We start from the raw sequence: 144,179 nt of genomic DNA on the forward strand, positions 1-144,179 counted from the left end.
AGATAAACTCCCTGGTTAGGATAAAACATTTAAATATGTTTATTAACTCCAGAAAGATAGATTTTAGGTGATTTTAAGTCAGTGACAGTTACCTTAAGAAAATAAAAACAGAACCAGGCATTCTAAATCCTAAATGTTTAGTCTAAGCAAGAGTTGAATCCAACAGCTTTTCTCACCCTGACAGATGTTACAAGCATGTAACAGTTCCTCAATTCCCCAGCTGGGACTACCTTCCAAACTGTGACCAAACTTCCCCAGTTCAAAGTATTTGTCCTCCAGATATTCTTCCAGGTATTGAGTTGGTTTGGGGGGCGGAGTGGTTTAGAGAGTCCAAGTGATGATGTCACTGTGTCTCTCTTTATACTTTCTTCCAGCTTGCTAGAAAGATCCTTGCTGTGACATGGGACTTAGGCAACACCCATTGGTCAGGCCGTCTCCATTGCTAAGTACTCTCTCTGAGAAGTCTCTGAGATGGCCATTGGACGAGTGGATTCCCTTTAATGGACCATCAGCACATGTCTGGCTGGCACTTTGTTGTAACTGAAAGGTTGGTTGTGGGCATCTCCCAACCTCACAATATATTTCAGTAACACACATAGCAAAACTTCTTAACTTCACATACAATCCAACAGGATATTAATGTTCAATGGATCAAGACTTTAAAATTATACCTTACAAGGTACAAAACATATCATAGTTATAAGACAGAGGTGAATATGTGAGTTCCAGGGTGCTACTTTGAAGTACAGTGTGTCACAATGTGCCTTATAGCTGTCAGTTTGTTTTTACTCAGAAGTACAGTGGAGATAGATTAAAAACTTCACTTTCTCTGCCAGGGTCTACACTGTGTCTCTGCAATAGCCTGCAGGAAATGAAGGAAATCTACATTACACTCCAATGTACAGCCTATGGCCGCAGCTCATTCCCTATAAGCTGTATACACTGTATAATGAATAATTGAGGGGAGGGAGAAGAATGTTATCGGGAAGATCATGGACTTACCTGGTGGAGGAAAAATAGGGGACAGTTAAAAGATAAAGGTCCAGGTCCATGAGAACAGGCAATGAAATTGAAGATGATGCCAATGCAATTACTTTTTTAAAAATTAGCTTTTGGCGGGGGAGGGACTGAGGAAGTTGTAAATGAAAATATAACTCTAATAGGTGAATTTTAGGGTGCAGATGAGGAACCAGAGAAAGCAGATGCCCTTCATGGTATCTTCAGGCATATCACAAATGCAGCTCTATAAGATTAAACCTATTTTTTTTTAATTCCCCTGCCCTCATTTTACAAAGGAGTTGATATATGAAGCTATGTCATTGCAAGAAAGATGACATTCTCCTTTGTGAGTTCTGCATGTTTAAAATGTAGAAGAGTCTCCCTTCTGAATGGACAGTTATGAGGCAGCTGCCCTTCTGTGTTTCAGTTCAGCAGAGTATCTCTTCCTATCTGCCTGGTAACAGAGCCCCAAAATCAGTAGCGCTGGCTGCTTCTGGATCTTTGGGAGTGACAATGAGCAGATATTTAGATAATCCTCAAAAGTTAGAGTTCTTATTCAAAAGGCCCTTAAAATTTCTTTCCCATTCCGTTGTTCATACCAAGATGCATCCATGTCTTGATCTTACAATTGTATTATTTGTCTTGAGGTAGTGTCTAATCAGAGACCAGTACCCTATTGAGCTAAACCCTATATAAATACACAACAAAAGCTAGCCCTTGCCCCAGAGACTACAATCTATGTATAAGACCAGAAACAACCGGTAGATACAAGATCAGATGGGGGAAGCCCCAGGTAACAATGAGACAGATGCAGTTAGGGTGGCAAATAACAGTTACAACATGCCAGCCACCTAACTATTGAGATGTTTTTGTAGGAGGCATGGCAGAAGAACGTTAGAAGGAGGGCAATTAGGCTGATTTGTTGATGTTTTTTGGGAATCATCTTCAATGCATAAGGGCAGCAAGGGAGAAGGCTTGTGGGCAAATTTCCACAAATGTGTAATCAAGATTTGCAGAGTGGAGATGGGAACTGACATCTCAATAACATGTAAAAGATAAGAAGAAGAGTAAGGGTAGGTCATGAAGGGTCTTAAAGTGAAGAGAAGTAATTCTATAAAATGACACTTAGAACACTAACACCCCCTTCTACATCTAAATCCTACCAACCAACCAATAAATAAATCATCAATAACAAAAATCCTGCTTCAAGCACAGTCTTAACCCTGAAAAGGGAGAATTGCCAACGTCTCCATTAAGTCCATGAGGGACTTTGATTTTACTATGGTTTTAGGTGGAGGTTGCTCAGATATTGTGGTGATGGGTGGCAGTATGAAATCTTAAGAGAGATAGCTGAGGTTTCTATGGTAGAGAGGTCTTCAACATAGTCTGTCTGCTAAATAAATTATGCAGAAGTAATGCAAACCAGGAGGCCTTGTCCTCCTGTGTTGGCTCCTTGTCTCAGCTCCTGAAGGCACCACAAGCCTCTTTTCTAAATCAGCATTCTGATATGGAAGGCAAATATGCCCTCTCTGTGTACTGGCCTATTCCAGCTTTATGATGAAGTAACTTATTGTTCTGATCCATATAGCTCCTACGCAGGTAAGGATGTCAGCAGCTGAGGAAGCTAGCTTTGGGAATGACACATATACTTTTACTGAGGTGACTTTTTTTCTTTTTTTTTTTTTTGACACCTGACTATCCCATTGTGATGTTTTCTGCTGTCAGATCACAGCTCCCTGAGTGCTGACTGACAAAACACAAGAAATAGTATGATTTTCCTCCTCCGCCCCCTCCCCCCTCCACCCCGGTATGGATGTAACTTTGTGGTTGAGTCACTGGACTGAAACTCAAAAGCTCAGGGTTCAGTTCCTGGCTTAACCACAGACTTCCTATGGGACCTTAGGTGCATCACTGAATTTCTCTAAGTCTCAGTTTTTCATCTGCAAAATGGTGATAGTACTATTTCTCCCATCCTCTGTCTGTCTTATCTGTTTAGATTATTAACTCTTGAGGCAGGGACTGTCTCATACTAATTATTTGTAGATTGCCTAGCACAATAAGGTCCCAATCTAGATAAGAGCCTGAAGGCATTGTTAAAACAGTATTTGACAATAGTCGTAAATCAAATTTAGTCCAAGTGTGCAGTTTCATCCAGGTATCTTAATAAGATTTTTCATTCTAATTTTAAATTTCTTGTATAGTCTAACTCTTCTATATCTCTTTCAATGTCTTACACCAGGTTCTCACCAATGTGTCCTTTCGGAGAGAAAACATATGGCATTATACTGTTCTTCTCCTGTTCTTTTGAAACTTTCAATTTTCTAGCTACAAATTGACTTTCATTGTCAAATTTCTAATCACATTAAAGAATTACATTTGAGTTAAAGACCTGAGTGAAAAGGTATCTTACCATAATTTTATTCTGATTCCTCACATTATCTTTCTTAATCTGAACATTTAAAAGCCAGAAACACAGTGGTGATAAATCCTCCTACAATTTTATTTTTGTTTTCATTAATCAAATTAAAATGGTGTCCTTGGAGGTGCAATAAAAAAAATAACTTTTGGAAAATATGAACTACAATATTGAATACACATATATATAAACTGGCCTCTTGTTGTAATGTGCAAACATGGTTCTTTGACATTTAAATTTAATGCAAATCTTTTGTTGCTCTCTCCAGTGTGTGAAGAGCAGGTGTTTTATGCTGAGAAATATTCCAGTTATGACCTTATGTCCCATAAGTATATTACTGTAGAAAGCATTCCTGCACAGTTGCTCTAATATTTAAATATTCTGTCAAGTTTTTGTTCCAGAAACAGCTTTGATGTTACTGTTTTTACAAGCAAACCTACCAGCTGGAACAATTGGCATCAATTGATACTGTCTGAGAAGATTATTGGACCCCATTCCACCCTTCACTGTATGAACTGCCAGGGAGCAAATTGTGGCTGAAACAAGGGGAAATTGTTGAGAAACACTTCCATTGCTTGCTTCTCCTGCCTCTGAGACAGAAGAGGGCTTGTCATATATCTGTGCTTTTGTTAGGGGGCATTAGAACTGGCATTGGGAAGAGGAAGTCCCATGGATTATCCTTCTCCACATCAGGATATTGAAGCTCATGGATTTCCTGATTTTTCTTAAATTGTAAGTTGTTCTAAGCAGGGCCCATGTCTCCCTCTGTGTTTGCACAGTGCCTCGAGCAATGGAGCCAGGCTTCTGATGGGGTCTTTAGCTGCTGAGGGCTAGGGCCCAGATTTTAAAAGGTATTTAGACATTGTAGGGCTCAGCATTGCAATGCCTAATTGATTTAGGTGTCTAAATCTCATATTCAGAAGGGATTTAGACACCTGACTTCCCCTTTAGATGCCGAAGTCCAAAATTTAGATCATCAGAACCCCTGCTAAACTACCACTTAACTACGTAGGTGCCTGAATTCCCAAGACACCGAAAGTCCCCTGGTGCCTAGTTTTCTGCTGGTGGGCATGTGTACAGCCACCTAAATTCTGAGGCCTAGATTGTACCTAAGGTCTGGTACAATTCACAAACTAGTAGGCATTCCCACATAACTTGCCTGTGGAGTTCAATCCTGAAGCCACTTGGAGTATGCCTACCAGATTTCTCCACTACCACCACAAAATATAACAGGATATCCCATATCTCCTGTTGAAGCTGTTCCACTTTGTATAAAATATAGAGCTGCCAGGTGATTAAAAAAAATTAATCCTGACTAATCATGTTGTTAAACAGTAATAGAATACCATTTATTTAAATATTTTTTGATGTTTTCCACATTTTCAATTATATTGATTTAAATTTCAACACAGAATACAAAGTGTACAGTGCTCACTGTATGTTTATTTTTATTACAAATATTTGCAATGTAAAAATAAAAGAAATAGTATTTTTCAATTCACTTAATACAAGTGTTGTAGTGCAATTTCTTTATCATGAAAGTTGAACTTACAAATGTACAATTATGCAAAAAAAAGAAAAAGAAAAAGAAAAAAAATCCCTGCATTGAAAAGTAAAACAAAGTCAAACTTTAGAGCCTACAAGTCCACTCAATCCTACTTCTTGTTCAGCCAATCGCTCAGACAAACAAGTTTGTTTACATGTGCAGGAGACAATGTTGCCCACTTCTTGTTTACAATGTCACTTGAAAGTGAGAACAGGCGTTCACATGGCATTGTTGTAGCTGGCATTGCAAGATATTTAGGTGCCAGATGTGCTAAAGTTTCATATGTCCCTTCATGCTTCAACCACCATTCCAGAGGACACATGTCCATGCTGAAGATGGGTTCTGCTCAATAACAATCCAAAGCAGTGCAGACTGACGCATGTTCATTTTCATCATCTGAGTAAGATTCCACCAGGTTGATTTTCTTTTTTGGTAGTTCGGGTTCTGTAGTTTCTGCATTGCAGTGTTGCTCTTTTAAGACTTCTGAAAGCATGCTCCAGACCTCGTAACTCTCAGATTTTGGAAGGCACTTCAGATTCTTAAACCTTGGGTTGAGTGCTGTAGCTATCTTTAGAAATCTTACATTAGTACCTTTTTTGCATTTTGTCAAATCTGCAGTGGATGTGTTCTTAAAACGAACAACATGCTGGGTCATCATCCAAAACTGATATAACATGAAATTTATGGCAGAATGCTGGTAAAACACAGAGAAGGAGACATACAATTCTCCCCTAAGGAGTTCAATCACAAATTTAATTAATGAATTTTTTTTAACAAGCATCATCAGCATGGAAGCATGTCTTCCGGAATGGTGGCCAAAGCATGAAAGGGCATACAAATGTTTAGCATATCTGGCATGTAAATATCTTGCAATGTCAGCTACAAAAATGCCATGCGAATGTTTGTTCTTATTTATGTCACCTGAAAGTGAGAAGTGGGCAGCATTATGTCCCATAAGTATAAACAAACTGATTGTCTTAGCAATTGGCTTAACAAGAAGTAGGACTGAGTGGACTTGTAGGCTCTAAAATTTACATTGTTTTGTTTCTGAGTGCAGTTATGTAGCAAAAAAAAATCTACATTTGTAAGATGAACTTTCACGATAAAGAGATCGCACTACAGTACTTGTATGAAGTGAATTTAAAAATACTATTTCCTTTGTTGATCATTTTTACAGTGCAAACATTTGTAATAAAATAATATAAAGTGAGCACTGTTTATTTTGTATTCTCTGTTGTAATTGAAATTAATATATTTTAAAATGTAGAAAAACATCTAAAATATTTAATATATTTCAATTGGTATTCTTTTATTTAACAGTTCAATTAAAACTGTGATTAATCATGATTAATTTATTTAATTGCAATTAATTTTTCTGAGTTAATTTCATGAGTTAACCATGATTAATTGACAGCCCTAATAAAATACTAAAATATTCTTTGGAGCAGAGACTAGAACTTGACTCTCGCACATCCCTCTAAGCCCTAAGCTGTGGAGTCATTCTGCCTCTCTCTGCCCAAAATAATAAATAAATATTCAATCACCTAATTCTTTCCATGCATTGTGTAGGGAGCCCAGGTGCCTAACTAAGGGTTGTGGATTCCACTGGCACCAGGGTGCCTAAAGTGAGGCATTGCTATATTCAGTCTATGTATTTAACATTAATAGTTAATGCTGCTTGGACTAGCAGTTATTCTTCCTCCAATTTCTAGCGTCCTCTGTGGCAGGAAATAGGGTCAGGGGGTTAGCTAATAAGAGTCTGATTGTCACTGCTACTTGGTGTGGTCTTTCTAGAGGTCTCATCTTCTCTTAACTGATCTTCCTTGCTTTGTTCTCATTCAGACAAGTTCCTAGACCCTCATCTCCAATTGATCTCCAGCCCTTCAATTTTGGGTCTTGCAGTTTTCTGGGTTGTTTTCTTGGAAGCAGCCTGGTGTGATGCTCTCACCCCTTTGCTATCTCAGGCATTTCTGCTTCCTCCTCCATGTCTGTGCTCTCACCTTTATAGCAGGTCTTGATTTCTCTGTTGGTTGCAACTGTGGGTTCCTGTCTCCTTGATTGCGAGAGCTGGTATCTACATGGGGTGTGATCAAGCTGCTTGCTAATAAACAGGAAATACTGTCCCCTCCCCTCTGCCTATGCTCAGTGTGAGGTTTGTAAACTCTATTACCATGACTCTTAAAGAAGCTATGCTAAGGGGGTGGCCAAGAAGCAGCCTAAAGGTACTAGCCCCTTCATTTGGCTGTCCAGGGATCTCTGGGGCTATGTTTTACTTTCTTTGCAGTTCTCATATTCCCCTACAGATTTCTGTGCAATAATTATCCATCATGTAAATTTGAGTGGGAGAGAACAATGGGCTTTGTGGCTATTGTTTCTGAACATATATGCTGGAAGAATCTTAGAATCCACTACAGGGGGAAAGGGAGTGAGATGATGCCCTTTGCTAAGAAAAAGAGGGTGTTTTTTACTTAATTAGAGGAAAGCTTACAGTTATTTGTTTTAATTTTCAGACCAAATAAATACACAGTAAATACACAGCTTATACATTTAGTTTATGTTTCTGCTAGTCTTTTTTCGAACCATTGAAGAACTAATGGGAAAAAATTGCTTGAACCCTGGAAGGAACAGCAGAAGGGACAAAGCAGAATGCACAGAAGCTAAATCCAGAATGCCTGGTCTACAATTTACATGTGGGCAGTCTCAAAACTAAGTCAAAGACTGAATCAAAAGGAGACTGAATCTTACATCTCACCTGCAAAGGTAATGAGTAAACTTCTGAAAGAATCAAAGTGATAGGGCAATGTTGGGGAACATGTGTAGTAACTGCCCATGCTATGTTTTCTCCCTGACTAGAAAACTTCAGACTCTAGTACAGTGAATAGGACCTTTCTCTAGCACTACATTCAAAACAGCTTGTAGTGGGAGTAGGAAATATTTCAGTATGTTAGTATTTTTATAATGATACTGATTAGTTTTAGTAGTCTTGATACAGAAGAAAACTAAATCACTTGGTCTGACACATTAAATATTAAAATTTAGAGTTACGGATATAATTAAATATGGACCATTTCACTAAAAGAATCCCACAAAATAAATTGAATGAGGCATCATATGTCCTTAAAAAATGTGCATAGAGTTTTTCTGTGTTTACATTTCATATATATATTCACTTCAAACTAAATAATTTCTCTTATTATTTGTATTATCTGGAGGTTTTTGATTCAAAGATAGCATATTTGTCACTTCTTAAAAACTGATTTTGCAGAAATGTGCAAAATGTTTAGAAGGAACTTTGCCAACTGGAATTAATTTACTTGTTTGCCATCCAATAATTTGTCCTATTAATGTTAGCATCTGATCAAGAATGAACTCAAACCAAAATGTATCATATTGAGGCCATAAAATAGTGATGTGATATAACAACACAACCTTCTAAGTAGTTGGTAGGTTAATGATAAAATCACAGTCTTTTGTCTATAGAAGATACATTAAGCACACGGAGAGGCCATGAAAAAGTAAGTGTGTGTGTGTGATAGGCACTGTGTACTGAATGAGGCAGGGGTCCTTTAAAAACAAAGTATGAGATCATGTACTTAACTCATGTTATAATGCACAATACATAGTGCTTTGAGAATGAAGCAGGTGTAGAATATTTCTCTTTATCATCCTCATTCAATGTTTGCCCCCAGTCTTATATGGTACCTTCCTTGCAGACCCTCCACTGAATATGAAATTATTCATTTTTTCCATATGATTTTTCTTCATCCCTATAGCATCTGAATGCTTCACAAACATTCATTTATCATTAGAACTCTCCTGCATGATAGAGTATTACAGCTGTGAAAAGTGATTTTGCTGAGGGCTGGATTAGAATTTGTTTCTGTTTGTTCACCAGGCCTCTGCTAATTTTCCATAATAGTCTGCCTGATCCACTGGGCAGCTACAATGCCCATTAACTTTGTTTGAATCTAAGAGTGCTGTGCATACATGAAACTCAAGCTTCAGCTGCGTCAATTTGGTCATCCAGAAAATGAACACACACCTAGTGTCCACTTGCCATAATTTTGGTTTAGGTGACTTGTACTGACATATACAGTATATCTATCATCAAGCGAGGTACAGAGCCAGGTTTTGCTGAGTGATATTTAACTGCCTTAACCACAAGACCATGTTGTTGTTTTTGTCTTTCTACATTTACCTGTGACATTTGCTACACGTACTCCAACTTCTAGAGCAAATGAGGTAGGGGTCCTACAGACGATAGTCTCACACTATAAAAGCTTGATTCATTCCCTGAGTACTGACTATCTTGTGTACTAACGTCTCATTTACATTTGTGTCCAGCATTTACTCAGCGTATTATCCTAAAACTATTCTAGGCAATAAACCCTTTGATGGAATAATGATATGCCCCATCTTCGTTTCAGGAGTGGTAAGATATGTGATTAAATATACAGTCAGGCTGCCTACTCAAAAATAATCTCCACTGGTATTAAATGCACCTGGAAATAACTCCTGAGCTACAGGAAGCATCATTTAAATGGTGAGAATAATCAATGAGTCAGGAAAGCTGGTCAAAATATTTACATTTAGAACAGTGAAATCAGCTGCTGTGGACTATTTAGAAGAATGTCAGGAGAAGACAAGAATATTCTGCCTGCCATAGTTCAGTATAATAAGATGAAAGACACATTTAATTCCTTAATTTGATGGCCATAGAGAAATTAAAGAACAAGGTTTTCAATGAAATAGTGATCATTTTACAGTGACAGCCGAGTATGATAAGATTTCATAAGCACTGCTTGCATGTAGATAAACGTGTTAGTGCTTATGTGACAAAACTGATAAAGTCATCAAAGCATTGTAATGTTGGGGAAAATTTAATGATTCCCAGTCATTCCCTCTGAATTGGATTACTCTGTGGACTTCGTAACATATTCCAGACATCTTATTTTTAGATGAAGACTTTATATGCTGTAAGCCAAGACAATAGAGATTGCAATGACAAAGGTGATGGCAGCAAGGGATACCACAGAACTGCAAAGCAGAAGAAGCTGAAGCAGACATGTATAGGTTCAATAAAAAACAGGCCCCTTTATTTTACTATAAAATGCTTGAAATATAGCAGAAAGTGAAAGAAACCTGGAATGCACTGATCTGAAGTGAATATTTGTCAAGAATGCATAAAAAGGAAATACATATTTAGAAAGTCTGATAGTTTAAATATAGAACTATGGCAAAGAAGAAAAATGGAGAAGGGAAAATAATATGTTAATGTGAAAGAGTGACAGAGTGAGGAAGATGAAGATGGTGACAGTGACACAAGAAATAACGTAACAGCAAGCTTGGAGATAAATAACATCTGTAAGCCTATTTCAAGGGTGATATGATTTATGGTGATGACTGAAAGGAAGCTGTTAAAAATAGAACTTGTGAGTAGCCTGACTCTGTATTTTTCCAGCCTGGGACTTTGAATGTTTAAACATTTAATGCTGCACTCTAATAAAGTTATACCTCTGGGGCAAAATTAATTGAAAATATGTTTGTATTACAAACAAATTAGTCCCCCCTCAAAATAAAAGAAAAAAATGTCCTCAGACCCACAATTAAGGCCACTTTCCTATTTATACACCTAAAGGAGGTAATCAGAGTTTGAAAAGTGCTCAGCACCCAACAGCTCACAGAGAAAACAGGTTTTGTTTTATACTGTGAGGTCTAAAATTGTGACTAGTGTAGAATTTATTTATTTATTTATTTATTTGGCAAAGTTGAAATTTTCCTGTGAAAAATTTTGATTTTGCAGAAACTGCTTTTTCCATCAGAAAACCATTCAGATTTAAAATTCCTGACCAGCTCTAATCAAAAAGTTAGTTTTGCCTTTGTATAAAATTAACACATCTCTCTCACAAGAGAGAGAGAACTGATTTTTCCCCTCCCTCTACTTGGTATGAAAACAGATGGGAATATTTCACTCAATTTTCTCTTAATGTAGATATGAGACAGTACACATTGGTAGTAGTTGTATGAGTCATAGCCTGAACAAAAAAATTAATACAATGTAGTTTCCCCCACCCCAATCCATAGTCTAGACCTAACTTATTAAGTTTACTCTTCTGTACAAAGATGGTTACCATAGTAAAATCATTACAGTTGCTCGGTTTGCAGCTTGGTCAATGTTGTGCCTTTGTGTTTTGTATTTATAAGCTATTGGAAACTGCAACATTCCCTCTCTGTATTCTGGGTGAAATCTTGGCTCCATTGAAGTCAATGGAAAAAACAAACAAACCTCTCATTGACTTTAATGGAACCAGGATTTCACCCTATCAGTTCACCAAACATTTTTCCAGTGATATTTCAGTTAATATTAGTTTTATGAATGCCTCTCTTTTCATAGTAACAGCTGAGATTATTTAGAGACACTGATTTACTGTACTGCTTCTCAAATAATTTGGTAGTAAAAACAGGGTAACTGCTGGTAAATATTTGGTAACCTGTGCTCTCTTTCAACCCATGTTAATAGTCTATATATGTTTACTGAGTCTTTCATTATCAAATTAGCGCATTTAACAGGTCTGATTTTTTTTTACTGAGGTTGAGTAGCACTTACTTTCATGTGTAATCCCATTAAAACATTTCAGAAGCTAGCCCATAAATTCTGGTAACTTGATGTTGTGCATACACTGAAAATCACTAAACTTTAAATTAGAAAACTAACATTATTTTCTGGGTATCTCAAATAATAGTATTTAAATATTTCTAGCATTCAGGGGTATTTGAAGAGGTAGTTGACCTTCACAGTAACAAGAGCATTCAGATTACTTTGTTTAATTACAAATTCTTCAGACTCTAGTCATGCAAAATAACTAGTGCAGTTTACTTGGAATTAAAGGTATATTATCAGATAGCTCAATTTTAAAATGTATGTTTTCTTTAAAAGAAGGTTTTCAAGGTGACTATATCCTGGAATGCAGTGACACTAAGGAGGACTAAGGGGTCATGAAAGATAAACATTTTAACAAGAACTACTAGTGTAATGCTGTAGTAAAGAGGGCTAACACAATCACTGGACGTATAAGCAAGAGAATATAAATTAGGAATAAGGAAGTGGTATTGCCTCTGCATTTGGCATTAGTGAGACTATTATTGGAATACTGTGTCCAGTTCTGTTGTCCACACTTCAGAAAGGATGCTGAAAATTTTGAAAGAGCTACAAGAATTATTGAAGGTCAGGAAAAAAAAAAGTCCTCTAATGAAAAACCCAAAAAGCTCAGTTTGTTTAGAGGTGACTTGATCAGAGTCTACAAGCACCTACAAAGGGAATAGATTTCTGATAGCAGATAGCTTTTTATCTCCAGAAAAAGACATCACAATCCAACTGCTGGAAGTTTAAACTAGACAAATTCATACTAGAAATAAGGTGTAAATCTCTAACAGTGCAAATCATTAACCAGTGGAACAAGTTACTCGGGGCTGTGGTGCAGTTTCCATCACTTGAACTCCTTAATTCAAGACAGAATAACTTTCTAAAAGAGATGCTTTTGCTCAAACAAAGTTATGGGTTTGAAGCAGAAATTACCTGGTGATGGTCTATGAGTCTGTGTTATTCAGGAGTTCAGATTTTTGGCTTTAAAATTCTATGGAATGTTGAATAGTAAACCTTTTTGTTAACCTTCATTCAGAAGGGACTTGATTTTTCGCATCCGCCTTCAGGTTCTGCAAGTCAAACAGTGAAGTACTGTGCTAGTACATTAAAACAAAAAGTGAAATTTACTAAAAGAAGATAAGTCAAGGTGGCAATTGTTTCTTTAGATCTCTTTCAATTTCTGCCATAAGTTTAGGTGGGGGGCACGGGGGAGAAAGATACAGTTGGCTTTTTAAAAAAGAAAAATGAAGAAAGATCCAAGTGCTCGAGGAAATTTTCCCTAAAAGAAATGTGGGACAAAATATTGGATATTGATACTAAAGTTCTGTGCAAATATATTTATCGTGGGGGGGGGAGGAACAGTATGAGAAGTGATGCAGGTGGCAGAAGATGTGGAAGCTTAAGATGGCGAGCATAACTATTGGAATAACAAAGAAAATTATGAATAAAATATCTATAAACATTCCCACAATTATGGATGTGAATTTTGAAAAACAAACTGCCTACCGTGACTGAAATGGTGCATAATACTGAGAGAAGAGATTCAGAAATAGCAGATGATCAAGTAGCGAGTGCAGCCAAGGGAAGTCAATTTGAAAAACTGAGAGAAGAGAGAATGTGTTTGTTACCAATTTACCACAGAGTCAAGAGGGGTGAAATCCTGTTGAATGCTCTGACCGAAAGAGACACTTAAATTAGAGACACCAGTTCTGTTTGAGAGAGGACACCATGGCAGGAGCCACAATAAAAACAGGCCCAGAGTAATCAATATTAATCAAAATGCAAGGAGCAAGAGTGAGTCATACTAGCCTCTAAGCCACAGGAGAAAACAAGTGTGTAAACTATAAGGACTAAACTGCTCAGAGAAATGTAGATAGAACCATATTCCTTCAGAATATGTGGTTCCATTGAAATTGAAACACTGCATAAAATCAGGATGATTTTGCCAGAATTTCATTTCAGAAGAAAACCAGAAAAAGTTCCAATATTGTCAAAACAACCTGTTTTGACATTTTTTGGAATTAAATCTTTTGATTTTTTTTTGTTCTGAAACAATTTTTCATATTGTCATAATTCTATTGTATTTTATTACACTATTAAGCATGCTTCTGTTAGAGCTGGTTGGAATTTTTTTGAAGGAATGCTTTCTTCAATCTGAAACTGCTGGTTCATTGAAATAAAAGAATACCACGAGAAATTGTTTCATCTTCTTCGGTTACCTGGTTTACCAGGAAGTTGGGCAATCTGGGGAATAAGCAAAATAATTCCAAATTGGTTCTCCCAAAACACATTATTTTAGTCTTTTCCTCCCATGAACAATATTGAATTTTTGACTCAGATTGAAAGGGTTATTTCCTCAGAATTTTTTTTTTTTTTTTTTGTGGAGGAGAGACAGACTGTTTTCTGGCCAGCTATAATTTCTATTGTGCATTAGTCAGTAATTCAGAAGCATATATCACTGGATGATCATCTTGCATAAATAGCAATTCCGTGTTGATGGAAAAATCAGAGATATCTTGGAAATAATACTCCAAACATCTGTGTAGCCCTTGTAGCTACAGAGGATTGGGTAACCATATACAAAGGTCTGTAATACTTCAGGATGTCACCTTAGGATTTTTCACCATATCTATTGCCGGTGTCAACTTCAGTGTGCTAATGGCTGCTTCTCTCCTGGTTCCATTCACCCCTTATTCTACTACTGTGGTCAACTGGTGTCACGACTGAAATATGGGCTGAGCTCATCCTTGATTTACACGGTCTCCATCAAATAACCTTCACTTGTATTGTCTCCTGAGTCCTTTTCAGTCATGGATCCAAATAGTGTGTTTTTGCCATATTTCAGTGATGAACAGGGGATACTGCAGAATAGATTTAATTCTGATTACCTAGGATAGTGGGATCTCATCTGCCTAATCATAATCATAAATCAAGAAGATGTGTATATGTATAATCAGCATGTGAATGGAATACTTTGCCTGATACTTTTATCCCATCTTGGTTGTGTCTCTTACAGCTGTGAGGACATGCATTATTTAGTGCATATGAGCCTCAGTAACAGACCAGGACCTCCATTTTGCTGGGCACCATATGAACACAGATGGTCCCTCCCCAATTACCAAGTTAAATGTTACTTCATGTTCACCTCCTGCTTGAGATGAGAATTGGCCCTTACTCAGAGGAAGCAGGAACCCCTGTAAAGATGTAAAGGGGGTCCTGTTGGTGGTAATGGGTTAAGGTCCTTTCTTACCTCATCACTGAGGTCTACCTCCTGTTGTAGAGCTGCTTAGGGACCAACCCTGAACCTGGAGCAACTCCAATATCTTCTTTCCTATCAAAGAACTGAGCTTGTTAGGTAATGTGATTCATGTCTTACTCAGTGGCAAACTGAATAGGAATTGCCCAGCAGGCTGATATTCATATCTGGAGTTTTGTCCACTACCCAAATATTAGGACTCTCAAATTTACTTAACAATAATATCTGTTTGTCCATACATAGAAAATATCTGTTCCCAGGCAGGCCACGAGGTAACTTGTGTAACAATACTTACCTAATGCACAAGAGTGCTGAAGCCTAATTCAGTCATGAGACAAATCCTTCTCTCCTCACAAAGTCTGAAGCTAAGCAGGACTTTTGAATGGATTTGCACTTTCAAACCCTGTTTCTGTCCATTTCTCCCTCCCCCAGAAAAAAAAACCCACAACTCATTGCAAGCCTGCAGAGTTTTCTATCTCCCACATAAAAGCCTCTGCACTGCCTGCCTTAGTAATCCAACTAATGTTAATGTGCAAAAGAATTTGGGAGGGCACAATGGACCGATCACTTTGAAATCCACAAATGGAAAGTGCTATACAAATGTGAAGTATTATTATTTATTGTGTAAAATGAAATGCTAAGACTGTATTCATGAATAACAATACTTAATTCATTAAATGTTTTAAATGTCTATTGTGGTTAAAGAAAACTATTGACATTGCAAAACCATATTTATAACTATATATCTCCTGAGAGATATTGACCTAAAGGAGTGAACTGCTAGTGCTAGTGGAATTAATTAGAAAACAAATATGAGAAAAGTGTTCAGCTTTTCAACATAACAAATATGATGTGGACAACTTTCACGGTTTATTCCTCATTTTCAGAACACACCATGCTTACTTTTATTCTGAATATATCATACAATGGCAGGGTTGGAAGGGACCTCAGGAGATCATTTAGTCCAACCCCCTGTTCAAAGCAGGACCCATCCCCAGACAGATGTTTGCCCCAGATCCCTAAATAGCCCCCTCAAGGACTGAACTCACAACCCTGGGTTTAGCAGGCCAATGCTCAAACCACTGGAGAACAAAAAGATCTCTAACCATACTCAGGCTTGTTGTCTATATTCAGAAAACTTTGTTTCTTGTTTGCGTCTTTAACCCTTCTTCATACAATGCAATATTTTGACTGCAGTTTTTCCACCTGAGAATCAACCAAAAAACAAAAAGACAAATTAATATTGCTCTGCCTATCAGGCTCTGGTCTGAGGAATCATAGCTATTCTTGTTAGTAGTATCACTTAATTTTATTTATATTGCTCTTATCTGATGTCGTGTTTGCTGTGAATCATAGTATAGTTACAAATTTAATTAAAGTTCTCTCAAAACATAACAGATCAAGCAGGCATAAAATCATATAATAGTATCATGCAAAATCTTTAACAAATATAGAATTCTTTATGCCTTGTTATACTGTGTATAAACCCCATACTTGTAGACAGAGGGTTAATGGGAACCTGAGGGCTCAGCTCATTTAGTTACACTTGTACATCTGTCAGCTCAATTTGTTATCAGATCCAGCTGGGAGGGGCTAGGTTTTTTTGGGGGGAGGGATAGCTCGGTGGTTTGAGCATTGGCCCACCAGACCCAAGGTTGTAAATTCAATCCTTGAGGGGGGGCCATTTAGGGAACTGGGGTAAAAATCTGTCTGGTCCTGCTTTGAGCAGGGGGTTGGACTAGATGACCTCCTGAGGTCCCTTCTGATCCTATGATAAAGGAGATCAGAAGTCATAAAGGCAGTCAGAGCACTGAGGTAGGAGATCCATAAAGGGATAGGTTGAGTCTGGTCTGTTCCTTGGGAAAGGAGCTACTAGGAAGTTACAGAAGTGGAAGTAGCACTGTGGTACACCCTGAACCAGGGACAAGACTCCAGGCCTTATGGGTCACCTCTTGAAAAGAGGAACAGCTCAAGTCTGGGGCAAACAATAGTGTCTTAAATGATGTTTGGTGGTGTATGGGATATTTTAGCTCTGTTGGGGGTAGCAGGGAATAAGCCCTAGAACACACTACTCTGAAAGAAGATTGGAACTGAAGAGGAGCCCAGGAGGGGAGGGAGACACTGTATGGAATGACTGGTATTGTGGTAGATGCTGTTTATTTGGGACATTGATTTCCCAGATGGGATAAGCTTGTACATGAACTGTCTGCAGGGCCAAGTCAGTAGAAGATTTAACCCACCACAGAGCCTGAATGATCAACAGAAAGGAGTGACTGAGGGGCGGGTCCTGCTGTGCCTAGTTACAAGGGAAACATTAGCTGGGAGAGTCAGTCCTCTATAGCTCCTTTTTTGGCTCTTCTAAACTCAAGAGGTATAAAAAAAGTGCTGTGTTGAGTGCAGAGCTAATAAGCACCAGTGACTTACATCAACGGTTCTTTAAAAAAAGAAAAGAAAAGTATAACATTTGAGGCTCCTGTAGACCTGGTTCTCAAACTTCATGGCACCATAACCCCTTTTTCACAACAAAAATTACTACATGATGCCAAGGTGCAGAACTGAAGCCTGAGCCTGCCAGAGCCCCACATGGAGGGCCAAAGCAGAAGCTGAAAGAATTCAGTTCCAGGGAACGGGGCCTGAAATCTGAGTTCCACTGCCCGGGGCTGAAGCCCTTGGCAGTGGGTTTCGGGCTTTGGCCCTGAGCCCCAGCAAGTCTAGTGGCAGCCCTGGTGACCCCATTAAAATAGAGTCGTGACCCACTTTGGGGTCTCAACCCACAATTTGAGAACTGCTGCTGTAGACTATGGCTTGGTACAATCTAGGAGTGCGGAAACAAGGATGTAGGCAGTGCATGTTTTATCCTAGATGTAGAATCCAGCTTGCAGAGGTTTTTGTTTGTTTGTCTGTACAATGTGATATTTTAGCTAAAAGATTGACTGTGAGCACATTTGAATATCTTTCAATCTTATGTTAACTGTTCATTTCCATAATTTTAAATTCCTAAGTTTTCTCTAAAGAGTAATATTCCTTGGTAAACATACACTGCCATTTTAATGTTAACTAGCAAACATAAGTTAAAAGTAATTGTTTTGGTATTTTAACCTTTATTTTACATCTTGAAAAATGAAGCTAAGTTATCCCAGCTTTTCTTGCTCTGGTGAACTTATTTAAGATTAAGAGCTCAGATATACTGTGTTCTTATTGACTCATGGAGCTTTGGATTCCTGCAGCATAATTGGCTCTTATATGTCACATGGCTTCATCCATAACCTACATATACTTGTGTAGGGAGATGATGTCAGATGATAGAATGGTTTTTGGTCTACACTTAAAATTTGTATCAACATAGCTATATAAGTCAGGGGTATGAAAGAAACAGACCCCCTTCTCCCTCCCCAGTGACGTAGCTTTCCCAATAAAGCCCCTAGTGCAGAGGCAGCTATGCTGACAAAAGAGGGTTTCTGTCATCATACCTAACGTTGCCCCTCATTTGGCATGTGCTGTTTCTACACAGGGGGGCTCTAGTGGCATGGCTAGCAGACATAACTATACATGCATAAACTATGTTGTGTAGACATGGTTGGAAACTAAAATCTGAAAAATTCAAAAAGGAAATAAGATGCAAATTTTAACAGGGTGACTAACCATTGGAACGGATTTACTGAGGGACTATGGTAAAAGCTCCATCACTATGAGTAATCATATAAAGATCAGATGTCTTTCTAAAAGATGAGCTCTAGCTCAACCCTACAAGTGCTCAAGCTGAATTCAGAAAACAATGAGTGAAGTGCTATATTTTGCAAGAGGTCACACTACATGATCATAATGGCCCAAGCCTTAACATCTAGGAATCTGTCTTCTGAATTGCTTGAGATCTGCAGGGATAAGTGATACATCTGCACAGCTGGGACTGGAACCCTTGTCTTATATTTCTATAGCATTTAGGAATTGGGTAATATCCCTTTAAGTAGTTTGGAGTCTTTTAGCCTTTCTCTTTCTATTTAAGAAGCCTTAAGAACACTGCCAGAGCAGCAGTGTCCATAAGTCATTAGTCCTTGTATATTTATAAATAGTTAATATAAATGGTTATCTGGAATCCAACTGTGACACTCCGGTTTTCCCATATTCTCAATGTTGTATCTTTGTTCTCTGCAGAGCAATTTCCAAAAATAAAGATTTCTACCACTTGAGTTAAAGGAAGCTGTTTGTGAGCTGTCAGCTGTAGAACACTTATGTTCTCTCTAAGGGCTTGAGTACATGGGGACATCCAGGAAAACTAATCCAAATTAACCAAAGCTATGAACTTGAAGTGGATTGGTTTATTTTAATTTTCTTCCAAAGTGACTCAGAGTAAACAAAATTAAGGCCACATTAATTCTAAATAACAGTGTCCACGTGGGGATTTAATGAAGTTTAACTAATCTACTTCAAATTCACAACAGCTTTAATTTAAATATGGATTAGTTTTCCTGAAGTGGCTTAGTTAAACTGCATTAAATCCCTGTGTGGATCCTGTTGTTCAGTATTTAAGTGGCCTTAATTTTGCTTACCTTAATTCTTTCAAAGTGAATTAAGATAAACCAATCCATTTCAAGTTCATAGCTTTGGTTAATTGAGACACATTTTCAGGATGTCCTCATGTAGACAAGCCCAAAGTTGCATTCAGCAGTGTGACAGTCTCACTGTTAATAGGCGGTGTCTTAAGTCCTGACTCTATTGAGTTAAATGACACCACTGTGAACTTGACAATTAGATAACCAAATTTCTTCAAATATCACATGCAAACTAGCTTTTAAGGAGTTGTAACATTATGTAAAGTGTTACGAGATATTAACATGTGACTTCTGATTCAGAAGGACCCAAACAAATATTAGACACTATTCAAGGGTAACTTTTTAAAATTTAATTTACAGGTTACTAAAAGTTTGCACCAACATTCCTAAAGCTGTTCAGAAAATTTCCTTTTGCCTTTGGAGAAAATGACAATTTTCAACTAAGCCAGTTATTTTATTTAGTTATAAAAGTGCTGAGATATGACTTACACTGGAACTAGGTTGCAACCTTAACTATGGAACCCTGAACATGTCTCTCAGAACAACTGCCTGCCTGTGCCGTTGATTAATGTTACCTCCTATATGTGCATCTCACAATTGCTCAAGGAACATCAACTCAGCCATGACCACTTTTCTTTTCTTGTCCACTCCAATATATAGAGCGTAGTTCTGTGTTCTTAAACTTCATTTCTCTAGTAGTGCTTCATCAAGGAAGATGAAATCTTCAGAAGTGCACAAAGGTGTTTCTGGTGTAAGTCAATTCAGTGAGTGCAGTGTAACTAGCTGTATACAGATATTGTTCCGTGTACTAAAAGAGGCTTCGAGCAAGCCTCTAATTTCCACAACTTTGTTCTCATAATCAATTGAAGGCTAAAACTGCTGACAAACTTAACTGTCAAATCACATTAATATTGAATTACTGCACTTGACACAAAGCCCAGTTCAATAGACATGTAAATTCTATTATTTGTGTCACTCTTTACTGAACCCAAAATTGTGGGTGCAAAACAGGTTATTTTAATAAAAAGTCCATTGATACCATACTCTGGCACAACCCTCTGCCATTTTGTTTTTCTAGCTGCTAATCTAACGTCTACTTCCTTATATCTTCCTTAATTATGTTTCACACCTGGCTAGATATAGTCCTAACAAGGGACAAAAGGGCAATAAGAAGAGGTTCTTTAAATATATTAGGAGTAAGAGAAAGATGAAGGAAAGTGTAGGTCCTCTATTTAGTGGAGAAGAGCAGCTAGTAACTGATGACCACAACAAAGCTAATGTGTTAAATGCCTATTTTTCTCAGTCTTCAGTAAAAGGGTTAATGGTAACAGATATACAACACAATTAATATTAACAAAAAGAGGAAAGGAATCCAAGCCAAAATAGGGAAAGAACAGGTTAAAGAATATTTAGATAAGTTAGATATATTCAAGTCAGCAGGGCCTGATATAATTTAATCCTAGGGTACTTAAGGAGCTACCTGAAGTAATTTTGGAACTGTTGACAATTATCTTTGAGAACTCCTGGAGAATGGGTGAGGTTCCAGAAGCCTGAAGAAGGGCAAACATAGTACTATTTTTATAAAGGGGAACAAAGGGACTTATGGACCAGTCACCCTAACTTTCATAACTGGAAAGATACTTGAACAAATTATTAAGCAATTAGTTTGTAAGCCTTGCCTTTTGTAACTGTAAGCCAAGCCTGGGGAGGCCAATGGGCATATGTCCTAACCCTAGCCCGGAGAGACCTATACTTATTAATTCTACTCCATGTAGCCCTATGGGTGGCTCAAGGTGATATGCTGTGGCCCTTGAACCTGACCGATGACTATTCACTGAGAGTCCTATCCTTGGTCACTTTCAGAGAATGTCTTACATGAGCTTTAGCAGTTTTTGGCTTCATTTTGGAGGGTTTCTTTTGAAAGCTCTGCTCTGGTTTGAGTGCCTATAAAACTGCTTTAATATCCAGAGGCAGATAGATTTTACTTTAGAAGTAGTGTCAAATTAGCACTAATGAATCAGAGCAAAGATAACTAACTGCAGTAAGCAGTTTGGATAATGTAATTGTGCTTCTTCACCGTGTTCTGAACAATGTGGCTGAGTGTGATCAAAGAAGAGCAAGGCAATGGCTCATTTGGTAAAGGAGTTTCTGATATACAGCCTTCCCCCCCATGCCCCCAACAAGAGCTACTCATAACATTTTCAGATTTTTATAATTTGACCGGGGCTGGCAGGACAAAGCTAAGGAAAGTGTATCAGAGCAGTGAGGGAGGATGTATGCAGGTGTTAGGAGCATGTTGGGAAGTAGAGACCCTTTGCCCTTCTGGAGGTGTGCGCTGGTGGAACTACTGAGGGGTCAGCACACCCCTAGATGAACATTGTTATTAGTGTAAGGGATCCTTCAAATTCTTTTTTGAGAAAAGAAAATGTGTGTGTGATGGAAACAGTTCAATGACTAGATCTTTGACAGAGAAATGGATTTCCAAAAATGTAGTTTGTCCTTGATTCCTTGATAAATAAGGACCATCATCAAACAGACCTTTTTTTTCTTGGAGCTAAGAAGCTTGGACAGAGCAGAACCATAAGGGGAGAAAGTTGGGCATCTTTTCCTCCAGCAAAATAGTGGGAAGGAACAGAAATATCTATGCTCCCTTTCCATCCTCAATGGCTGCTCCACCAGGCTATGAGAGGGAGCTTAGGGGCTCCCCTTCCCTCCACTGCTCCCTGATCAGGGAAGAGATCTTACAATCCCCTACTCCCCATGCTGCCTCCAGCAGTGGGCAACAGACATCAGGCTCACTCTCCCCTCCAACACCATGCTGCTGTTTCTAAAGGAAAAGAGGAGTTCAGAACTGTGCAGGGGGTATGAAGGAAGGGCATCAGTTGTGCATCCCTCATCTCCATGCCCCATCCATTTTTGTCTCTCCTTCAAAATATGCCCCTTCTGACTCAGTCTGTTCCTGCATACTCGTCCATTGTTCAGCACAGCTAACCAGTGAATGTACCTGGGGTGCATGCTGGTGAAAACTGGAATTCAAATCTGTAAAACACAACACAGACCATGGTACATTCTCCTGGTCATTCTTGTCTCCTTATTACAGCACCACCATCACTGAACAGAGGCTACTGCTCCAGGGGTCAGAATGGTAAATGTAGCCCTGCTGAATGGCAGAGACATTAATGGGAACAGGCTGGAAGAATTGCTATAGTGATTTGAGACGTGCATGTGTACCTTGAGTGATCACGTAGGCCAGGGATTGGCAACCTTTGGTACACAGCTTGCCAGGGTAAGCCCCCTGGAGGGCCGGGCTGGTTTGTTTACCTGCCGCGTCCGCAGGTTCTGCTGGTCGCGGCTCCCACTGGCCACGGTTCGCCGTCCCAGGCCAATGGGGGTGTGTAGCAGGGTGGTCACCCTCTCCAGCCCTGAAGGGATTAAAACATCCCTGGAAAAGGGCTGCCCCAGGGAGCCAGAAGCAAGGCTGATTGGGGAAGCAGCCACAGGTGAGGCCACACTCCAATCAGGCCACAGCTGGCCCTATAAAAGGCTGTGGGCCAGGATCTCAGAAAGCCTCTCTCTAGCTGTGGAGAGAGATGGGCCTGGCTGCCTGGGAGCTGAGCAGAGTACCTAGAGTGGAGCAGGGCTGAGTGAAGGCCACAGGAGCTGGGAAGCTCCAGCCTGGAAAACCCCTAGGCTGCAGGCCTTGCTAAAGGCTGGGAAGGGTACAGGGGTGGCAGAGGTGCAGCCCAGGGCAGGCAAAGGCATCAGGTCCAAACCCCCCTTGCCAATGATGAGTGGTTTACAGACTGCAGTTCGCCCCAGTGAGCGGGGGCTAGATGGTGAGTGGCAGTAGCCACTGAGGTGAGGTGGGGATAGAGGGTTGGGGGTTGCTTAGGGAGGGGAGACCAAAAGTGTGGTGACGCTACCAGGGGGCAGCCCCCCAAGATAAAGGGGCACCGGGGTCCAGGAGGGACACAGGGGCCAGCGGCAGGTGAGACATCAGCCGGCCTGCAGAGGGCGCTCCGGGCTGGAATTGAGCTAATTCCCAGGACGACCAGCAGGAGGTGTCGCACCAGTGAGTCATCGCTTTGCTACAGGGTGGCGGGAAGCGGGGCCCAGCACACCCCTCAGCCCACACTGCTTCCCACAGCCCCCTTTGGCCTGGGACGGCGAACCACAGCCAGTGGGAGCTGCAATCGGCCGAACCTGTGGACGCAGCAGGTAAACAAACAGGCCTGGCCCGCCAGGGTGCTTACCCTGGTGAGCCACGTGCCAAAGGTTGCTGATCCCTGATATAGGCCTCACTGAAATGCTGAGTTCTACAGTTTATATTAGTAGCTGTACAAAAAGGTCTTCCTGACATGTGAACTGTTGGCAGAGTTGTAGCATACATAAAAGTGGTCTCTAGGGCTTAGTGAGCAATGAGAAGGAGTATTCAGGGTAAGGGGGATGAGGTGGTAATACTTTGTAAGTCTAGGGCAGTTTGTGTGGATCAGGCTCAGGGTTTGAGCGTAGCTCCTGCTTTATATGCATAACCCTTAGCAAAGGAAAGATCCTAGACTTTGTCCTACAGTGCTCACATGCTCTGTTCCCAGACTGTGCAAGAGCATCTGTAGGGAGAGTGCTTATATGTGTGTTGGTGGTGGTGTTGGAGATTGTTCAAAGAAGGGCCACTAGAATGATCCGAGGAATGGAAAGCCTGTCGTATGAAAGGAGACTTGAGGAGCTCGGTTTGTTTTCCTTAACCAAAAGAAGGATAAGAGGAGATATGATTGCACTCTTTAAATATATCAGAAGGATAAATACCAGGGAAGGAGAGGAATTATTTCAGCTCAGTGCTAATGTGGACACGAGGACAAACAGATATAAATTGTCAGTCAGGAAATTTAGGCTTGAAATTAGATGAAGGTTTCTAACCATCAGAGGAGTGCAATTCTGGAACAGCCTACCGAGGGAAACAGTGGGGGCAAAGGACCTCCATGACTTTAAGATTAAGCTAGATAAGTTTATGGAGGGGATGGTATGATAGGATAACGGGTTTAGTCAATAGGTCAATAACATGCCACAATGGTAATTAGTACAAAGGGTCAATGATAGGATATTGTTAGCCTTTTTCCAGAGGGTCTGGCTGGAGAGTCTTGCCCGCATGCTCGGGGTTCAACTGATCGCCATATTTGGGGTCGGGAAGGAATTTTCCTCCAGGGTAGATTGGCAGTGGCCCTGGAGGTTTTTTGCCTTCCTCCGAAGCATGGGGCAGGGGTCGCTTGCTGGTGGATTATCTGCTACTAGAAGTCTTTAAATCATGATTTGGAGCATTCAACAGCAGAGTCAAGGGAGAGAATTATTTCAGGAGTGGGTGGATCGGCTTATGTGGCCTGCATCTTGCAGGAGGTCAGACTAGATGATCATAATGGTCCCTTCTGATCTTGAATTCTATGATTCTATGATTCTATGAAGTTACACATCTGCAGTTCAGCCTTGATTACCTGATTTTCAGAGATTTGGGAGAAACTGAACATAACATTCTAGAAGGACCCGATGCATCACTGCACAAACTTAACTGTTCACTACCAAAATGAGAGGGCACTTTATTCTTTGACCAGTATTGAGATCACAACATATCCCATAAAAGAGAAAATGTGATTTCATTAAAACATTCTGGGCCTGATGCTCATTTTATGGTAAACTTACTCTCTAGGACTCTCATGGCATAAAGGAACCTTAAAGAGGGAGTGCATTATATTTATATCCATTATAAGACCCCTTTGTAAAGTTGCCTTATCATGAATAAGTTAGGCCCCCTGCCATTGCATCTGCATGATCAGACCCTGGTGTCTGAGCCTTATGGAAGTCAAGGGGGCTTTGCATAGACACAAAGATCAGCCCAGATTATATACTTGCAGATTTGGGGTTTATATGTGTTCTAATCTGTTGTAGTGTCAGTTTCTGTGGATATCTAGCTGTGGGTCAATGTATTGGCATCATGCTGACAGCTTTCAGTTTAGTCAAGAGTAATCCTGATATCTCTGAAGAAAGAATTATAAAAACAGTTATCCAAAATGACAGTCCTTGAAAGCACAAATCTTATATGGCCTTTTACTTTATATTAGTACAGCAGAAACAAACAATTCTCTGCTCTCTTTTTGACCCCAAAAGAGTACAAAATATAAGAAACATCCAAAAAGTTCAAGTCTTTGAAAGTATAATTCAAATTCTGAGGCCATCCACAGCCTCAGAAACCACCCTGACATTATAATCAAAGAGGTTGATAAAGGAAGTGCTGTTGTCATCATGAACAGGTCTGACTACCAAAAGGAGGCTGCCAGACAACTTTCCAATACCAAATTCTACAGGCCACTCCCCTCAGATCCCACTGAGGAATACACTAAGAAACTGCACCATCTACTCAGGACACTCCCTACACTAACACTGGAACAAATCAACATACCCTTAGAGCCCCAGCCAGGGTTATTCTATCTACTACCCAAGATCCACAAACCCGGAAATCCTGGATTCCCCATCATCTCGGGCATTGGCACTCTCACTGAAGGACTGTCCGGATATGTGGACTCTCTACACAGACCCTATGCCACCAGCACTCCCAGCTATCTCCGTGACACCACAGATTTCCTGAGGAAACTACAGTGCATTGGTGACCTTCCAGAAAACACCATCCTAGCCACCATGGATGTAGAGGCTCTCTATACAAACATCCCACACACTGATGGAATACAAGCTGTCAGGAACAGTATCCCTGATGATGCCACAGCACAACTGGTTGCTGAGCTCTGTGCCTTTATCCTCACACACAACTATTTCAAATTTGATGACAATATATATCTCCAGATCAGTGGCACCGCTATGGGCACCCGCATGGCCCCACAATATACCAACATTTTTATGGCTGACTGGAACAACGCTTCCTCAGCTCTCGTCCACTCACACCCCTTCTCTACCCATGCTACATTGATGACATCTTCATCATCTGGACCCATGGGAAGGAGACTCTGGAAAAATTCCACCACGATTTCAACAGCTTCCACCCCACCATCAACCTCAGCCTGGACCAATCTACACGGGAGGTCCACTTCCTAGACACTACGGTGCAAATAAGTGATGGTCACATTCACACCACCCTATACCGAAAACCTACCGACCACTATGCCTACCTTCATGCCTCCAGCTTCCATCCCGGGCACACCACACGATCCATTGTCTACAGCCAAGCAGTGAGGTACAACCATATCTGCTCTAACCCCTCAGACAGAGACCAACATCTACAAAATCTCCACCAAGCATTCTCAAAAATACAATACCCGCACGAGGAAATAAGGAAACAGATCAACAGAGCCAGACGTGTACCCAGAAGCCTCCTACTGCAAGACAAACCCAAGAAAGAAACCAACAGGACTCCACTGGCCATCACATACAGTCCCCAGCTAAAACCCCTCCAACGCATCATTAGGGATCTACAACCCATCCTGGACAATGATCCCACACTTTCACAGGCCTTGGGTGGCAGGCCAGTCCTCAGCCACAGACAACCTGCCAACCTGAAGCATATTCTCACCAGTAACTGCACACTGCACCATAGTAACTCTAGCTCAGGAACCAATCCATGCAACAAACCTCGATGCCAACTCTGCCCACATATCTACACCAGTGACACCATCACAGGACCTAACCAGATCAGCCACATCATCACCGGTTCATTCACCTGCACATCCACCAACGTAATATACACCATCATATGCCAGCAATGCCCCTTTGCTATGTACATCGGCCAAACTGGACAGTCTCTACGGAAAAGGATAAATGGACACAAATCGGATATTAGGAATGGCAAGATACAAAAACCTGTAGGAGAACACTTCAACCTCCCTGGCCACACAATAGCAGATCTTAAGGTGGCCATCCTGCAGCAAAAAAACTTCAGGACCAGACTTCAAAGAGAAACTGCTGAGCTTCAGTTCATCTGCAAATTTGACACCATCAGCTCAGGATTAAACAAAGACTGTGAATGGCTAGCCAACTACAAAACCAGTTTCTCCTCCCTTGGTTTTCACACCTCAGCTGCTAGAAGATGGCCTCATCCTCCCTGATTGAACTAACCTTGTTATCTCTACCCTGCTTCTTGCTTGCTTATATATACCTGCCCCTGGAAATTTCCACTACATACGTCCGACGAAGTGGGTATTCACCCACGAAAGCTCATATTCCAAAACGTCTGTTAGTCTATAAGGTGCCACAAGACTCTTTGCTGCTTTTACAGATCCAGACTAACACGGCTACCCTTATGATATTCAAATTGTTTGTTTTTCTTTTTAGTATTTTAAAAAATCTTTTTACTGTATTCCCTACAAAAGAGGTGGATGCCCCAAAAGGCAGAGTCCCTGGTAAGAAGTCCCTAACAATTCCTCTTTGCTCTAGCAAAGTAAAATATGTATAGCACTGTACCTCAACTCTGCTTTCCTGAGAGAGACTCCCAAAATGATTGCATCCTTTATAGCACTTGTCTTAATACTGTAGTTAGTTAAATAACAAAACAAGAGCTACAAACCTCTCTTCTTTACCTTAATTCATCCTGAGTAAATAAATATCAGTGACTACAGTTCAAAATAATAGAACTCTTTATATCTAAGGACATTTTTTTATAATGAGAAAAGAACAAAGAAACTTGTTTTCCTCTGCCTCTAGGGAAAGCACAATAGCAAACAAAAAACAGGGAGTGAGAGCAGAAAGCAGACAAACAACTGAATCTCAAATTAATTCAAACTACCTAAATTATTGTATAACACAGCAGGTATGCTTATGATGCTGTATTAACAGAAAGTTTGTGTCAGCACATCCATTGCAAACCTGGCTTTTTGCAGTTTGCTGCAGGCTGTATCTCTGCATATACTGCACCACCCCATAAGCAAGGAACTGTTTGCAAATTAACATAAATCCCTTTAGCCATTTTTCAGTCAGAAGAGTATATATAATTCTTCTTTTTTATGGGTTTAAGACACCTTTTTTTTTCTTTAAATCGTTTACAAAGAGGCGTTGATTTGCAAAATGAGATTTGGAAAACACTCACTTTGGTGTGACCTAATTACTTTTGTTACCAAGAAAAAAGGAGGTAAGTGTTACATACAAATCTTAAAATCACCTCCTGCGTGTCAGTGTGTTATTGTCTAATTGAATAATTATAGAATACATTAGGATATGTCTATTGTACATAGTTTAGCATCTTCTGTGGGGAAAATATAACAATTTTATAGCCATTCCGTTTGAAGGAAGCATTCTAGCTTAGCAGGCAATAATGCACATTTTAAATATTGTATGTGCGTACCTGGGCAATGGCTAGCCTTTTCTCAAAGTAATGAAAACAGCTGGCAGGTTTTATTGTAACCATGGAGGAGTCAAAACCAGTTTTCATCTATATATTTATGGAAGACACTCAGGGCTACATCATAAAGGGACTTAGGCACCTTGCTACCACTTTAGGCACCTAAATTCAACATGTAGAACCATCATGTACAAAACCCCTACTCAGTTGCTGCTGATCCCTATAGATTCCCCAAGTGTTATGTCTCCATAGTTAAATTACTTCAGGCACTTAAATTTCAGTGCCTGGACATGGACACAGTCTCCTCAGTCCTGTCGTCACACAGCAGCTTGGCGTCTAACTTGCCCCTAAACTCAGCAGGATTCACAGAGTAGGTGTTCCCCCATCTAGACTGCCTTTTGTGCTCAGTCTGGTAGGGTTCTCAGGGCTTGCCGAAACCCATACAAAATGGCAGGAGGTGGTGGTGTATACTTTTTAATTTCTAGCTTGATAGCTAGGGAGTCACCTGAGATGTGGGAGACCCGAGTTCAGTTTCTTCCTTCTCCTGACAGGGAGAAGGGCTGGGGATATTTTGTGGGAGGTCTTTCTCAATCTCTCCTGTTGAAGCTATTCCACAGTGTTTAAATAGCAAATGGGCCAGTGAGAATGACTGTCCAGTCCAGTCTCTTTGTTAATATAGCCCTGAATGAGTAAGTATCCTTTGCCTTAGCATATGATCTACAAAAGGGGATTTGGATGGTTCATTCTTAGGTCCCAGTCTTTCAGCTGGCTCCAATATCGTGGGATGCTGCTGAAGTGGTGGCTTGCATTTGTACACAGTTGTGCATTAGCAGACCTGATTGGCCCCAGTAAACATACGTACTCATTCTGATAGCCCCCTCATGCAGCTATAAATAGAGGATGTCTATAAAATTACTCATCTGTCTATTCACTTAAATTTATATAGCAAGTTATAAGGAATGGATAACAGAAAAATTGCTGTAGTAATGTTTAGTGTTCTTTCAAAAATTTTAGGAATCAATCTATCTAGTGAATAGTGCTTTTTTATCTGGAGACTGCAGTACTGCAAATCCTATGGGATGAGAATTTTTGTATTTAATTATTTATTTTAATTCCAATTGAGAGGTTCTAACTATGTATGGGCCAGATCTTCTGGGAGTAGCCTGTGCACATTCATGCTTATGGGATTTGCTGCACAGTCACAGATGGACAAGGTGCCTGGTCATTCTCACCGGAAATCATTCACCAAGACTCATTTTAAAAAAAAACAAAAAACTTCACCACCACCACCCATCCATTCAACTCTCTGTGGAACAACCCCATATTAGCATCAATGTCCTGGATGTCCTGATCAGCTTCAGCAATGGAACACGAGAGATAATCCTATACAAGAAACCCATGGATCACCTCACCTACTTTCATAGATCCAGTAACCACCCCAAACACACCAACAATCTGTTATCTATATCCAGACACTCTGGTACCACTGAATGTGCTCTGAGGAGAAAGTCTGGGATATACATCTTAATACACTCAGAACTGCCTTCACCAAACAAGGATTCTCCTCCAGAGAATTAGATTGTGTCATACAATGGGTCACCCACATACTCAAAGAGAATCAGCTTCAGTACAGAAATAAAACATCTTTTGACTCCACACCTCTACTTGTCACCTAATACCCCACACTGGAATCCATCAAACAACTATAACCTGTGCTCAGTGGTGATCCCATGCTGAAATAAATCTTTCCTGAACCCTCACTTCTAGCCTTCAAACAATCAACTATCTGTCCAAGCTATCATCAGAAACAAGCTCCTCCTGCATCAGGATGCACCAACTCAAAGCAAAACCAGACCTTCCAGAACAACAGACACAAAACCCGCAAACACATCTCCACTGCTATGATGATCAACATCTCCCACAAAACACCTTTCAAGATCCATAGACATGTGTAGGACCCATCACAACATGTGGTGTACCTCATCCAGTGCACTAAATGCCCCAATAGCAACTATGTGGGTGAAACCAATCTCTACACTCAAATGAACTCACGGGAAAACGATAAAAGACAAAATCACCAGATCCACTGGGGTGAACACTTTTTTCACAAAGTGATCATTCTATACCTGACCTCTCAGTCCTTATCCTCAAAGGAAACCTGCACAATATTTTCAAAAGATGAGCCTCCGAGTTTAAGTTCATTACTCTGCCAGACACTCAAACATGGACTGAACAGACAATGGATTTATGGCTTATTACAACAATCTAAACTCTAACCCCCTTTTATTTTGTCCTATTACTTCAGAGGTGTTAACTGGCTATTTTACCTTGAATGGTCCCCTATAATATGTGCTAACTACTTGTGCCAAACAATCTGTTCTAGCTTGCATTTTGCAGTGACACTGGGAGTTCCTTTCCCAGACCTGAAGAAGAGTTCTGTGTGGCTCAAAAGCCTCTCTTTTGCCAACAGAAGCTATTAGGACTCTCTATCATCCCTGAAAGTCCACTTACCAGCCAACCAAACCAAACATTAACTAATAATCAGACAATAGTTACACATAACACAAGTGATTCATGAAGGGACTAGAAAAGCTTAGCCTCCAGTCAAAGATACAGGATCTCAGCTTAATACATGCTCAGCTCCTGAAACCTTCCTTTGAACCCATGGGGGAATGTTTTTCACCTTTCAACCAAAGCAGCCTTAATTACAAGCCATTAGGGCTTACCCACCATTCACAATATTTCACAAGGGCAAAGCAATACTGTATCCCACATCCTAACAGAATTCTACCTCAATCAGTCCATTATCTTACCAGTATTTTTTTCCCAGACCACATTCAAATCCAGGTGAACCAAAATTGCACAGCTTTGACACCAAAAGTATATTAACTTTTTAAAATAGGACTAGAGAACTTAAAGTCACAAACTTTATATTTCATTTAGGGATAGTAATAACACAGGCAATTACCTCTCCCCATTATCTAAATGTATTACGCTCTCTATAAACAAAAGCTACAAGCAAATCTTTGTTCTCTTCGCCATGTGGGTTAGATCACAGCCCACAAGGACAAAAACAACTTATTTGGCATTCCTTGAGCATATCCTGATTTTTAGAGATATGCATAGCTGCAAACTTTAGTCACAATTTCACAAAACACTATTTGCTAGATCTAGCATCCTGTTTGGACACTCAGACAATTGAATGACAAAACATTTGTCTTTCAGAGGTATTAATCCCCCCCCCCCCGCCCCGGAAAGACAAAAGTTTTGCCTTGACAAGCACAAGTGTGAGCAGCGTGTTGTTTCCAGGCGGGTGCCGACAATGCAAACACCGCTCGTTGTGGGGTGGAAGTTTTTTGTTGGCAGGAGAGCTGACAAACAGCGGCTACACTGCACAACTTTTAGCAGCACAGCTGCAGTGACAGAGCTATGTCGCTAAAAATGTGTAATGTAGACACAGCCTGAGTTTATTAAAGCAGTACTACACTCCTTAGTCAATTAAGACTTCATATCCCACATTAGCAGTACTTCAGTTTCTGGAATCAAACTATCCCATGAGTGAGACTGTGCAGAGGCCAACGGAAGAAGAAGAAATGAAGGTTACTCCCATGTAACCAGAGTTCTTTGAGATAGATTCTGCAATTTACACTCTCCATGCAGCTTGCCCTCTTCAGAGTCATAATTGCAGCTTTCAACAGTGAGAGGTTGTGTAAGGAACTGAGATGGCTGTCACCTCCCCCTCCCCCCATTTGTGGTCTTTCCCTCCACAGCTGTGCCCCTTGGAGAGAGGACTCTCCCTTCCCAAGTGTTCTGAGGGAGAATTCTCCCTCCAAGGGCCACCATGCGAGCTACACGAATAGTGTGTCCCCTGAGTGTGAATGTACAGAGTTCACTTGAAGGCCTTGAGTTACAGGTGAGTAACTCACTTCTCAATCCATTGTTTTGAATACTGTAAAAAACAGACGGGGGAAGTGGTTGTGGGTCATGATTTAGGCTAGATTTGATATTCTTTGATGTAGTGGTCAACACTAAAAAAAACCCTAGATGACATTCATGCTAGATTAAGCAAAATTTTACTTGAGCAACTAACTATGAAGCCACAATAGCCACTCCGTTTGTGTCCCACCTTCTTTTGAATCTCTTTAATACCATGCTCACTGTTACCAAACTTCTATGTTTGTGTCTATGGCTAGAAAGCTGACACAATGTGCAGGTGTTTACTATGGAATGTACAAGTTTAGCAAGGGCATCTCAACACTTACAAGGTCTGCAGATGAATCTGTAGGCTTTGTAAACAGTAAGCTTTAAGCTTACTATTATGGCTCTCATAACATCAATAGTTACTGGCTGTAGAGCTTACAAATGGGATGGGAATTGTGGAGCCTTGAGTCTTGTTTACTATTATGGAATCCACAGATTATAGGTTTTTCAAGATATTCAAATGCAGCCACACCTTCTAAAAGCTTTTCAGATTCATCTTGTCAATCTTGTAAGTTCCATGCTTACTGCTACATAGTTTACAAGGTCGACAAACTCTGCATTCAGATCTTCCATTATGACAGACCCCATTGCTCCCATAATAAATTTTCAAACTTTTACCCTTGTGCTTTCTCCTAGGCTGTCCCTCATATTTGGGAACAGCTCCCTGTAAACATTTGCAAGGCTACTTCCATTATCCTCCTGAAAATCCCTCCTTAAAATTCTTTTTTGTGATGCCTGCAGATACTAATAGTAGGCTGCAGGTGTGCTGAGAGCACAGATTAGCATGCTGACCAACATCACTGTGCTCCTGTGATTTCCCCCATCTGTTGGCATCCATCCTGTACTATATTTGGATTGTAAGCTCTTTAGGGCAAGGACCATTTTTTTGTTCTGTTTGTACAACACCTAACACAATGAGTTCCTGATCTATTACTAGGGCTTCCAAGTACAGTTATGATATATGTAGTAAATAATACATGGTACTGACTATTCATGAACATAAGGTGAAATTCCCATACAGATCCAAACAACATTCTCGCTAAATACAGGAATTATAGGAGGTTAATTCCATTTAATTCTTCCAACACTGTGCAGTGATCTTTATATTAGGAAGTTTGTTTTTGCACTCCTTGTTCTGTCCCTGGAAGACTTTTTTTTTTCTGTGACTATTTTGGATAGAGGGCTTTATGTGTTGGTAATTTGTTCCTTGTTACATTTTTTTAAACTTCTGGATTCTCCCTGAACAATACTTTTCTAAAAGTAAAGAATGGCAGTAGCACAAATTGAGGGAGCTGTGAGTTTAGTCGTGGGGGGGGAAGTTCTTTTTTCCTTCCAAAAATTGGACATTTTCCAATAGAACATAATCAAAGTCACGTGCAGGGCACAATGTTAAGAATGTCATCTACTAACATTACAAATGTAGTCATTCTCTAATTAGCAACTCAGAATGTAAGAAGGAAAATATTACATGATTGCTAATATATGATGGAAATTAAGTATGAAAGTTTGGGCGGAGGGGGGGTTCTTGAGTAAGACTTACAGCTATCTGAAAATCTGGTACTATAAACTCTTACTTCTCCTGGATTCTGCAGCTGCAGAATGATTAAAACTCAGCAGGAAAGACTATAATTAACAAATACCACCTGCTGCAAGAACAGGTGTTTGTGTCTTCATTTAGAAACCAAACTAAATGAGAAGATACAAACGGGCTGAAGAAGATCACTGGCTGGAATGACATAATTTTTCAATGTTTATCCTTGAACTTAAAACCATATTCTCTTTACTTTAAAGGCTCCTTATCAGGAAAACGTGTGTTTCTAGTTATTGAGCAGACCTTTGTCATTTTCATGCAGCTGTCCTCCGCTCCCAATATCCTCAGCATCAATCAAAAGTATTTTGTAATTCATCACTCATTATTTTTAGATACAACATTCAGTACCTAGATGGAAAATATTATAAGCACTGATAACTGTTAGAAAGATAACATTTGGTTTTTCAAGTGACATCATTATCTTTCTCACTAATTGGTTTCTATAATTCAAACAGCAAGGCAAAATGCACTGTTAGGAATTTTGCAAGATTCCATCTTGTTCTGTCTACTGCTAACATGTATATGATGCTGTAATGAGGGTTAATGACAAAACATGGATTGTTTTCGATATGCTGATGTTGCCTAATTTAGTTTCCATCTCTCCAGATCCAGATGGAGCAGCTGAGTCCCTTTCCCAACATCTAGCAGAAACTGAGAGCAAGTCTACATTTAAAACACTGCATGAGAACAGCACTGTAGTGCAGGGGTTGGCAACCTCTGGCATGCGGCTCGCCAGGGTAAGCACCCTGGCGGGCTGGGCCAGTTTGTTTACCTGCCGCGTCGGCAGGTTCAGCGGACTGTGGTTCCCACTGGCCGTGGTTCACCGTCCCAGGCCAATGGGGACGGTGGGAAGCAGTGCAGGCGAGGGATGTGCTGGCCGCGGCATCCCACCATCCCCATTGGCCTGGGACGGCAGGTAAACAAACCCACTGACGTGGCAGGTAAACAAACTGGCCTGGCCCGCCAGGGTGCTTACCCTGGTGAGCCACGTGCCAGAGGTTGCCGAACCCTGCTGTAGTGCTTTAATGAAGATGCTGTACTATGATGGGAGAAGGTGTAGTTAATCCATCTCCCCAAGAGGCAATAGCTCTGTCAACGGGAGAAGCTCTCCTACCAACACATCACTGCCTACACAGGGGGGCTAGGTTGGTATAGCTATGTCACTTGGGTGTGGATTTTTCACACCCCTGAGCACCATAGTTATACCAAGTATAGGTCTGTAATGTAGACCAGATTTGAGACATGGCTGAGAGTGAACTGGCTAAAGCACAGTTCAGAAAAGAGTGAGATTTCGTAGATTTTAAGGCCAGACGGACCATTGAGATCATCTCATCTGATCTCCTGTATAACATAGGCCATAAAATTTCCCCAAATATAATTCTCAGAGCACATTTTTTTTAGAAAAACATCTAATCTTGATTTTAAAAGTGCCAGTGATAGAGAATCCATCACAATCCTTGTTAAATTGTTCCAGTGGTTGATAACATTGTGAATGTAGGTGTGCCTGGAAAAACTGGAAGATATGGCAACTGTGCCACCAATTGAAGGTGTGTCCATTGACAGCTCCTTCTGCCTCGCCCCCCCCATTGTCTCAATTTAGGAATCTGGATTATCAAACGATTGCAGGATTGGTCTTTCCGCAATATTCAAGGCTGACTGATTTATTTGTATCTGGCTAGGAGGTTGAAATGTTTTCTCTTCAATGGAGATCTAACTACCATAATTCATACATTTGACTCCTCAACACTAAGCTAGTGTGGTGCTCATTGCTTGAGGCTACACCCTTTAAATCCATTCAGGCACTAAAGGTAGTCCAGAATATGGCAGCCCTCTTGATCAGCAAGTGGCTTTCTATGACAGGGTTTCTCAAATGGGTCGCTGCTTGTGTAGGGAAAGCCCCTGGCGGGCCGGGTCGGTGTGTTTACCTGCCCCGTCCACAGATCCAGCCAATCACGGCTCCCACAGGCTGCGAATCGCAGCTCCGGGCCAATGGAGCTGCTGGAAGTGGCACAGGCTGAAGGACGTACTGGTCCATTGGCCCGGAGCAACAATCCGCAGCCAGTGGGAGCCGCGATCGGTCGGACCTGCGGACAGGGCAGGCAAACGCACCGGCCTGGCCCGCCAGGGGCTTTCCCTACACAAGTGGCGACCCCGTTTGAGAAACCCTGTTCTATGAGCATATGTAACTATAGCATAGGACCTTCCTATCTGACTATCTCTCCTTTTTTAAAACTTGAGGTCAGCAGAAGTAGTCTAGCTGGACATAACATAAGAACATAAGAACGGCCGTACCGGGTCAGACCAAAGGTCCATCTAGCCCAGTATCTGTCTACCGACAGTGGCCAATGCCAGGTGCCCCAGAGGGAGTGAACCTAACAGGCAATGATCAAGTTATCTCTCTCCCGCCATCCATCTCCATCCTCTGACGAACAGAGGCTAGGGACACCATTCTTACCCATCCTAGCTAATAGCCATTTATGGACTTAGCCACCATGAATTTATCCAGTCCGCTTTTAAACATTGTTATAGTCCTAGTCTTCACAACCTCCTCAGGTAAGGAGTTCCACAAGTTGACTGTGCGCTGCGTGAAGAAGAACTTCCTTTTATTTGTTTTAAACCTGCTGCCTATTAATTTCATTTGGTGACCCCTAGTTCTTGTATTATGGGAATAAGTAAATAACTTTTCCTTATCCACTTTCTCAACATCACTCATGATTTTATATACCTCTATCATATCCCCCTCTTAGTCTTCTCTTTTCCAAGCTGACGAGTCCTAGCCTCTTTAATCTTTCCTCGTATGGGACCCTCTCTAAACCCCTAATCATTTTAGTTGCTCTTTTCTGAACCTTTTCTAGTGCTAGAATATCTTTTTTGAGGTGAGGAGACCACATCTGTACAAAGTATTCGAGATGTGGGCGTACCATGGATTTATATAAGGGCAATAATATATTCTCAGTCTCATTCTCTATCCCCTTTTTAATGATTCCTAACATCCTGTTTGCTTTTTTGACTGCCTCTGCACACTGCGTGGACATCTTCAGAGAACTATCCACAATGACTCCAAGATCTTTTTCCTGACTCATTGTAGCTAAATTAGCCTCCATCATGTTGTATGTATAGTTGGGGTTATTTTTTCCAATGTGCATTACTTTACATTTATCCACATTAAATTTCATTTGCCATTTTGTTGCCCAATCACTTAGTTTTGTGAGATCTTTTTGAAGTTCTTCACAATCTGCTTTGGTCTTAACTATCTTGAGTAGTTTAGTATCATGTGCAAACTTTGCCACCTCACTGTTTAACCCTTTCTCCAGATCATTTATGAATAAATTGAATAGGATTGGTCCTAGGACTGACCCTTGGGGAACACCACTAGTTACCCCTCTCCATTCTGAGAATTTACCGTTAATTCCTACCCTTTGTTCCCTGTCCTTTAACCAGTTCTCAATCCATGAAAGGACCTTCCCTTTTATCCCATGACAGCTTAATTTACATAAGAGCCTTTGGTGAGGGACCTTGTCAAAGGCTTTCTGGAAATCTAAGTACACTATGTCTACCGGATCCCCCTTGTCCACATGTTTGTTGACCCCTTCAAAGAACTGTAATAGATTAGTAAGACACGATTTCCCATTACAGAAACCATGTTGACTATTGCTCAACAGTTTATGTTTTTCTATGTGTCTGACAATTTTATTCTTAACTATTGTTTCGACTAATTTGCCCGGTACTGACGTTAGACTTACCGGTCTGTAATTGCTGGGATCACCTCTAGAGCCCTTTTTAAATATTGGCGTTACATTAGCTAACTTCCAGTCATTGGGTACCGATGCCAATTTAAAGGACAGGTTACAAACCTTAGTTAATAGTTCCGCAACTTCACATTTGAGTTCTTTCAGAACTCTTGGGTGAATGCCATCTGGTCCCGGTGACTTGTTAATGTTGAGTTTATCAATTCATTCCAAAACCTCCTCCAGTGACACTTCAATCTGTGACAGTTCCTCAGATTTGTCACCTACAAAAGCCAGCTCAGGTTTGGGAATCTCCCTAACATCCTCAGCCGTGAAGACTGAAGCAAAGAATCCATTTAGTTTCTCCGCAATGACTTTATCATCTTAAGTTACCCAAATTAGTAGTCAGATTGTTTGCAAAAGAGCTGATTATGCTGCAACTCCTGGAGAAGTCAGTCTATGGCTTAAAGATTCCACATGGCACACGCACTGCTAAGCAGCAACGGTTAAAGTTCCTGCAGTGCACTGAACAGCCCGCATGATTATATGCTTCATTGATTGGTTTTTATAAGGAAAAGTTGAGAAAATTGGAGATTCTTACAGGAATAGTTACCCATCCTCTAATTACTTGAAGATGGATGGATAAAATATGTTGGGGGGAGGGGGAGATTGCACAATAAACTTATTAAATATTTGGGGCAGTAGTAATAAAAATGTAAGCAAAGAGAACTGTGAAGTTATGAATATTGGCTGTGTACTTTTTGGTTTTAAGTAGCCTTGCTAAAGCATTTGGTCAGCTTCTTAAGAAAGGACTGTACAAGTTAAGTGCCCAATCAAGAAACACTTAACAGACAAGGGAACCCTGGAAGACTCCAATCCACATAAGACGTCTACCTGGGGACGTTCAAGGTAGCATGTAAGCAATGGCTGCTATTTGTAAGGAACTGAGTCATGCATGGACATGTGACTTGCCCATGTGACTTCAAAACTTCATCTTGGAGCTGGATTCTGCATAGTAGAGAGGAAGGGGTCTCCACCCACAAGAGAAAGTCTATTTAAGCCCCTGGGAGACCCCTCCATTTTGTCATCAGCTGGCTCAAGACATAGCCTCTCCACCCCCAAAGGATACCTGAAAGAAACTGGAACAAAGGACAGTAACCACAGGGGTGTGAGTGATTTCTGGACCCAGACTAGAAGGAGGCTAGTTTGTAAAAGAAGCTTACTGGAACATCTCTGAGGGTGAGATTTCATCTGTAATCACTTTCTTACTGTATTAGGTTTAGACTTGCGTGTTTTGTTTTATTTTGCTTGGTAATTCACTTTGTTCTGTCTGTTATTCCTTGGAACCACTTAAATACTACTTTTTTATTTAATAAAATCACTTTTTTTACTTATTAATTAACCCAGGGTATATATTCATACCTGGGGAAGGAGGGGCGCAAACAGCTGTGCATCTCTCTCTATCAGTGTTATAGAGGGTGAACAATTTATGAGTTTACCCTGTATAAGCTTTATACAGGGTAAAATGGATTTATTTGGGATTTGGACCCCATTGGGAGTTGGGTATCTGAGTGCTGGAGACAGGAGCACTCCTTAAGATGTTTTCATTTAAGCCTGCAGCTTTTATGGGACATTGTTCAGGCCTGGGTCTATGTTTGTAGCAGGCAAGCAAGTCTGGCTCAAACCAGGCAGGGCACTGAAGTCTCAAGCTGGCAGAGGAAACAGGCTCAGAGGTAGTCTCAACACATCAGGTAGCAGTCCCAAGGGGGTTTCTGTGATCCAAGCTGTCACAGGATTCACCTTTGCTTATTTTCTGGAGGAAACCTTGTCAGGACTTTATCTCATTTCATTGACGAAAGGCCTGATTAAAAGGATGGATCTAACACTGGGACTTAAACATTCTGAGTTCTGTTGGTAGTATGTATCATACCTAAGAGCTCTCAGTTAACTCTTGCCTCCACCTTTAAGGATGGTGAGCCAATATGTCCCTATTGATTGCAATTGCCATTGTGAGTTGTAGAGGGAGTGGGAGTTTTGGCAATTGCTTGACCCTGAGAACCTACCTCAGGACAACCTTTTCTCCCTCCAACGTGACAGATATCGACCCCAGTATTCTGCTCATTCTACATGTGTGGAAATTGGATTAACATGACCGTAACAAGAGTATATTGGAGCTGAGTTTCACTGTGTGGTTCAGAGAGGGTTTTTTGCCTATTATGAGAACAGAGAAGTCCACAATGGGGAGCTCATGTAACCAAAGTAATAATATACTAAGGGTATGCCTACATTGTAGCCATTGGTTTGAATGGCAGCCCATGTAGCTATACCTCTATTAGCTGTACTCTAGTTAATTTGCTAAAAATAGATATGACAATGCCATGACAGGCTGCAAAAGCCTGTCTGACCACCCCTGGATATTTATTCTCTTGTGCAGCTGGTGCTGAAGCCTGCACAGTAGCTTCCTCACCTCTATTTTTAGCAAACTGCCATGGGTACATCTACATGCAGCTGTGATGTAGATGTGTCCTACTAAGAGTTAAATTAGGTAGCCTTTGAATGTCCTGGAATCTAGTCTTACTATTTTCTGTTTGTTTATTTGAAAGTGATGAATGTGTATTTTCTAACCACCTGAAGTAGCCTACATCAGACCAGAAGTAAATCTGCTGGTCACTAAAAATTGATGGAAGTTGGAGTTATACCAGCATAAAACTGGAGCTTGCAATGGCGAATAAGGTCCAAGTTTGTAGAATTGTATCATTATAACTAGAAGCATGAGTGCTTAATTATAAGAGGTATTGTCTCTCTACTGCTGTGAGAGCCCATTTCCTTGGTATTTTCATCTGTAATAAAATCTTCTTAGGAAATAAAAATGTGTTACTGTACTTTGGAAATGGTATTTGCAGTTCTACAATTATCTCTTTCAGAAATAGTCTAGCATGTTGTGCTAGAAATTTAAAAAATACACATCAGATCTCTGATAGTTTCTCAAATTACAATTACTAAAATAACTGTTAGATGCCGTATGACATCTAATTCTGATAGAAATTATCTTTACTTCTGTCAAGTCACTGGGGCAAAGATGGAACTGAAAGAAAGTGTAAGGATCTATAAAAGAAACATGACTGATTGGGTCAGGCCATTTACCTATATGTCTGTCTCCTATAACATTTTACAAATGTCAGCTGTGTAATGTAACTGCATTTTATGATACTTTATCAGAAGTATATTTTCCCCAGAAATATTATGATTTTTTAGGGGGAAAAAACTGATATTCAAAGTATATTTGTCCTGGTGTATTGGGTTTGTGAAAGATAAGGCAACAGTCACCAGGAAATATTATAATAATTAAATATGTCAATATTTTAAAGAGCTGAGCAAATCCCTCATACATTTTTCTATAAATATTTACTTAAGTAAAATACTAAATGATCTTCAGATGTTTTCATCCCTTTTGTAATCACTTTCCATAATATTCCACCAAATGAGTTTACTGGTAAAAATGTTTGCGAAAACCATATCCAGATTAAGGTAAAAAAAATTGAATTTAGAAATTTTCAAATGAGTGTTCACAGCAATAACAAAAATCATAAATGTCTCTCTCATCCAATCAGAACAGAAGCATAACATTTTTACTTGTGTCCATTGAAAACTAAGTTGGATAACACTCAAATTTGTGATATTGAATATACTCACAAGCAGATTGTTGCAAAATCTGCAGCTGAAAAACTGAATAATGGCAATGACAAAATTGAAACATGACATAAAGGCCAAAACTAAACAAAAAGAGAGAGAGAGCGATTGTTTCCCTGTAGAAAAAGCCAAAACACTGTAGGCTTCGGGGAAAACAGCAGATTTGACAGGTCTTACACACAGAGATTTTTTTAGAAAACATTGCTTAAGCTGTTGATACCAAACATGTCTTTGGAAATAATTTATAGACTTTGGGCAACATGTTATGGTCCCTGGGTAGGCTGTCCCTTCTGACACCTTCTTCCAGTTCCTTGAATGCACCCCTTTCAAGTGCACATGCCTCCACTTCTTTTTGGTGTGGGAGGCAATCCAACAACTGTCTGAGCGGGTCTCTGGGTTACAGCTACTGGTACCTACTCTGATACCTTGTAGAACCAATGGGATTGGCACTTGCAATAGCTTCCTTCAGGAAGCTGGTGGACAGTGATGGTGTGCAATGACACAGAAGCAACTTCTCCAAAACAGGGTGAGGTATGTTGCCCAAAAAGGTACACAGCATTTAAAGAAGTGGAATAGAAACAACCCATATATTGTCTCACCCAAGCTTTGCATTCCCTCAAGTCCCTACTTAGATATGACCCAGCCTTGGTGTCCCCTGTTACCCCTGGGTATTGAGGCCTGGTCTACACTGGGGGGAGGGGAGCGAGCTAAATCAGTCCAAGATACTCAACTTCAGCTATGAAAATAGCGTAGCTGCAGTCGACGTACTTAGAGCTACTTACCGCAGTGTCTTCACTGCGGTAGGTCAACTGCTGATGCTCCCCTGTTGACTCCACCTATGCTTCTCACTCTGGTAGAATACCAGAGTCGACGGGAGAGCGCTCGGTGGTCAATTTATCGCATCTTCACTAGACGCGATAAATCAACCCCTGGTGGATCGATCACTCCAAAGGTAAATGTAAACATGCCCTGAGTTGTAGCCTGCTTGCTGCAAATTCTTGACTCTGCCTCAGTCAGTCTCTGGCCAGCCAGCAGCATGCTCTTTCTGTGTCAACTTCCAGTTGAGCTGACCACTTCCTCTCCCCCTTCCACTAGGATACCTTAAACAGATCAGTATCTTTTGATCTCCAGATTCTCAGACTTGGCAAACAGCCCTGTCACTGGAGTTGGAGATGAGGCATCCTTCCTAGATATAAACCTGCCTGTTGCTTGAGACAATGTACCTTATCTAAGTCATTGTTTTACCTTCTGTGTCTGATTTAACAACCTATTTTGACCTAACTATGCATTAAGGATCGGCAATATCACCCAGATATGCTGAGAGGCACATGATATTTATAAAAAATACAGACAGGGGAATTTCAGAACATGGAAAGAGAATTGGCCTCATTTTAATACAGGCCAAGCATCATCGCTCTCGAGGCAATGGTGGGATGATTCAAAGAGCTTAAATTTCACTGCTTATGTCCTATAGTTGCTATCACTATTTTAAGTTATTAAGCACCAGTAATGTGTTTAATGATGTGCAAGGCACACAGAGACGACTGATCCAACTCTCACTAAACTAAGTGGACAGACTCCTAATGATTTCTGTGGGAGATGGATCAGACTCAAAAATATACATAGTTCAGCATGCTAACTAAAAAGAGTGTTGTTGAGCTACTGCAACTTGAATGTCATCTTGAAGTACCAACCCTGCTGAGATTCAAATACTTCTATTTTACAGAGTAACCAGCTTTAAGTTGAACGTGTGGTATAGTAGCTCTCAGTCTTTACCACTGCTTTTATTCTTCTAATATGTTGAAGTATAACTCAACACAGGTTTTGTGTCCCTCCGACAAGGTTTCTAGACCAAAGGTTAGAAATGTGTGACACTCACATTTTCTATCCTAAGTTGATTCTTGTCCTATTTCAAAGCCACCAGCAGCATTAAGTTCTCTTCTTCTGTTAACAATGAATGACTGCTGCTCAGGCACAAAAACAAGTGATTTTGCCAAAGTTTGCAACAGCTTACATTTAAATTCCAATAAAAAGAATTGTGAAGGCAAGTTAAAAAGCAAATATTTTCTAATTAGTAGAGAGACTATAATCACCTGTGTAACTCTACTGAAGTCAGTAGAATTAAAACAGCAATTAATTTGATTTTATATATCCAATATTCAGTTGATATCTCTCACTCATCAATATATTTGATTTCTCCTATTAATAAGCCACAACATCTATGCTGTTAATGTGTCACTGTTTCTATAGATATTTGGAATATAAGACCTTCTGTAATACGTCATAGATACTTTGATTCACAGATTTTCTAAGTTGATGCCACTCTACTCTCCTCCTGAGTAGAGTCATAGGAAGAAGTAGGTGTCAGAACCATCTTGATTGAAATAAATAATTCCAATGCCATATATCTCCTGCCTCCCTAGAAGTACAGTTTTAATCATGCACTTAAAAGATGAATCAAGCAGTATTTCCCATATGTATCTTTCACATTCTAATTTCTCCTCCTACCGTTGACTCTCTAGACAGTCATCCAAAATTTAGTTCCATTGAAGTCAATGGCAAAACTCCAATTGACAAAAGTGGTTTTAAAGTTTTTTGATGTAGATACTATCACAGCATATTTATCTATATCTATATCTATATCTAGCTAGCTAGCTAGATATATTTACCTTTGGATTGTACCAGCTGATGCAAGATGAAGAGAGACTTAAGAATTGGTAGCTTCACACATAACATCTGGTCTCACAAAGTCCCTTCTGCTCCAATGGGAGCTGCTCCAGTGGGAGCTGAAGGTTTGAACTTGCCAGTAGATACTCAGGAGTTTGCAAGATTAAGACCTGAACCAAGGCTTGTTTCTTTGCTCTAAATTCATGTCAGCGAATCACTATCTTAGATTACAATAAGAAGGATCCTGCTCCTTCAGATGTCAGTGGAAATCTCCCATTAATTTCAATGGGAAGCTTGAATATGGGGGGTAGGACGGGCGGAAGGGAATGGTCATGTTTTCCATGTCTGTAAAATTGCTATGCATACCTATGGGACTATACAAATAATAAATAAGCAGGTTAGGTTATTTCATCCATCTCCTAGTCAATGGAAGAATGTTCCTGCTGTATGTGTTCTGATGCTTTTTCAAGTCTAGTTTTAATCATACCAAGTGATATAGCTTCCAGTAATTTCAGCTTAATGTAGCTCATTGTCAAGAAATTGTAATGGCAACCTACATTTTTTCCCTTTCTTAATTTCATCCCATTATTAATAGTTGTATCACCTTTATACAAACCTAAATAGTCTCACTCCCTAATTGATAAATCCATGAAAGCTCTCAGTTAAGACTAAATATATCCAAGAATACTTTGACAACTTGTACTTTTTTTGCATACATGTCAAAATTTTAGTTAGTTTCAATACCACATATAATGACCTCCACATTCATAGAGTATTGGCATCTTCTTCATTTCCCCTCATGAATGAACACATGAATGAGCATATTGAAGCAGTATGTGATCACCTTCTTATCACCTTCTGTAACTGTGTACATTGCTCTGGAAGCGTCATCCTGTTCATACGAAAGCCAAAGTTTCAAACACTACAGGAAGGGTCAGCCGTCTGCTGCAGTTCCTGCAATATTATTCCAGCCTAAACTTGTAGTTATACATTTGAACATAGAAACAGTCAGACAATTCCTAAATGATTGACTAGACAAGTTTAGATTGTAAATGAAGTGCAGAAGACCATTGAATTAAAATGGAATAACAAAAGCCCATCATGGTATAAAAAGTACTTAGAAGCACAGTGTGTGTGTGTGTGTGTGTGTGTGTGTGTGTACGTACTTTTCATCAATAGGTCACAATAGATGATTTGTGATGAATTCTAGTAAGTATTATAAATAGCAGTAGCTGCAACAATTGTCTAATGAAGTACCAGTTCTTTGCTATTTTTTCTCCTACACAGCAACAGCTTCCTCTTCCACTCTCATGTTTTGTGCCATCAGTATATCCCTTTTAGGGATAATACTTTATTCATGATACCTACAAGAGTATTTTAAAGCAATTCAACTTTTTGGTTCTTACAGCAGCTATTTAATCTAGTCTCTCTAATAATTTATAAGACTTCCATTACTGTGGTATCTGAATACAACTTATTAAATAAAACAAGTAGTCTGTCCAAAAGACTATTCTCCCTATTTCCTCATAATGCAGCATGAAACAGAGTGTATTAGAAAAGTATGTTAATCGGAGTATGTATTTTATAGTTGGACAATAACCGAACAAATTGGACAAATTTATTTGGGCCTTCAAATTGTCTAATCTTTTATATCTTTCACATCCAGAGCATGAAAGAACTTGCCTGGTCTGTTTCAGTAAGCAGATAAGGTCAGTCCAATAGTTAACCCATAACAGTGTTCAAATTATGCTAGCAAGTAAAGCCAAGCACACCAAAAACAGGATAGGGACAAATGCTTTATTGGACAGTACTTGATAAAAAGCAGAGAGATGCTTTTTGTAGGCATCAGTTAGGGGTTTTCAAGATGTCAGAAAACACTTTCAACATACTGTATAATGCCACTGCTGGGGTCTTTTTTTCTTAAGCCTTTGATAAAAGGGGAATACATCTTTCTTGATTCTTTTGAGAGATGGGCATAGTTGTGGTAAGCTAGATCTGTGATGTATAAGTAATAATTTTTTGAGTACTTTATCTGTATATTCTTCCTTGTGTGAAAGCAATTCATACTGCAGTTATACGAAACAATGGCAGCCATAACTGCCAACTCTTGTCAGACTGCAGGAATTTCTTTATTACTTATTTATTCTTTCACAGTAAGACCTTCCCCCCTGCCCGCAGCAGATGTTCCAGTTAAACATATACATCCTCTGATTATGGATTAAAATTAGAGCTGTGTCAATGTCACAATTTTTATTTTTCAGGATTTTACATGAAATTATTTTTAGTTTTGTTTGACCCAACTTATTTTCCTTCCCAACCTCCCTCACAAGCCTACCTTATTTGTACTTATGATTAATGGAGGACTTTCCTGAGTTTTTTAATCAAAATCCATATTTTTTTGAAAAATAGGTCCACTATCATAGGGGTTTTTTTTTCTGTGAAACAGGTCCATTTTTGCTTGCAGAGTAACAAATTTTCACTACAAAATCTCTATCTTTGAAGAGGCTGCATTTGTGTTCTTTGAAATTGTTAGTATTAAGAACAAACATCTAATCACAGAATCATAGAATATTAGGGTTGGAATAGATCTCAGGAGGTCATCTAGTCCATAGATAGTCATAGATAGTCCCAGAGTACACCTTCGGTATTATGAGACTAAAGATAAGATTTTGATTCAGATTGGTGTGTATAGCCCTTTATTCTGAGGAGTTCAATGTCCTGGGGATTCCAAGAAGTGTTCATGAACAATTTAAGAAGTTTTTCTTCCACCCTCAAAATAGTCTGGTTATGTTTTCTTCTAATGCAATCAAGGAGAGTTTGACACTTTTTAATGTTGTTATAAGCAATTAGAAATTGATCTTTCAGTCCATCAGTCATAGTTATGTAGCCCTCATCAATGTAGTATCTTAGCATTTCATAGTTAAGAACACAATACTTCTGTGAGGCAGGGAAATAATATTATCACCATTTGGCAGATGGAGAGCTGGGGCACTGAGATTTTAAGTGATCTGCTTAAGGTCATACAGGATGTCTGTAGAATAATGACAGTTGAATCCATCCAAGAAAAAAGACTGTTTTAAAGCAAAGACATTTCTGCTTTGTTTTATGTTTGGACCTGCATACAGATATCTAGCTTACTAGGCTATAGTAAGTAAGTTGTAAAATAAACCTAACTTACAGTTCCAGTCCCTTGAGGCAGGAATAAATGGTAATTTTTTTTTTTACCTAACTGGATAGCCAAGTTGGAGCCTTGTGGGTTGTTTCAATTACAAATGGATAATAGAGCCAGGGTTTTTTTTGTTTTTTTTTTGGGAGGGGGGTATGAAATCTTGTTTATTTACAAGATTATACATACACAAAAGTCCTGTTTCCCTGAACACAGTGGGAATCTAACAGCAGGAGACATGCCTTTACTCCCTGTTCCAAACCTACCATTCCATCCAGAACTCTGTGCCAAAAAGGTTCTTAGCTTTCACTCAGGACCACATTTTCCAGTGCTTCTGTTACTGTGTGCTTGGCTTTCCGGCTGCTCCTGTCTGTCTCTTCTCCTTTTCTTTCTCACATACACACAGACAAAAACAGTTCTACCAACAAGTCCTAGACCCTGCATTTGCTATCAGAGCCTTGGGAAACACTTTGGGTCACATAGTTCAGCTTCTGTTGAGCTTTTACATGTGCTTGTTACAATGCCTTCTGTACATTTATCCTGAATGAAAAATGATGGTTATGTGCATTCCATAGCAGGGATTAACCCAACACACAACAATGTGCTTTAATTCTGTATAGCTCCACGCACAATGGGAGTGCTCGCTAAATAAACAGAGTGAAGTCGAGTGAAAAGAGAGATGCCATTTTCGCTTTAAAGCTGAAACTGTGCAAATATATAAATGCTAGGTAGCAGCTCATGCACTGAGTTCATGGGATTTGGGCCAGAAATGTACAAAGGTTTAAAGGAATTTTTGTGAATTGTGTTTCCTTTCAATTTCATAGAACAGGCATGACCCAGGGATCTTACTTCTAGTTTTTGCTCTTAAAATCATTTCATGGAGTCACTACTTCTCTGTTCAAGAATAGTGGGTCAGGATCTAGTTATTCCTATAAGATTGACAGGCTTTGAAATATCATTTACAGAGTGTGAATCCAGCGCAAAGTGGGAGTGAAATACAAACTTCCACAATATCCAGAAGCAAAATGTTTTCTAACATTACTCAATAATTACAATTTAAAGTTGCTCAGTGTTCTTTTCTATTGCAGGGCTTGAAGCTACCTGGGTATAGATAAAGTGATGTAGTGGCACCTTATAGACTAGCAGACGTATTGTAGCATGAGCTTTCGATGAAGTGCGTATTCATGCTCCAAAACGTCTGCTAGTCTGTAAGGTGCCACAGGACCCTTTGCTGCTTTTACAGATCCAGACTAACACGGCTACCTCTCTGATACATAAAGGGGTGTGAGACAGCAGTGCTGAGCCAACACTGAAAGGGCTGGTGGGCACACTGATTTGTTATGCACAAGTCAATAAAGTGAAGCATACTGATGGAAGTAGGCTTTGTGGTCTAGTGGGCTCTGCTTATACTGTTGAACAGCTGGCTGTCATATATTGGGCCAGATCCTCAGCTGGTGTCAATCAGTGTAATTTAATTGACTTCATTTCTTCTACTCTGATTTAAACCAGTTTAGGATGTGCTCCAGATTTTTAGAACCCTTGGAGAATTTTCTGTCAATTGCTGACCCTGATGTGACAATTTTTACCTACCGAGTGGCTTATCTGTCCTTGTAAATAGGAGCATCTGCATGTCTCCTATTTGAAAATAAAAATAACATTCTCCTTCTCTCTTCCTTTGTAGTCTGTAGAGAAATAGCTTGATTAGATTACATATAATTTTCATTGCTCATTTTGTGTGAGAGAAGAAATTATTGCAGGAAAACCGAGTCAAGGAATTCCCTAATTCCAGGTTCAGCTTCTCTTGTTCTCACCAACCATCAGTATTTCCATTGTTCCAGTAGAACGTACTGTGGTGGGAGATCAGGATTGCAGAGGATGAGGCAATCTCTCAAGCAGTGAGGGCCAGTCCCATGGAGGGCTTTGCATATCAAGGCAAAACATTGAGCTGTATGCTATATGCAGATGCCTTTTTAAAGATATGCTCTAGTGAGAACTTAAGCATGTGCTTAAGCACTGTACTGAATTTAGTCATGTTCCTGGCAATCACAGAAATCATTTTTTTTCAAGTTTAGAGCAAAGCATTCAGACCATTTTTTTTTAAATTACTTGTAGTTTCATGTGCCTCAGTTACTGGATACGCAATTTGACGCACCTTAAAGAGGCCTGATTTTCAGCCCAGCTCTTTCTGAAAATCAGAAAACTCCAAAACAGTGGTCCCCAACCTTTTCGTCTGGTGCCCACCAGATGAAGGACCGTGGCGGTGATCGAGCATCCGCCGAAATGCCGCCGAATTTCAGTGGCATTTAAGCGGCGACGCATCTCGATGACGTCACTTGTCGGCGGCAAGCAGCGTCATCGAGAGGCGTTGCCACTGAAATGCCGCAGAAATTAGGCGGCATTTCGGCGGATGCTTGACCGCTGGCCAGGACGCAGGCGCATTTAGATGCGTTGGTGACTCCTGCCCCAAAAGTTAGGTGCTCAATCATTAGTGACCTTTGGAAATCTTGACTCTCATGTTTTGGATTTTGGGTCTTCATATTTCTTTAAACAGATACAGAATTAATTTAGCTGAAGTTTTAATGGGAAATTAATGTGGTACAGAATAATAATTTAAAAGAAAACTGAAACAGGGTTTAGACAGATCACCTATGAAAAAAGAATAGAGCATATAATCATTTTTACTATCAATTAAATTTTATAAGAATTATGTCTAAACCTAATGTTCAGCCCAGATTTTATTCTTGGATATTAAAAAGTATAATATATGCCATGTACGAAACACAGAAATTCATTCTGCTATCAGTTTATAGTTGCCTAAATTCTTACACACATTTTTAATTAGACTGGGACATCTATAAAGAATCAACAGATTTTTTTTCTGCCTTAGTGACAATTTGCTGCTATAATTGTTCTACACAAAAGCATATGGGTAAAAGTTGGATCATTTGGCACATCTCTAATATATTTAGATAATTATTTCTATGTCCAATGGGGCAGTTAGTACTCTGCTAAAAGAATGAAAAAAATCAATTTAATAAGAAAGTTAATATACAAATGTATTCTCACAAATTGCTATAGATGCCAAGTTATTTATAGTAGAGAGAGTTGGTTTGGTTTGAAAAAAACAAACAAACAAGAAATGGATACATCCATACATTTATCAGGAGTTGCCAGATAAATGTTGTTCAGAAATAATAAAAATATTAAATGTGATACAAATTTACACCAAATGCTGCACGTAGTCTGCCAAAGCCTTAGTCGTGTTTAATCCTCCTAGATACTTTTAGAAGCATTTAGATGCTTCATGTTCTCATATTGCTCAGCAGACCATCATCATTCTTAATTGATTGGAAATATTAAAGAATTTTATTGATTTAAATAATTCTATTTCTTACTCCTCCTTTGCTTATTTTTGTTTGGAAGATTAGTTTATAAAGAGATATTTGTATTTACAATTCAAATTAATGTAAATGACATAAAGAAGTGGCGAAAAACAGTAGGGATGTCATTTAAAATTTTGATTCTATGAAAGACTTCACAGATGTTCAATGTGCACATGCTAAACTCCAATTAAATATTGATTTTCCCCATTTTTAAAACAACAACAACAACTACAACTTTGTTATTGTCTTAGCGACATGTCAGTTCCTAAAGTGCAGCTTTGGACATGCAGCACTTGTAGAAATGAGAATTCAGTAGCACCAGTGATTTTGCTTTTTATTTTTATTTTTTATGTTTAAATCTACATTCTGAGAGTACCACATCATGGAACTGAACTTGCACAAAGCAACTCACTCAGCTGAAACTTGTGCTTACTTCAGTGAGATTTTGCCTGAGAAGGAGGCTCAGGACTAGGCTTCAGGGGAAGCAATGGGATTAGTGCAGAAATGGCTGTAGCACTGCAGCTTGGTAACTAATGGTGTGGCATGGGATGTCTACCCTACCAAGGGGTCACAGAGTGCCCTGTATTAAGAGTGATCTGTGTTTGCAGGAATCGCTTGTCCTATATCTATTTCTTATTCAACACTTAACCCTTTTCAAGCGCAATAATTAATTAATTAATATCTAAATATGGCCTTACTGGAGTCTAGCAAACTTTATTTTGCAGAAGTGCTGTTCACCCAGAAGATCAGAATGCTATGCACACAATGCCCATAAAATACTACAGAGATTGGTGGAAGGGAAACTGTACTGCAGTCTCACCTTAAATGGCTAATAAGCATGCCCTAAATCCCAAAAGTTTAGCACTGCAGCTGAGAATGGCCTCGGGCATTCTGAAGTATTTTGGAGAAAATATGGCTTTTTCCTACTACAAGTTACAATACGTCAATAAATTTTAAACTGCTGGAAATCTTGTGCTTTGGAGACTCGCTAAAGTAATAATGAACTAAATCTAGTTTATTTGGTTAACAACAGAATTTAGCTAGTTTTACTTGGTATCATGAAGTGTCATTGTTATTTATTTATTTTTCTCAGAGGTATAGAAATTCAGGAATTTGTTTTGCTGTCTTGTAGCTCCATTTTTCATCTTTTTAAAAAACCAATTAAAGGGATCCTCATCAGAGATACTGAATTAAAAATAATTGGAGCCTGATAACGACCAAAGGGTCAAGAAAGATCAAAAGATGTGAAAATAACTTGCAAACAACAAACATCCTTACACATTTGGTATTTCCCAGCAACAGACATGTTAATGAGATAATAAATAATTAAAATTAGCTGGTTCATGGAGAAAATAGAAAGTCCATAGCAGACAAAACTTGGTCTTGTGTGGGAATTCTAAAAAGAACACAAGATAAACACAGTAGTGATAGAGAAAGATGTTAAGGGAAGTCTCCTATAGCAACACTTAGAATGGAAGCATTTTATAGGTTTTGCAATGCACTTAGGATGAATAAATTTTAAGTGGAGAGGGAATGAGAGAAAAAAAGATGGATTGGAGTGTAAACAGATGTATAAAATATTTATGAACACTTAAACAAAAAAGATGTTGCATTGCAATACCTTTATACATTCCTTTTCACATAGAGTGGCCAAGTAAAACATATAGAATATCAAATGTGATCTTTTTTTAAACAAACAGGACTGTTGCTTCATCCCTCAGTGTAATACAGCAGGAGAGGCAGTGATCACAATATTTAAAGCTGTGAATTATTTACATTATAAAGCCCTTATTGATACAGATATATCCAACATCAAGAAAGGCAGAGGTTTAAAAATATCAGTTCGCTATGAAACAGTTTTTGATGAGCTTCAGCATGCGCAGCCTTGTTGCCGAAGAAATTGGTTTAGCTTTGACTGGGTTATGAGTGTTTCAAAATCACGTATTGAGCATGCATGGTCAACTTTGTTTTTAATACCATGTTTAATCTAAAAATCGATACATTGCCTGCACACATGTGCATAACTATTTTAACTTTACTAGGGACTGGCTATTCCCAGGATGAATGCAAACTAGCCATGAAAACATTCCAGATGTTTTGGGAAATCAGGGAATCTCACTGGGAGAAGAACAGGAACAAAGTTCCGTCTTCGTATAGGGCTTGATCCTGCACCTTTGAAATTGAGGGCAACATGCCCATTGACTTCAGCAATGCAGGAGCAGGTCAACAGCAAGTGTGATGAGGGGAGCCAGGATGACTTGACCCAGCAGAATGGCTAGAAATCCAAGTCCCAACCCCCTCCATTGTCTGGCCTTCATAATCCTTCCCATTTTGCAACAGTTATTTAGGGCCAGATTCTGGCCAGCCCTATTTCTGTGCAGAAGTGGATCACAATCCTTTTGGAGAGTTGGGTGCCTATTCCTGGGGGTTAGCTGATGGGTGTCAGCTGCAAGAAAAGGGATGGTGAGGTTGGGGCCTTCTCCTTGTTAGGCGTCGAGTGCCCTTTGTTCCATTGAAGTTAGTGGTCATTGAGGGTTCTTCACCACTGTTGATCACTCTTTCTTTTGCAGTTAAAGTAACAGTATTAAAACATAGGTGGTATAGTAGCTGCATTAGTCACATACATTTGTTAATCTTAAATCACTAGTACAAAAATTAGCGTAACACCAACAGACCCTAGTCATCAGCGGGCAGGATTGATCCTGGGACCTCTGGCGCTAAATGCATGAGCGTCTACTGCATGAACTAAAAGCCATATGCTTGTTAGCCCAGGCTGTAGAACAGATTCATTAATCTCAATCTAAGTGGTCTCGGTGCCATTAGATGGGGCAGGACACCATACTCAGAAGGTGTATGGGTTATACTAGCATGCCAGATGTTTCTCAAAATTAAGTTCTTCATCTAAAATGGTTTTCTAATTTCCAGGGTTAAATCCTTCTTCTATTTAAGATAATTTTGTACCACTCTCTCTTTTCTGGTGTGACAGGATCTTTTATGTCTCCAAATTAATGAGCAAAAAGCAAAATAACTTAATTCTGACCTGATGCATACAAATGAGAAAAATGTGATAAACTTACCTGTTTAACTCTTGGGGAAGAAGTGCTGAAATCTATTCCAGACAATTTGAGTGCTTATTTTAAAAGGACAAACCTATTAAAGAACTACTTTTCCTGCCTGACAAGTCAAAACATACAAAGCAAATAACTGAAGCTCTCTTGAATGAGTATCTGAGAAAGGCCTCAGTTTATTATCAATAACCCACAAGGTACTGTAGATCAATATAAGAAGTAAATCACCTATAGGAATACACTTGACATATGCAAATTCTAAATCTTATTTTAAAAAGAAAAGGTCTTTCTAAAGAAACAAATCAGTTAAAAACACATTTTGTGAGCTAATAGGGTTTCACATTCACCATGCTTCCACTCTACTTTTTATTTGCCCAAGCTATGAATTCATAGATTCATTATGGATTCATACATGCACAGGCCTTAACAAACGTAATATTCATACATTTATTGTTAGCCATTTAAGACATTTACAAGACTTTTTTTTCCAAACATAAGAACTTTACAAACTTAATTAACAGTTGAAATTAGTATGTGGCAATTAAAATTATGATGGAATTTTGTAATTATTTATCTAATCTGTCCATTTGTGGTAGGGTATCTTTCAGGTGCTTATCACTGTGCTATCTGAGCACCAAATATGACAAAGCAGACAGCTTTAGGGTCTCTTGATCTTTCATAACTTCAAATTTTCTTTCTTCTCTATCCTTTTTAATTTCTCAGTCTCTTTCCCCCTTCTATTTGCTGGCTATGTAAAATGTGCCACCAAAGGAGAAAGCATTAGCTGAAAGATGGGTCTTGAAATTTGACCTTAACATGGGTAGGCTGGGATTCAGGCTCTCTCCTTGATAAGCAGTTCCACAGCTAGGGTTCTGCAACTTAGAAAGTTCTGCTTCCATGCTTAAGAATCCTATTCTGGCTAACCTCAGCTACATGACTACTGGTCTGTAAAGCTGTCAGGAATGGTGGGCTGGTCTTTGAGATAACCCATTGAGGTCCCTTTGGAGTGGATCTAAGATTTTTAATTCCGTACAGAAATGAATAAGGGGGCAGTGGAATACATAGAACACCAGCATAAACCAGCCTTCTTTATTTGGGAGAAGAGATGCTTCATACTGAAACAGATGCAACTTCCATGAGGCATTTACATTCAGCCCCAAGACAACTGAAGAGCAGTAGTCTAACATGGAGCTGCTGAGAGTGAGGATCACAGTGGAAAATAATCACTTGATGGAAAGGACTGTTTCTTGGCTAACCAAAGAAGGAAGATGAAGTTGCACCCACTGAAGCTAGTGGATACTGGTCTGAGCCTTGTAACAGGAATATGAAAATTTTAATCCTTTTCATGTGTCTTGTTTTAACACTTTCTGAGGATACACAGGATTACAAAGCTCCTCATTACCACCAGCCCTTACATGAGGAAACCTTGTCCATGCCTGCTGTAGTTCAATTCCCCAACACCACCAACCTTTGGCAACACAAGCACTGCCGTCCAGGCTTCCAAGGGCCCTGCTCTGGCTTTACAGGTTAATCACAGGCACACTTCAACCCCCAAGCTCTCCCCTGGAGTGTCCAGCCCCTGTTCCACTGGACATTCACACAATTAACAGAACAGCTACTCCCAAAGGAATAGTTTCTATCAGCTTACCAGTTAAATCTCAGTGTCACCACTCCATTCAACACACAATATTTAGATATGTTTATAGTAAAAACCATAAGTAGGTTATTTAACAAAGAACAGAGAATCAAGAAGAGGTGAGAAAAAAGGAAACAAATGTAATATACAAAAAAAAATCATAGCACACTTTCTAGAACCTAAACTTACCTGACAAGATATTGTCATGGCATAGAGAGACAAAGCTCCTCCAAAATCTTCCAGTGTAATACAGTCAGGCTTAGCTGTGATCTTCCATTCATAAGAAAAGTCACACAGTCCTCTTACCTCCTCAGTGGAAAGACCGTGTCTCTTTGAAATCTCATATATGTATCAGTACAGTTCTGTGATCTTTATTCACAAATAGGATACTCCCAGCTAATTGTTCTTCCCTATAACCTCTCTCTTGTTGACTTTGCAATCTTACCATCTGACTCTGCATGCAGATATGCTTATACTGTGAGACACGCACTGAACAATACATATTTGACCGAACAAGGTGAGATAAGCATCTCATGTCCTCTGCCTGAACAGAATCTGTCCAAGGATGGTCACCTCCTGGTGACCTGCTTTTAACTTCAAGCTTTTAAGAACAGAAATTTCCATTATGCATACATACTGTCTTAAATATTAGCTGCACATACATTTAATAATGACTAAGATGACCAGCAAGTTATTGGATGTTGAAGACTTTACATGCCACACTCTGGCATACCAGACCCAGACTCAGAGTATCCCCCTAACCCTTATGCATCCCTGTGTCCTCTGCCAGTTGGCAGCAAAATGTCCCTGGTCACACTTGTCATGAGCCTTCTCACGTGATAGGCTTGGAAATTAAGATCATTCTTTTACCAGCACTCCTGTGTCTTACACATTTACCACATAGGATATTCTTTGCTGTTGTTACAATCTCTACATCTAAGAGCAGTGAGGAGTCTGAGGCTGTGCACTTGGCTTGAAATTGGTTATTACATGCCCTCAATTGTTGGTGAAGATAGCGTAGCAGCAATTTCAGTTCCCTCTTCCTACCATCATCACATTTTCCCTTGATTAAATATGAGCCAAGAGTTTTTAATTTATCCACTTATAACAAAATAATCCTCACAACACATCTGTGAGGTAGATATTAATTTTAAAAATAACTTTAAAAACTTGCAAAATATATTAGTTGCAGAGGCTTGTGTCAAATGACTTTGCAGACCCCCATGAGGAGGTAAATGAACAATGGTGTGTTAATTATAGCTGAGTATCATATATTAGGTATCAGCACATAATTCCAAATCCTACCAACCAGACAATAGTTTTCTGCCATGATTTGGCATGCACCAGAGGGATTCACAACAATATGTGAAAATAACATAGCTTATAACATAACTCAGCTGCAACTGTTCTATGCAGAACTGATTGCATGTTTGGGGTCCACATGTGTCAGGTTAATTTCATTTCACTGATGTGCATGCAACATTAGCAAAGTTTTGCAGGCTTCAATACTTTCTGTTGCAATTTAACCGCTTGATAGCAGTACATATTGTTAGACACAAAGGACTAAATTCTGCTGACACTAGTGTAAATCTAGAATAACAATTAGTGTCCAGGATAGGGATTACTAAGTAGGGTTATGCATGTATATAATGCTTTTATCAAGCATTGACTGCATGAATCCATCATGGAAAAAATTAATTTGAATTTTTGTGATATTGGCCTTCCAGCAAAAGCACATTAGTCTCATTGGTTATATTCAGTGTACATATGAAATGTAGAAATGTGAAGAATGGATTTTCTGTTATACATCTTTCATTTTCTGATTATCATGAATAAGATAACTACTACCAAATGGTCAGTTTGATTCCTTGGATTAGAACTTGCCATTATTTTACATATGAAACTCTGAAGTCACAAAAAGTAATGGTAGGATTACCATTGGCTCACAAACTACCGAGGGCCATTCTGAAAAGCAGTATTAATCAAACAGCCGTTAAAAGAGAGAGACGTCATCAGAAAGCATTATGCAGTGCAACATATGTCTTAAAATCTGTTACCTGTCACATAAAGATAGTGGTAAACGAATTTTAAAGTAGCAAGAACCTACCAAATGTAGGATATAAAAATAGAAATTAGATAATTTTGGAACAAAACTAATGATTATGACGCCTCTAGAGTAATGTATGTCTTAGCCTCCAGAAGAACAAGATTTAGTGTAACACACCCATAAAAATATAGCCTTCCAAATAGCTACAAGAAGCTTTAAAATTATTTCCCCACATGATAAATATCAGTCAATTGATTTTAAAATATATGAGTCTTAGCATGATCAGCAGATCGGGGTATTGTAGGTGGTTGACAGTTCTACCAAAGCGTGCGTGAGTAGTCTTTGTATCCATAATGCTTTTAATTGAATATAATCCTTAGGGAAGTTGCTGAATTGATGCCCTTAGAAAGTAAATTGTCAGCTCTTCCTGAGAAAAAGCAGGTGAAAGGAGAATATTACCCAAGTTGCTTTCCTTGAAATCTTTTTAACTTTTCCGAAACAACAGTCAGCAGTGGTGTCATTTTTCTTCCTTCTCCTGCAGTAAAATGACTGATTCTTTTCTGTGCACTGAGACTAATTCTTTGCTTGCATTGTTTTTTCTTCAAGCTCTGGCTCCTGGAGTCTTATGATTATATAAGCTTTACCAGCTTTTTTTAAAGTGAGTTTCTACCCTTCATGGTTGAGAAGAACTTAAATACATCACCTAAGTTAGCTTAATGACTTGGAAACCAGATATGGGAGGGAGGAGAATCCTTTTTTTTTTAAAATAATAAAACTCAATAGCCACTCTCAAGGTTTTTCAGGGCCTGACTATGATTTTTAAATGCTTGGGGTTGCCAGTACTGTCAGTGTAACCATGAGGTTTTTGGGGAATTAACAAAAGCCTGCTTGTAAAGCATTCCCCAAGTCACTCACTTGTACTTTGGTGTCTGAAGGTCCGGCTGGAGCCCTTTAGTTTAAGAGGTGGTGCGTAACCAAGTGGCTGTCCTATGGGGTCAAATTGTTGGAGACATATCTGATGTTTTCTGAAGTCTGATTTTTGAATAAATCCGCTTGATTGTCAATCATAAAAAATGTATATTTCTGGTGTTGTTTCAGGGTATAAACCATTGCCATTTTGTGCTGTGGGTTACTGAGTCTCCAGTATGCAATCCACCCACTTACACAAGTACCACTGTAAAGATTTTAATGTTTAGGAAATATATTTTATTAGCAACTGCATTCATTAATTTGTTACATTTACCTTGTTAATTTTGATATTCAGTGGATGCAGCTTATGTTATAAATATTTCTTTTTAGTTTCAAAAATATTATTGCACACTATATGCCAAGGTCCTGGGCATTACTGAACACTGACAAATGCATACCCAGAAACCAGTCTGGTTTACCAGTGGGTTAGTATAGTTTAAATGGATATTAGTGTTATAAGAATCTGTTTACTGTTTAGACTTTATGGAATTCTGTAGGATGCTGCATGTATTAATCCTACTTATAATATCTGTATTTCATGCTATAGATGTTTGCTCTATAACTGTAAAATGTTTGTTCTGAAACTCTGTAACTCGCCAAACAGGGGGATGGGACCTCATCTAATGCAAAATGCTGGATTCCAATAGCAGGTGTTACCTCCTGCCCATGAGGAAGGACAATTGACTCCAAATGGGCCATTGTGGCACAAATATTTTGTCGATATCTCCCCCACCCATCCATGAAGAGGTTATGTACAGAAGATCTCATCCCATCAGCTTAGACTCTAGGGAGGTAGAGATAAAAATCTCTGACCATGTGGAATTAGGATCTCTTTATGCTGTCTGGACTCCGAGGGGAAAAGATTCCTAAACATAAGCAAGAGATCCAAACTGCATGTTACCTGTTTAAAACTCGTAAATAACTCTCATTTCTTTTTCCTAGTCAATAAACCTTTAGTTAGTTTGTTACAGGATTGGCTGCAAGCCTTGTCTTTGGTGTGAGATCTAAGGTGCATGTTGACCTCAGCTAAGTGACTGGTGCCTTTGGGACTGGGAGAAACCTGGATATTTTGTGATCTTTAGTGTAAAGTGACTATCTTGCCTGGGGGGCAAGATATATTGGAATGCCCAAGGGGACTGTCTGTGACTCCATGTTAAGACTGTATAGTGCCTGAGGAGTTAACACTTGTTGGTTGGTTGGTGAAATTTAAGTATAGCACTCAAAACCAGTTTGAGGTTTGTGCCCTGCTTCTTAACAGTCTGACCTAAGGTTGATATTCTTCCTCCTGAACCACTTCAGACAGTCTGACAATTATATTGCTAGACCACATGTGTCCAGAAACAGGAATATAATTTGTATCCAAGATAATAGAGAAATATTCCAGATGCTGTCTTAGATCTCTCCAGGTGCTAAATATTACTCTTTTACCTTCTTTTCTTTTTTTTTGGCTTTTTCCCCAAAATAGAGTTTGTTCATGTTTCTGAACATGTTGTTAGTCTAGGATAGCCACATATCTGACACAACATTATATGGCACATTTAGGAAGTACTTTACCTCTCAAATATTAGAGTTGTTGCAAGAATAAAAAGTCTATTAAGATCAAACATAATCTCAACCAACGGGATCTTACACAAAAAGTATCCTTTTGGGAGAGACAAGAATATAAAGAAAATAGATGAAGGGCTAGCAGGGGGAGGAGTGGGAGAGGGATAAGTCTACCTAAAATTGCTGACTAAAAGCAGTTCTGGGGGGAATAGTCCAGAAATGCATTCAGAAATAAACAAAGAGAAGATACAGAAGCATGGTTCAAAGAGAAATGCTCTGAAGTATTTTCTGCCTTCTGGCTAGAGATGACATTGAAAGTAGTATGGACATGGGTTGATTAAGCTGCTGTCAACATATTTGGCCCCAGGAATTAGTTACTATTGATTTACAGCTTACTGTGAGGGGAAAAAGGCAGAAACTTATTAAAATAAATGTATTCAGTATATTCTATTAGCATACTTGCTGCAAAGAGGGGAAAAACAAGATGGAATTAATCTAAGAATAAATCCACATCAAAATATATTATTAGAATGAAAAGTGGCATTTCTGTTGCAAACCCATGAGAAAAATTCAGGCACAACTGATAAACTAAGATTTTATTTTTGCTACCCCACAACCTTAAAACAATGGCATACTTTGCTAGTCTTACTTTTAAAGAATACTACTTAACTCATCAGATTAATGAGATGTAAGAACAAAATAATATAGTTATTTCATTTATAAAATGTTTGCATTATATTTATTTGGAAATTCTGAAAGACAAAAAAAAACCCTCTCCCCTTTTCTCTTTGTAGATAAATGACTGACTCCCCACTTGCTTAAAAACAATGATAGACATAAGGCAGCCAGATCATCAAAACAAGTTGAGCCTCTCATGTGGAGAACCTAGCTGCCTGAAGAGGAACCTTCAAAGAGGATACAAACCCCCATGTGCAGCATCACGCAGCATCTTGTACAAAGGTATAGAGTATAAATGTAGCTATAACTTCAGACACACAATTAGGAAAATAGGAATTTCCAGGGGCCCTGGGCCAGGCCAATGTGCTATCTAGTCAAATGCTGAAATAAAGATCTTATATTATATATATAATGGGGGGCGGGGGGAATAAAATTAGGAGCAATGGGTCAGGATGTGCAGATAGGCTCATAACTTGCCATTTTGCTGTTCTTCTGGAATTTCAGTAAGTGCAACCACCAATCCTTCCTCCTGTATCACCCCAATATTTAAAATACATTTATAGGCATTAAGCTGTCTACTATTTTTTTTAGTTTGTCTTCCTAGCATTTGTTCTTCTTTTACTCATTTTTCACTTCCTTTTCCTTCATTCCACTTCTATCTTTTGTTCATGGGTATCTTGATGAATCATTTCCTCTCTCGCTCTCTCAATTAAATGTCTGATTTATTCACCATGACTAGAGTGAACCTGCCTTCACAAAAGAGGGAAGTTTAATAGCATCAATAGGGTATGTTGTTGTTAATCTATGTTAATGTGTTGAATTGTCTTTTTTTTTTTTTTGCCTTCTATTGACTGCTTTTAGGATGGCTGTTTAAATGAAATTCTAAATTCTATCAATTCTGACATGGATTTATATTCTGATACAGGAAAATCCATATATTTTACATAGTCCAGTTTAAAAAAAATGATTTAAAATGATTAAAAGTGAATTAAAGAGAATCTTCTGTGTATAAACAAGTTCAAAGTTATGAAAGGGAAAAAAAGGAGGCAAGTTGCAACTCATCATGCAGTGAAAATAAGTAGAAGTATACAAATATTATCAGTGTGTTTGGTATAAATCCCAATTAAGCACATGGATGCTATGATGATGAATGACATACAAATTATTGTAAATAACTAAAATAGGGCCTCTGCTTTACAGATAACATCATCAAGCTATTTCCCAGCTCATTAACTAATACTGTAACTTCGCTAAAGGTAGCCATCAACGAACTGTCCTTCATCCATTATACAGTTAAGCTACAAGACAATATTATAGTAGAGAGACAGTGATCAAATGAGACAGGAAAGTGAAACTGGAATCTTAGCAGTACAATGATGCTACCTCACACCATGCTGCTATGACAGTTTCCTGAGTGACTTCACATGCACACTGAATAACCGTGACAGAAATAACCCCTGTGGAGCTACAGAAGGGAGGACTTGCTGGTTCAGTGAACTATACTATAGCACTAACTCAAATGAACAGCGCCACTCTAAAGCAATCCCATCACCCCCAGCTACTCCACTTAAATAGTTTCATGAACTTCCGAGTTGTTTTAAATGCTGCTGTTCTGATGGTATGTCAACATACTTATAATGTAGTCTGCTTTGTTTGTTTCTCCTGAAAGTTTTTTCCTCTTGTTGGTCTGCAGATTCACTGGAGGCTATCTGCTCAGTTATATATTCAACAGAATTGAATATACTGATGATTCCTGATGATCCTGATGATTTTCATTTGATGTACAATTATTTCCTTCCTGTAAACGTTAATAAAATTTAAACATTCTAATATCCACAGAAAATGAACACAAATAAGACGTGGCCTAAACAAGTTCACTGTTAAATTTGAAAGAATATTTGCAGACACTGTTGTTGCAGTGTTTACCTATCTCTAATAAACAAGAACTATAACACAAACCCTTCAAATACTACAGCAAAACCTATCCAGTGAAATATTTCAGGTTCATAACATTTTACATGGCAACACTTCACTTTATAGAAATAATATTTACAGTTCAAACATAGAAGCCCAAAGTCACTGAGGTGTATAAAACCTTTAGTACACAGTATAAATCAGTTAACTGCTTTACAAAGATAATACAAAACAGCCATCAAAAACTTCATACCTGGATCTGTAAAAAGGAAAATAATTAACAGCTTGTCTGGTAGCCACCACACATTATGTTACCTTTGGAAAGCTGACACAGACAAAAGAGGATTTTAACACAAGTCAGTAATTGTCTGATTTAAACAAACAGGAGAAACACAGGTTGAAAAAGTAAATGCATATCCCAAAAATAAGGAAAAGGGGTATTTTCAATTTCCTTTTGAGCATACACTAAAGATCATCTGTTAGGATCAATAAGGTATATTCCAAATATCTAATTTGCTGTTGAGCATACACTGGAGAGATCATCTGTTAGGATCAATAAGGTATATGCCAAATAACTAATTTGCTATGTTTATAGGTAGGGAAAGACATGCTTTATCATCTGCTATATCCTTGTTTGTCGCTAAAAGGACTCAAACACATGTAAATCCTAGATGTTATATATGGCAAAGATAGATTAGGCGCTGATTAGTCCACTTCTCTTCCATGAAGGATTGTTGGCTCCTGGTGTTTTTTTGTTTGTTTGTTTGTTTTGTTTTTTGTACAATCCCTTTTAAACATCCCAAGCAATGGGGTTTTCATTTCTTCCCTTGGGAGGACTATTCCACAGCCTGATACAGCTCACTGTCAGAATTCCTCTTTCAAAATTTCATTCCATTACTTCTAGTTATAGTCCCTTTTATTAAACCAAATCATTCTTCATCCTCCTTAGGACCAAACTGTAGTATTTTGCCACTGGTTTGACTAGAGGGCAGTTTGGAACCATAGTAAGTATTACCAGCCCCCTACCAATGTTTAACTACTTTTTTATCATCTCTTTCCAGTTTGTCAATATGTCTGTGGTGATAAGGAGCTCAGAAGTGAACATAGTATTCCATAAAAAGCAACAAAGAATCCTGTTGGTACCTTATAGACTAACAGACATATTGGAGCATAAGCTTTCGTGGATGAATACCCACTTCATCAGACACATGACATGCTCCAATATGTCTGTTAGTCTATAAGGTGCCACAGGACTCTTTGTTGCTTATTACAGATCCAGAGTAACACGGCTACCCCTCTGATAGTATTCCATGTGAAGTTGCTGCATAAGGGACTGATCCAAGATCCACTGGAGTCAATGGAAGTCTTCTGATTGACACCAATGGGCTTAGATCAGGTCTTGACAGTATAAAGAAACCCTTAGCAGTCTCAAAACCCAGTAGGTAAACCAAAGGAACACACAATTATTATTTTTAAACATTTTATGATTTTGGGGGATGACTCATTTTTAGTACTTGTGCGAGGTTGCATTGTGACCACCCTCAATTTCCATTTATTTGAAAGTCAATTAATGGTATCGATTGATCTTTGGGATATTTGTATTGCTGGATCATATTTTTACAGGACTTGATGGGCATGACAAACTCCAAATGATGTCAATAGAATAGTAATTTAATTTGTGGATTGAGGACAGTATTATATATAGCAATGTCTGGCCTTTTAGAAGTCACTTATCTAAAATTAGTGTATTCCCTATACTGAGGTCTACTGTGTGTGGATTGTAATATATATAGGCTACACAGTTTGAGGCTTTTAAAATTTGTAAATTAGTTTTTATGTATTGGAAAAATTATACCTTCCTATAAAACACAAATTACCTAAAATCAAAATTTTCCTCATTAGAAAATTATGTTCTAGATTATTAAATTATCAATCAAAATTATTAAAACAAAGACAATTTTGCTGACTTAAGCAAATATTTTTAAAAGAGGATCTTGGAACTGGATATTTTTTATTTATGTATTTATTTTTCTAATGTGAGAGCTAACCCATCTTTCTTCAAGTGTTTTATTGTAACAGAAGAGTTCTGCTAACCCAATGTAGTTTCTGTCATTCACAATTCTGAGTCATGCAATTATTATTTTGGGGGGATATTTTATTACAACTCCTCTATTGCTAGTCTGGGGCTCTCAGAGGAAATGTGTGTTATAGAGATTCATCCTTTTTAGCTAGATTCTGAGCTGTTTTTTAATGTTTTCAAACTCTCTGTCTTAAATTGCATTTTAGATATTCCCTTTAATAATTAAGATATATTCCCTTTCTTTTTTTACAAAAATAATCCAAACTATTTTCATCCTATAGCTACTGTATAAGTTGATTCTATTTTAATTCAGTGTTAGAGACATCTGTTTCTTTGCCTACTTAGATAAAAATCTCTAAAACAGGATGTCACTATCAGGAGAAGGATCAAGTAAAAATTATAGGTCCTTGAAGAATAGGTTGATTGGTTTTTTTTCAGATATTTTAAATATAAAATAGCATTTTATAAGCCATGCTTGATTCTGAAATACATGAGCTGAAACTCAATCTCTATTTAAGGATATGATTTACACTCTTATGCATGATATCTTTGCTCTCTGGTCAAGCCACAAATTATAGCGACTCTAAAATTCCTGTAATGCAACTGGCAAGGGAGGTGCAAATGTAACTGTTAATTAAAATGGTTCATTTGTTTTATTCATGTATAAAATACATATCTGAATACATCATAGCTCATGGAAACTTTACTCAATAGCAAGAGATTTGTTAAGCTCTGAAAGCAGTATGCAGATAGCTGTGCTTCAGACAGGAGAAAAAAATCAAATCCCATATAAGTAGGATTGGAATGGCACGTCCATGTTCTAGAATTACTGTGCGGTGTTTCTGAAGATTTAGGGATTTCTGAAGAATTGTCTTATTTTAGGCTTTAGTTTCCAAAGAAAATATTTATGACAAAGCCAGCAAATACCTGATTAGTGCCTGAAAAGGGATTACTAATCAAACTTTACAGATTTACAGAGGCTCTGAGAAGACAAAATTATCTTCCAAGAAAACTTGTGATTCCAACAATTTTACATAGCTATGTCTGTATCTGAGCTGATTCAAGTGTCTGATTGTAATTGAAACTTTTCTCAGAAGGGTATTCATTTGAGAAAAATTACTTTAAAAGGTTAATTAGTTGGATGCTTCATGTACTACTGTTCAAATCTGGCAAGTTGTTAAGGTCCTCAGTAAAATATCCACAAACTTCCTTGAGCAAATGGGTAGTCCACTGAGATTTATAAACATTGTGTGGTTCAGTTAGCCCTATATTTAAAATATTAATAATTTATAATTAGAGATGTACAAGCCAATTAGATAAAACAAGAAAGAATCTTGGTCTTCACCCAAAGTTTGAACAAATCTTTACAAGGCTTTCACTGAGTTATCATCTCATTTTTCTCCAATTCCTGGTTTCCTAAGAAGAGGCAAGCCTGTAGAAGCAGAAGTAGTATTTGAATGAATGTTCTTGCCATATTTCTTGTCCCAATGGAACTTTTGACAGAGAGCCAGTATCAGCCATATACAGAAGTAAAATCATCTCTCCCTATCCTCCTCAATACTCCCCAGGATTGCATTTTCCTCCAGGGATCATATTAGTCCCTTTTCCCATAGCACTGCACTTATAGCTCATGTTCAGTTGTTTCTCCACTATAACCTCTGTGAGTTATATGATTGAAATATGCCATATAGATCAGTAGTTCTCAACCAGGGGTCCAGGGCTCCCTAGGGGCCCTCAAGCAGGTTTCAGGGGTACCTCCAAGCAGGGCCAGCATTAGACTCACTGGGGCCCAGGGCAGAAAGCTGAAGCCCCACAGATTGGGGCTGAAACCCAGGTCCCTGAGCCTTGCGACCTGGGGCTGAAGCTGAAGCCTGAGGAAAGTAGCTTTGTGGGGTCCCCTGTGGCATGGAGCCACAGGCAATTGCCTTGCTTGCTACCCCCTAACATCATCCCTGGGTTTTATATGCAGAAAACTAGATATTGTGGCACAGGTGGGCTGTGGAGTCTTTATAGCATGTTGGGGGGAGAGCTAAGGAAAAAAAAGGTTGAGAACCTCCAATATAGATCATTGTTGTAACCACAGTTATATATTTGCAACAAATCTTGTACAAAATGTGGCATGTAAGATGTCTATGGAAAGGTTATGATTTGCCAAATATGATTATGCTATTTGTATGCATGTATCATTTTTGTATTTGAAGTTATGAGTATTGGCTCTATACCTGTATTTCAAATGTTTGCTCCTGGGGTAACGCCCACACGGTAGTTAGCCAGCACATTTTGAAGGGATTATTCAAATTAAGTGGCTCATCAAAAAACACTTAACTGACAATGGACCATGGGAGATTCCCATCTACCCTGAATGACCTGTCCTGCAAACTTACTGTCTAGGGTATAGGTAATGATTTTCTGCACTGACTAGGTGAAATGCATGGACATGTGACTTGTGTATGTGACTCCAAACCCCATATTCTTATTGTACTTTTCCACAGTAAGAACAATGGGATTCCCTCCACATGGCAGAAGATATAAAAGGCCCTCCATTTTGCCTCTTTCCTGCCCAAACCTCTAGACTATGAACTATACTAATGGAAGCATTCTAACCAATGGACTGAAGACCTTCCAATGATTTGGAAGCAACCAGAGAGTTGACTTAAGCCAGCAGTTTATTCCATCACTGCTACAAGCCTGAACCAAGAACTTTGCATTTATTGTATGTATTTGATTCCTTTAACCAATTTTGACTCTCACCTTTCTTTCTTCTTTTTATGAACAAACTTTTAGATTCAGGATACTAAAGGTTTGGAATAAGCATGATTTTTGGCTAAAATCTAGGTTATATATTGACCCGGGAGTGTGGCTGGTCCTTTGGGATCAGAAGAACCTGTTATTTGATTAAATTGGTTTAAAGAACCACTCATCTTCACATGTAGTGGGTTTTGCTGAGATATCTAAGGGAAATGCTTTTATTACTTCTTGTTAGCTAGTGTGGTGAAACAGATGTTTACTTTTGTTGCTGGGTTGGTATATCCTATGGGCGATACACTCCAAGATTGGTGGCTAATCTGTCCTATTTCTCAGCAGTTTGTCCTGAATTTAGCATTCTCAGTTGTGGCCCAAGGAGGCATGGTTACAACCCTTAAATCCTTTTCATAGTCACTGCTTTCCATGATACATTCCCCCATTCTATAAATTTGGCCTGCGTTTCCTGTTCATAGATGTACAACTTTGCATTTGTCTACACTAAAAAGCCTTTTGTTTACATGGGTCCAATTTACCAAGCAATCCAGATTGCTCTGTATGACTTCCCTGTCTTCCCCATTATTTATCACTTAGCCAATCTAAATTTTTTATCAGCAGTGATTTGTATATTTACTTCCAGATCATTGATGAAAATGTTGACTGTTGTAGGGTATAGTCCCAATGCCTGCAGAAGCCTCTAGAAACACCCCAATTAAAAGCTGATTCCTTATTGATGATTACTCTTCGAGATCTAGCAGTGTGTTCATAGTTAATTTTAAGCGTGCTCTATCTTGATGATCTTGCAGCTATTTCTACTTGTCTTGAGTGTTGTTGTGGCTGAAAAAAGAGATTGTCCAAAACTGAAACTTCTAATATAAATTCATTCATACTGGGATCTCATCTTAGGCCTGGTCTACACTGGGGGATGAGGCGGGGGGGATCGAGAATAGCGTAGCTGAAGTCAACGTATCTTAGATTGAATTAAAATTACTTACTTCGCATCCTCGCGGCATGCTGGGGCTCCCCCATCCACTTTGCTTCCACCTCTCTCCGAGCTGGAGTTCAGCAGTCGACAGGAGAGCAATCGGGGATCGATTTATCGCGTCTACACTATACGCGATAAATTGATCCCCGATAGATTGATTGCTACCCACCGATCCGGTGGGTAGTGTAGACGTTCCATAAGGCCTTTCTCACTAATCCCCCTGCACAGCTGGCTCATTTTGGATGTTACGCAATGCCCTTGGGTGGGTCATCATCAGCAGGGATTCAACCTGAGGCCTCTGGATGTAAAATCATGAGATTTTACTTTTGAGCTAAAGGATCCAGCTCCATTAGCCAAGTCTGTAGCAGGCTTATAGTTCACTATATGTGACCCACCCTCTCCCACTCCAAGGTGGGATAGAGCACAACAGTCAGTATGCATAGTTTACATATCTGACTTAAATCTTATGGGAACAGCTTGTAAGATTTTCCTGCTTCTGAGGCATTGATCCCAAACCAAAACTATATAGTAGATTACATTCAGCCTCTAACTTGAACCCTATCTTAAACCTAATTCAGAGCCATCACTTCTAGAAAAATGGTGGTTTACTCTCAGTGCAGGAGAAAAAAATGTCATTGTCAATATTCTACCAATTAAATCTCCGTAGTATTACTGAGTAAAGAGGTGTGTAGTTTTTTGATCCCCATGTGTGACATTCATATAAAATGCAAGTAATAAAAAAATTCTGAGATCTAGGCACTTCTCTGTTGTTGCAACACTATCCTTCTTCTAACCATTTTAATTTGTTGTGGCTTCTACTGCATGTGCTGAACTCATGAACTCTGGCATGCCATAAATATCCTGTTGCCTATTTACTAGCAATTCCCATTTATTGCTGGCATGCTGGTCTCATTCCTATTTGCTATGGTCTGCCCACCCAGAATTGCCTCAATCTCTGGCATATATTTCAGCAAGAGCAACATGAATCCATAAGAAAAAAATGCACTTTCCTGTCTGCCTCCCAGTGTGATTTTTTTAAGGCTGTCCTCTCTCCCTACCCATCATATTTCACATTTTAGTTCAATTTCAGTCAGACATGTGTTTTTGGGGAGAAGGGAGGTTGTTTTAATAACATTGTGCATTACTTATGTAGACTGATAGGTGTGAATAACACTTTAAAAGCAAATATTGCCTCTCCAAGACACTCAACATATAAACTTTTGATTGAAAACACATTTAAAAGTACAATAGTCGTACAGGAGGAAACAATAAAGAATAAAACAGGTAATACCACCCTTTTGAGGGGAATGAGGTTTCATGTGCAGAGAGAAAGATAAAAGCTGCTACTACTATATATTTGTTACATTTCATGGTACAAAAGTGATCAGTATTATTAGTGTTTGTTTCAATGGTGGCATTAGCTACAGGGGGGTGGAAAAATGAGACATAATTTCCTCCTCACCACATCCCCAAAAAGTTGCGCCTTTTTTAAACTGAAAATTCATTTTTCAATTAAACAATAGTATTGAAATTACAAATTCTGAAAATGTTTGACCAGCTGTATTAGTAGGCTTTGCAGAATAAAGGACGTAAGTCAAAGTCCAATGAAGTCTATGGGAGACTTTCCATTGACTTCAGTGGCTTTGGTTAAGGCTCTGTGTTAGTTGTAAAGACAGAATGTGGAAAGGATAGATATTTTACACACAATAGCAGGGATGCTGTAAGGAGTAACACAGAAGAAAGCATGAAGATCTAAGAGAAGGAGACAGTGGGATGGTAAATCTAGGGCACAGCAAAGTTTATGGGAGGGGAATCATAATGTGTGTACCACTGAGTGTCTGCTAAACTAATCAAGGTGAGAGAGAACCAAGCATGTGGCTTTAGCAGTAAAGGCTACAAGGAAAGGGATAGGACAGATATTGGAGATGTCATACAGGAAAAACTAATGACTTGCAAGAGCATGGATGTGGGAGAGAGAATTCAAATATGTCACTGAGATTGTGAGCCTGAGTGGCACAGAAGGCAGTGGAGTCGTCAGAAAGTGTTAATGCTTGCTGTAGTTGTGCCTAAATAATTTAACTTATTCTTGTTTTTCAGATACTTAATGTGTTGCAATTTGATGGCCTGTCATAGCTAACTGGGGATGTGATGATGCCCATACCCTGATTTGGAATGGAGTTTAACAATAATTCACTGAAATTTAACATTTTGATTAAATGATTCTTGATCCCAACCCAAAGTATCAATACTGGATAATAAGTGAAACGTTTAAACTATATTATTATAAAACTATACATAAAAAATGTATAAAATATAGATTTTATGCATATCATATCCTCCATTTCTATCACTTAATGTGGAATCACTTTAACTGCAGTTAGCATTTTTATATAGTATTGCTTCCTGGCAGGATTTGTTCAATGAAGCTTTGAAGGGCTGCATACTCGAAGAGAGCTGAGGGTCAGCCAAGCTCTCTCTCATACTCCAGGGTCCTTGTTAATAGACAGAAGCAGACCGTGTGCTTTCTGTAGAGCATCACATTGGCATAAACTACTAATAGCCGGTTGTGTCACAGTGTCATGGTAACTATCTGAATCTGTACTTGCCAAACAAAAGGAAAAGATAGTATTTGGAAAAAGGTTAATGTAGTACCCATCTTTAAAAAAGGGAAGAAGGAGGATCCGGAGAACTACAGGCTGGTCAGCCTCACCTCAGTCCCTGGAAAAATCATGGAGCAGGTCCTCAAGGAATCCATTCTGAAGCACTTAGAGGAGAGGAAAGTGATCAGGAACAGTCAGCATGTCATGCCTGACTAACCTAATTGCCTTCTATGACAAGATAACTGGGTCTGTGGATGAGGGGAAAGCAGTGGATGTGTTATTTCTTGACTTTAGCAAAGCTTTTGATATGGTCTCCCACAGTATTCTTGCTGGCAAGTTAAAGAAGTATGGGCTGGATGAATGGACTATAAGGTGGATAGAAAGCTAGCTAGATCGTCGGGCTCAAAGGGTAGTGATCAACGGCTCCATGTCTAGTTGGCAGCCGGTTTCAAGCGGAGTGCCCCAAGTGTCGGTCCTGGGGCCAGTTTTATTTAATATCTTCATTAATGATCTCAGCAAGTTTGAAGATGACACTAAACTGGGAGGAGTGGTAGATACGCTGGAGAGTAGGGATAGGATTCAGAGGGACCTAAACAAATTAGAGGACTGGGCCAAAAGTAACCTGATGAGGTTCGAGGACAAGTGCAGAGTCCTGCACTTAGGACGGAAGAATCCCATTCACTGTTACAGACTAGGGACCGAATGGCTAGGAAGAAAAGGATCTAGGGGTTACAGTGGACGAGAATCTGGATATGAGTCAACAATGTGTCCTTGTTGCCAAGAAGGCTAACGGCATTTTGGGCTGCATAAGTAGGGGCATTGCCAGCAGATCGAAGGATGTGATCATTCCCTTCTATTCGACATTGGTGAGGCCGCATCTGGAGTACTGTGTCCAGTTTTGGGCCCCCCACTACAAGAAGGATGTGGAAAAATTGGAAAGAGTCCAGCGGAGGGCAACAAAAATGATTAGGGAGGTGGAGCATATGACTTATGAGGAGAGGCTGAGGGAACTGGGATTGTTTACTCTGCAGAAGAGAAGAATGAGGGGGGATTTGATAGCTGCTTTCAACTACCTGAAAGGGGGTTCCAAAGAGGATGGATCTAGACTGTTCTCAGTGGTACCTGATGAAAGAACAAGGAGTAATGGTCTCAAGTTGCAGTGGGGGAGGTTTAGGTTGGATATTAGGAAAAACTTTTTCACTCAGAGAGTGGTGAAGCACTGGAATGGGTTACCTAGGGAGGTGCTGGAATCTCCTTCCTTAGAAGTTTTTAAGGTTAGGCTCGACAAAGCCCTGGCTGGGGTGATTTAGTTGGGAATTGGTCCTGCTTTGAGCAGGGGGTTGGACTAGATGACCTCCTGAGGTCCCTTCCAACCCTGATATTCTATGATTCTATGATTGTTATCCACTGATTCCAAAAGAATTGAATTTGTCACATCAGTGCTAAAATATATATATTTTGTCATATCACTGCGAATATATATATGACAGAACTGCTTCTGATCTGTATCAAGAGGACTGCCAGAACAATTTTCTAAGTGTTATAGTCATTTATCTAATAAATAATGATACTCTAAGAATCTCCACATGTGGTTACTAAGTCCAGTATATGTTCCATTGTATCCATTTGCAAGCCAGAAAAAAGCCAGAAAAAATACATTTTTCTTCATCTATTTCATACACTGTAGGCACCTCTAAGTATGTAGAATGTATTGCCTGAAGAAAGTATTGCATGCAATTCTTGGATTCATCTTTTTCTTTTATCCATAGATTTTATAGTAACTAAAGATAAATCAAGTGAATAGTGACAAATTTTCATGACTTCAAAAAATATTCTGTATAGGCATTAATTTAGTTGGTTTTCCTTTCAAATGGTGCACACTATTCTACAGTTATGTCCAAACCACTGTAATAATTCCATTTTAAGATGCAATGTTTTGTACCATTATTATAATGTCATATTCCATGGTACATCTTTAGAAAACTAAACTTGAGAGATAGCACAGATAAATGTCTAGGTACACACTTATTAGTGACAGTGAGTGTCTAAAGGGCATAAGCATGACACAGGGGAATTTACCATAATATTTGCCCAGCTCTATTGACAATATAGAAAGCAAACAGAAAATATAAACTAACAGAAAAATGCTGCTGTCACAATAGATAGCAATCACCTGTAGCATTGCTTCTATTCTTATGATTGTTCAGGGTTCACCTTCCTTTAAGATTCCCTTACTCCTGCAAGTGAAAAGCAATTACCCTAGAGTGAATCTTGAATGAAACTATATATTTTTATATACTATGCCACATACATTTATATCCTATTTGTCATGCCAAAGGACAAAAATGTACTTTACAAACTTCTGGCCAAATGCTGGTAGTATGATGCATGTAACTGCAACCAGAAAATATGAAAAGGGTAGGGGGATGTGACGCAAGTGTCTATTCCAATCAAATCTCCTCAAACTCATAAAGGGGCAGCTGAAGAGACCCTGTAAAGCAGAAACTATGGTAAACTAGTGGTGGGGTCCTAGCAGCCAGAGGAAATGGGCCTCATATTTGTGCATTTATGACCCCCTTTTTTGGCCATAACTCCACACCCTCATGCCTTTTGAGATTACCTCCATGGCTAGCAAGAATAATGTTTATGTGTGACTACTTAGAAGACGCTTAAGGAAATCGAGGCTCAGGAGATCTTCAGTGCGATTCTGCCTGTTTCTAGAGAAGGGTAACAAAGGTGTTACAAGATTATGACAATCAACAGATGGCTAGGGCTGTGGTGCTATAAGGAGGGCTTTGGGATGTATGGCCACTGGGAGGCATTCATGGACAGAGGACTGTTCTCTCAGGATGGACTTCATCTGAGTAGGGACGGAAATAGACTTCTAGGATGGAGGCTGGCACAACTGATTAAGAGAGATTTAAACTAGGAATTAGGAGGAGATGGTTGGGAGATGTCCAGGTAATCTCCCTGCCAGATTTTAACATTGAGAGGGAAGAAAACAAAGTAAGAAAGGATACAGCCTGGGTAGGAGAATAGACATAAGGAGGAAGGGTAATGTAGATACCAGTCTAATAGGTGATACTGGTAGTAGAATGTCTGGGCCTAATTGGATAAAGAATGTGAGTGAAGCCAAACAGCAAGAATTAAGATGTTTGTACACCAATGCGAGGAGCCTAGGTAACAAAACAGAGGAATGAGAGTTACTGGTGCAGGAAGCAGGGGTGGCTCCAGGCATCGGCACGCCAAGTGCATGCCTGGGGCGGCAAGCCACGGAGGGCGCTCTGCCGGTCGCCGCGAGAGCGGCAGGCAGGCTGTATTCAGCGGCATGCCTGCGGAGGGTCCGCTGGTCCCGCGGCTTTGGCGGACCTCCCGCAGGCTGCCGCCAAATCCACGGAACCGGGGACCTCCCACAGGCAAGCCGCTGAAGGCAGCCTGCCTGCCATGCTTGGGGCAGCAAAATACCTAGAGCCGCCCCTGGCAGGAAGTGAAACCAGATATTATAGGGATAACAGAAACATGGTGGAATAGTAGTCATGACTGGAGTACAGGTATTGAAGGCTATGTGCTGTTTAGGAAAGACAGAAATAAAAGAAAAGGTGGTGGAGTAGCATTGTATATCAATTATGAGGTAGACTGTAAAGAAATAAGAAGGGATGGAATGGATAAGACAGTGTCTGTCTGGGCAAAAATCACGTTGGGGAAGAAAGCTACTAGAGCCTCCCCTGGAATAGTGCTTGCAGTGTGCTATAGACCACCGGGATGTGATTTGGATATGGATAGAGACCTCTTTAATGTTTTTAATTAAGTGAATACTAATGGGAATTGTATAATCATGGGAGACTTTAACTTCCCAGAAATAGACTGGAGGACAAGTGCTAGTAATAATAATAGGGCTCAGATTTTCCTGGATGTGATAGCTGATGGATTCCTTCAACAAGTAGTTGCTGAACCAACAAGAGGGGATGCCATTTTAGATTTGGTTTTGGTGAGTAGTGAGGATGTCATAGAAGAAATGGTTGTAGGGGACAGCCTTGGTTCAAGTGATCATGAGCTGATTCAGTTTAAACTAAATGGAAGGATAAACAAAAATAGATCTGTGACTAGGGTTTTTTACTTCAAAAGAGCTAACTTTAAAAAATTAAGGACATTAGTTAGGGAAGTGGATTGGACTGAAGAACTTGTGGATCTAAAGGTGGAGGAGGCCTGGAATTACTTCAAGTCAAAGTTGCAGAAACTATCAGAAGCCTGCATCCCAAGAAATGGGAAAAAATTCATAGGCAGGAATTGTAGACCAAGCTGGATGAGCAAGCATCTCAGAAAAGTGATTAATAAAAGGCAGAAAGCCTACAAGGAATGGAAGATGGGAGTGATCAACAAGGAAAGCTACATTATTGAGGTCAGAACATGTAGGGATAAAGTGAGAAATGCCAAAAGCCATGTAGAGTTGGACCTTGCAAAGGGAATTAAAACCAATAGTAAAAGGTTTTATAGCCATATAAATAAGAAGAAAACAAAGAAAAAAGAAGTGAGACCACTAAACACTGAGGATGGAGTGGAGGTTAAGGATAATCTAGGCATGGCCCAATATCTAAACAAATACTTTGCCTCAGTCTTTAATGAGGCTAATGAGGAGCTTAGGGATAATGGTAGGATGACAAATGGGAATGAGGGAGAAGCCAAACTCGAACAGCTTAATGGGACTAAATCAGAACTGGCACATGAAATTGCAAGCCCATTAGCAAGAATTTTTAATGAATCTGTAAACTCAGGGGTTGTACCATATAACTGGAGAATTGCTAACATAGTTCCTATTTTTAAGAAAGGGGGGGAAAGTGATCTGGGTAACTACAGGCCTGTTAGTTTGACATCTGTAGTATGCAAGGTCTAGGAAAAATTTTTGAAGGAGAAAGTAGTTAAGGACATTGAGGTCAATGGTAAATTAGGACAAAATACAACATTGTTTTACAAAAGGTAGATCGTGCCAAACCAACTTTGAGAAGGTAACAGATTTTTTAGACAAAGAAAATGCAGTGGATCTAATTTCCTCAATTTCAGTAAGGCATTTGATACGGTTCCACATGGGGAATTATTAGCTAAATTGGAAAAGATGGGGATCAATATGAAAATAGAAAGGTGGATAAGGAACTGGTTAAAGGAGAAACTACAATGGGTCATAATGAAAGGTGAACTGTCAGGCTGGAGGGAGATTACTAGAGGAGTTCCTCAGGGATCAGTTTTGGGACCAATCTTATTTAATCTTTTTATTACTGACATTGGCACAAAATGTGGGAATGTGCTAATAAAGTTTGTGGATGGCACAAAGCTGGGAGGTATTGTCAATACAGAGAAGGACCGGGATATCATACAGGAAGATCTTGATGACCTTGTTAACTGGACTAATAGTAATAGGATGAAATTTAATAGTGAAAAGTGCAAGGTCATGCATTTAGAGATTAATATCAAGAATTTTTGTTATAAGCTAGGGACACATCAGTGGAAGTAACAGAGGAGGAGAAAGACCTCGGAGTATTGGTTGATCACAGGATGACTATGAGCCGCCAAAGTGATATGGCCATGTGTCATAGGTTTATTCCCCACTTTGAACTTTAGCGTTCACAAGATGGGGACCTGCATGGACTCCTCTAAACTAAATCCTAGTTTAGATCTGGTAAACGCTGCCACCAACTAGAGATTCCAGTGTCTAGTACACTCCCTGTTCCCCCAAAACTTTCCCTGGGGAACACAGATTCAAACTCCTTGAATCTCAACACAAATGGAAATAAGCTATTCCCCTCCACCTTCTTCCCCCCTCCCCTAGCCATTAGGAGAGATCAACACAGATTCAAACTCCTTGAATCAAAACAAAGAGGGATTCACTTTTTCCCCCTCCCCTTCCCCCGAAAATCCAAACAAGGAAAGAAATCAATCAAGTTCTAAAAAGAAAAGATTTTATTAAAGAAAGAAAAAAAAAGTACACTATCTCTGTATTATCAGATGAAAAAATACAGGGTCTAACTTATAAACCTGGAGAGGCTTTCCACCCCCCTCCTTTCTCAGAATAATCAAAGTAACAGCAAACAGAAATAAAGATATTTCTTCAGCAAACACACAATTGCAAATGCAGAAATTAATTGTAAGACTAATTCGCCTTTCTAATAGTCACTATACTGAATAGAAGAAAATACTTCAGGAAACTTTGGAGAACTTGAAGAATATGTCTGGCCTCTCTTAAATCCAAAGAGAGAACGACAATCCAAACAAAGGATACAGACAAAACCTTCCCTCCACAGAGATTTGAAATTATCTTGTCCCTTGATTGGTCCTCTGGTCAGGTGTTCATCAGGTTACTGGGCTTGTTAACCCTTTACAGGTAAAAGAGACTTTAACCCTTAACTATCTGTTTATGACACCATGAAAAAAAGCGAATGCGGTCTTGGGTTGCATCAGGTGAGGTATTTCCAGTAGAGATAAGGATGTGATAGTACCATTATAGAAGGCACTGGTGAGACCTCATCTGGAATACTGCATGCAGTTCTGGTCTCCCATGTTTAAGAAGGATGAATTCAAACTGGAACAGGTTCAGAGAAGGGCTACTAGGATGATCCAAGGAATGGAAAACCTGTCTTATGAAAGGATACTCAAAGAGCTCGGTTTGGTTAGCCTAACCAAAAGAAGCCTGAGGGGAGATATGATTGCTTTCTATAAATATATCAGAGTAATAAATACCAGGGAGGGAGAGGAATTATTTAAGCTTACTACCAATGTGGACACAAGAACAAATGGATATAAACTGGCCATCAGGAAGTTTAGACTTGAAATTAGATGAAGGTTTCTAACCATTAGAGGAGTGAAGTTCTAGAACAGCCTCCCAAGGGGAGCAGTGTGGGCAAAAGATATATCTGGCTTCAAGACTAATCTTGATAAATGTATGGAGGGGATGGTATGATGGGATAGCCTAATTTTGGCAATTATTTGATCTTTGGCTATTAGTGGTAAATATGCCCAATGGCCTGTGATGGGATGTTAGATGGGCTGGGTTATGAGTTACTACAGAGAATTCTTTCCTGGGTGTCTGTCTTGCCCACATGCTCAGGGTTTAGCTGATCGCTATATTTGGGGTCAGGGAGGAATTTTCCTCCAGTGCAGATTGGCAGAGTCCCTGTGGGTTTTTTGCCTTCCTCTGCAGCATGTGGCATGGGTCACTTGCTGGAGGATTGTCTGCACCTTGAAGTCTTTAAACCACAATTTAAGGACTTCAGTAGCTCAGACATAGGTTAGGGGTTTGATACAGGAGTGGGTGGGTGAGATTCTGTGGCCTGCATTTTGCAGGAGGTCAGACTAGATGATCATAATGGTCCCTTCTGACCTTAAAGTTTATGAGTCTATGAAAGTTATAAACCTGTTTTGAGGGCTTTGTGTAGGAGCAATTTAGCTAGTTTTTAATCAGTTTAGCCTCAACAGGTTGATCTTTATACAGGCTAATGATAATTGCCTTTTAGTTTGTCATAGAGCTTCCATTTTTTGAAGCTAGTGTAAAAATATTAACATATTATAGTCATCCTTCAAGTATAAACCTACTGTATTCATTCCAAACTTTTTTGTTATTTCCTACCTAATACAATTTTAATTTTAAAATTGCTGTAATGAACCACGATATATTTGCATTTCAAAACAATAATGATGACAGCAATGAAAAATACTTCACAATTCACATTTTTTGTAAGATCAGCTATGGCTTTAATCTTTATTGTAGTGTCACTTGCTAGTGTCAATATAGTTAAACATCTGTTATTGTTTCCCTATAACCCCATGAAAATAGTGATTCATATACACTCACCTGTAAAAACAATCACTCTCAGGTGTAACCTGACATTATACAAAGCCTGAGTTAGGAAGACTTGTTTTTTCTTCCAAACTAGCTTTAGTTTTAAATTAAAGAATAAAAAAAGAATAAAGTAGTTTCAAATTCTATTTCAACTTCCTCATTTTAAAAATAGCTTTTTTTTCTTTAACATTTAAAAGTTGTTGGAATGTTGTCAGTAAAGACGTGGAGCACTGCTTAAAGCATAATGATCCAATTTTACATTGTCAGTAAAAAAAAAAGATGAAGGTCAAGCTCATCCTGTTGTAACTCCAACCAAAGCCTGGTCTACACTAGGCGTTTAAATCAGTTTTAGGAGCGTAAAACCGATTTAACGCCACAACTGTCCACACTAGGAGGCACCTTATATCGATTTTAATGGCTCTTTAAACCGGTTTCTGTACTCCTCCCTAACGAGAGGAGTAGCGCTAGTATCGGTATTACCATATCGGATTAGGGTTAGTGTGGCCGCTGATCGACGGTATTGGCCTCTGGGCAGTATCCCACAGTGCACCACTGACCGCTCTGGACAGCAATCTGAACTCGGATGCAGTGGCCAGGTAGACAGGAAAAGCCCCGCGAACTTTTGAATATTTCCTGTTTGCCCAGCATGGAGCTCCGATCAGCACGTGTGGCGATGCAGTTAAAAATCAAAATAAAGAAAGAGCTCCCGCATGGACCATGCGGACGTGATCGCTGTAAGGGCAGGCAAATCTGTTCTATCAGCGCTCCGTTACAGAAGACGAAATTCAAAATCATTTTTTTAAAATCTCCAGACAGAGCTCCAAATGCTTCTAGGGTCAAACACCGTGTCAGCGGTGGGTCAGGGCATAGCTCGGCAATTTTTGCCCCATCAGGCACTGGGATCTCAACCCGGAAGTTCCAAGGGGCGGGGGAGGCTGCGGGAACTATGGGATAGCTACGGAATAGCTACCCACAGTGCAACGCTCCAGAAATCGACACTAGCCTCGAACCGTGGACGCACACCACCGATTTAATGTGTTTAGTGTGGCCGCGCGCACTCGATTTTATAAAATCTGTTTTACAAAACCGGTTTATGCAAATTCGGAATAATCCCGTAGTGTAGACGTACCCCAAGTTGCAACTAACTCAATCCATAGATTCCCTAAAACCAAGATACTTGAAACATTTATAGTTATCCCAGGTTTTGTTGATATAAATTAGCAACATTAGAATAATTGGTTATAGCGCTAGCTAATATAAAGAGGATATAAAAAGGTATGAATAAAATGACCAGAAGCCTTATATGTAAATTATGTCATGAATTATAAAAATATACTATTACTTCTGAACAGTGAGGAGAAACATTAATGTATCAAAACCTAGTTAATGAACAAGTTTGTCAGTGTTGTGTGGTTGCATTGAAACCTGTAGATCTGTTATACAAAGAAAGGAAATGATGATTCTTTCTATCCACAGTTTGTAACCATATCAAATTTAAGAGCAGCTGGGTGACACGTATACTGAATATGACTTTACTGTATTTTTCATATTTGTTGCCTCTTGCCGACATGGGACTGTGCAGACTCTAATATCTGTATCAATGACATTGCTGATCAATGCCAAATTAAAGTGTTTTGGGGATAGCTGACACAATGGTTGAAAGCACTAGTCTTTGCCATCAGGATACCTGTCATAGGCTGCTAACTTGCTTTTTCCCACACTGATATATATAGCACATTTGTGAATTAGGAAGGCTTTTCGTTAATGGAATTGGGGAATCCCTTGGTGCTACTATGAATTAATAACTGCATACTTACAGCTTTTAAGCAGCAGTTTCTTTTGGGGTGGTGGTAAAAGTCTGTTCTTTTTTCTTAAAACTAATGAAAGCATTCGAGATATCTAGTAGTATTAAGCCATTAGAAAATCATTTTGAGATCCTGAGTACAGGATGCATTTACTGGACTCAACCCTACCACAAGCAAATAACAGAGGCAATGAAACCTAATGGGCAAGTGACCAAAACAACTTGAACTTCATTTTTCTTTCTTCTGCACCGACCGGACACACACGAGAACAATCAGTTACTGGTAAATAGTTTTCAACCCAAAGTTATAGTTTAGAGATTTGGGAACTAGATTATCGCCTCAAATTCTAGATTATCACCTCAAGTTTTTTTGTTTGTTTGTTTTACTGTACTGTACAATGTAATCTGTGCCTTTATGAAGAATGTGTTCCAGATTATTTAGGACACCTTTTTGGGGGGATGAGGAGAAGGAGGGGAGGAAATCCTTTCCACCATTTAATTGGACATGTAATAAAAAAAGGGTCTCAAATCCATAAACTGAAAAACAGAAATAATATGTCTACTTTTCACAATAAACAAAAGGAAGATTTCTGCTACTGAAGAATGCTAGAGATGAAAGCTCAAGATTCACTCTGTGTAGAGAGTACCTTATGAAATTAAATCAATAGATCTATACACAGAAGCCACGGAGAGACCCTGAGATTATGAGTATATAATTGATTATAGGTATATTCCTATGTAAATAAAAATGTTTTTTTTCTCTTACAACAGTAACAGTGATGGGGTGTCCACCCCACAGAAGACCTGAGCAGATTATAGAAAGCCAGTTAACCTTATAGGAACTCTGCAGTTACTCCCTAGATAGAAAGGGACTTGACTAAGGACAAGGCATTCTATGGGGGGAGTAAGACCTGGGATTCTGTCCTGCCCTGCAGAGTCTGACAAGCTGCAGAAAAGGGTGAAGTAGCCACTGCGAGCAGAGGAAATTTGCAATTGTATGATGAGCCAGAAGAAAGGTAGGAAGGAGCCCAGAGAAATAGCAAGGTCTAAGATTGTGTACATCATGGTTACTGGACATAGGGTATCTGGGCTGGAACCCTGGGTAGTGAACAGGCCCTGGTTCCTCTACCAGCTGCTGGAGAAGTGGCACTGACCTGGACTGGGACCAGAAGACTGCCCGACACAGTATACAGATAGTCAGTTCAGTGGAAATTTGACATCCCTGAAGAGGAAGACTATGAAGTGACTTGGCCGGAGGCCTGTGTTTACGAAGAGGGCATACTCTGAGTCCCAAAGAGGCAGAGAGTTTATGGTATGAGCAACCTAGGTAAAGGGGTACTGTAGCAGGGTGGTCCCCTGCTCCTGCCCTGAAGGGGTTAAAAACTGCCCTGGGAAGGGGCTGTGGCTGGAGAAAGCAGCCTTTAGGCTGGGCTGATTGGGGAAGTGTCTGCAGCTGGGGCCATGCCCCAAACTGAGCAACAGCTGGCCCCTATAAAAGGCCAGGGAAGCCAGAAGCAACAGAGTCTCTCTCTGCCTTCAGAGAGAGAAGGGCCTGGCTGTAGGGAGCTAGACCAGGTACCTGAGTGGAGCAGGGCTGGGGAGTGGCAGAGGAGCTGGGGAGTTCTAGCCTGGAAAGCCCCAGAGTGCCACCTAGCAGTGGGCTAACAGGTACTGGGGGTTGCAGAGGCAGCGCAGGGGTAGGCCAACGCAGCAGGTCCAAACCCTCCTTGCCAGTGATGAGTTGGCTGATACTGCAGTCTGCCCCAGGACGTGGGGCTAGACAATGACTGGCAGTAGCCATACACTGAGGCAAGGTGGGGATAGAGGGTAGGGGTTCCCTGAGAGGGGAGACCTTGAGAGAAAGGGGTTACTGCCAGGGGGGCAGCACCCCATGTAAAAGGGCACCTGAGTCCAGGGAGGGACTCGGGGCCAGAGAACAGGCGGATCACTGGCCTGCAGAGGGCGCTCCGTGCTGGAAACCAAGCTAATTCCCTGGAGTCACCAGCAGGAGGCGCCGCAGGGGTGAGTCCGACCCGTTTACAGGTACTAGACCAGACAAGAGCTAATCCCCAGACCCAGGTACAAAGAGACATCAAGTGGCGAGTTTACCTGTCACAGTAAAATATAGCAAAATTCTGTTTTGAATAGACCCCACTTTGTGCAGGTATATACAAGTCATGCCTCATTAAAGACAAAGGGACAGATTTTTAAAGGTATTGAGGCACCTAAATATGTAGATAGGCACTTTGGAAAATCCCAGAAAGCACCTAATTCCCATTGAAATAAAAAATCTTTAAAAATATGACTCAAAGGTCCTTCAACTTTCCAGCTGTTGGCTAAATAATGGAAGTTTATGCTGCTTAATAACAGTTTGCAAGAAGCAACCAATTTGACTTCCTTGGTCAAAGGAGAGACACAATTTTGTCTCAAAATGCACCTGAATTGCAAAATTTACCTCCATATATAAATTTCCTTTGGAATCAAGAAGGTTTGGATTTAGGTTTTTTTTTCAATTCTGATACAACTTATAAAAACATTTTGGATCTGGAGGTTCAGAACCAGCATTCTGCTCTGTGCTCTTTACTTCCAGATAACCTGGTAGACCTAATACCTACCTTCAAAAGTCCCATCTTTTGTCTTGCGTGAGGTATTCATAAACCACCAAATGGTCTTTAAAATTTGGAGATACAGCAGTAAAGGGACCTAACTAATTAAATAGGGTTGACTAGAACAGCATGGAACAGAAGAGAGGTTAAAGTACCTATATTTTTCCTGTTTCTGTACTCTCATGACCAATGTTTATTGAATCCTTTTTGTGAGATATTTTTCACAAGATTTCATGCTGTTTTAAAAGGAAACAAGGGGTTGTGGTAAAGTCAACTCATGCTGAGAGACATTAACTGCACCATGTTATCAACTGATAATAGTGCTATTAACTCGTGTCACCCACTGTGTATATTTGTGAATTAGGATGTTTCCTTGTTAATGGAGCTGAGCCACTTTCTTTGAAAATGGCAAGTAGTGAGCACTTTGGCATCATTACATGAAGGGGGAAGAATTAAATCTTGTTGAGTCTGTACAATGGCTCTCTTGAAACTCCCAGAGGTATGCATCTCTCTCTAATCCATTACCATGTTCTGAGCTGCCACCATGGATATCCAAAGCATTAGAAGTACCATTGCAACTGATCAAGAATATAAAATTTTTGCATGTTGGAGCATGATTTTTGGATTATAAATCCTGAACATCCCAAAATAACAGGTAATTACTTTTAGATTTTGTAATGACAAGATCACATACAAGTACAATATGCCTTTCTTTTCTGGTTAGGTGGGAATCACAAGTCTTTGAAATTAGAAGAAAGTCCAGTTTATTATTATGCTTTACAGGAAAGGATTTTATTCATCTCATACTCTCCTGTAATCTGAGTACAGTCAATGGTCCTATCCAATCACCCATTTCTTACACATGACCAAACAAACAAACAAAAAGTACTGCACTTAAAAACAGTAATTCAAAGACATACTGCTGACATTTTCACACTACATTTGCCCTATTCTGAAAGTGAGCCTGTGGTATGAATAAAAATGTAATCCTTCACCAGTTGCATCTAAGCAATTGACAGTACAATTTCATAATTAAAAATGAATGTTATTTATGCCTGTGCATGAAATATACTTGCTGCCTGATTTGTAAATATGCAGAAAACCTATTACATATTTTTCATCTATGACCGTTACATGAAATTTCAGTTACAGGTAGGTTAAACTGCTTTTAAGAACATGATGCTAACGCTCCAGGGGCAAAGGCAGGGGTGGAGAGGAGGAGGAAATCAACACATAGACTAATCCAGAAAAATTCTCAGTTTTTCTGCATCTTGTGAGATAATGAAAAGTAGCTTTCCACTCACTAGTAGCTTCATGAATTTTACTTAAAGGTAAATGCCATTTTCAACTGCAAAGACTGTTTTTCATATACTGAAATGGAAATCTGTGCATCATAGTGGAAGTGATAAAGCTGGGCTGAGCTTGAGGTTGATAATGAACCTTCTGCTATTTATTTTGTTACACAGAAAGAGTGAACATGCACATGCAAAACTCTTCAATAAACAATATTATATAATTATCTCTTGCATATAATTAATCTATAGTCTACCATAAGAGAGCATAAAAATATACACATTTGGCCGTTGTTGAAATGTAAAATGTAAGGTCTAAATTATGCCTCTTGCAATTATGCATATAAAGGAATGTTGTGTTTAATGTGCTACACCAGGGACCGGCAACCTTTGGCATGCGGCTTGCCAGGGTAAGCACCCTGGCGGGCTGGGCCAGTTTGTTTACCTGCCACGTCCTCAGGTTCGGCCGATCGCGGCTCCCACTGGCTGCGGTTCACTGTCCCAGGCCAATGGGGGCTGCGGGAAGCAGCGTGGGTGGAGGGATGTGCTGGCTGCGGCTTCCCACAGCCCCCATTGGCCTGGAGCGGCGAACCACGGCCAGTGGGAGCCACGATCGGCTGAACCTGCAGACACAGCAGGTAAACAAACCAGCCCGGCCCACCAGGGGGCTTACCCTGGTAGGCTGCATGCCAAAGGTTGCCGATCCCTGTGCTACACAGACTCAAGAGATGTGGGTTGACTTTTCAGTTCTGTCACTAACTTCCTGTGTAACCTTGAGCTAGTCACTTAATGTCTCTGTGCCTCAGCTCCTCATCTATAAACAGGGGATACTATCCTCTCCACCCTTTGTCTGCCTTGTTTATTTAGATTATAAACTCTTCATGATAGGGACTGTTTCTTACTATATGTTTGCGTAGTGCTAAACATAATGGGTCCACAATTTTAGTTGGGGCTTCTAGGCTCTACTGTATTACAAATAAGTTACAAAAGAGAACCATTTTGGGGAGAAGGAGATGGTTCACTACATGAACAGTGATGTATGAAGGCATTATGACTATTATTAGGCAAAATCTTTCCTAGATACTTGGGAAGGAGCTATGATCACCAGCCTTGCTATACTTTAGACAGGTAGTGCTTCTTAGTCAGAGTTGGTTGGTGAGCTGGAGTTAGGCCAGGACTGCCTTTGCTCTGCCAACACACTCCTTGTGGGCCTTAGTGCCTGCAGCTAAATTATGGCTGCATCTGGTCTGAGTTCATTGTCCCTGAAAACTTTCCTCCCACCTATACAAGCCCAGCCATCAGTTGACCCTAAATATGAAATGTCTCTTGGGAGAAGTTAGGGTTAGGGTTCTCTTGGGAGAAGTTAAGAAATGAGACAAGGGTATTTCTGGGAGAAAATGGAACTAACAAGTTCTCTACTTTTGAGATATTGATGGATGGATGGTTAGCCATTAATGTCTGTATTTGGATGTCTATTTTACTTACATTGTAAGCTCTTCAGGACACTGTCTTTAACTCTGTGCTGTAAAATGTGTAGTGCAAAGTGGCTTTGATCCTTAATTGGGGAGTTTAGGTGCTACCATACAAGAAATAATTAACGTAAATGAGACCTGAATGTGACCCACTGTCTTGTTATGTATATTTTTACACATTGTTTGTGCATCCAAAGGTCATGCTGGCATCACCCTCACTGGAAATTTTAAATCAAGTTCAGATGTTTTTCTAAAAGCTCTGCTCTACAATTGTTTTGGGAAATTTCTATGGCCTCTTTTATACAGAAGGTCAAACTTCCACCCTTGGAATCTATAAATATATGACTCTGTATGATATTTCATTGAGGGCTCAATAGCCCTAGAACTCACTTCTGGTTTGTGTTTCATGTTCCTAAAGCTTATGAATCTAGGTTTCAGCTGGTCACTGGCAGGAGTATATTCTGCCAGTATATTCTGTAAGGGTTTTTTATCCCCATCATCTGAAGCTTCATTGATGGCCAGAACTGGGGATGGGACATTGCGGGGGTGGGAAAGGGCTCTGAGGTGGCACTGAGAACTCGCTCTCTCTCAATTGCTTATCTCGATGGTACTTGCTCACATGATCACAGTCTAAATGATTGCCATATGTGGGGCTGGGAAGGAATTTTCCCACAGGTCAGATTGGCAGTGACCTTGGGGGGAGGAGGAGAAGTTACTTTTCTCTGCAGTGTGTGGTTGTGGGTGACTTGCCAGGATTATTTGGGTGTATCTCGCTTAATCATTCCCCTTACATTGCGGGAGCCTCAGGCACTAGTGCAACTTGGTCTGCTCTATTCTTTGCCTGTGGCATAAAATAATTTAGTTTCCTGTGAGTTGTAATATTCTGGTCTGATTTTGCTTGCTGGGTTTAGTTGGCGGGTCCTGGGTTGGGTTGGTGACTGGCAATGTAATCCCTTCTGACCTTTAACTCTATGACTATATGAAGTCCTATCTCCTTAATTCTTTGCTAAGTCTATAGCTAATGCCCCATGAAGATTTTAAAAAAGCCACAGAAGCTAAGATCTACAACTTTCTGCAGTATCCTCTGAAGATTCACAAAAGAAAGGCAAGATGTTGCTAATGTTTCACCTGCTGCTGCTGCTGCAGACAGTACATCTGAGGAAATACCTCACTACAAAACACCTTCTGAGGAAAAATGTCCTGGTATAATATGAGAGCTGAATCTGGATTAAAGAGAAAAGTGACTCTCTTCACAAAAACAAATATTCTTTCCTCGCAAAATAAAGGACTAAGGGGTCTTTTCCACAAAAATAAAAACCCCAGAAAAAATTGAAGTTAGGTATTGCATTTGGAGCAGTTGAATATCATTGTATGGATTTCTACATATCTAGCAGTTTGTGGGGCAGTGCTAACTGTGAGGGGGAAGGTGAGTATGTATGTAATGTCTTGAAAGGACTTTCAGGGGGGAAAAAAGTGATATTTCATTAACTATTTCAGAGTGACATCATTCCATAGATTATAAATCGCTCCAAAACAGAGATTGCCTCATATTTATGCACAATAGGGCCCAAATATCAACTGATGACTTCAGAAGCTCCCTTGATATTAGAATTTGCTAATAAGTCATTATATGATGTTGCATGGTGTTATGGCTTAGAATTTCATGCAATGAAAAAGATATGACAGTGTGACACATTTTTTCTTGTGGGGAAAAAATTGTAAATGTGGTAACTGTAGTAATGGTAAATTTTACAACTTATGAACATTGAATGCCATCCAAAAGAATATCCTGTCTAGTTTCAAAGGTGGGCAAAGTCGGTCAGAGCCATGGGTGGAATGAGAAAAAATGACTCAAGATCTATATGTTGTAGAAAATTATGCATGAAATTTTAATGCATTTGAAGTCAATGGGAATTTTACCATTGACTTCAGTGGGACCAGAATTTCATCCAGTATGTTAGTTCACTGTTTTTTTGTTGTTGTTGTTTTGTCCTCACCATATGTGGTAAACTCACTATGATGCTCTGGGGTGCATTCCAAACTAGTGAGCAGCTGTGTTAACCCTGCCCTGCAAACTTGGGTGCCTCACAATGCTTTGCTTCCACCTGGGCCACTCATAAACTGCCTTCCAACATTCAGGTCATATCTTGAGTGTCTGTATATAGGTGCAACCTGCCAGCCACACATCAGTCACACTCTGGCTTCCACCAGTCTAAATTACCACTTGCAGGGTCACCCCAACACACTCCCAGTTCCAGATTTCCTCCCAAAACATGTGTTTTGCACTGTCCAGCCCTCTCCTGGACAGTCCAGATATATTAGGTCCATTGCCCCTTTAAAGGGATCAATATACAACAGTTTGCAATCCTAAATGCAGTTACTACACAGTCCACAACACTAGATTTATTTTGATTAAAGAATAAAACAAGTTTGTCTAACTACAAGTGAATACAAGCCATTAAAAGCAGAAATGGTTACAAAAGAAAGATTAAACACTTTCTAATGCTAAAACTTAACAAACTAGACTTGGTTCAAGATGAAATTCTCATCACCGGATCCCAGCAACAGGGATGGGATCAATTTCAGGTCAGAATTGCTACCAAAGTCAAATGTCTGCTTCTTTTGTTTTCTTAGGTAAAAAAGAAAAAAAAAGATGGATAGAGAGAGAGAATTTGGGATATTTTTACCTCTCACTTTGTAGTCTAATCACCCTTTGAAATGCATTTTCCTGAAGGTTACCCATAGATAACTTTCATTCCTGTTATGTGGATCAGACAAGGACTCTGGTGAAAGAGGTTTCATGCTTTTGTTTGGTAAGATGCAGATCTGTTTACCCAGACTTATCTGGTAAACACATTTCAGCCCTAATTTCAGTTTGTTTATAAATGTACATATAATGTTGCTAAATACATTTCACCATGATATTACTAACTGGCAAGTTATTAGTTTTCTAATGATACCTCACAAGGCATATTTTGTACAAATATTATTACAGTGGTGTATAGAGTGTGAATATACAGTGTAGCGTTCCGTTGCACTTACCAACTATCTATCTGTTTTGGACTAACTGGTAAATTCAAGCTGAGGTACCTATAAGTCACTGTTACCCTACCTATTGAATAGCTTGTATCCCAGTCTCATTTCTTGTGATCAGAATTTTATATTGATTGGGATTGAAATGCTTTGCCAATTAAGGGGAAAAAAACAATGTTGTGAGGAAAGTTTCTCCCTGCTCTTTTATGCTTCCCTTTTTTATTTTGCATTGTAGCAATGGTATTAAACACTGTTAGGACTATATTTGGTCCAAATCTTCACAATCATATTTTAATAAGCAGATGGAAAGTTCTCATGTTAGAAAAATATTGTCTAAACTATTTTTTCCCCAGTAAATCAAAGAACTGGAAAAACATGACTTTAGTTTAAAGTTGAAACCATGTAATGTGTCATGTCATTTTCTAAAAGTACGATGACCCTTAATTTCATTGCCACATTTCCTAATTAATTTATACCATTTATAATTTTAATTTACATCTAGAGATCATCTGACTTTACTGTTTGATTTGCAGCAGGATGAGAGATGCTCTTACTGAATGTTTAATCTGTATTTTCCCCACATGTTTTTGCTGGTGAAACTGTTATGCACTACCAGAACAATGGCTTCGCAGAGGAAAAAAAAGTTTTTACTTTTTGCATTATAATTACCAATGATGTAATGCATCGAAATGACAACAGTGACATACTTTAAATTTTAAACTGATAGAACTTATTTCTAGATGCAAGTGCAGCAATTATAGCATTGCATAGAGAAATTCCTGAAGGAGAAATAAACATATCAAAGTGTTATTTACTGTGAGAATTACTGACTTGTGAGTATAGGCAATTGTCTGGTACGTGAGTTATTCTGATTCATATCATATATTATTCTATAATCAAAAATATCTGCTGAGTTAAAAAGAATCCCTTGTTCATTATTTCCTCTTTACATATCAATTTACAAGACAACCAATGCTTTAGCAATTAAGCACAGGTTACTCTATAGATACCAGATTTCAGCTTGTGGTGGAGTGAATTCAGGTTGTCCATTCTGGAATGGTCTGGGACTGAGACAAAACCAGACATGGTTGTGGACAGTATTGGACAGGGAACACCATTTTGAAGAGTGCACCCTGCTGGTGTGGGGGCAGGGCGCTCTCCAAAATGGTGTTCCCTGTGGATTGTAAGCTTGCATGCATTTTGCATGCAAGGTCATGTCATCAGGGGGAGGAGCTCATGCAGACATGGATGGGTCCACACAATTCCTGGAAATACCAAAATGTCCAGAATTCTGGGGGTGCATGAATGTACTGATGAGTAACTGATTCAAATATGCAAACCATTAGGTTCGTATCCAGAGTATTTCTGGTAATTAATTCTAAAATTTCCTTTCAGATTACCTTCAGCAATGAAGACAGCCAATTTCTTATTTATTGATTGATTTATTATTTTATTATAGTAGTGTCTAGACACCGTGCTGAGAATGAGGCCCTATTGTATCAAGCACTGTACAAACACTGAGAAATAGTCTGCACCACAAAGAGCTTACAGTCTAAACAGACAAGCCAGACAAAAGGTAGGAGACAGTTATAGAAATGCACAAGATGAGTGAACAATGTGATGTCTTGCAGATGTCATATTAGTACATGATAGTAAAATCAAAATATGTGGTGGGGTTTTGTTATGAGGGCAATAGTTAAAAGGAAGGGAGAAGATATCTTGAAGGGAACAGGTAAGGGGCCTTATAGGGTAGGAGAAAAGGTATAGGGAAAGGAAGAAGGGAATATGGAGGGCAGGTGGAGTAAGACCAAGGTAAAGAGACTGTGTTTGGGGGAAGGAAGGGTTTAGCAAACAGCCAATCAGCACATGGGAGATAATGTGTCCAGAATCAAAACTTAGAAAATACTCTGATATCAACAGTGTCCTTTAGTCCCTTCTGCAGCACCTGTTGTGACTGATTCATTTCTTTGGCCCCCGGGGTGCTGGATACACCCTGGAATCTTTCTTCCCCAAGGCCACATGGTTTGGGGAATGGAAGTAACACAAGTATCTGAGGGCAATGGATGCTTCCATTCTGGCTTCTGAAGTTTCCAAAAAAAAAAACCAAAAAACCAGAACATAGATACTGATTCTGTAATTCAGTAATGATGGTTTATTTACATGCTAGTAAAGCTCAAGTACTCTGTTTTTTGTGGGAAGAGAAAGTGGTCAAAATTAAATTTGTTTTCAAATTAAAAATGGTCATTTGTTTAACTATTTGCTCAGCTGTAATATTCCTTGTGGTGGACTTCTGACCCCTACCAAGCTTTAATGTGAATTTTTGATGTTTGTACGCTACCAATCTCAACACATGTAAAGCTTTCTAACCCTGTTTGGCTCACCATTGCCAAAGAATGTGCATTTGTGGCCTATAGTTTTTGTAATAGTTAGCTGCTGCCAACCTATCGTCAGCAATTCTTATTCCCACTAGGATGTTACAAAAAACTTTTAGTAAGTGACTTAACTATCTGTGCTTTAAAAAAGGCCAGAAAGCATAGCAATTGAAGACTCCAATTTTAAGAGTCACTGGGCACCCATTCCTTTCACACTGCAGCTTATAACTGAACTCATATAAGACATAACTGAACACAAATGGGAACATCTCTTTTTTACAACTGAACTCTCTAGCTTCCAAGTTTAGAAGGAATAGGTTGTCTGCCATCTTCCTGCTGGGAAATAACCTCAAAGGCATGGTTGTTCAAATGGTTGGCTTTCTAGGACGCTTCTTAATAGCATGACCTAACCTACTATATCCAAAACCTATGGTGTGAATACAATCAGCTTAACTAATGCATGTTGTGATTATTCCTAAGTGAAACTTCTTTTTACTTTTTAATCTTGTGCGTTTAAAGGCTTGCAAGTTCTCCAAACCTAGTATCACCTTTAAAGAGGTTTGGAGTTCAGAGTGGATAGCTCTTGACGGCTTGTTCTCTATATTAGCTCTTGCCTTTTGTCCTGAAAGATTAATAGAGTTTTATGTTCATGTGCATTTACAGAATGAAGCAGGTTATTCTTGTAAGAATATGTCTACCTGTGTTGGCACTATGGAAATCCCACTTTTTTCTAAAGTACACTGTACAGTAACAATTTTATGAACCACTAATATTGCCCTTCTGCTTCACTAATAATGCCAGCCTTGAAAACTCTTTTGTCTGCTCCTCCCTCAAACTTTTCCACAATTCCACAATTCTCCCTATATATAGAATATGCCCTCTGAACTGACCCATAAAGTCACTATACTCTCTTCATTTAAATCCTTCCTTTGTGTCCTGGGCCTTCCTGGTCTCCATTCCCTTGTAGCATGGCTCTATAAAAACAATGGGATTCTAAAGTCAACAACTGTACTGGAGTCTTCTTTAAATGGATATTCACACCCCAGATGGGCTGTATTATCTTTCTCCACATGGTTTGTGGGGCCAATAAATTTTCCTCAGCCCCTTCCAGGAGAAGATGTATCCCTACCATAGATAGAATTGAGTTCTCTTTCCATGGGGGAGAGGATTGATATCTATGTGTATCAGGAGTGCAGTTATATGCCTAGAGACAAGATAAGGTGGGTGAGGTAATATCTTATTTTACCAACTTCTGTTGCTGAGAGAGAGATAAGAACATAAGAGCGGCTATACTGGGTCAGACCAAAGGTTCATCTAGCCCAGTGGCCAATGTCAGGTGCCCCTGACGGTATGAGCAGTACAGGTAATCATCAAGTAATCCATCCCCTGTCACCCATTCCCATTTTCTAGCAAACAGAGGCTAGGGGCACCATCCCTGCCCATACTGGCTAATAGCCATTGATGGACCTATCCTCCATGAATTTATCTAGTTCTTTTTTTAACCCCATTATAGTCTTGGCCTTCACAACATCCTCTGGCAAGGAGTTCCACAAGTTGTCTGTGAGTTCTGTGAAAAAATACTTCCTTTTGTTTGTTTTAAACTTGCTGACTATTAATTTCATGTGGTGACCCCTAGTTCTTGTGTTATGAGAAGGCGTAAATAACACTTCCTTATTTACTTTCTCCAAACCAGTCATGATTTTATAGAACACCATCATATCTCCCCTTAGTCATCTCTTTTCCAAGCTGAAAAGTCCAAGTCTTATTAATCTCTCCTCATATGGCAGGTGCTCCATATCCCTAATCATTTTTGTTGCTCTTTTCTGAACCTTTTCTAATTCCAATATATCTTTTTAGAGAAGGGACAACCACATCTGCACTCAGTAGTCAAGATGTGGGTGTACCATAGATTTATCTGTCTTATTAGCTATCCCTGTCTCAATGATTCCCAGCATTCTGTTTGCTCTTTTTGACTGCTGTTGCACATTGAGTGGATGTTTTCAGAAAACTATCCACAATGACTCCAAGATCTCTTTCTTGAGTGGTAACCGCTAATTTAGACCCCCACCATTTTATATGTATAGTTGGGATTACATTTTCCAATGTGCATTACTTTGCATTTATCAACATTGAACTCCATTTGCTGTTTTGTTTGACATAACTATCTTGAGTAGTTTTGTATCATTTCCACATTTTGCAACCTCACTGTTTACCCCTTTTTCCAGATCATTTATGAATATGTTAAACAGGACTTGTCCCAGTACAGATCCCTGGGGGATACCACTATTTACCTTTCTCCATTCTGAAAACTGGCCATTTATTCCTACCCTTTTTATCCTATCTTTTAGCCAGATACCAAGCCATGAGAAGACCTTCCCTCTTATCCCATGACTGCTTACTTTGCTTAATAGCCTTTGGCGAGGGATCTTGTCGAAGGCTTTCTGAAAATATAAATACACTATATCAAGGGTTGGCAACATTCAGCACGCGGCCCATCAGGGTAATCCGCTGACAGGCTGTGAGACATTTTGTTTACATTGACTGTCCGCAGGCATGGACACCTGCAGCTCCCAGTGGTCGCGGTTCACCTTTCCTGGCCAATGGGAGCTGCAGGAAGCAACACAGGCTGCAGAGACATGCTGGCCTCTGCTTCCTATACAAAATTTGGGGTAACAAATTGGCATCCCTGGGTAGGCACTGTGCTTAAAAGCACTAAGAGCCCCATGCTGGGCTCAAAGGTGCTATTAAAAACGTAAGACTGAAAGCATCATTTTGAGGCCTAAAGAGAGTTTATAGCACTTCTTATTGGATAAAAGGAGAATAGACAACAAACAGCATTTTTTTCCTTTTCTTTTTCATCCTCTTTCTTTCTCTTCTCTTGTTTATTTTAATTTTCTTTATTCTTTCTTTCTATTGATCTCTTCTATGAGTTCAAGAAAAGTTAAGTTACAGCAAAGGTAAGAACATAAAAGTAGGTAATTTGGTAAAAAAAAGATTTTGTTCATAAGATATCAAAAGTAATTGCTGTAAAGTATATAATCCTGAAACTATGGTGTAACTAAGTGCTTTCCTGTTCTGAGGGTCAGGAAGGTAGACTGTTTTTTGTGCTTTCCTATTCTGAGGGCTAGGAGGGTAGAATTTGTTTGTGCTTTCCTATTCTGAGGGTTAGGAAAGTAGAGTTTTCCTGTTCTGAAGGATAGGAAGGTAAAGTTTCTCCTTGCTTCCCTGTTCTGAGTGATCAGGAAGTAGGAACTTTGGTTTTATTTTTGTTTTACTTTCCTGTTCTGAGGGTTTGGGAAGTAAAAAGTATGTATAGATCACAGTAAACGCTGTCTATTGGAATTGGATATTTGTAATGGCCTTACTGACGTATCAGTATTTTATTACAAGGTGATTCTTGATCGTGAAAAAGGGTAACAATTAGGATCAATAATATCAAAATGACTATGAAAGGGAAGCTAAGGTAGGATGATAATTCAGAAATAATATTGGAAAACAGCTTGGAGAATTTTGTAAAGAAAATTGGATGGGGTCTTTGAAAAGAATATGTTTTTATTGGGCCTGGTGCCTATCAACAATTATGCATGCAATGCAAACAATGGAGCCAACCAAAGAAGAAAGGCTTGCTCTCAAGGGAACTACAAATAGGAAAAGAAACAAGTTGCCTTGCAAGGACTCTTGCTTACAACTACAACTCTAGATATAGAAATGAATAAAGCATTAAATGAACTAAGAGAACTAAGAAAAGAGAAAGCTAATCTAACAGCAGAAGCTGACACATTGAGAGCCAGTATTCTGACTCAATCACTTCAGAGCCAAAAAAGGAACTAAGTAAAATAAAAGATGAACAGAAGCTAACAGTAGAATTTAGAGAATAGAAACAGAAGGCAATTAATAGTCAAGCTGCAATGAAATTGATTGTCTCAGATGCGAAAAAGGAGAGAAAATTAAATCATGAAGCATGTAGAAGGAACATTCACACATTAGAGGAATTGAAAACTAACCAAGGAGCCATAGCAGCAATAAAATCCCTATGTGATGAAAAGAAGGAATCAGATGCAGAAGACATGGGTCCTCCTTGTTATAATGAGTATCCCAAGGAATCCATTCCAGAGTTTTGTAGTATACCAAGAGAAAAGCCAGAAGAATATCAAAGGCCATCTCCTGTAGTTCCAATTATTACCTCCATAGTAACCAAAACTACCGCACAAGAACACAAAGAAGGTACAGAAGAAAGGGTAGAGGAAATTAGAGCTCTTGGAAAATCCATGGGTCCTTTGAACAGAAACACAGGATCGGATGGTTAGCTAAGACAACAGGGATACCTGGATTAACAGGAAGTGATCTCTCTACATTACTAAAGGCATGCATGAATTCAGATGATTTTGCTGGACTTCCTTATGACATCCAGGGAGGAGGAGAAGGTGATACTGATTTAGTAGAAAGAGGAATTTTGAAGTTTTTTTCTTTCCTGGAGAAGATCCAGTGGTATGATTTCATCAGAAGAAGCAAAACCCAAAAGAAAGACCTGAACCATATATAGTCAGGAAGAAATTATTGTATAAACATGTGGGGATTATTCCAGTGGGACATCACATCCGACGAAGTGGGTATTCACTCACGAAAGCTCATGCTCCAAAACGTCTGTTAGTCTGTAAGGTGCCACAAGACTCTTTGCTGCTTTTACAGATCCAGACTAACATGGCTACCCCTCTGATAACTAATATGATTCCCCACAGTTTAAAAGAGTATTAATGCTAGACTTTGGTCCAACCATCAGAATGGCAATGGTCTCTGATGATCCTGCACAAACCCCTCTGCATATTATAGAAGATAAAGTAAGAAGACTGTATGAGATACAGAGGTATACCATGCCACCTTCAAAACCACCTCAGAAAGAAAACTTTTAAAAGTATCAGTAATAATTTTCTCTAATAATGGTCCCAAAGGAAATCAGCAGAACCAATGAAACAAAGAAGGGTTAAACCAAGAAGAGGATAGGAACAAAAAGTTTGTTCCTTATGAAAGGAAAGGTGATCCAGGACGAAACTGGCTATGGAGAAAATTGCTGCAGTATGAATCTTACAAACAATTTGATGGGTTACCTACAGAAAAACTACTTTGAAGATTGGCAGACCATGAGAATAGTGCATCTATGGCTCCATCACACAGTAGAAATCAGGAATAGGGAGGCCGAGCACCTCCTATCTCCCCAATATTGGCAAAAGAAGATCATATTGATTTAGTGGCACATTTACAAACAGATGACTGGGGAAGACCCACCGTATATGTGGAATTTAATAAGGAAGTGTTCAGACAAGACATGTTGATAGACACAGGGGCCACATATTCTTTAGTTAGCACAAAGAATAAGGATTTATTTGGACCTCCTGTGACAGTCAGAAAGTTGCAGGGATTTAATGAAGCAAGAAGTAGAGTACCATTTAGTGCTCCAATTCATTTTCAGTTAGGGAGAAAACAAAGTATAGAACAGTTTGGCCTGATGAATTTAGATGATGGAATAATTGGTATTGAGGTGACAGTGGATTTGGTAAATAAAGTATTATGGGAAATATCTCCTAATAGGATCAGAACCGAAGAGCAACCAGTTGTTATTGAGGCAGGATATAGGTGAGCTGCTATCAAGGCTGCTGAAGAAATAAAATGGCCTGATTGGTCAACAGAGGTTCTGGAAATAGCACAAAAGTATAAGGAAATCTGGACAACCAATAAGGCTGAATGTGGAAAAACAGAAGTAGAAGTCTTGATCACTGGACCTGATTCCCCACCTCAAAGATAGTACAAGAACCCTAAGGAAGCAGAACCTAGTTCATTGAGAACTATTCAAGGGCTTTTGGATCAAGGAGTAATTGTAGAGCAACAAAGCACAAATAATGCTGTTGTTTGGCCAGTTTTAAAGGCAGATGGCAAAACTTGGAGATTAACCATTGATCTTAGGCCATGGAATAAGGTAACTCCAATAATTGCTCCAGTGGTAGCAAAGTATCCTGAGGTGATTGCTTCCATTATGGGAGGAGCACAATGGTTTACTATCCTGGATTTAGCCATTGCATTCTTTGCAATCCCTTTGCACCCAGACTCTTGGTACAACTTTGCCTTTACTTTCCAGGGAAGACGGTTCTGATTCACCAGAACCCCACAGGGTTTCCATAACAGCCCTGCTATCTGCCGCATGCACATGAACAAACTGTAGGATAACATACCTAATAAGCATAGCATCATATCATATGTAGATGATATCCTTATAAACACAAAAACTAAGGAAGAACATTTAGAAATAGTTGATCAACTGTTACAGAAAATAAAAGAAACAGGGTTTAAGGTAAGCCCAGAAAAGGCTCAAATATGCCAACAGCAAGTTAACTACCTAGGAGTAACGTTGGGACAAGAAAGACGATCACCAGATAAACAAAAGATAGAATTGTTGCAAAAATTACCAGCCCCCACAGATGTATCTACTCTAAGATCATTTTGGGGTATGACTAATTTTTTCCAGAGAATTTATAGAGAATTATGAGGAGAAAGCTAGTCCCCTGTATAAGTTATTTAAAAAGGGTAATAACTGGGAATGGAGAGTAGAACAGCAGGAAGCTTTTATGCAACTTAAGAAAATGTTAGTACAAGCCCCAGCTTAAGCATACCCCAAAGTAGAACAATCTTTTGTGCTTCAACTAGCTATTACTAGTACTGAATGACTGCTGTACTGAGTCTTCGACCAGTGGCATATGCCTCTAAGGTTCTGAATGAAGTACAACAAGGATTTACTCCTTGTGAAAAAGAGATATTAGCCTTGGTTTGGGCTCTGCAACATTGAGAGTATTTAATAGGACTATCCCCAGTGCTTCTTAAAACATCCCATTCTCCTGCAAAATATGTCTTAGCAGGAAAAAATAATGATGGACATGTATCTAGTCCTAGATTAGCAAAATGAACATTAGCCTTACTGAATAAAAATGTAACAATGGAAAAGGTTCCAAGTCTATCACCAGTTCCTTATGGCCTCATAACTGAAGGGGAACAACATGAATGTCCCTTACCAGAGATTCCTCCTGAAGGACCTATATTATTCCAGGATGGAACAATTCCAGGTGAGATCATGGATAGAGTAGATGTAATTTGGTTTGTGGATGGGTCAAGTTTTTATTAGGAAGGCAAGGCATACATGGGATATGCAGCTGTAAGGATATTTGATGAAAGGGTCAGTGTTTACCTCATTCAGCACAGGCTCCTGAAATTGTAGCTGTAACAGTAGCATTGGAAAATAGACCAACAGATTAAACCTGTGTCTATTTTCACAGATTCTGAATGGGTCTTACGGGCTATCATAGATTGGATTCCTCAATGGCAAAAGAGGGTCATGAAATCAACATATAGTAAATACATTGCTCATGCTGAAAAGTTGATAATAATGGATCCTTTTACTAAATGGGTGGGAGGCAATCGCCACAAGAAATAATCCAGTGTTAACTACAGCTAGAGTTCTGGTGGATCAAATTATGATGCAATGGGGTATCCCTAAAGAAATAGATTCAGATCAGGGACCTCACTTTATAGGAGAAATTACAAAAGGATTGTGTCAGGCTTTTGGTATTAAACAAAGGTTGCATATAGCTGGACATCCTCAGAGCTCAGGACAGGTAGAAAGGACCAATAGAATGATAAAGACCACTCTAAGAAAAGTAGTAAATTAACAGGGTAAAAATTGGGATCAGAAACTACCACTAATATTGATGGCTATTAGAGGAACTATAGCATCACATGGTGTAACTCCATTTAAAGTTATGACAGGAAGAGATATGAGGTTGCCTGAACAATGATGGGTAATTGGTACATGCCCAGATGGATTACAACCTAGGGTGTTAATAGACCAGTGGATCCAGAAGTTACTAGAATCTATTGCTGAAATGCATAAGCAAGTAGTTATAGCACTTAAAGCAAAGGTTCAGCAAATGGATAGGAAAATGGGACCAATCTTGCACCCTCAGGAATGGCAGATCGGTGATATGGTTATGTATAAACACATAAAAGAAAAAGGCCATGTCCTAAGCTCTATTTGGGAAGGACCGGTTAGGATAGTCAATAAAGCAATCCCTACAGTGTATCAATTGGAAATTTGACAAGGAAAAAGAAAGATGTCAAAATTGTTTCACTCATCACAGTTGAAAGTGCAGGGGAGAACAAAATTAATTAATATCTCTATTATTGATTAGAAAAAGATAAGATAGGAAAAATGCAGAAAGGAGGAGTATGGAGTGATATGTGGGATGAAGAAGATTGGTACCCATCTGCAGCTTCCTCTACCTGGACAGAACAAGAGTTAGATGAATTCTGGAAAATTTGCCTGTTCTTGAACCAGCTAGTCAGGGTTCAAGGTTGGAGCAATCATCCCAAATAGAAGCTATAATATATCAAACAGAAGGACAACACTTGAAAGTTGTAACTTCATTAGGAAAGGATCAATGTAGGAGACCAATAGCCCTGATGAAATTAGAGGGATGAAAAATATGGCAGACAGGTTATCTAGACACAGGATCTTCATATTCCATGTTGAACAACATAAATAACCCCTCATAATTCTTACCCTATATTTCCTCAGATGTAGCTGAAGTGTGAGGAATATTGGGAATAAAAAGTGAAGTTCCTGTAACAATCCCATTGAAAGTGAATATAGGGAATAAAGAAATACAGAATATACATTTTGGAGTTGGGACAGAATGGACTCGGAATAATAGCCATGGACATCCTTAATGCTTTACAATGTACAATAGATTTAGATAAAAATATCCTGTGGGCCAGGTGAAAAGAATATTGTCAATGCAATATATGTATATACGAGTAAAGTAGTGAGTTGTTTTTATTATTTTTATTTGATAGAGAAAGAAGGGAAGAACAGAATAGATAATTAAATTGGCAGCTTGGTTTGAGGAAATCCCGAATATGGAGGAGGATGAAATGGGAGATTTAATGGATAGTGAAGCAATAAGAGATTTATTGAATGTAGATGTGCCAATAGATGAATTTATAAGACTAGATGCAGCAGTGGATGAAAGAGATACAGATGAAGAAAGTGGGATTGAGGAAGAGGAAGAAAGAGCTTGAATTGTGTCCCAGATAAATTTAAATCAGTACATGAGACCCAGGGTTCCAATCCAAATTATTGAGGCAGAAATTGAAACACTCTGCTATAGGGATACTGGGTCATTGGTTTTGATAATAAATACAGCAATAAATGTGGATATTAGAAATATATGACAGGGGATACGTACACACTTACGGGACTATTGGGAAAACAAATATTTATTCCCTTAAGTATTCCTCTATCTATTGACATAGGTATTTAGTGAATTGATAATGTATGATTTGGTTTAGCGAATATGGGAGTTGGTAATAGAGAACTCATTGGTATAGATATTATAAAAAGATTAAATTATATGATAGATATAAAAGCAAAAGTACTATGGAATGTTGAATAGGAAAATAAGAAGCAAAAATAAAGTGTAATATAAAAGGTCAAATATTGATAGATAAATATTAAGTATAGTAATAAGAATTGTTATAAATATAGAGTATAGGATAAAAAATAAGTGAAAGAATAAGATTACAATACTAATAGTAAGTGTAGAAATAAGTTATATGAATAATAAATATCAGAATAAGTTGAATTAACAGTAAGATAATGAATTAGTGATAGTAAAGTGACAATATTTTAATCTTAAATAAATAGGGAAAGAAAGAAAGGAGAACATCAAGTCAAGAATAGAAAAAGATAAGAAATGGCAGGAGAGTGGTTTCATGATTTACCAGATTTAAATGAAAATGAAATGATGGACTTAATAACAGACATCAGAATTTTAAATTATCTCATAGATTTGAATCATCAAGCCTTATGGACCGCAATATAATTGTATTGAATATGTGTTTTATTAAATATTTAAATATTAAAATAACGTATTGTTCAGAATTAGAATAATACTGTTGGGTTATTGTTAATATAGGGTGTGTATTGATTTTTTAAACAATATATTGTTGGAAGTGATTTAGGCAAAGTTAATATTATTAAAAGCTTTTGTTAAAATAAATTATGAAATTGTTTTGAAAAGAAAAGAGTCTCTTATTCTTTATATCTTTCAGAAGGGGAAGCCAAATGGTAGAAGATGTGGTTCTATTCATCTTGGCTCTTCTGGGTATTCTACTATGGTGGTGTGAATTCAGACACAACACCAATGATCCAATAGGCCAAGTCTCATCCCAGTGATAAGGTCTTGGCTATTAATATAGAGGAATGTGTTTTCATAATTCCTAAATTAAGAAATACAGTAACAAAAATAGTAATGGGACCTGTTCAAATTATAGAGTTTATGGCACAAAATTACTCATTAAGGTACTCTTCATAGATGATGCCCACACATTTAGTATTCTATTCAGAGTTCAAGAAAATGCAGTATTGATGTGGCAAAGATCTGATGAGAAATCACCACAACCTTCAAATTGTACGTGGAAATTGGAGGAAGGAATAGGAACCATATGTGGTAAAGTAGTTAGGATTGGGCCATGGCAGTGTACACTACTAGAAGGATTAAAAACAATTGCACGCTCACCAAATTTATTAGTAAGTACAGAAGAGAGGATGGATTCAGGTATAGAACCCACAATTAAACCCCAGAAGAGAGTTATGAAAAGAACAATGAAGACAAACACAAAAACAGTGGATCAAACCGAATCCAGCAACTATTGTTAACAGTATTCAAGAGTGCAAGTTCACAATTTGAAAGAATGATAGGGCAAAAGCAATAACCATTATCATGGGTCCTATAAAAGACATAGATCAAAGTGTGGAAGATAAGAGATGGAAGTTTGTTACAACTGATTATGAGGCTCATAAGTGTTTTATTGTGTATGCCTCTCAAGGGCGGGGACACTTAATGACCCATCTGGATTATCATACCGCACCAAAGCCATCAAATTGTGATTGGGATGCTGCTGATAATATGGTTAAAATATATGGGAAAGTAGTAAGAGAGGAAAAATGGCAATGTGCCATAATAGAGGAGCCAAATTTAATGGCATGATCAGATAATTTAATCATATATCCAAATAAGAATTCTTTCTGTGCCATCATAGCATGGTACATCCCTACATGGAGTAAGAGTTTAGAAACAATACTCTTACAATGATATAATAATTTTGTTAATTTGACAGAAATTCAGTTTCAAATTATAGACTCGCAGGGAGGGGTCAGTAGAATAGATGTTTGGTGTGAATTACGAGTTGAAATTATATATAAAAACTAGAGAGAGCGGAGAAAGAAGAAAAAGATTGGAGATTGGAGAGTGCGAAAGAGTGACAGAGAAGAAGAACCTAAAGACAAGTCAGAGGGATTAAGAAAAGGAGTGTAAGTTTGATTTTTGCTTATTTTAAGAAGACCGCTTGTCTGTATGCCTGTCTGGGGTCTGGGGCAAAAATTGGTCCTGCTAGTGAAGGCAGGGGGCTGGACTCGATGACCTTTCGAGGTCTCTTCCAGTTCTAGGAGATTGGTATATCTCCAATTATTACCTATTTTTATTACCTAATAAAGTTGGATGCCTGCTGCTGAGTGAAAACTGCCCCAACCAATCCTGTAAGCATCCTGTAAGCACTGGTTGCAGAGTGGTAATTATTAATTGTTTCATGTTTGTTTAATGCTATATTATAACAGTGTTTTATGCATATGCATGAGATACTTGTATGCCAAATTGTAGAATGTCTAAGGTTATTATATTATAGGCCTTATGCATATCTATGAAAAGTTCAGTGTGTATCGATATTGCAACATTGTATTTGTTATAACAGTCTGGGTAGTCTCTTGTACCATTTAAATGCAAGATCTTTAAAAGTAATCCAGTTGTGATTTATTACCTACTGTATATTGTAATTTCTTTCTTTTTCTTTTTTCTGCTTTATTAGATACATTGTAACCACCTAACTTACAGAGGGCTGTATCTGTGTCCTTTCAAGAGTTAGCAGGATTAGCCTGCTCTGGGGAGTCCTCTCCGGGTCAGAGACAAACTTCCTGGTAATATCAGGCAGTTCCCTTAGAGCAGGTCACTACTTTCCTCCCCATTTTGACAGAACAAATTAAGAAATCAATTTATAATTATAGGAAGACCAATATTGAAGTGCCTTAGATCCAAAAACTGTGGTAACAGTGGGAGCGAAATTGTAGTGTAGACACTTCCATTGTTAGGTCAAAGTAAGATGCCCCGCATCGATCTATCTCTATAGTGTAGACTAGGTCTGTGTTAGTTTCCAAGACCTGATGAAGAGCTCTGTGTGAGCTCAAAAGCATTGAGTCTCTCTCACCATCAGAAGTTAGTCCAATATTATATCACTCACATTATCTTTCTAATATCTTGGGATCAACATAGCTACAACACCACTGCATAGAGCCAAGATACTCCTATATAGCCCATGAAAATCTTTATGCCTTTGCATGAACTCTGATTCTACCCTTGCTGGAGCTGTCAAAGATGCTCAAATGTGTTATGCATAAACCAGCCTAGCATCCACTGTTTATATTAAAACCTATTATCTGTTACTAAACTGTAAATATTCCAGTGCCTTAGAAGTTCTTGATACTTCTAAAGTTAAAAAAAAATCTCAAATATATCCTAAATAACAAAATAAATGTGTTTAACTTTAAATAATTAAAACAATAACATCCTTCTTTTCTTATAATTTGGAATCATTTTTAGTTTTTGCATTTCTATTTATCAGAGGCCCAAGCAATTTACTCATTAGCTAAAATTGAGTTTTCTTGTTTCTTCTTAACAGAATTTTTGTTTAGCATCCATGCTGAATTTTCATTTTGTACATCTAGTCTGTGTAAGTGTTTGTATTTTTAAATCTTTCAGGTATTAATGTTATCAAAACACGTTTCAAATTCCAATGCAGACAGCTGTTTGTACTATTTTTAAACATACCATATTGATCAGTGTGACTTAATATCACTAACTACACACTAAGTTAAGTCATTAGAATTTTTTCTGGGTCTATGACTAACAGATCCTTTGATAATTCTGTATTCTTTTATATGACTTTGTTTCTCAAATGTCTAGTTTGAATCTTACATAAAACCAGCCTCTAAACAGTCGTCATGCTTAATATAGTCCAAAATAATTGTGTGTGTGTGTGGTGTAATATTTATTTTCATTATGGGCCTCAAGTGCATCTGCCAATACTATGTTTCCTAAATCAGGATTGCTTCTTAGCTGTAGTATTGCTGATTGTATATGATCTGTATGTAATTTAAATGTACCACCTTTAATTGATGTATCTGCTTTGAGCTTAGAAAATACAGCAGTGCAGTGCCACAAATGACATAATAAAAACATATTTAGACATATTTTAATGTCTTTCTGATCTATCAACCAGGACTTATTCTCTTGGTTTTTATTGATTTGTGGACAGACACAAAATTGTGTGTGAGAGAGAGAGGAATGTAAAATGTATTTGCAGGATCTGAGAGGAAGCTAGTTAATAATATAACACAACTAAAATGAAGTCAGGACCATTTTCCTAGAATCACAGAAACAGGGATGCTGGAACAATTTGTATAGTGAGGGTGCTGAGAGCCATTGAACCGAACTGTAAACCCTGTATATGATGGAAACCACTTCAATCCAGGGGGAGCAGCAGTACCCTCAGAACCCCTAGTTCCAGCATCTATGCACAGAAATGTAGGTCTGAAAGGGACCTTGAAGAGATTATTTAGTCTATCCCCACACACACACATACACTGAGGCATGACCAAGTGTACCTAGACCATTACTGACAGATGTTTGCCTGACTGACACTGTTCTCAAAAACATCCAGTGACAGGAATTCTTCAGCCTACCTTAATAACTTATTCCAGTACTTAACTATCCTGATAGCTGAAAAGGTTTTTCTTAATATCTAACCTAATTCTTCTTTAAGATTCAGCGTAAGCCCCTTTTTCTTATCCTACCTTCAATGGACATGGAAAACAGATAATTACTGTCCTCTTTATAACAGCCTTTAACATATATAAACACTATTATCAGGCCCTTCACAGTCTTCTTTTCTCAAGCTTCACAGTCTTCTTTTCTCAAGCTTAAACATGCCCAGTTTTTTTAAACCTTTCCTCATAGGTCAGGTTTTCTAAACATATTTATCATTTGTGTTGCTCTCCTCTGGACTTTATCCAATATGTCCACCTCTTTTTTTCAGGTGTGTTGCCCAACTGGACACAATACTCCAGCTGGAGCGCCAAGTAAAGTAGAACATTTCTCTCTCGTGTCTTACATATGACACTCCTGTTAATACACCACAGAATGTATTTGCCTTTATACGACTGCATTACATTGTTGCCTCATGTTCAATTTGTTATCCTCCATGACCTCCAGATCCTTTTCTGCAGAACTACTGCCTAGCTAATTTTCTCCATTTTCTATTTGTGCATTTGACTTTTTCCTTCCTGAGTGTCATGTTTTGCTCTTGGGCTCACCTCCCAAAGCTCAGAGGCTCACAGCCACCACCTCTGAGAGAAGAAGATGAAGAATAATCGAAGTTAAGGACTCCCTTCTGAAGGGGTTGTAGGCATCCATCCCTCTGACTGGTCCTGACCTAATGTCCAGTGAGTTGCACTTCCTACCTAGAGCCTGTATCCATGACACTAAGGAAACGTTGCTGAGGCTCATTTGGACCTCTGATCGCTATCCCATCCTGGTCATCCATGTGAGGAAGTGGGATGAAGGGATGGAAGGTTCTTTGTGGGGCTGGGAAACAGAGAGGCCTTTGAGGTATAGGAGAGAGGAATCAAGGAGGGGTCAGGGCCATGGCAAGGAGAGGGAGGGGAATTGGGACAAACAGTTAGGGAGGTGCCTGCAAAAACCAGTGAATGGTGAGGAGACTGGTCAGTGGGAAGGGAATAGGTTCTCAGGTTGAGGGAGACATTGAGTTAGGAACATTTGTGGGGAGGGAGGCAGTTTGTATGCCTATAAGGTTGAACTCTCAACCTGAAATTATTGCTCACAAATGGGGTTTGGGAAGAAGAGGAGGGATCAGAGAAGACCAGAAAACAAAATGTAATGTTTAATGGCTCATGATTTTTAGTCCAGTCTCATGATTTTTTTGGGGGTCTAACTTTTGATTTTATAATTTGAAGGCTGGCAACAGGAGACTGCCCAGTCCAGGCCTTCCCCTAACATTGTTCATAAACCTATCCAGATATCTTGCCAGACCCCCAATTTTCATTGTGACCTAATGGGACCACCAAAAAGCACTACTAGAGCATATTAAATGTATGCATATGTATAATGAAGATTATAGAAAAAATATTTTATGTTCTATTGTAACAATTGGGTATCTGATGCATTATTGACTATCATAATAAATAGATGGGGAGGGGAGGGAAATCAAGGTTGTACCTTATTATCTCTAATAGCATTCTTAAACATATGCACTAATAAGGTTCCAAATCCTGAAGACCTCACTACAAGTTTACTGGACAGTGATGACTATTACAACAAAATTTACATAGCTATATTTTTAATTTGTTGCAATCATATATGCACCCCATTTTCTATGAAAATTTGAGTAATTGAGTTTTATTCACATGAATGCTCATGGAAAATGTACTTTAAACTGATATGTTTTAGTTTTCACAGAGAAAATAGTTTATTTTAAATGGATGGGTTCATTTCATGGATGGATATGACATAGCAAAGTAACTGGACTGGAGTTTTGCATGAGTGAAAACTGAGTAAGGAGTTCAACATTTTGCCTGAAATATTTACCAAAATGCACTTAAGAATGTCACCCAATGGTTAACTTTTCATGTTACATATCAGATGATATAGAACAACAATCATTTAAATACCAAGAAAGGGGGATTTCAAACATTGCTATGGAAAATATACAAGCTTTTTTTGGTCTTATTTTATGTACAATGAAGGGGACACATAAAATTCATAGTTATTTCATTGTAATGTGACTACTCATGTTAGCATACATAACTCCACTGTTTATGGTTCATTATGTATCACATTAAGAAAGCAGTGGTTGGCATTTATTTTGTCAATGGATAAGTGGCAGTGGTCATTCCATTCCCTGTGCTTGAATGCACATGTGCACTTGTGCTACATCAGTGGCATCACATGTGTAATTTTTTAAAAACTAAAAAGTAATAGCAAACCCTGAGATGGTTTGTTTGTTCTTTCTCCCGAGAGGGAAGCTGATGGATTGTCAGCTATTCTTTTTGTTCCACTTTTTTCTATTCCCAATAACTGGATATCAGGGATGCAGTCAAAATTTCTGTTAATAAGCATGAATTAATTTCAACTAGAGACAAGTACCATTTTATCATATTGTTACATGTGTACCTATTTGTTAGGATTCCCTCCAAGACCTTTTCACTATTGTAATACAATATTTTGTGTTTGGATTCCCTCCAAGACCTTTTCACTATTGTAATACAATATTTTTTTCAGTATATTTAAACATGTATTTTATGGCTAACTCTTTTAATGGTATCTAGTCTGAATCTAGGTTCTTTATCTAGTCCATAAACAGAGAACTTTGCAAGCATGTTGTATAGCACTCAGCATCCTCCTCTTCATCTCCTCCCACTGACTGAATTCTGGTAATTCACTAGTCAAAAAGCTGTTATTTGTCCAAATATGGCTTCTCAAAAAAAGCCAGCCTGCTGGCCTTCTACAGAAAAATGCCCAGGGACTCAATATCCATGACAGGTCATAGAGTGTTCTACTCATTCATACATCTTCTCTTTTGTCATCCAGTAACAAATATGTTGGTACATGCATTTTCCAAAGCCATTAGGTAGAGGGGCCCAGCTGCACCATAATCATGTTTATACTTCAAATCTATCAAATCCTTTCTATGATTATGCTAGAATCCCTATTACATTTCTAGTAGTTCCCATAATACAGTTTAAATGTAAATAGTTTGTTTTACATATTAGTTTCCAGAAATTTCCCGTTGTAAGGAACAAATACCAAATATTCATGAAATTCCCACTAACCTAACTCATCCATTCTTTTGCTCTATTTCTTTTGTCATTTAATGTTATATCAGGGTAGTATGTAAATATGCTGCTAATGTAAAGGGTTGAGATATTTCTCCTTGATGAGGAGCTATACTTTATTGTTCTTTAGCAGAGAAACAGAGCAGGGCATCCAGGCTACACTACATGGCTCATCTTGTAGTTCATAGTTAATGTTACCATTAAGAAGGAAGGCTTGAGGGCTGTAGTGCAGTCAGGGTACATGGATCTATGGAGCCCAGGGATCCATAGGGAATTCTGCTCTAGCTCTCTTCATTCCAGAACCTCAGCAAGGAGAACTCACCATTCACTGATATGATCTCTAGGCGTATCTTCTACCTCGCAGCACTATTTAATCAGAATCTGTAGTAGCTTTGGCTGCCTCCTCGATAACTTTGCAGCAGAAGCCATTGAGGGAGCACTACTAGAGTTAATGATTATTGTAGTATCTCTAATTCCAGTGTTGATATTTGCTTGGTTGTGGGAGATAACAATGTTGTAGAATGTTTTTCTTTCTATCTTGGACATATCTTCAAAGCTGAAGATTCCTGTCATACTGTTGAGTTGGAGGAGAATGGTCTTTGCCAAACTAAGAACAGAGAGAGCATGCCATGGAACCAGTTCAATATCCCTTCCCACACAGACCTGCCAGGTGTGGCTCACTCCTTGTGTGTTACATAACCACACACAATGTTTGGATTCAGTAGTAAAATAGGGAAAACGTGTTTTTAACTGACAGAAAAATTTTAACAAGCGATGAAACAAATGTGTGTAAACTTAAAGGATCCTTATATGTTCCTGTAGAAGGCAATATCATTTATTTAAACATTGAAAGAATCCATGCAATATATAGGAGCCTTTATCCTATTTCAAAGGAAATACAAAAGTTTAACTTTAAAAACTTTCACCCATGGATACTGGTGCCTTAGTGAATGCTTTATGGGCATGATCCAAAGCCCATTGAAGTCAATGGGAATTTTTCCATCACCTTCAATAAGTTTTGGATCAGACCTTAATTTTCTAACCACCAGCAACAACTACAGGCTCATTTTCCATCAAAGGGATGTGGGCAGGGATAATTTTCAGTAAACCATTCAATTAAAAAAAATTCTCCTGTATTTGCACAGGAAGAAATTAAGTTATAAGAGATTAACTTCAAATAATTGACATGGTACCCATGAAATATGACTGTGTTTTAATGAATTAGAATGTTAACGAATGAAGCTACGTACAAAAGACATTCCAGTAACAGATTTAGAAATTGTGGAAATATCTTGAATTAAATTTTCAAATAATGTATAGTAGGCATACATTGAGCATTTAGACTTGCAATAACTGTTCATTTGTGCAGTTTTCAGTAGTTCAGTTGAAGTACCTAGCACAGCTGAAAATCTAGAATGTTATGCTTATTTCACAAGCACTATTTAAGAATCTAGCCAAGAGTGTTTTTTAGTCTTTCAAAAGACCTTAATCACATACATCCATCAGTCTAAATTTAGAAGCACAATTTACATCACACTGAAAAAGCACCTGTATGCTTAACTAGATGCCCATGCCTTAGGCTCACTTGCTTCTTTGAATATCCAGCAAGTTATGTGTGCACAAATTAATCTATTAACATTTGTTCACAAATAACTATACATTTTTTCATGTTTAACCCAGGCACAAAAAACACTTCATTTTTCCTACAATATATAAACATGCTCAAACCAGTAATTTCATGTCTGGAATACGCATTTACATAGTACAAAATGTACAACTTCTGTTCAAGTCAGGAAACTATTTGGAAAGAGAGTTCTCCTTCCACAAAATGGGCTAGATTCTACGCTAATTTACATTAGGGATAGCCTAATTTTGGCAATTAATTTGGTAATTGATCTTTGATGATTAGCAGGTAAATATGCCGAGTGGTCTGTGATGGGATGTTAGATGGGGTGGGATCTGAGTTACTACAGAGAATTCTTTCCTGGGTGCTGGCTGGTGAGTCTTGCCCACATGCTCAGGGTTTAACTGATCACCATATTTGGGGTCGGGATGGAATTTTCCTCCAGGGCAGATTGGCAGAGGCTCTGGAGGTTTTTCGCCTTCCTCTGCAGCATGGGGCATGGGCCACTTGCTGGAGGATTCCCTGCACCTTGAGGTCTTTAAACTACAATTTGAAGACTTCAATAACTGAGACATAGATTCAGGGTTTGCTATAAGAGTGGGTGGGTGAGATTCTGTGGCCTGCATTGTGCAGGAGGTCAGACTAGATGATCATAATGGTCCCTTCGGACCTTAAAGTCTATGAGTCTACATTAGCATAAATATGAAGGAATTCCCTTGATTTCACAAAAATTGTCATGAATGTATACTGGTGTAACTGACATCAGAATCTGGTATAATACCTTAATTGCACTCTATCTGTCATATGGTTATTAAGATTTCACATATTGTATGTTTGCTATAATAATGAGGAGTACCAAAATGTTGTGAAAGCTGTGTTAGCCAGCCACAGTTAGTGTGCAAAGTTGCTCTCTTTTATAACAAAAATGGATAGTTAAATAAACCATAAATTTAGATTAAAATGGCTTCAATTTTTATTTACATTATAAGGCCACTTTACACCACTCTGGCATGATGAAGTGAGTGTATTTGAAATTCATTCCCCCTTTTGAGACTCCTTTTCTCTTCCAGAGTGGTGTAAAATGATCTTAAAGAGGTAAATGAGAATCAGGACCTAAGAATTTGGTAAGTTTTTTAGACCAATAATAATAGATTGTTAATAGAATAGTTATTTAATTGGTACCATAGCTGTTAGGTGTTTCATTAAGAAACTTAACATACATTCAAATTTTTAAATGATAAAATTTATAGAGTTGGATTCTCAGCTGCTCCCAGTCTTTTGGGGAAGTAATTATAGTGGAATGGGCAAGAGGAAGCTGGTTGTAGCTCCCTGATCCTGGAGATGAAAAAAAAACAATTATGACAGCTCTTTATGCCACTAGGGATAAGAAAGAGCTGAGAAAGTATGATCCAGTGGAGCATCGGGCTATCCTTAAACTAGGGAAAATCCTAATAAGGCAGACACCACATGAAATTTCCCTGGCATACTAGAAACTACAGAAAGCTTAGGGCAAGAATCTCCACCACTGTCGAGGAGTGTAGCTCTACTGAAATCAATGGGGCTATGCTAATTTATATCAGCAGAGGATCTGGCCCTTAATTTTCACACAGTTTGAGACAGCTAGCAATGCCTTAGCATAACTGACACAGCTGATAAAATGGCATGGGCAAAAAGTGTTAGTAATTTTGATTTGATAAAATGGGTATCATCGGATTCAATTGAAGTAGCAAAGGACAATCAAGAAAAACCTGCCTTTGTGAAATCCTGTGAACTCTTTTGGAACTGGATGATGCCAGACTGATGAATGGTAGTGAAACCAGGACCGGCTCCAGGCACCAGCTTAGTAAGCAGGTGCTTGGGGCAACCATTCCAGGGAGGAGGCGGCACGTCCAGCTATTCGGCGGCAATTCGGCGGAGGGTACCTCGCTCCCGCTCGGAGCGAAGGACCTCCCGCTGAATTGCCGCACATCGCGATCGCAGGTGTGGGGGTTTTTTTTGGTTGTTTGTTTTTTCTGCTTGGGGCGGCAAAATCCCTGGAGCTGGCCCTGGGTGAAACATTCAATCAGGTAGCTAAAGATCTAACCCAAATCTGGAGAACTTTAAACCTCCTTACACACTTACAAGATTTCATTTTTTTCCATAAAAGGAGTTGAATTGGAATGAAGGATTTTAAAGCTCTTTAAGGTAGATGAGTTTGGATTGTCTAGAAATTAATATTAATTTGTAATTTACATTATATATATATATATATATATATAAGGACTGGAGCCCCTGGAAGGAGGACTAGATTGGAAAGTTCCTTTGAAACTGGAGGAGGCACAATGATTTTTAGAACTCTTTAGGTTCCACGGCAGATTGATCCAAAAGACTGGAGAAACAGGTTACCAGATTTCAGACGGCAAGATCATAATTAGGTCATCACCTGACTCTCGTGCTATCATGGTGTATTATTTCATTAGTCCACACTTGGAGAAAGATTAACACAGTAGGGTTTGAGATTTATCTGAGTGATAATATTGTTCAGCCAGTCGTCTCTTCTTCTGATAATCTGTAGGGCTTTCATGATCAACTTTGTTATCTTCTCTCAAATCCAGGGCAGAATGGTGAAAATGGGTAGAAAAAAATGACACAGAAAGCTGTGCTCACAACCCCTGACATAGCAGGAGGTAAAAATAGTTAAGTATCTGATTCAAAACATGTAATCACTCCTTATCCTGGAAAGCCTCCTCTGATCAACTGTCAATACTCATCTCTGTCAGCTGGCTTTCCTCCACTGAATCCCATTCTGGACCCTTCCTTGCCCCATGTCTGACACCTAGCTATTTTAAATAAAAGAGGGTCAGGTAAGACAATTTATACAGTCTTCCCTTTTGGGGGAAAACAGTAAAAGTGTTCCCACAAGGAGCAGAATTTTCTCCCTATACTTTACATTGTTGGCAGGGACCTTATCTTTTACTTTAGTGAAGAGCCATGTACTGAAATGAGATAAGAAAAAATAGTCATTAGTAGAACTGAGTGACTAAAATGTCCACAAGTGAATTTTAATTTAACCCTCTTTTCGTATTTGCTTTCTATCTGTATTCAAAGGGTCAAGTCTTCTTAGAGCAAATATTTGCAGAAAAACAGTTATGCCCTCAAATACTTGAATGTTCACTAAAAGCAAATTTCATAAGGAACATTTTGTAGAATTAACAATCCATACTGTATTATTTTAGTTAGATCTTCCAGTCAGAGAACAGAAATGATACCATAAGATTTATGTAGCTAGTGAACACAATGCAAATTTCCAGCTGTATATTCAAATATTCACAGTTGGATTTATTTTCATTTCTGCTGCTTTACTTGCTCTTCATTTTGCCCAAAGGCTGATTTCTAATAGTATAAGGATGACATTCAGCACTGGGTCCCCAAATTTCATCTTCAAAATATATGAACAAGAATTCAATCTCTTATTCATATGCACAAAATAATATGCTGCAAGTGCATATTTAACAGACAAAATCAAGGCACCTGTAGTTAATATTGTAGCTTGAAGAGTGTAAGGGTCAAACTCATTTCAGACACTTAAATAACTGCCATTGATTTTTGGCCCAAAGAGACCAGAGCCCGAACGTGGACGGTGATGAGGTATCTGTTTTAAATCACCTGGATCCATCCTGCAATTCAGATGAGGCATCTTTTCCTGGATTATCATATCCACAGCTATATTTGGTTCTGGATTGTAAAAGAGAGGATTGTTCTTGATGATACTCAAGCAGAATCATTCTGTTTTTCATTTATAAGCAGCATGATTTTTCCTATTGGGTAGAAAAATGTTATGTATCTTGCATGTAATCCTGTTACTTTACTGATAATCCACATCTGCTGTGTGATTGCTACAGCAAATTAACTGTGTGAGGCTATATAATCATGCAGGAGTAATGAAATGTTGTAGCTTATACTGAATGACATATATAAGACTCTAAGTGGCCAGTAAGTCCTGGGACAGCATGCAAAACTCCATTTTTTGGATTTTGCAATTCTTGCTAATTTAGAATCTAGTCTTTCACATAAAACTGTCAAGAAAGTTCTGTCTGAACCAATTCTTTCCAACACTTCTATCAGATTCATCCAGCTCAGCAAATAAATAACCATGATGACTATGTAGAACCTGATTCAGACAGAGCTTTGGAGCTGTGCTCCGGCTCCACTCCAGCTCCAGGCAAAAACCTGCAGCTCCACTGCTCCCGCTCTAGGCTCCACTCCAAAGCCCTGGATTCAGATCTTGCTTATATTTCTTTTACACTGGTGTAACTCCACTGATTTCACTGGAGATACTGCTAATTTACATCAATATATACTGATATAAGTAAGAGGAGAATAAGGCCCAGTGTGTCTCTGACCAAGAAAATCAGTGTAATTCAAATATAAATCAAAACGGTTCTGAATATACTTACCTGCTTTGTGAATTCTATGTCTTTCAAGTACAAATGAGTGTTTCATTCTTACCACCTAATAAAATTCATACATAGTTAATGATATGAGAGAACAATAAGTTTATTGCTTCCAGTTTTAAACTAATATATGGCAATTCACAAACAACCCTATCTATGGCATGTGTGTATCAATAAAATTAAACCAAGGCAACATATTTTAAATATGGAAAAGATGAGTGAACATGATTTACAAAAACTAGTCTAATTCATTTTCATATAAGTATGTATTTATTCAAATCAATATTTTTTTTAAAATCAATTAATAAAATGCACATATTGGCATTCACTGACCAGACCAATATATTTGAAATGAAAAACTGTGTGGCTCACAAGCAAATGGATATGATTTATCCACACCAATATAACAAATTGTCATGAACATGATTTATTATCAATCAGTCCAACATACCATATGCACAAACCAATGCACAAAAAAGTAAACTTATCCTCTCATAGAATGCATTTTCATGTGGAAATCAATCCATTAAAAACCAGTAGATTTAGGGGACAAAAACAATATATTTTAAGAAAAACAATCAATAATACAAACATAATCCATATGAAGATATTTACATCTTGAACTGTTAAGCACCTGAAGTGATGGGGTATGATTGAATATGACCATTTATATCATTGATATAAATGCAACAAATTTAACCCCCCAAAAAAGTATGTCATGTGAGGTATCAATGGAAACGTTATGATTTGCTAAGTATGATCATCCTCTTTATATGCATGTATCATCTTTCTATCAGAAGTTATGAATGTTGGCTATGTACTGGTATCTTACACGTGTTTTGTTCCTGGGTAACGCTCCCTCACCCCACATAGAATTTACATTAGTGCCAGACAGCTATTTGTTGATGTCCCATTAAGGAAACTCAGCTCACAATGAGCCCTGGAAGAAATCCATCCCACTGAGTAAGCTTTTCCTATGGATGCCTCAGAAAGAATATGGGTGATGGCCATCCTTGTGAGTCATTAAAACATATAAGGGCATGTGATATGTTCATGTGACCCTGGACTCCATCTTGGGCCAGTAATTTTCCATGCACCTGGGTTGTAGGCTTTGTTTGAGACAGTAACATTCCAAGCACATGGCAGAGGATTTAAACAGGCACCTGAGACATCTCCATTTTGTCTTCATTTCCTGCTTCATTTCTCTGGACTGGATTTCTAACAAGGAAGCTCTAAACAAGGACTGATTACCCCCAATCTATTTGGGTAATTCCAGAGAGACTTTTGCAAGCTAACAGTTTAATCCATCACTGCTTCAAACATGATATAAGAACTTTGCAATCACTTGTATGTATATGATCTATTAATCATTTATAACTCTCTTCTTCTTTCCTTTTATTTTTAAACCTTTAAATTTTAGTTACTAAAATATTGGCATCAGCATGATTATTGGGTAAGATCTGAGTTATATATTGACCTAGCTAAGTGGTTGATCCTTTGGGATTAGAAAGACCTTATATTTGATTAAATTGGTTTTCAGTAACCACTCATCATAAAATCCAGTATCTGAGTGGTGAGCGAAGGGCTGGAATGCCTAATGAGACTGCATTTTTCACTTCTTGTTTACCAGTGTGGTGATACAGAAGTTCATTTTTGTTACTGTCTTGGTATAATCTAATGATAGAATAATCTCCAGTTTGGGATGAGTCTGTCCTATTTCTCAGCAGTCTGTCCTGAATTTGGCATCCTCAGCTGTGACCCACTGAGGCACAGTGACACCTTATACATAGCTACTGGGTTCAATAATAATAAAGAAAAAAGGTGTGATACTGGCTCCATTGAGATCAATGGAAAGTCCCATTGGCTTCAGTGGAAACAGGATTTCACCCATTTTAGCTATTTATTTCCTTCATGTTATTATTGAATAGTTATTATTGAAAGGTGGCAGGTGTTGACAGAAAATAGATTTTTTTAAATTATTGTTCTTGAAGTCTTAATTTAATTACGATAAGTAAAATAATAAACTGAGTTCAACAGTAAACTGAATCTGACATATTCTCACATTTGTGCTGAGTTAACACAATTTAAAGAAATAATTTGTCATTTTCATAAGCTGAATACCCATTTCCCTCACAGTATATTTACTATATTCATATTTGTTACAAATTGTCAGACATGAAATAATACTGCCTTTCAAAGTTAAAAATTAATGTGTATTGCCTGAGAATGTTTCAATTCTTCACTTGATCAGCCCTGCAAATGTTTTTATTATGGGGTTGTAACTGTTTTTATTAGTGTTAAATGTAACAAGATTCCCCCCCCCCAAAAAAAGAGTTATCAACTGATGTGATATAGCTTCTTTCAGTCTTCCCCCTACAGACAATTCCATCTATTATATGTCCTTTACACATGAATAGTTATCTGCACAGTATCTCAGGAAAAATAAATAGAAGAGAAAACTGAAATATTAAGGGCCAAACATTCAAAATATCTATGTGAGCAGTGAGGCTTGTAGGTGTATGCCCTTCTGTGCATCCTTCTGTGTTCATAAATGTATGTGTGCCTATGCAGTTGAAAAGTAGTTAATAATTGTATATGGACACGCTCTAGGGAACACGGATTTTGGTTGCAACATACCACTCCCCTTTCAATTACAGGTCTGTCTCCCTATATTTTCTCCTATTTTCCCAGATTTTTCCTTATTTCCTGACCATACCATCTCCTCTGGAGTCCTTCTGTGAGGTGTTTGAGTTCCTCACTGTGGTACCAATGGGTTCATCAAAGTTGATTGTGGTTTGTGACTTCAGTGTCCACATCAGTGATGATGACTCCACACAACAGCTCTAGATTTCATTGCCCAGGGGAAAATGCATTGAGGTCACCAAGTTTCAGCTCCAATGTTTTTGGTTGGAGTAGAAATGGGGAAGTTGGATATTAAACCCAGGTCATAACTGACTGTTACATCCTTCAATATGAGGTAGATTCTCACTTCCTGTCAAGGCAATGGACTTTTTTTCATGGTCCTCCCTCAGAAACTTATGAAACCAATGTGTTTTCAGAAAACTTTGAGGGAGTTACTCCAACAGACTGCTCTGTCAATCATTTGGTGGAATCGATAATACTTTGTTGTCTTTAAACATTGATGAAGTGGCCTCTAAAGCAACTTCTTTGCTGGGTTTGACCTCACAGATTACATTGCATTATGGATGAGCTGTTACAACTGAAGTGGGAGAGGAATATCAATGGCAGAAGTTTCTGCTTGACGTTGATTGATTGCTTCCATGACTTTCTGTGTGTCTGTGAGAGAGTGAATGTGTTTGTCTTATGCCATTGCTGTCTGGGAAGCAAAGAAAGGTTACATTGCCTCCACTACCACATTTGCAAAGTCTTGGTCAGAAGAGTTGTTTTGTGTGGTGAATGGCTTGGTAAATCTGAGTTGCCTCTGTTCAATTACACACTTCCTGGCTACTGGGAAGTGTGTTGATAAAATCTCTCATATTGAAACATAATTGTCTGTCTCTGTCAGAGCAGGATGAGTTATTGAGGAGACAAATGCCCAGTTTTCTCTCCCTGAGTTTTAGTCACTGTCATGTTCTGAAGTGCTGGGGGTGTTTTGAGCACATTGTACAACAAACTGTGCTCTGGACCCATGTCCTTTGTCTGTTGAAAACAGTGCAGAAGTACTGGGTCTCTTGTTGGTGGAGATTGCCAATTGCCACCTTGAATGAGGACAAATTGCCTGCTTCTACTAAAAACAACCATTTTTTGACAATCTGGTCAGTTACCATTGTGCCCAATCTTCTCTTTCTGGTCAAGAATGTCAAAATAGTTGTGGTGAAATAACTATCACAATCTCTAGTTGCACCAGGCCCTTGTCCCTTATCAATCTGGATACCCATGGAACAGAAACTATACTAACTGATTTGGAGGATGATCTCCTCCTGGTGATAGATGAAGTTGTTTGTGGTGACACTGTGAAATCTATCAGCTTCTACTAATACTAGAGCTGCTTTTAAGTGGCTCTGTTCCTTTCTTGAAGATAGTGGTAGTAAAGTGCTCAACTTCTGTGAAGGTGTTTGACTGTGATGTTACATAGGGTTGCATTCACAGTGCTCTGCAGTCCAAAATAGCTTTAACACTAAGTGCTAGGACTTCTCCATTCTCCAGCATCCCAAGGATTACAGGGTAGGCTTGAGGGAATTTTCTCTGGGCTGCTGAGTTTGCTTTATAGCCCTTAAAAACCACCTGTGTAGTGTATGGGGGCAGAGAAGGGACCAGAATCTTGCCTGTGGAGTTTATGCTTAAAACATCAGTAGAGGTGTTGTCTGCCTTTCCAACATTGAAGAATAAGGGGGTTTGGCCCTCAAATCATGCTTCTTCTGGGATCCAAGAGAGAAACACTGTCATTTGTGCTAAGTCTTCTCCCCCTCCCACCAGCTCTGATGCAAAAGGGAGTCCTCTGGGCATAGCTAGGCCTTAAATCTCACCTTCACATGGTGGCTTGTAAAGGAAACAGGTGAAAGTTAATTCCAACTCATCATTAATTTATACTACCTTGCTCAACATGGAGGGGAAAAATCCAGTAGAGTCCAACCAATCCTGCAGCCTGCATCCACTCTTCTCTAGTAAATCCCTTGCTCTCTGTTAGAGCATTGGAGGCTCCAATGCTGCACAACTGATATTCCCCTTTCCTAAGCTTTTTGGGCATAGGTCCAGACTCTCCTCTGCCATGAAGAGAGCATTTGCCCATAAGTACTGGAAGAAGACACTTCATTTTGGAAATGGATTATAGCAGTTTGATCAGACTTCATGGAAGAGACCTGTTCCATATTCACTTGATATTATATACATTTTAATCATTTCAGTTTTCTACTCTCTGTATCCAAGTGGCTCTCTTTCTATCACTTCACATTAGGCTAGTAAGAAAAAATTGACTATGTCTCTCATTATCCTCTAATGATAGACCAATGACATATTACAGGGCTGTATTCTGACATGCTCATTTTAATAGGAAAGTGACATATTTTCTTCTAATTATTTTTACAGCGTGTCCTTAGGACTGTAGCTCTGTAGTTTTTGCTCTTCATTATAATACAGGATAATAGTAGAATAACCCAATTGTCTTTACTAAAAATGCAGAGAGATGCATAATCCAATTCTCATAATATTTGAAGGTTTGTGGTTTTGTTCCTTCAAATGATTGCTAAAGGAAAGCATGCAAAATATACCATATGACTTTGTATATAACAGACCCAATATTTTACCTATTACTTCTGATTCAATGGAGCTTTTGTGCATTTTTAATGTTGGGCCAGATTCTGAGCAGATGTAAGTTTTCATGGCACCACAAGCATCATGGACCTATAGAGCTATAACATGGAACAAGTCCCTGAAGTTGTGGTTCTGCTCCTGCTCAGTGGACAAATATTCATGCAGTACAGTACTGGATATTGGACAGAATTGATCCAGAGATTTCAGACAGTGAAGGTTGCTGACCCAGAGGGGGAATGAAAATCCACTGTGCCACGAAACAGATGTGTTGAGTGTTGGGATTGCAATGGTAAGCCGATGGGTGGACTGCTGCTTCTGGTCCTGGAAAACCAGCATGGTATGGTGGGGCCACTTTGTCTTGGAAACTTGGGATGACAAACAGCGGCTGCAGAATTTCAGAATGAGGAAGCAGAACTTCATTGACTTGTCCTAGAAGCTTGCACCAGCCCTCCAGATCCAGACCACTTGATTTTGAAAATGCATACTACTACAGAAGCGGGTGGCTATTACCTGTTGGAAGCTGGCAACTCCTGACAGCTACCAGTCCAAACCAGTTCAGGGTTGGGAAGTGAACTGTAGAGGCTGTAGCCATACATATGTACCAGACGACCAATACTGTGATCCACCCAAGGGTGGCTGCCATAACCGAAGTCTGTGAAATTATTGTGGGGTTTCAGAGGATTGGATTTCCAAATTACGCAGGGGCCATTGATTGAACACACATCTCTATACTTTGCCCACTGAAAGCACCCAGTGAATACCCTAAAATATTAGTATCCACTGGTTCTCCAAGTCTCAGTGGACCACGGGGGTCAGTTCATGAACATGAACATTGGACACACGGAAAAGATCCTGATGTCGGGGTGCTCAGAAAGTCAGGGATTGTACCATGGGGAGAAGATGGGACTTTATTCCCCCAAAACAACATGATAATATACAGTGTTTCCATGCCAGTATTTATTTTGAGGAACCCCCCCACACACCTTCCTATTGTGCTCATCAAGCTGTATCCTGACATCACTGACCCAAGAAAAAGAGAATTCAATTACAGACTGAGTAGCTGCTGCAGAATTGTGGTGGAGTGCACCTTTGGGTTCTTGAAAGCCAAAGCCCATTGATGATGCCTGTAGATTCATCTCAATGCTGTGATTACTTTGGTACTCTGTTCTGTGTACAACATTTGTGAGGCAAAAGAGGAATACCTCTACAGTGAGTGGGCTTAGGACAGATCTGTTTTTCCAGCCTGTGCAGGCATCACGATACCAACCAAGTGTACACAGAGCTCCTGGTTCCCAGTGCACCAGGGAAATTCATGATGCTGTGTGCTCATACATCCTGGACCAGCAGGGAACCAGAATGTGACTTGAGACTGTGTTGAGAGACACTATTTTTATGCTATGGTGCTTCTGGAAAAGCTCAATAGACTATTGTTGCATACTTCTGTTCCGAGACACCTCAGTGGCTTTCAATCCCCTCCAGATGACGTTAGTTAATTAACTAACTGAAAGAAGACAACTGAGGGAGGGCCCTCAAGGTTAACATCTTTGCCTGTGGTTTTGTGCTAAGGAGAGAATTAATGTACTTTAAGGGCATCATTGAGCAATGGTTTTGTTAAATGTTAACTGCTCTGCTTTGGTTGTTTTATGCAGAGCACCTAAGGTTATGTCTTCACGTACAATGCAGCAGTGCCACTGTAAGGTCTCCAATGTAGCCACTCTATGCTGACAGGAGACAGATTTCCCATCAACATAATTAAACCACGGCCAATGAGAGTCAGTAACTATGTTAGCATGAAAGTGTGTCCCACTGACATAGTGCTGTCCACACTGGTGGTTCTGTTGATGTAACCTATGTTAGTCGGTGGGGTGGGGGTGTTTTCACACCCTGAACGACACAAGTTTTGCTGACAAAAATGCTAGTGTATTCATAGTGTAAGCGTCATTATAGAACTTTTAAAAAATGTTCTGTAAAGTTTGGGAGAGACTTTACACATTCCTTCCTCACCACGTTTTCTGACACCATTGTTTATTGAACTACCAGGTGCTGTACATGACTATTCCCATGGCATGAGTACTCCCATGGTTTCCATCCTTGACTGCTTGATGGGGATGGGGGAGGAGGGGTCATAAATGCACTCCTCTGAAGGGGTGCTGGAACAATTTGTATAGTGGAGGTGCTGAGAGTCATTGAACTAAATTGTAAACCCTGTTTATGATGGAAAGGACTTGAAGCCAGGTACCTCTATTTCCAGCACCTGTGCTGCTCAGTGTCAGGAATCTTCAGTGTTAATTTACTTTTGTTTCCTTTCTCTGTATTGTCAATAAAGTCATTTTAAAATGCCATATGGACGTTTTATTTAACTTATTGTCTGTTTTTCATTTTTGTGCTTTGGATGCAACAGTTATTTCATAGCTTAGTTCACTGTAATGAACCCTAGATTTTCTTTAACATTACAAAATTCATGAAGGGCAGGGGAGAGAGAAGGGGCTTGGGAGGGATAGAATTAATTTCATTTCTTTGGCACCACACATTACAGACATCACAGTCATGTGTTGTGAATTCTGCTAACCCATCCCTAATGTGTGAAAAATATCACATTGATTATGTCCAGAAAGCATGTTTCACACACAAGTTAAGTGAACAGTAACTCTTATTTACATACATACTCTTATTTATATACATACATCAAACAGCTAAATGATTTGTAACAGGAACAAATGACACCCTCTGTCCCAGAAGGTCTGCAAACATTAATGTCTGTGGACAGGTCTCCTAGCCATCAACCTCACCTCAACAAGGGGAAAACATCAGTGCAATATGGTGTGGTGGGGAGACATCTTCTGCATGGGGTTTGGGGCCTGAACACAAGCAGGCCTATAGGGAGAGGATTTGGCTCATATTTCCCCTTCTCTGTGCTCTGTGGGATTTCCCTGTGAGGGATTTTGAGTGCATGTAGAGGATGTTGGGTCAGCCATCCAGCCTGCTCCTCCCCAGGATGGGGTGGGGTGGGAGTCACTGCCTCAGCCACAGGGTGGACATCAGTTAGAGGATGATTAGGGATATGGGAAGGAGGATGTGGTGTTGGCTGTTCCTGGAGAGGAGCAGTGGCTACAGCAGGAGGTGGTGCCCAGTAGCAGTCTGCTACCAGTTGGACTAGGGACTACATGAATACATGCTCCCATTTCCTGTGCTGTCATTCCATTTGCAGAAATGCCTCATCTTGCCTAACAGCCCAATCCTCCCTTTCCCTAAGCAACTGGAACTGCTCCTGACTGCTACCTATGCCAATGTGTAGGTCTTCCAGGGTTCTTCTTTACTTTTCTTATTTCTGTGGTGCTGCTCCTGCAATACTACCCGAATGGGTTTCATTTCAGCACTGGGATGTCCTGCCAAGACGAGGGCAACAATATATTTAATTTTTTTTTCTGGACAGGTACCTAAATCTTTCTCAAACATAACTGTGCTGTTGAAGGCCACAATATTAAAACTTTTTAGAAGCCCAGGAATAGAGCTGTTAAAGCCTGCTTCCTTCAGGCTACTTTTGCAGCCCACAAAGAAGGAGTTGAGGTTAAAAATGGTGAAATTCCTGCATTACTTTAATTAAAATATTGTAATATTTACAGTGCATGGATAGACTGTTTGAGAAGGGTTCAGTTCCTTCAGGGGTAATGTTATCAATGTACCTTTCTGATCTTTAAAGGCTGGCCATCATTTGGAGAACATAGATGGAAATGGAAAAAATAAGTGGTTTTCTAGTCCTTTAGAGGACACCTTGTGCCAGAGATATTCCTGCTATTGATCACCCCTCTACAAATTGCTGAGTGGATGAGCTATGAAGGTGGATCAAGCATGTTTGTTCTGTTATTAAACCTGAAGAACCAGATTTAATTTCTGCTACACCAAAAGTTTGCTGAATTATGTTTACTGGATTAGGTAGCAATTTGATGGCAGCAGATGGAGTTCCCATTGGAAGAGGAGTACAGAACCACAGAAAAAGTCCACCCACCCCTAAAAGCTCCTTGCATCACCAGAAAGTCAAATCCTTGTGTTCACTGAACAGCATTAAAAAGCACAAGGAAATGTATTTTCTTCCCTGAACTTTTGGATTTAACACCGCAGATGTAACAGTTGTCATGCCACTTGCAAGGGACCTGAAATTGTGTTTGCGCAGCCACTGGAATGGATGCTTCACCCACCTCCTCTTCTCCTGGCTTCTGCAGAATGGCTCAGTGGGGGGAGGATAGAGATATGAAGAACAGTACAAAACATTTGAAATGATCACTGGGAGAATGGACAGCTCTGACTTTCTTGGTATGAACAAAGGGTTCCCTTTCCATTCCCATATCTAGGCAATCCTTCACACAAGCCACCAATCATCCCCACCCCTCCTGCACAGTTCCCCCACCCCCATTTGTTGGAGGAAGGAAAGACGGGTTTGGGAGAGGGGTAGGCTAGGTCTTTGTCCAAAGTGGCATGAAACTATTCTTTCCCCACCTTCACCCTTATAAAACCCACCCCTTCCTCCCTCCTAAGATTACTTGTACTGATCAATATATTTTGGCAAAAAACTGTTCTGAAATGCTCAGCACAGGCCACTACTACTGCTGCTAAAATCAGGTTTGCTTTATCTCTATATCTAATAAGTGAAATCTTCTAGAACTGCTAATAGCTCTCCGGAAGAATTTTTAAAGTACATCCACTGTACTTACCATAATGAGCAAATTAAATTCCCTCTTAGAAACCATGGGTCATATTGACCCTGGGTATAACTCCATTGAACCCATCAATATACTGAATCAGAGACAATTTATACCACTTATAAATGATACTAGTAAATCTAAATATCTAAATCAGTAGTATATATAGTGCTCATATTATGACAAAAAAGAGAAAAACAGCTCTAAATCATAATTTAAAACTTCAGTTTAAGTGCTGCCTTTTAAGATCATTTGTCTTTCTGTGCTGGCTGAGAATAATTTCCATCTGTGTTCAGAGTAAATTATCTTCTCAATTCCTGAATAGCCTTTCAGAGAGTGGAGAAAACACAGTCAATGACACAGAGAGAGACAGACTCTGGTTCTTACAGAGCCTATCTTTGGTGGCATGGTATGGTATCGCCACCCTTACTTCTGCAGCGCTGCTGATGGGGCACTGCCTTCAGGGCTGGGCATCTGCCCAACAGCCACCGCTCTCAGGCTACCCAGCTCTGAAGGTAGCACAGAAGTAAAGGTGACAATACTGTAACCTCCCTAAAATAACCTTGAGGCCCCCTCCAAAACCCCTTTTTGGGTCGGTACCCCCAGTTTGAGAAATGATGGTCTCCCCCCATGAAATCTGCATAGTATAAGGTAAAAGCACACATAAGACCAGATTTCATGGGGGAAACCAGATTTCACGGTCTGCGATGTGTTTTTCATGTCCAAGAATTTGGTAGGGTTTTAATGATGGTGATATTAACTATTGATGTCTCAAGTTGTTTGAAAGGAACTGTGAGTTGTACACGTGCTCTCTGTTTTAGGGACTGCATTGTTCTTGACATTCAGCTTTCTAATTGCCAGCAAAATTTTAGGAAGGCAACCCATACTTTGTTTTGTTATTTGTTTTGTTTTATAAGTAGGATCTTTCAATATTTCTTCCTTAACATCACAGATTTTAATTTCTTGGTTGGCACATTTAGGCACAACATGTCACACAGGGCTATATCAGTCATAGAATGATATAAATGTGAAGTAACATAATGTGATACAGTTGATGTAAGGCTGTTTGGCATGCCAGACTGTAATATGGTTGTTAACAGTATATTAAATAAAGGAAATATTATTTTATTTTTAAAGGACTAACTATGTTCAGTTCCAAGACTGTTAAAACATTCTATATTATTACCAGACACATTTATTCTATGGATTTATGTAAAAATGTAGATTTGGGGACTGATTCTGCCCTCACAGAACATGAATAATTTCTCCTAAAGTTAAATCTGTGATTTTTAAGGAATAATGAAAATCTTATTTATTAAAAATAAATACTACTACTACTACTAATAATAATAATCATAATAATAAAAACAAGTAATAAAATGGGCTTTCTTGCAACATTATAGGGAGGACGTGGACATGAATTCAGTGGGAATTATTTGTATCCTTGTGGGTGGGGGAAATGGAGCTGGAGAGGAATTTTGTCCATTGTTTTTATCCTGCCCCCTGGGACAAAAATGAGTAACACTTGTTATTAGCAGGATACTTTGGTTCTTGAAGAGATGTGGCTTTGAAGTAGGGTGACCAGATGTCCCTATTTTATAGGGACAGTCCCGATTTTGGGGTCTTTTTCTTATATCGGCTCCTATTACCCCTCCCCCCATCCCGATTTTTCACACCTGCAGTCTGGTGGCCCTACTTTTAAGATATTAACATGTGTAATTACACACACAATTAACCAAGATGAACTATCTCATATGTACAAATTTGGATGTTTTCCTTTCTTCCTCCCACAAAGTATATGGGTCAGGTTAGTGCTCTTGAAAGTAAGAGATTTGGAGTTCTGTTCAGACCCAAGCAGTGTGTTAGCAAATGCTGAGTTTTCTAGCACACGTCTCTAGGTATTCTTAAATCTTCAGCTACTATACCTTAAAATTCCAGCTGCAGGCCTCTCTTGACCAGAGACTGCCAATTTTTCTGAATTGTGTCATGCTTTTGCAATGTGGTCAAATACCTATTGGGGGGCAACGATAAGACCACAAACACATTTTCACTTGTAACCCAATCAATATTTCAGTCTAGGTCTGCACAGCTGAAAAGCTAGTGCAGTAAATTACTGCACCACATATGCATGTTTCACAGTGTAAGAAACCAAAGTACTTGCCATCAGAGAAAATTGAATACAATTTTTCCAAGGGAAAGGTACATAAATATTCACATTCTTTCATATTTCCTAGCATTTCATGCATGAATTCAATGCATTGAATAGATCAGCAAGTTTAGTTTTCAATTCAGTAACTGAGATTTGTTATGAAAGTGGAAAGATACAGATGGCATGCAATTATTCATGCTGCATCAGAAAACTGCTATGAAGACACTATTAAAATATGACTCTTGATTAGTACTCATCATGGTTTCTGGAAAAATAAGCTGTTTAAATAAAATCCTTGGTTGTTTAGTTCTCAGTGATGCTTTCAGCTAAAGAAAGGTTAAGACATAAGTGCAATTAACTGTAAGATCAGATGACCTAGAATGTTTTTTTTCCTCTAAAAGCTTGCCAAATGTAATCCATTCCTTGTTCTTCATTAAGGTTCAGCACAGAATTTTTCAGCAGCCTTCACATTCTAAAACAAAGGTTCAGGTGTATTTTTCTATTTTGTTTTTAATTCTTACTAAGCATTTCCTTGTGTACTGCTTGGATAAATAAGTAACACACATTTCATTTCCAATACACAATCTATATGATTAGAGATACTTTTCCAGCTTTTTCCTAATCTAAATGCAATACCACCATTACTCCAGTTTTATGTCCCAATTTCTCTGAAATTCACTGTCTGTTATTAGCAGTAAGAGCAAGGAGCTCTTGGGGCAACCAATCAGGTCCGAGCAGGCTGGTTGCTCCCTCTGCAAGAAGGAAAGGGGTTAAAAGCAGCCTAGGGAGGCTGTGCAGGGGGCAGCCAATCAGAGAGAGGTTGCAAGGAGCAACCAATCAGGTCCCAGCAGGCTCACATAAAAGGGAGTGGCAGAGCAGAGTCAGTTGCTTCAGCAAGCCCAAGTGGACTAGTGGGCAGGTCCGGGTTCTCACAGAGACAGAGACAGAGACAGAGACAGAGACAGAGACAGAGACAGAGACAGAGACAGAGACAGAGACAGAGACAGAGACAGAGACTCTCTCTCTCTCTCTCTGGAAGTGGCTGGACTATTTGGACTGAGATACTTCCAACCTGAAAGGGAGAAATGTGGAGACTGGCATAGCCGGAGTGTTGACCAAAACAGAGGGTAAGATTAAAGCGGCCCAGATTTTTCGATCTTAGGTTCATCCCCTACCAGTATCTATCACCGGGGGGTTGTATTTTTACAGAAGACTTTATGAAATAAAGGTACAACAGAGTTTATTAAAGGGAGGTAATGGCAAGGACCCCCAAAATAACCAAGATGACAACAAGCAGACAACAAAACAAGGCAGGCTGTAACAATAGGGAACTGTACGGACAAACATGCAATATTACAATACCATCTTCAGCAGCTTGAAGTACTGATGTCCTTTTTCTCCTTAGGTTGATACGGCGGACCACTGGATCCCCTGGATGGCAGCAGGGCTGGATGAGCTTCTTTCAGGTAAGTTGTTGAACTCCCCCTCCCTCTACCTGTGTCGTCGTGCGTGCAGTAAGCAAATCTTACAAAAGATGGATTAAATGTGTGTAAGTGAGTAATCCCCATGTGGAGTGAATGGCCTACCCATAATTGTCTGTTCTGCACTCTGCCACTCAGACAGGCAGCCCTGATCTGATCTGAACACTGCCTTATATAGACTTTTGGTTACTAGGCGGATTAGATTTTTGACAGCCACTGTTTTTCTCGCCTAAACATGGAAAAGGCGCCAAACTGGAGTGGAGAGGGAACAAGAAGGCTCACAAACATGGACATCTAGTTGTCCTTTAGAGGATCCAAGATGGCCTTAGGATTTTTACCTGTACAGGAGGTTTGAGTCAGTGCTTGGTCTGAGGTGGGTCTGCAGGCAGTGTTGATGACAGGTGAAGCAACACCAGGAGTGAGTGCACTGGCTAGTAGAGCTAATGCCCAGTGCACCATGAGAGAACCCCATGACACTCCTGTTGTCCGAATCCACTAGAAAAACTTACTCATAGGTACCTCTAGCTCAAGTGGCCACTATCCCATGTCACTTTAGAACATACTGCCTCCTGAAAGCAATATTTGCAGGAGTAAAACCTGGTTAGTCAATCATTATAGACACAATTCCCTGCAGCAATCCTTTTTGGGATAGTACCTCCTGTAGTGACATCATTCAGTATGTCAAGTATCAGATGGGTAGCCGTGTTAGTCTGTATCCACAGAAACAACCAGGAGTCAAGTGGCATTTTTCAAGACTAACAGATTTATTTGGGCATAAGCATTTCTGGGCAAAATCCCACTTCTTCAGGTGCGTGGAGTGAAAATTACAGATACAAGCATAAATATATTGGCACATGAAGAGAAGGGAGTTGCCTTACCTTACAAGTGGAGAACCAGTGTTCACAGGGCCAATTCAGTCAGGGTGGATATGTTCCACTCCCAATAATTGATAAGGAAGCGTCAATATCAAGAGAGGGAAAATTGCTTTTGTAGTGAGCCAGCCACTCCCAGTCCCTATTCAAGCCCAAATTAATGGTGTTAAGTTTGAAAATGAATTATAGCTCTGCAGTTTCTCTTTGAAGTCTGTTTTTGAATTTTTTTTATTGAAGGATGGCTACTTTTAAATCTGTTATTGAATGTCCAGCGAGATTGATGTGTTCTCCTACTGGTTTTTGTATGTTACCATTCCTGATGTCTGATTTGTGTCCATTTATCCTGGACATCAGGAATGGTAACATACAAAAGCCAGTAGGAGAACGCTTCAATCTCCCTGGACATTCAATAACAGATTTAAAAGTAGCCACCCTTCAACAAAAATATTTAAAAAACAGACTTCAAAAAGAAATTTTGCAAAATAATGTTTGTTTGTTTTGTTTTCTTGACCAGCTCTATCTAAAGTTCCTTTAGAGGCATATGCCTTCTTTTCAAACACTGCTAAAAGAGCCTATGAGGGTCTGTTAATGATGCCTTCCTTTCTGGCATCATGTATTGTGCTAAGTCATGGGTACACATCCATAATTTAAGGAAAAGGATAGATATATGTGTCTTGAAGATATCATAGCTCTTAATGAGAGTATTTTGAAATTAAAATTAATTATGTATTTGTACCAAGCTGTGTTCTCGGAGACCATTTGGGGCCTGATCCAAAGTTCACTGCAGTTAATTGAAGGACTCTTCTTGACTTCAGTGGACATTGGCTTAAGCCCCAATGAACAGAATCACAAGCACAATAAATTTCTGAGCCCATATTGTTTTAACAGTGGGATAGTTCCCTCCCCCAGAGGTAACTGTATATATGTTTGTTGTATTTACATTTAGCGATATATCACAACATAACCTTGCCCCAAGGCCACATCTGACAAGAGGTTGCTAGAGGTTTGTGTTATGTGGTGTAAACTGCTTTAGCCGCTGAAGCTTTATGGATTGGAATTTCCTGTATATCTGATCTGAGCTATGAATTCATGGGGAGCTTTCTTAAGGCATGAAAAGTCCCCTGACAGTTCTGATATGCTATTTCATTTTATGCATTGATTTCCACATGGAGGATTTTCTTAGAATATGATGAGTTTCTGCTTTGAGACTTGTCTACATGTAGATTCACTCAAATATGAGCAATTGCAAGAATCCTCTTGACCCTAGAATGTTTGAGAGAGCCCTCATGCAAGTGAGATCAATATTTTGTTTTGTTTTGATGCCTACTGCCTAAAAAACTTTTCTGCATTCTCTCTTAAAGAAATTCAATATATGGTTTTAGCATCTGAAAATGCTAGTATCCAAATATGCAAATATCTGCTGATAGGCCATTATCATTGTGGCTGCACATCTCGGCTATATTTTTTTATATATTTGGAGTACTAAGAATTAAAAATTATGATTTATTTGCTTTCTCTAGGTTAACATACACAAACAGAAAAGTGGGAAATAATGTAAACAAATAATTTATAGGTATTCCATAATTTAAAAAACGGATCCATCAATGATTAATAATAATACCTAGCTTTTAGATCTCAAAGTGCTTTACAAAGAAGGTCAGTATCATTATCCATTTATAGACAGGAAAGCTGAATCACAGAGAGGGAAAGTGACTTGCCTAAGATCACACAGCAGGCTGGAGGCAAAGGTGGGACTAGAACCACGGTCTCACAAAACCCACTCAAGTGCACCATCCACTAAACCACACTAAGCTAAATTATAGCTCTTTCTCACTAAATGATCTAGAATTACTAATTAAGGGCCAGATTCTGATACCCTTTTCTCAACTTTATTAGCATCTTACTGTAGATGTAGACCCATTCTATTCAACACAACTTTTTGTGGAGTAAAGTACTCTTCAATATGAGTGAGGATTCCAGATTATGACTTTGTTATTAATTGGTCTCCTGAAATCTACATTACTGCAGTAGAGTCAATGCACAGATAATTCTTAGCTCTAGATATTGACTTTTCCCTCCTCCTAAGGATGGTCTAATAAATCTGTGGCTAAATTGGAGCATTTAATATCAGCAAGGGTCAGCATATAGGTGCACTGCCCCAGAACAGGTCCTGGCTTTCACTGGAAAGGTTGGTAGCAATTTGATGTCTAACATAGTGTATGGAAGAGAAAATGAGGCAGGATCAGAGGCTAAAGTAGGGAAAGAAACAGTTAAAAATTACTTAGACAAGTTAGATATCTTCAAGTTACCAGGGCCTGATGAAATACATCCTAGAATACTCAAGGAGCTGACTGAGGGGATGTCTGAGCCATTAGCAATTATCTTTGAAAAATCATGAAAGACAGGAGAGATTCCAGAGGACTGGAAAAAGGGCGAATATAGTGCCCATCTATAAAAAGGGAAATAAGGACAACCTGGGGAATTACAGACCAGTCATCTTAACTTCAGTACCTGGAAGGATAATGTAGCAAATAATTAAGCAATCAATTTGCAAACACCTAGAAGACAATAAGTAACAGTCAGCATAGATTTGTCAAGAACAAATCATGTCAAATCACCTAGTAGCTTTCTTTGACAGAGTAACAAGCCTTGTGGATGGGGAGGGAGTTGTATATGTGGTATATCTTGACTTTAGTAAGGCTTTTGATACTGTCTCACATGACCCCCTCACAAACAAGCTAAGGAAATACAACCTAGATAGAACGACTATAAGGTAGGTACATAACTGTCTGGAAAACCATTCCCAGAGAATAGTTATCAGTGGTTCACAGTCAACCTGGAAGGGCATATCAAGTGGGGTCCCACAGGGATCAGTTCTGGGTCTGGTTCTGTTCAATATCTTAATCAATTATTTAGATAATGGAATAGAGCAGGGATCAGCAACCTTTGGCATGTGGCCCGCCAGGGTAAGCCCCCTGGCAGGCTGGGCTGGTTTGTTTACCTGCCACATCCGCAGGTTTGGTCAATCATAGCTCCCACTGACTGCAGTTCACTGCTCCAGGCGAATGGGGGCTGCGGGAAGCAGCAGCCAGCACATCCCTCGGCCTGCACCACTTCCTGGAGCCCCCATTGGCCTGGGCCAGCAAACCACGTCCAGTGGGAGCTGTGATCAGCCAAACCTGTGGAGGCAGCAGGTAAAGAATCCAGCCCGCCCTGCCAGGGGGCTTACCCTGGCAGGCAGCTTGCTAAAGGTTGCTGATCCCTGAATAGAAAGTACAATTATAAAGTTTTTAGATGATACCATGGTGGGAGGGGTTGCAAGTCCTTTGAAGGATAGGATTAAAATTCAAAATTATCTGGACAAACTGGATAAATGGTTTGAAGTATATACGATGAAATTCAATAAGGACATATGTAAAGTACTCCACTTAGGAAGAACAATCATTTGCACACATACAGAATGGGAAATGATTGCCTAGGATGGAGTACTGCAGAGAGGGATTTGAGGGCCATAGTGGATCACGAGTTAACTATGAGTGAACAGTGTAACATTGTTGCAAAAATCAGACATTATTCTGGAATGTATTAGCAGAAGTGTTGTAAGCAAGAAATGAGAAGTAATCCTTCCACTCTACTCCATGCTGATTAGGCCTCAACTGGAGTAGTGTCCAATTCTGGGAACCACATTTTAGGAAGGATGTGGACAAATTGGATGAAGTCCAGAGAAGAGCAACAAAAATGATTAAAAGTCTAGAAAACATTACCTATGAGAGAAGATTGGAGAAAAAAATGGGTTTAGTCTGGAGAAGAGACGACTGAGAGGGGATATGATAACAGTTTTCAAGTACATAAAAGATTATTACAATGAGGGGGGAGAAAAAATGTTCTTCTTAACCTCTGAGGAAGGGCGGTTTAGGTTGGAAATTAGAAAAGCTTCCTAACTGTCAAGGTGGTTAAGCCCTGGAATAAATTGCCTAGGGAGGTTGTGGAATCTCCATTATTGGAGCTTTGTAAGAGCAGTTTAGACAAACACCTGTCAGAGATGGTCTAAATAATACATAGTTCTGACATGAGTGCAGGGGACTGGAGTAGATGACCTCTTGAGCTCCCTTTCACACTGGGAGTTTCAATTTCAAAAGAGCCTCTACAGGATACAAACATGTAGGTCCCAATCCTCAGAGGCATTTAGGTGTCTATCTCCATTGAAATCAATAGGAGTTAGGCACCTAAATATCTTGGAGGATCTGGGCCTTAGTTTTTAGTAATTCACTATCTGAGTTGAGTTTTTGGTATATATATATTTCTTTGTCATATAATATTTGGGATTTGAAATGTCTCCAGAATTTTTGTCGTTTCCAGTCTCTAAACCACATTAATGATTCATCATTTCATATATAGGACACATTTTTAAGCGGGATGGTAAATAGAAGTATCACATAACATATACTAGCCTCCACTCAAACTGGAAAACCCCAAAGGATTACCAACCTATCACTGACATAAATGACCCAGGATGTTACAGTCAAACAAACATTTATTTAAAAAATGTAGATTTCTAAGGAAGGAAAGTTAAGAAATGACAGATTTGGGTGCTTATCCCACCTTCCATGCTATTTTTGTCCTTTTCTGGTTTCTTCTTTAGTTCTTGACAAATTGATCTTAGTACAACACATTTGTTTTTGAAGGTTTTGGCAGATGGCTCTCCTTTATCCTCATTATTTTCTTTAGAAATATCATGTGTCAAATTTGTATGTCACAATAGAGATAATTCGTAACTGAAAAATTAAGTAGCTAAACTGGAGTGAACAGATTGGTCTCTGCTGTAGAGAAGACCTTTGAATGCATAAAGTTAAAAAAGGATGCCATTGTCCAGTTGTAGATCCACTGTAGGTTGTTAAAATATTGTATTGTTTCTCTTACATGCAGATATAGTAGAGATAGAAGTTAACTATTGTATCCTTGTAACTGTTTATATTGAGCACTAATCCCTCCATTTAAACCACATATTTTAATTCAAAACCAGATCCATCATATTATTTCACTATTGTTCAGATGCCTCATTAAAAGGCAGGTAGGTTAATCCCAGGTTTGTATTCACACTGGATATTTCTAAGGCTTGTTGTTTATCATTTATTAAACACATAATGCTAGAACCTCAGTGTAAATTTCAAGTCAAGGGGAGCTGGCTCATTTACACCAGCTGAAAATCAGGACCATAGTTGTGAAAAACACTTTGACATAGAGTGTAAAGACACAGGGCCAGTTCCTGAAAGGCATTCCTAAAGATGCAAATAGGGTCTCTTGGGACTTTCAGAAGTGCCTGGTTGTCTAACGCCCATTGATTTTAGTGTGAGTTAGGCACCTAGGTGCTTCTGAAAATGCCACCAGGTGCCTACTGTATGTTTAGGTGCCTAAGTACCTTTAAAAAGCTGGCCCAGTCCCTGCCCCCAAGAAGTCTACAGTCTAAAAACATGATTCCCAGAAATCAGAAGGGTGAGTGTGAAGACAATAAACAATTTTAAAAAATCCTACAGCCATCTTATTGGCAGCAAAAGTACCTAGAGTCTGATTGAAAGCTAACTGAACTCCATGGGCATCCTGCCATAGAATTTCAACAGGTTTTGAATCAAGCACACAGTAATGGAAAACACCTATTCATATTCAGTGGCATCTGATTTTTTTCCCCTAAAGTCCATAATGAACCATATCCCACCAAATGTAAAGTTAGTACTCCATATACTCAAGTGTGACACAGTGTATCCCCACACTGGCAGTAAAAGGGTTCAATTAACCCACCTCCTGATACCTGGATAGCAGATAGCTAATTAAGATTTAGACCCAACTGAGAAGAATCAGAGAAAGTGGCTCCCACAAAGGAAGGACTACAGGGCAATAGGGAAGTTCTCTCTCTCTGGGAAAGGAAACACAGAGGGACCTGTAAGCAGCAGCTTGTATTCTGTAGCTGTCTGTGAAGGGAAAGGGCAGCTGAGGAGAAAAACACTCCTCAATCAGGCCTAGGCGAAGAGAGGCAACAGGGAAGAAGTTCTGAGGAGCTGGTGCTCCAGGCAGAAAGCCCTGTTGGGCAGTACTCTGCAGAGTTCTTCCTCACTCTATTACAGAGCCTGGCAAGGAGTCTGAGGATTGAGCCTAGGAAGGGTGGAAGAGTTTTCATTCCTTTGAATATGTACATTGTTATCCCTAGAAAGGCTGTGACTCTTGATGTGATCTGCCTGAATGTCCAAGTCACTGCACAGACTGCTGATATCTGGAGAAGGAAGGTGAGACAGAGGGGCTGGAATGGTGGGTCTATTGCAGTAAGGGTATGTCTACAATGCAATTAATCACCCCTGGCTGCCCTGGGTCTGATGACTTATGCTTATGGGGCTTCGGCTCTAGGGCTGTTTAATTATGACAGCTGTTCAGGTGTGGGCTGGAATCCAGGCTCTGGGACCCATTGGTGGGGGAGGGTCCCAGAGCCTGGACTCCAGCCCAAGCCCAAACATCTACACAGCAATTTTTAGCCCCACAACTTAAGCCCCATGAGCCCAAGTCAGCTGACCCAGACCAGATGCACCAGTGCTGCTGGCCTTTTCTTTCAGTGTAGACATGCCCCAAGTGACTTATTTAAGGGGTGAAAAGGCAGAAAACATTATCAAAACTACCTATTTTTCATTGACTTCAGACTGAAAAAGAGAAGAACCCCATTTGCTCACACTTCCCAAAAAAATGAAGACTCAGGCAGAGACTAAGGATGGAAAACTTCAGCTTGAACAGTTGTAACTGAAAAATTTTAATCAGCTGAAGAAAGATGAGAGGTATATAATAAAAATGTTAGGCAACCCTGACCTTAGATATCAATGACAGTTTCATAGTTGGACAGAATTGTGGGGAAAGTATAATACATTCAGATAATATAGTTTCCCTACACTTTTATTAGTACATATATGTATTAGCTAACACACAGGTAGCTCTTTGACTTAAAGGAAGCAACTTGAACTCACTAAAGCTCGCAATGTTCAGACCTGACTGGTGGCATGGTGATTGGTTCTATCCCAAAAGATGATCATGAGCCAATCTGCATACAAAATCAGACTTTATGCTTTATCTCTTTGAGATCATGGGGGCTTTATTTTGCCATCTGAAGTCAGCAGTTCTTTGTGTGCTATTAATGCAACTTTGTTTCCTATTTGCTAATTTCCACAACTGTTAAGTAGCAAGCCAGTATTGAACTGTTTTTTTCTGATACAAACTATTCAAATCTTTTTTTTAGTAACTATACAATAGCCTTCAGTTTGTCACTTCAATTTGCAACTTTCCTATGTCAATCATCATACAACCTTTTGCAAAATGTCCATTATGCTCTTTCACATGTATAATCTTTATTAATTTCCCAATTGTTTTACAAGCAAATTTCATCAGTCTGTTTTCATAAGCAAAAGAACATTAGTTGTCATACCTATTCTCCAACAGTCTGGACCAAGCAGGATAAAATGGTGGTGGTTGGTTTTAATCTTTGTGGGCCAAATTTTGAAACATTCATGAACATGAGTGAGCAACTACTCTCACAAGTGGTCCCATTAACCTTAGTGGCAGTATTCATGTGAACTGCTCACCAATGTGAAGGAGGTCAAATTCTAGTCCAGTCTAAATGTAAGTGTTTATTATTTTTTTCATTAATTTTGTGTCAGATTCTAATACCTTCACTTATAGTGAAGAGCACCTTGTTCTATTAATCCTGGTGAGGCTACTGATGGATTAAATTACTATTCAGTGTGAGTAAGAGTTATCAGAATCTGGCCTTTATGAAATGATCCAAGAGCATCTGTCACCTTCTTAAATAGAGAGTTGTATGTAGCACTGGGCAGCTAGCTTTCCTTTAATAACTACTGAGTTTGTCTGGGTTGATTGTTAAAATTTGGACTTCACATTGTCAATTTCTAATACATAAATTAAATTGTACAGTTTAATTAGCATTACCTGTTCCAGCATATACCCTGAGTGTCTCCTTGGTTTTCTAATATACAGAAATGCAAGCACTTTTGATTGGATGCTTGTCACCTTGTAGCAATTAATCATTTGATTTCTTACTTTGTGGTTATATGTTATTGTAAAATATCATGTGGTAGCATATTTCCCTTGTTAACATGATTTCCTGCAATGAGCTGAAACTTGTCAGTACAACTCTACTATTTTGTTATCTCTAAATGCCTATGAGTCTCTCTAGGGTTGTATTGAAGGCAACTTAATTCTTTTGATAAACTACATAAAGCATTTGTCCCCTTTCTGTAGCATCTTACCACATGTATTCACTAAACTTTCTGAAGCAGGATTCCCCCTAATCAAACATTTCTATGCAAAGTCAATACACTGTCAAGTCAAGGTCTCCTCTTATATGTATTTAATATGTTTATTTAAATTCCTTAATCTTCTAAATTGTAATTTAATATGATCAATTTTTATTTAAGATGTAAATTTTCTATGAACAGATCAGAGCTTCTTATTTATCTAACAAACTCTCACATCTTGTTTTTATAGAATTCTTGGTCTCTTACTTGTAAAGTAGCTACGTGTGACACTATCTCAAGGCACTCAGCACTGTGAGTCACCTTGCTACCTACCCCCTGCCTGACTGAGAGAGAGACTTGTTGGTACTCAACTGGGTGTAGGCTCCCTGTCCACACAATCTCCCCAAAAGCTCTGTGAGTCTTTCCTTTGCTTTGCATGTTAACTTTAGGTGCCCCCTTGAGGAGCATTGCCCTCTAGTATCCAACCTCTGTCACTGGACATTAACAGAAATAACCAAGCTGGCTGTCTCCAAAGAGACAGGGTACATTCCAGTGGGTTTGGTTCTCTAATGAGACAAAAAAACAGGGGTGAAAGTAACTTACAGGACTTACCACTGCTGCCGGAGTCCTGAGGGGGGGCGTGGCCTCATACAGAAGAGGCGGGGCCTCTCAAGATTTAAAGGCCCTGGGGAACCAGCTGTGGCTGGGAGACCCAGAGCCTTTAAATCAACCAGGGGCTTCCAGCTGCAGAGGTGGTTGGGAGCCCCCCGGGGCTCAGGGGCAAATTAAAGGGCCCGGGGCTCTGGCCACCAGGGGGAACCCCGAGCTTTGCGGGGCTGGGGCAGTGATTTAAAGGGCCTAGAGCTCCTGCCACTGAGGGAAGCCCAGAGCCCTTTAAATCCCATAAATCTGGGTTGCCCGCAGCGGTGGGGAGCTCTGAGCCCTTTAAATCTCAGCTGCGGCCAGGATTTAAAGGGCTCTGGGCTGCCCGCAGCGGCGGGGAGCTCTGAGCTCTTTAAATCCCTGCCCCAGCCCAGCCACCGGAGCCGCAGCCGGGATTCAAAGGGCTTTGGGCTGCCCACAGCCGCAGGGAGCTCTGAGCCCTTTAAATCTCAGCCGCGTCTGGGATTCAAAGGGCTCTGGGCTGCCCGCAGCCACGGGGAGCTCTGAGCCCTTTAAATCCTGGCCCCAGCCCGGCCGCCGGAGCCGCAGCCGGGATTTAAAGGGCTCTGGGCTGCCTGCAGTTGCGGGCAGCCCAGAGCCCTTTCAATCCCCGCCGTGGAAGTCGATGCAGTCCAGCACGGCGTACTGGCTCTTGCCGGTATGCCGTACCGGACTGGCTTAATTTCACCTCTGAATAAAACAAAAGTAAAACACATTTCTAAGAGACTAAACTACAATCTTTTATATCAAACAGTTTCTTGTCCTGAGTCCTTTTGCAGAGCTTGCTGATTTTTCATTCAAGTCAGATCAAGAGTTTTCATCGATCACCCCCTTCTACCCACAGGTGTTCCTCAGTGAAATGTATAACAAAATGTCTTTTTTTGCTTCTCCTTATAATTCTCCCAAACTCATTGTTTGACCCCCCCACCAGACAAGATGTTTTAGCCTCTGATGTTTGTAGGCTCTGATTTCACATCCCCTTGTTATCTTGATTTTGGCACTGAGGGTCTCTTATGGTCACCCTATGTAAAAATGGCATCATGAGGTATCTTTTTATTGTCTCTGAGGGACAGTTTCTGATACCTTTACTCACGTGGCGTATCATCCTATTACTTGAGTAGCGCCATTCATTTCAATGCGGTTTATTCCTGGAGTCAGATGCACCTCCCTCAAATTGTAAGACTATCAGAGTCTAGTCTTCAATGATTTTTTTTTCACTAAATGTTTCCAGTCTACAAAAACCTTGTTTAACTGAAAACTCAGCCTGGTCTCTGGGTCAAGTTGTGTTCTTTCCTCATGCACCACCACCATTAATAAAAATTCTGAAGGCTAAATGAGATCTTCATTTGCAATCAATGTCTCTATATAAGTGTAACTGCAGAACTCAGTGATCACTGTGCAAATGTATTTCTTTAAATAGTCTTGATTCACGGATTGTACAGACATTTGTATATCTGTGCAAAATGGATCCAGAGAATTTGGGGAAAGAGGAGGCGGTATGCTCTGCCTCCTTAAAACAACATGCCTCCAAGTACTGCCCATGAGTGAGTGGACACTGCACCTCCCCTTACAATGGGTTATCCTGGATAGAAATGTGGTGCAGTGGAAACCTATTGAACTGGAAATAACCAGGACACTTGTATTCCATAGCTATCTTTGGCTCTTGCCTACTTTGTGACTCTTGACAAGACACTGAACACTGGGTACAGTATCTTCATGTGTAAAATGTCACCTTCCTTTATAAAGTGCTTTGAGCTCTACAGAGAAAAAGTGCTATATAAGCTACGTAAAATTAAATTGCACAATCCATCTATAAGATTAATACAACACTGTTTTTCTACTTAGTATCTATTTGGTTCTTGTATTATATTACTCTTTACATCCATATCATACTTGATTCTTGTTTAATAGCAATACCTATACTAATGATTGATTCCCACAGCATCTTTCTGTGTTTTTATGAGGAGTGGTTCATAATGGAGAGAAATAATTCTATTAAATTCATGGCAAATGTAGATAAAATAAAAGGATCACAAACAGATGTAGTGACACTATGAAGCTCATATACAAAAATGTAATTCTCTGAATACAGATTGTTTGTTTGAAATAAATTTTATATTTTGTAGTAGAGAAATCAATTACCTGTTCTGAGGCCAATATATGCTCTACAAGCTTTGTTTACTTTATTATAACATTCTGTAACAGTGCATTTGAAAGAAATGCTATACATGGTTTGAGCCAGAAAGCAAAGAAGACTGTACATTGCAAGAGTGATGTTAGAAGAATGTGAAAATGGATATAATCTGAGGTGTTCTGCAGTATATTTTGCAAAGCAGACAAGAATTGCAGAGTTTAACTCTTTTAGTACAAGGTATTTGCAATGCACACACTCAGTATCTTATTTCTATCTTCTGGGCCATTCCAACAATACAGTTTATTTAAGTATTGTTAAATTTCATTTTATCACCTGGTAATGTACTTAAATAGATTTAAAGATACATTTTGTTGATTAAGTGCAATATTTCTTCCAGTGAATGACATTGAAGTAAGCTAACCTGTAACAGTGACAAGTGTGTATGGTATATCTGTCATAAAGGTTTGCTATCAGCTTAATTCGTTAATCACATTGTTAGTCTTATAACATTTAGCCACAAGCCTCAAAAATGTTCAATTTAAAATATTAGGAAAATAAAATTATAATGTTCAACAGACTGCATTAGCAAGCGTTCTCTCTTACCAAGATAAGAATGATACCAGTAAATTCCAAGTAAAGAAAACGAGGAGCCATAATTCAGGAAAAAGGCAAATGCTAAGTCATTCATAGTAAAAGGTGAGATGCATTTTGCATAGTTCCTCAATAATCCTTTCTTCTGATGGATTGTTTTTTTGGATGAGCATCTTTATAGGTGAACTGCAAAACTGTAATGAAAACTGAGTTAGTCTCAGAAATCCATGATGGATTCCTCAACTTACTAAGCAGTGAAGACTGTTTAGCACTAGTTTAATATTTCCTTTTCCCCTCCTTTATTTAAATATACATCTATTGTTGATATATTATTCAGCATACTGTCAGAAAGATCTATCATTCGATTATATTACATCTAGAAATAGTCCCAGAGCTTGATCCAAAACTCACAGAACCCAATGGAAATCTTTCCACTGATTTCAGTGGGTTTTGAATCAGGCCTTGAATGTAGAGCATGGTATCATGTTACACAGGTAATGAAGAGTGGCTGGGGTTAGTTCATCAGTTGAAAGGTCTTTTAAAAATTGTAGCACATGTGCCAGCTCTTAAATAAAAAATAACATGTATAGAAAGATCTAAATCTGGGGACCCAAGTACTGAGCTCAAGTAATTGGAGGCATGCTACTTGTCTTCCCTAGGGTGAAAGGAATACTCCCCACAGTGAAACCTGTGGATTCATGCAAATGTTGTTATGCTGGGAAAAACTTAAGCACGTAGCTGATTCCTGTTGTCTGGGTGCCTCATACAAGCAAAATCATATCAAACATGATTATTATACGTAGAGTATTTTCGGTTTGTATTTGTCTAGCTTCAGCTTCAAGATATTGGACCATGTTCTCTGCTAGATTGAAGAGCCATTATTAGATATTTGTTCCCCTTGTAGATACATACAGACTATGATTAAGTCATGAAATTAGAATTCCACATTTGGGTTAGGGCTCCCTGGGGAAGCATTATAGTTACAAAAGTTGGATTCCCTGCATTGGGGTTAGGAACAGTTGATCTCTAACTTTCCCTGGGCTAGAGGTAGAGGTATAGTTGGTTCAGCTTCCTGATACAGTTAGGGTTACAAAAGGCAGGGCTCCCCTGGCTAATTTTAAGGGTGGAGTCTGTGGGACTTCCCTGGCTATGGTTAGAACTGGGGCTGGTAGTGCTCCCCTGGCTAGGGTGAGGGCTGGATCTGAAAGCATTCTCTGACATGGGGTGGTATACAAAGGGTAGGGCTTCAATGGCTAAACTTAGAACTGGGGCTGATAGGGCTAGAGTTAGGGTTGGGGTAGCTTGGACTTCCCATGCTAGTGTTCTGGCTGGGATGCAAGTACTTCATGAATTAGGGTTCAGCCTGGGAACAGTACAGCTCCCTGGTTAGAACTGGGATCTGTAGGATTGTGTAGACTACAATTGAGATTACAAAGGGGAGGGGTCTCTGGGCTAGATCTAGGGCTCAGGGCAATTTGTATCCCTCATCCTGAGTTAAAAAAAATGTAGGATACTTGGGTTAGGCTTAGGATGGTATGACTCTCCGGGCTAAGGTTACATCTTGAGGCAGTAGAGTTCTCTGGGCTAGAGTGAGGGTTACAGAAGGTAGGGATCCCCAACTAAGCTTAGGGCTGTAAGGCTCTCTGGGCTATCTGGCTAAGCTTAGATCTGGGGTCAGTGGAGCTCTCTGGGCCCTGACCCCAGCCGGTAGGGCTCATTGCAACTTGACCTCAGCCCATAATCTCTACTTTTAGTAACCTTAACCTTAGCCCAGGAATCCCTACTCTTTGGAACTCTAACTATAACCCAGGGAGCTGTAGTGGTCAGAGTCCAAAACCTACCTTGGGGAACCTTACCATTGGGAATCCTAACCATAGCCCTGGGAACCTTATTGGTCCTGCTCTAAATCTAGCCTGGGAAGCACATTCTACCTTAACCCTAATGGAGCCCTGCCTTTTTTCACCCTGTCCCTAGACCAGGGATGACTACCTTTTATAACCCTAGATCAGGGAGCCCAAATGGCTCGATTCCTGACTCTGGCCAGAGAGAAAGGGAGGGGAAAGGGGATGGGGAGGATTGGAAGCCTGAAAACTTGTCATTTGGGGGAAAGAATCAGATTGGATGAGGAGGTGTGGGAGGAGAATGGGACTCAAAACTAGGGGAGTAAGGGCAGGGGAGACAGGCCCCATGAAGAGCCAGGGGGACAGGGGAGAACTTGAACTGGCTAGAGAAACCTGAATGGGGGCACTGAGATTGGACAAAGAGCCCAGGGAGGGAGATTGGTACCAGGAGCCAGTTAGAATGAGGAACATGGGAGGTTTGGGGCAACTGGAGGCCAAGGTGGGATAGTAGGCAATCCGCTGAGGAGCTGTGAATAGGGAATGGGAGTGCATGGAGACTGGGAGTGGAAGAATTGGTTGGAAGACTAGGAAGGCGAGCCCAGAGGTTAACACTAGGACTGGCTGGACAGCGAGAGTGAGACAGGGACAAAAATCCTGAGGAGTAGAGAATGGGACTAGCTTAGGCGAATAGGACTGGAATAAGGAGCCAATGGTGAGGAAGAGACAGGACTGGTACATGGGCAGGGTGGAAATAATGAGGCAGAAAGGGTCACTCTTGGTCGGGGGACAGAACAGAAGTCTGCACCCACTAGAGCCCATTCCTCTCCAGGGCCTAGAGTGAAACCCAGGATTCTCAAGTCTCATTTCATTCCTCTGCTGTCAGCAGATGTCTGTGAAACCCACTGGCAAAGCATCCCATTCCCTCCTAAGTCTGATCCATGTAGAGCAGGGGTTCTCAAATGGCGCCGCCACTCCCTTCTGACAACAAACATTAGTGCACAAGCCCAGGAGGGGGGACCGAAGCCAAAGCTCTATCACCCTAGGCGGTGGGGTGGGGGCAAAGCTGAAGCTCAAGAGCTGCAGCCCTAGGCAGGGGGCCTGTAGTCTGAGCCCCATCACTCGGGCTTCAGCTTCGGCCCCAGATGGTGGGGATTGGGCTTTGGCCAAATGTGGTGGGGCTCAGGCTTTGGCTTCAGTCCTGGACCCCAGCAAGTCTAACGCCAGCTCTGACAACACAACACACTTTGGGGTCCCAACCTGCAGTGTGAGAACTGCTGACATAGAGTATGACATAGTATTACAGCTATCAGTTAGCCCATTAGCTCATGTAGCAGAGGGCTATAAAACTAGAAATATTGTCTCCTAGCCAACTGAGCCAGATGTACGAATGTAGATTTCAAATATGAGGTAGGTGAAATAACATTTTGATTTTACAAAGTAACAGCTTGAGTCATATTGTGG

General features: G+C 39.4%; 1 long non-coding RNA gene across 1 annotated transcript; it reads left to right on the forward strand.

Annotated features, from left to right (window-relative positions):
- The first annotated feature begins 23,505 nt into the window (after nucleotides 1-23,505).
- LOC123371626 lies at nucleotides 23,506-101,505 on the forward strand. The gene is made up of 4 exons (XR_006579873.1): nucleotides 23,506-23,628; nucleotides 61,004-61,169; nucleotides 90,703-90,819; nucleotides 101,361-101,505. It is a non-coding gene; the product is annotated as an uncharacterized LOC123371626 (long non-coding RNA).
- Nucleotides 101,506-144,179: the final 42,674 nt, after the last annotated feature.

The sequence above is a fragment of the Mauremys mutica genome, chromosome 5 (genome assembly GCF_020497125.1).
Source record: "Mauremys mutica isolate MM-2020 ecotype Southern chromosome 5, ASM2049712v1, whole genome shotgun sequence".
Lineage (NCBI taxonomy): Eukaryota > Metazoa > Chordata > Testudines > Geoemydidae > Mauremys > Mauremys mutica.